The 144,179-nt window shown below is 39.5% G+C and overlaps 5 protein-coding genes across 8 annotated transcripts; 1 reads left to right on the top strand and 4 right to left on the bottom strand.

Moving 5' to 3' along the window:
- The first annotated feature begins 589 nt into the window (after positions 1-589).
- Positions 590-32,875, top strand: LOC307129869 (NLR family CARD domain-containing protein 3-like). Of its 4 annotated transcripts, none has more exons than XM_079822662.1 (10): positions 590-671; positions 1,890-1,969; positions 2,246-2,350; positions 9,429-9,481; positions 10,388-10,474; positions 12,634-12,717; positions 23,678-25,477; positions 25,898-26,071; positions 26,614-26,787; positions 30,759-32,875. In XM_079822662.1, the coding sequence occupies exons 4-10, from the start codon at positions 9,429-9,431 to the stop codon at positions 30,922-30,924; spliced, it is 2,538 nt and encodes an 845-aa protein (XP_079678788.1). In that variant the 5' UTR covers positions 590-671; positions 1,890-1,969; positions 2,246-2,350; the 3' UTR covers positions 30,925-32,875. The 4 variants fall into 4 exon arrangements, 3 of the variants coding, with proteins under 3 accessions (XP_079678788.1, XP_079678787.1, XP_079678789.1); XR_013816946.1 differs by lacking the exon at positions 9,429-9,481 and having other exon boundaries at positions 592-671; positions 30,759-30,981; positions 31,103-31,425; XM_079822661.1 differs by lacking the exon at positions 9,429-9,481 and having other exon boundaries at positions 592-671.
- Positions 32,876-54,568: 21,693 nt separating this feature from the next.
- On the bottom strand, positions 54,569-118,828 carry grik1b (glutamate receptor, ionotropic, kainate 1b; the record flags this gene model as incomplete). The annotated part of the gene is made up of 15 exons (XM_079823517.1): positions 54,569-55,863; positions 57,875-58,100; positions 60,379-60,596; positions 63,559-63,677; positions 69,684-69,907; positions 70,054-70,257; positions 70,946-71,059; positions 73,070-73,177; positions 79,208-79,351; positions 84,492-84,665; positions 85,257-85,310; positions 86,982-87,163; positions 90,644-90,901; positions 94,778-94,945; positions 118,786-118,828. The coding sequence occupies 15 exons, from the start codon at positions 118,826-118,828 to the stop codon at positions 55,574-55,576; spliced, it is 2,526 nt and encodes an 841-aa protein (XP_079679643.1). The 3' UTR covers positions 54,569-55,573.
- Positions 118,829-126,783: 7,955 nt separating this feature from the next.
- On the bottom strand, positions 126,784-127,821 carry LOC307130210 (claudin-8-like; the record flags this gene model as incomplete). Its single annotated transcript, XM_079823157.1, has 1 exon — positions 126,784-127,821. One exon carries the CDS (start codon positions 127,819-127,821, stop codon positions 126,784-126,786), a length of 1,038 nt encoding a protein of 345 aa, XP_079679283.1.
- A 4,210-nt stretch (positions 127,822-132,031) lies between these two features.
- On the bottom strand, positions 132,032-133,734 carry cldn8.1 (claudin 8.1). Its single transcript, XM_079823158.1, has one exon. It carries the CDS (start codon positions 133,680-133,682, stop codon positions 132,819-132,821), a length of 864 nt encoding a protein of 287 aa, XP_079679284.1. The 5' UTR covers positions 133,683-133,734; the 3' UTR covers positions 132,032-132,818.
- Positions 133,735-135,945: 2,211 nt separating this feature from the next.
- Positions 135,946-137,193, bottom strand: LOC307130218 (claudin-4-like; the record flags this gene model as incomplete). Its single annotated transcript, XM_079823173.1, has 1 exon — positions 135,946-137,193. The coding sequence occupies one exon, from the start codon at positions 137,191-137,193 to the stop codon at positions 136,303-136,305; it is 891 nt and encodes a 296-aa protein (XP_079679299.1). The 3' UTR covers positions 135,946-136,302.
- Positions 137,194-144,179: the final 6,986 nt, after the last annotated feature.

The raw sequence follows: 144,179 nt of genomic DNA, 5'->3' as shown, positions 1-144,179 counted from the left end.
ATTCATGTAATGCAAGCAGCATTAATGAAGTGCACACATGTATACAGAACTCTACAGGTAAATAATTCAACACAGCCTGTATTGTTAATCATGAATTACTTAAAAATGTTATTTGTCCCGTTTCTCACTTGAGTCTATAAAAAAAAAAAAACCTGGAACCTTTATTTGAAAATAATGCAACAACGCCACCTTCTGGCTACAATGAGTCATTAATACTACTAAACGAACAACAGTACGACATCAAACCATTAAAATATAGGCAAGGTAATATTAAAATCCAAAGAAAGGATTATCCTAGTAAGGAATATTTTAATAATTGCAATAGTTTATGTGATTTAGCACTGTGGTGGATCAGCTACGTAAATTTTGTCATGTGAATAATTTCAAACATTTCTGTGATAGAAACCTAAAAGAATCAAAATTGGTTTCCAAAACAGTTTTTCGATATTTTTTTTTTAGTTACGTAATTCAGTTATGTCCTTATGGTTAAACACTGACAGATTTTTTTAAAATGTGAAAGCACCCCTCTGAAGCTGCAATGGTTTTTCCACTGTTGTTATGACTTGTACCACTACCACATTAAGAAATCGAAAGTGAAAGTTTCTCGGGCAGCCATTTTGAAGCCTGCCAAAAAGAACTGCGTCACTTCTCAAGAAAGAATACAGACAAAAGTGAGTATCAAAGCACATCCTTAGTCACAAAAGCAATCGCGAAGATTGCTTTTAGTGTGCCTACATAGTGGTAGTGATTCTTCACCGTACAAAATCGAGCGCATTTACAGTTCTTGGGCGACGGAGCCGCGGTGACAACTATCATAGCTACTCGTAATCTTAATCTTTGTCCATTTTAGATTTGGATTTTTGAGTTTAAATCTGTTTATTAGCATACATTATTACATGTTTGTGTAGTGTGGGTAAGCCATTTATTTACGCGCTATTTATAGCCTATATAAATATTTCAGGCTGCTAAGTTTTACCTCAAAAATCTCACATAGGCCTAAAGTTAAATGCTATTTTCACACCACCACCCTTCACCTTCCTATATTAACAACGTCCATTAGCCTACAACGTTTTTTATTTTATTTTATTTTTTTAAAAACGTAAACGTATTTTTCTACATGCCATTACTAACCTCAGCAGTAAATGTGAATTGAATTTTTAATTATAAACCACTTGTAGCTATTCTTCATTTGTATACTGTTATGTTCTGCTTGTTAAGTTGCTCTCCAAGAGTAAATTAATACAATTATTTAAATTAAAAATTAATCTTTAAAATTAAATTAACCGTTTACTTACTACATACAATTGAAAATAATCATGGTAGCACAGCAATTAATGTCAGCAACCCATTAATACTTTCCGATGCGGCTAGCAGTCTCTAAATGAGGGTGTTGTTCCAAAAGGGATGGACATCATAACTCCGCCCCATATTTGGTCATACCAAGTCGATTCAAGTAATAGGGTGAACACAAAACTAACTTATGGTTGTGGTTGATTATGTGGAAAATATGAACAATAATGCAAAATGAATTGGTGGACAGCTGGCATTACTGTTGTTACAATTACAAAAATAAGTAACTTTAACATGGCTAATTCAATAATTTCTAATTTTATGATTTCATTTACGATTTTTTTTTTTAAGTCATCCTGTGTCTCTACACAAGTTTTGGGATGTTAAGATTTTGAAAACCCCTTTTATATGCAGTACAGTTCTGTCAGTAAAATATTGTATTTCTCAATACTGTTAGACATTTTCATTTTACATGTTTACATAACATTTTCAAAAAGAAAAAAAAACATAGCCTATTGTTTAAAATAACATGTATTATTATTATTATTATTATTATTATTATTATTATTATTATTATTGTGCCTTGTGTTTTGGTGAAGGTGGAAGAGATCCACCTATGCAGCTCCAATATGGATGACACTCAGACATCCAGTGATGAAGATACTCCTGCAGAAATCAGGTACTCTTATTAAAGACTTGAAATAGTGCATTTTAATACATCAGTAAAATGTCACAGTGACGTCAGGTAAAAAGATTTGCCTATTTATAGTATAATTGCATAGTACTTCAGGGACAAACATTTGTAAAATGTTATAATCTTATGTGGTAACCGTATGCTATGCAGAATAATTAACTCTGGAACACTGAATTAGTTAAATATATTGTAATGTGGACATAATGGGAAGCACTAATTATTTTAATTTAATGTGATTTTAATGTTTTTACCCTCTTACAGTTCAGTGGAGCAGAAAAAATCTGACTCACCAGAGCCCAGCTGTGTGTCCATGAAGAGTGACTGGTCTATGGAGATACCACTACATTTAAGTGGTGAAAGCACAATGTATGTACAATACTTTTGCATACATACAGTATATGCTATCAGTATTATGGAAATACTGTGGAAAAGCTGCAAACATTCCCTGTTGAAGAAATTAAGGCAGTGCAGGAGTGTCCATTCCTGCTCCTGGAAAGTTTAGCTTCAACCTTGTGTCTCATTTTGATAAAATTGATAATAATTTTTTCCACTCTTGCCTGTTTAAGGGTTAAAGATCATATTTTTTTATTAAAGGGGTAGTTCACCCAAAAAGGAAAAATCTGTGATCAATTACTCACCCTCATGTCGTTCTAAACCCATAAGACCTGTAGGTCCAACTTTATATTAAGTGTCTTTGACTTCTATGTCTGAACATTTCAATTAAAGGAACACTCCACTTTTTTTGAAAATAGGCTCATTTTACAAGCCCCCTAGAGTTAAATAGTTGAGTTCTACCGTTTTTGAATCCATTCAGCCGATCTTTGTATCTGGCGGTAGCACTTTTAGCATAGCTTAGCATACATCATTGATTCTGATCAGTCCATTAGGATCTCATTCAAAAAATGACCAAAGACACTTTCAATATTTTTCCTATTTAAAACTTGACTCTTCTACAGTTACATCGTGTGCTAAGACCAACTGAAAATGAAAAGTTGCGATTTTCTACACCTATATGGCTAGGAACTACTTTCTCATTCCTGCGTAATAGTCGCGGATCTTCGTGGCCGTACCATGGCTGCAGCAGCACAATGATATTACGCAGCGCATGAAAGTAGCCCCCAGCTAGGTAACTTTCAATGTGACCGGCACTAAGTTCGTGTAGTTGCAGAGAGAGTTTCAGGCTTGCAGCCGACAAATTGTGTTGTGGATTTACCTGTGAAATTAGCCATGGTTCTGTGTGTTGTTAAGGGCTGTGATAGTAAGTCGAAGGTGTATACTACCACCATGTTTCACAGAATACCAACGAATCATTGCGCCGCTGCAGCCATGGTACGGCCGCGAAGATCCGCGACTATTACGCTGGAATGAGAAAGTAGTTCCTAGCCATATAGGTGTAGAAAATCGCAACTTTTCATTTTCAGTTGGTCTTAGCACACGATGTAACTGTAGAAGAGTCAAGTTTTAAATAGGAAAAATATTGAAAGTGTCTTTGGTCAGTTTGAATGAGATGCTATCATGCTAATGGACTGATCAGAATCAATGATGTATGCTAAGCTATGCTAAAAGTGCTACCGCCAGATACAAAGATCGGCTGAATAGATTCAAAAATGGTAAAACTCAACTATTTAACTCTAGGGGACTTGTAAAATGTCTTGTATTAAAGTGTTCCTTTAATAATTTGATACAATGAACTTAAAGTGTACATACATGTTTTTACATAGTTTTTATATTTAAAACATACCTGCATGTAATTACAGCTGTAATTAATATAATTACATTGTTGACTCCGTTACCCTTTAAACCAAACCATACAACCAAACCAAACTTGGGTTTGAAACGACGTGAGGGTGAATAATTAATGACAGAAATAACCCTTTAAAGGGGACCTATTATGCCCCTTTTTAAAATAAATATGTAATAAATGTCTCAGGTGTTTCAGCTCAAAATACCCCATGGACCATTCATTACACCATGCTATAAATGCCCCTTTTTGGGTGGATCAAATACACGCTGTTAAAATACGCTGTGTGTAACTTACAATGCAAATGAGCTGCAGTTCCCCACCCCCTTTCCAGAAGAGGGCAGAGCCTTTACAGCTCATGTTTCGGATACTCCAGCAACAACAAATCAGGAGAACCAATATAACTGACACCGTAAATACCACGGGTGTAACGGCACATGAATTTGTCTCGAACCGTCATGGTTTAGACATCACGGTTCAGTGCATACAGATAGATGACAAAGTCAGTCACAGGCGATCCACACTCCAATCCAGAAGGGGGTGCATGCGGTAATGCAACGCTGTTTGCTAACAGCCACAACTGTAAAAAGAGCAGAAGAAGAGACTAGAGACAAAAAGAGTTCACATGGCATGCAGGAGCTTCAAAAACTGTTTTCGTTTATTTTATTTATTTTTTCAAAGCCCTTAAAGTCATATGGTGATTGTGAAAACAGAACACCTCACTTTTTATGGTGAAATTTTATATTTTTTTATGTTAATCAGGTCAATTTTGATCAAGAAAAATGCACTGTGGCTTTAAAGGGGTCATGAACTGGCTTTTTTAATTTTTTTATTCTGTTGTCTAATGCTGCGTTCACACCAAACGCGAATTGAGCGTCAAAATCGCGTCTACCGCGTCTAGTTTCACGCGCGAACATTTTGAATGCATTCGCGTGTCCGCAGAGAATTGGACGCGCGTAGAAATCGAGCGCTGGAAGAGAAATTGACGCGCGTTCAAGGCACTCCAGGAGAAACATGTCATAAAACACCACCCTGCCTCTTTTCATTTTCATTAAAAATATATATTAAGCATTAATAGCCACACAAATGTGGTCCAGGCAACTCCTACATTATCTTCACTGCATGTATGTTTAAATATCCTTAAAATATAAAGTTATGAAACTTCTCTTTGCCCTCAGTCAAAACGATTTGGCAGACAACAAATTATAGATTCATGAGAGCAAAGCTCGGCCGTTAGATCCACACAAAACAAACCACTACAGGACATCAGAGCCAGCGGCAAACGCCAGAAGGACTAGCCGAGGAAAGGCTGCCTTCGCCGGGGTTATGAGCAGTGATTGCCCGGTGATCGCCTGGATCTCACAACTCCAAAAACACAAGATTATTTTTTTTAAATAGGCGCTCTCTTTATAAATAAACCACAGATTTGAGCTTTAAACAACTACATTCCCACCTGAAAAAGTCTTAAAACTACATTTTGTGACACAATAGTACTATTTTTAATTTATGCAGGATTTCTCATACACGTCACTTTACCACGTGACAGCAGCAAGCAGGCTCCTGATTGGTTAACGCGGCGCGAATTGACGCCAAAGTTCAAATTTTTCAACTCGGGCGTCAGACGCGAATTCACTTCAAACGCGTGAATGCACAAAAGCACCATTCGCGTGTAACGCGTGTATCGCACAAGACGCTCAATTCGCGTCCAATTCGCGCCATTCGCGCGAACTGGACGCGCGAATGAGGCGGATTCGCGTCCTTCGCGCCGCGCGAAACGCGCCGCGAGACCTCCAGACGCGCGTCAACGCGCCTTTCCATTGACTTAACATTGAAATCACTCGCGCCAGACGCTCAATTCGCGTTTGGTGTGAACGCAGCATTAGGTCAACTTATTACGTTTGTGTGTTTTTTACATTCAAAACTTCATAATGAATAGGCAATTTTCTACCCTGGTTTTGAGCCTCTCTCATGGAACGCTCTTGTTTTTATGGGCGTGCCGCATTGAAGACTTGGAAGTAAACAACCACTGCTATGATTGGATAACAGTTTTGCATATTATAATGAGCTTCGGCTCCCCCGTCAATACACGTAGGTTTTGAAAACGTGTGGAAAAACAGAAACCGGAACGATTCGCCCACAGGGCTCGCAAAATGTGTTTATCAGACAGACACAGTGATTTATCTCTCATCCACCCGCAATTAATTGGAATGTTATTTTTTATTACTTGGCCCGCCCAATCTGTGGATATAATCGCAGAAAGTGCAACACTAACACACACACACACACAATCCAAGTACGTACATCAGCAAAACTTCAATGCTGACAAATCAGCATGTTCAAAACTTCCGCGATTGAATTTTTCAAATAGCAAGTCAAGAGAGTGAACAACGCATGTAAGATAGCCCGGTGGGCAGGCCAGTGATACATTTTGGTAGCCGGACTAGAAAACACATTAAGCCCCGAGACGTTTGACCCATAGTCGCAGACAAATCGCAGGACAATGTTACATGTCATGTGCGAGTCGGTGGGCGGGGCTACAGAATTAAGGTCTTTTCACACTGGATGCGATATTGACGCACAAATAATTCACGCGATGGTTTTATTTTTAGATCACCTGTTTTTGTAATGAGTGCTTCCACACCGAACGCGAATGTGCTATGGCGAAAAAAACTTTTATTTTTCCGCTTCGATGTCAATTTTTTTAAACTCTCGCAGTGACAGAAAAGGCTTAAACCAATCACATACAAAGAAACAAAGGTCACGAAATGTCCAGTTGATGTCACTAGCTATTCAATCAACATTAACCGTTGCCAGGTATTGCATTTCTCACGAGACAGTGTTTCCCACAGATTAGAAACCAATTTGTGGTGGTGGGCGGGCGGGCGGGCGGGTGGGTAATATGTGGTTGTTGATTGGCACAAATATTTCGATCTGGATTCAGTATCAATTAATATGTATATAGCCTACTGTACATATAAGGAAAAAGACGTTTGCCTTCTTAGCTCTATTTCAAACTATTTTAAATTATATTTGCTCACATTTATTAATATCTACTTGTGCTTGTATAAGTATCATAAAAAATATTAGGATGTAAGTTATAAACGTTTTACAATTTCACATTTAAAGAAATCTAGTGTTTGATCATGTCTAAATGTATTCAAATGCAAAACCTAAAAATAAGTAAGCAGTTATGATCTGCAATACTTTTTTGAGCAACTAGACTAGAAACATGTATATTTATTAGGGGTGTAACGATTCATCTACTACATCGATGTATCGATTTATTTTCCTACGATCTAACTACATCGATCTGTGCTCGGCAAGTTGGCCTTCCGGACGACATATATCGATCTAACATCGTTTTAAAAGGTAATCAATCGATTGTATCGATCATAGGAAATGACGCATTGGATTTAAGCACGTCAGACTTTAAATGGATGTTTTTTCTTAGCACTTTTAATGATAAAGGCGTTAAACGTTACTCGATTCAGTCTGCCTATCTGTGACATCATCGCAACGCACGCACCAGCAGCAGCGCTAAGAAAACAAAACAGCATGGCGGATGACAGAGGAGAAGCCAACCAGCGAGAAATTATCAAGTCACCAGGAGAAAGAGCTAAGTTAGTAACGTGTTACCTGTACTTTCAAACCTTGCTAAATGTTACCTGGGCATTCCTGACACCAGTGTGCCAGCAGAGCGAGTTTTTGTACTGCTGGCAACATATAGTGAACGCACAGACAAGTGTTCTGCGGTCAGATCATGGTGATATTTTTGAAAAAAAAATATGTAGAGTCATTGAAGAGTAGTTGGTTACATTTTATCTTTTGTTAAATATTGTTTGTTTATTAAACTGAGAGTAGTAGCAGGTTCAGCCAGTTTATTCAACCTGAAGAAATGTTGGTTGCACTTTATTTTTGATATTAATATTGTATTTGAATTATTTTAATGTTGAAAAACAACAGCAAAAGTAACAGGTACACCTACTATTAATTAAACCTGAAGAGAAGTTAGTTGCACTTTATTTTTGATATTAATATTGTAATATTATTATGTTGGATAACAAAAGCAGAAGTAGCGGGTTAACCTACTGTTGAAATGTTGGTTGCACTTACTGTGCTTTTATTGAAAATGTATTGAATATTGAAAATGAGAGCAGAAAAGGTTAACTTCCTGTTAATTCAACCTAAACTGTTGGTTGCACTTTATTCAAATAAAATTTGAATGCATTTGCCATTAATTGTTGTTTACTTGTTTGTTTATATCCATAATTAATTGATATACCGGATTCCCTTACAAGAAACAACAGGAATCTTGGAAACTTCACCTGCACTGACCAGTATCCAGATATTTATTTCAGTCACACAATTTTTGGCTAAAAAGTTACTGAATCGATTTCAGGTCACTGAATCGTTTCGGATCGTATCGTTCTAAATGAACCAAAATCGTCCTTGAATCGTATCGACAACCTCAAATCGTGATACGAATCGAATCGTTGTTAAAACGAATCGTTACACCCCTAATATTTATTAAAGAGCCATATAGGCACCTAAAGTGGGTAAACCATGGCATTACAAATAAAATTAATTATTTTTCCAGGTACATAATGACTCTAATTTGCATTGGATTTCTCCATTTTAACCTTAATTACTACACTAATTGTAATATAAATAAGAACAAATATTAGAAGTATTTATATTTTTATCTTATTCATTAAATGGTAATTAATGGACCACAACTATTGCACAAATAATAGGCCTATTTAGTACCAAAAGATCTCCTCAAAATATTGAATAAATATTATTAAACTAAAATATAGAACATTTATTTAATTGAAAAATAGTTAAGGTCTATGGTCACATTTGACCACCAATGAGTACAAGTGTGAGCAATTAATAAGGAATACCTGAGTGCTAAATACAAGAAAAACATTAACATTAATGTTAACAATGTTGCATCTCCATCACTCTCCATAATAAAATGATACTGTAAATGTGGTTGACGTAATAATCAATGCACACTATGCTGTACTGTTTACCAAAACTTGCAAATACCTGTATAGTGAAACTGTCTATCCATTCAAATGTATTGACACAGCGCTAGAAGTATTGAGCGCTCCGTGAACCACGTGACCGTGCGCGCCGCCGGGAGATGAGAGCTTTTCGCCTCTGGCTTTAACTGTTATCCCACATTAGCGCCAAAACGCTATTTATTTTTTTAAATTTATATTAAAACTTTTAAAAATGTAAAAGCTTAGACTTTGTTTAATAACAAAAGCAGGTTTGGCAATTTGAGAGCGAGAGATGCGCGTGAGTAACAGAGATGGAGGGAGAGCAGGGAAAGAAAGTGCAGCTGAACGAATACGCTGCGTGTTTTAAACAGAGCAAAAAAAAAAAATAACGACACGCAATATGTGGCGGCCGGTGTTGATTCTGTGGCGCACCGCCACAAATTAGTCTGTGTGGGAAACACTGCGAGATTACAGCTATAGTTGTAGTTACAGCTGTAGCTGTTTGGCCACTGTAGGCTACAGACAACGATTACATAACCTTTTGAGTTAAAAATCAGGGGGGGGGTTTCTAAACCTAATTTGTGTCCGTGACTATGGAAAGTCTGTGCCACTTAAATGTTTACATTGTGACTCAACTGGAAACACAGCAACTCCGGATCGATCGGTTCCTGAAGTGTGTGGTTTGTCTTGTCAGATGCGGAGCTGTCTCTGGAGGAGCTCCTCAAATTGTCCCACGGACATTCGAAAGTAAGTGCGGAACCGGCTATGATAAAGTTTTAGCTCCTGTACAAGATTAGCATACTCCCCTTCAGACTCTCTGTTCTTTAAGACTGGGTGCACCAAAAACCTTATTTTCGGTCTTTTAAAGAAAATGAAAAGCTCTTCTTCACTGGATGATGAAGTGTCCATGTTTTCTCAGCTGTTGCCGCAAATGTTTTGGAATTATGGAGCTCTGAAACGTCACAGACGCCGCAAATTCGTGTCGCAACTGATGTGAAACTATTCGCACACGAAATATTCGCTTCCCGCTTCGCTTTTCCATTACGCGTCCAGTGTGGAAGGGTCTTTAGGCGTTGTTCTTCTTCTGTTGAGGTGGCATTTCGCTGATCCCTGACGTCACAGGGAAGAACATTCGCAGATCGATCGTTTGCTGAGCCAGCTGTCTATAAAAGCTTTTCTTTGCTTTGACCAACAAGGACGTTTTCAGCTCTAAAACTTACAGGATATTCTTATATTATGATGACCTTTTATATATCAAAAGCTCAAGGGAAATTTCTCAATTCATGACCCCCATTAGTTCAGCATTAGCAGCACAGCAAAAATGGACTCTGTGACGAAACGATTGATGCACTGCCTCACTGTGCATAAGAGTCTTCATGTACTAATGGCATTAGAGTCATTGAAGACACGGGAGTAGTTTTATTTTTGAAAGAAATGAGCCTCAAAAATAGAACTGTGCGGTGTGAATGCTCTTTTTTTGCCTATTTTTGAGGCTCATTTCTTTCAAAAATAAAACTACTCCAGTCTTCAATGACTCTAATACATGAAGACTTATGTTCATTCTTACAGCCAACAGTTTGTTGTATATTATGTAATTATTTTAATTTAATGTGATTTTAGAGGTGCAAACAAATGTTTTTCACCCTCTTACAGTTCAGCCTCACCAGAGCCCAGCTGTGTGTCCATGAAGAGTGACTGGTCTATGGAGATACCACTCCATTTAAGTGGTGAAAGCACATCGTATGTACAATACTTCTGCATACATACAGTACATGCTATCAGTATTATAGAAATACTGTGGAAAAGCTGCAAACATTCCCTGTTGAAGAAATTAATCAGTGCAGGAGTGTCCATTCCTGCTCCTGGAAAGTTTAGCTTCAACCTTGTGTCTCATTTTGAAGGCTTAATTATTGATAATCATTTTCCACTCTTGCCTGTTTAAGGGTTAAAGATCATATTTTTTCATTAACGTGATAGTTCATCCAAAAATGAACTATCCCTTTAACGCAATTCATAGGGATGCTCTTTTCGGTTAATTTCCCCGACCGACAACCGCCGCTCATTATCCGATTATTAACCGTTAACTGATAAGATTATAATATTGAATTGGCATTAAATAAATATACAATTGACGAGTGTCTGTGACCCGTTAAAAATATTTTTTTTTCACGGGTTTATTTTACCGTGCAAACCGCAGCATACATAACAGATCCTGGATTCACACATTATCAAATGTTCATGCACCTGCAGCGTTTCTGACAACAGAGAAAAACAGAATAAAATATAAATGAAAAGCATAAAATATATGGTTTACTTTAGTAAACTTGACCAAAACCACACTACGAAAAGCCTTAAACAAGGCTTCAGATGGCACTGATGCCCCTGGAATACAGAGATAACGCCTTGCTAGAGCGGCCAGCCTTGGGAAGCGCCTTTCATTTGCTTTCCACCAGTCTAGAGCTTGTACTAGCCTACTGCTGTAATTTAATACCGCGTAGCATAATTTGCAAGTCGAAATGGTCCCACAGAATAGGCCTACTTTTTTTTCCATTGCCTTATTTTGCGAAATACGTCTGTGGTGTCCCGTGAGTTAACAAATACAGCATATTTTTCTTTAACCCTCTTGGGTTCTTCATTTATGGGTCACACTCGGGACCTTCGGGTCAAAAATGACCCGGAGGGCGGGATTAAGATAAAAAAGATTTGAGTAAAATCAATGAAATATATTTTGGTTCAATAATACTTTTTCTTTTCTTTTTTGGTGTTTTGAGATAATTTTATGATTTATAATTAATATTTATGCAATAATGACCCATTTTTTCCCATTGAATATGATAAATATATATATATATATATAAATTATATATTTTTTTATTAAAGCTGTATTTCATTTTAGAGTCAAGCCTAGGCCTCATGAAAGCAAGCAATTTTTTAAATGAGATCGGTGCCATCCGGTGGACACATTGAGCATTTTTATCACGCAATAGCACATTTTTACCACACTCAGGACCTTCGGGTCAAAAATTACCCCCATAGGAAATGAATGGGAAATTCGTTTTTTTTGTGCATACAATCTACAAATCAGCCCGGATGCAGAAAAAAAGGACTCAACAGTGAAGGGGTGAATCTCTAAAACATCAAGAGTGCAAAACAGACACACACACACACACACACTTATACACACAAAAACACACGCACACACAAATTAACGCGTACCATTCCAAAAGCTAATTGTGTTAAGAGATTCACCCCTTCACTGTTGAGTCCTTTTTTTCTGCATCCTGGCTGATTTGTAGATTGAATGCACAAAAAAACTCTGTATTTAATTTTTTTTTGTCAATTTCCCATTTATTTCCTATTGGGGGTCATTTTTGACCCCAAAGGTCCTGAGTGTGACTATTTTTTTTACGACCACTTAGACTTTTCAGATCCTGTCCCCAATTTGTTTGGGTGTTCATATACCAAGGACCAATAAAGTCACAAAGTTTCAGACCATTCTGATGAAGCTACGATTTTTAACATTTTTTATTTTAAAGAATTCGGGTCAGAAATGACCAAAGAGCCCCAGAGGGTTAACCATGCAGCAAAAAAAATAAATAAAAAATTACCGTTTAACTGATAGTATTAATCGGTCTAAATTCTTACTTTCGGTTAACGGTTAAACGGTCAATATGAGCATCCCTAGTAATTCAACATGGCACAGAATCTGGTCTTCACTCTGGCACAGTGTAGTCCAGCAGAAAACAATACAATGTTATTATTAACAACGACAATCATTAGTGAAGAACCCTTCTCCTTCTCTTTTTTAATCCTTAAAAAGTTGGTACATAAGGAGTAGCGGATCATGCGTGCTGTTCATTGTAATGCCTTGAATAATTCTCTTGATCTGATGTTCATAGAAAAAGATTAATGGACGGCAACATTTTACAATTACCAGTAGCCAGATGTGTGCCTGTGAAGTGTGATCAGCCAAAACGATTGAGGTATGGAAACATTTGTCGCCAGTACAGTTTATCTAGTTGTGCATTCTTACTACATTTTTATTGTCAGTATTTTGGTGTGTGCAATACTTCTTTTAATATATAATAAACTTGTTTATTAGTAATTTAATCTCCACCTGGGGCCTGATGTATAAACACTGTGAATGCACAAAAGGCATTGAAATATGCTTACACAATTTTTCAAACACATGTATTGGAATTTGAAAAAATAAAAATAGCATAAATATGTGAGCACACTAGACCGACAACGAGAGGATTCCTTGACACATGATAATTCTGCTTTACAATGTACTCTAAAATAGAACACAAAATATTTTCACACAAATAACGATCAATGATGCACACTTGACTGACTAAGATGGTTTAACTAATATATATATATATATACACAACCCCAAATCAGAAAAAGTTGGGACAGTATGGAAAACGCAAAAAAAAAAAGAAGTGATTTCTAAATTTACTTTGACTTGTATTTCATTGCAGACAAGATGAACACAAAATATTTCATGTTTTGTCTGGTCAACTTCATGTAATTTGTAAATATGTATCATTTCCTGTCATTCAGACCTGCAACACATTTCAAAAAAAGTTTTTACAGTAAAGCATTTACCACTTTGTAATGTTGCCATTCCTTTTCACAACACTTAAAAGACGTTTAGGGACTGAAGACACCAAGTGATGAAGTGTTTCAGGTGTAATTTTGTCCCATTCTTCCTGCAAACAAGTCTTAAGGTGGGCAACAGTACAGGGTCTTCGTTGTCGCATTTTGCGCTTCAAAATGCGCCACACATTCTCTATTGGAGACAGATCGGGACTGCAGGCAGGCCAGTCAAGTACCCGTACCCTCTTCCTCCGCAGCCAGGACTTTGTAATGTGTGCAGAATGTGGTTTTGCATTGTCTTGTTGAAATATGCATGGACGTCCCTGGAAAAGATGTCTTCTTGAAGGCAGCATATTATGCTCCAAAATCTCTATGTACTTTTCAGCATTAATGGTGCCGTCACAGAAGTGCAGGTTACCTTTGCCAACGGCACTGACACAACCCCATACCATGACAGACCCTGGCTTTTGGACTTGTTGCTGGTAACAGTCTGGATGATCCTTTTCTTCTTTGGTCCGGAGCACACGGCGTCCATTCCTCCCAAAAAATACCTGAAATACTGATTCATCTGACCACAGTACACGTTTCCACTGTGTGATGGTCCATCCCAGATGCCTCCGAGCCCAGAGAAGTCGATGGCGCTTCTGGACACTGTTAACAAAGGGCTTCCGTTTGAATTTGAATTTATTTTATTTGATCAGGGACAATGCACAGAAAAAACATTAGTCTTAAAAAGAAGAGATGTCATGCGCCAGGTTATAGCAAAAAATGCTAATTTCCACCCGCAGTCCCTGGACAGGTAGATGTTATAGGCCCTACGTACAGAAGTTCATAAAACATATACAGAATAATACATAAAATCATTACTTCACTCACATCATAAAAACACACTCCACTTCAGGAATCTATCACTCACTCACTCACTCACTCACTCACTCACTCACTCACTCACTCACTCACTCACTCACTCACTCACTCACTCACTCACTCACTCACTCACTCACTCACTCACTCACTCACTCACTCACTCACTCACTCACTCACTCACTCACTCACTCACTCACTCACTCACTCACTCACTCACTCACTCACTCACTCACTCACTCACTCACTCACTCACTCACTCACTCACTCACTCACTCACTCACTCACTCACTCACTCACTCACTCACTCACTCACTCACTCACTCACTCACTCACTCACTCACTCACTCACTCACTCACTCACTCACTCACTCACTCACTCACTCACTCACTCACTCACTCACTCACTCACTCACAATATACATTATTCATATAATAGTCAATTTAGTGCGTACAAATTTGCTTCAATAATAACCACTGTTTGGTCAGGCGTGTAAATGTACTATAGTTTGTGCACGAAATAATTTCATTTGGTAGAATATTCCAAAGATTCGCTGCTTTATAAAAGAACGATTGTTGACCATATGTGGTTCTACATTTTGGAACTCTGCACTCTCCTCTGACTGTCGACCGTGTGGTTCTAGAAATTCTCTCCGAATTTAGTGTGACAAATTTTCTCAATGGGGGAGCAACAGTGTTATGTATAATTTTAAATAAAGCAGAAATTTGATTATATTTAATAAGATTTTCAAAACTCAAGATGTTATATTTACTTTGTACTTTACAGTGATGGTACTGGCGAGGCTTCTTATCATGTATTTTTATGGCCCTTTTATACAGTGATTCAAGTAATTTTAACGATGTTTTACATGCCTGAGACCAACTGGACATGCAATACAGAAGATGTGGAACAATCATAGTGTTGAGATATATATTTGAGGCATCCGTAGTTAATGAATTTCTAATATGTTTATAGTTCATCAAATTAAATTTCAATTTGTTACTAAGATTTTTTATGTGACTTTTAAAACCAAGGTTCGAATCAATTATTAGACCTAAATATTTTGTTTCTTTTACATTTTTAACTGTTTGTCCATTTACTCGAATTTCCTGAGTTACTTGTAATTTACGTCTATTTGAAAAAAACATTGAGACTGTTTTTTCAACGTTTAAAGTCAAACAAGACGTATGTAACCATTGTGCAACTTTTTGCATCTCTTTTGATAATTTGTCAGCAACCTCCAGCTCGTTTTCCCCAGAAGTGAAGATAACCGTGTCATCAGCGTACATGATTATGTCAACGTCCGAACACACTGCAGGGAGGTCATTTATATAGATACTAAAAAGCAAGGGTCCCAAAATAGACCCTTGCGGCACCCCCATCGAAGTGGCTCTGAACGCAGATTGGATATTATTCACTTGTACACACTGATGTCGGTCGCTCAAATAAGATCTTATCCAATTTTGGGTGTGCTCAGAGAGACTATATTGATTTAATTTACTGTAAAGTATCTGATGATTGACAGTATCAAAAGCTTTACCCAGATCAAGGAAGACTGCTCCCACCACCCTTCCCCGATCCACATATGCCCGGATAGTTTCCACGAAGTAACAACAGGCGGAGTCTGTTGAATATTTCCGTCTGAAACCAAATTGCATTGGATTTAAAAGAGCTTGTGACTCAAAGTGGTAGGTCAGTTGCTCTGCCACCGTCTTCTCGAGCACTTTTGACGCAGCTGGGAGGATGCTTATTGGACGATAATTGTTCATGTCTTGTTTGTTCCCAGACTTAAATATCGGAGTGACAATCGCAGGTTTTAAAAATTGGAAAAATACCCTCACTAATCGATTGATTAATCATTAATGTCAAAGGATCAGAAAAGATGTCCTTATATTGTTTAAGAAAAGAAGTATCAAGTCCATAAATATCTTTTGATTTGCTATTGTTTAGCACAGTAATAATCTTCTCAACTTTAGTTTTGGTGATTAAACTAAGATTAAAATCAGATTTGTCACTGATTGTGAGAGGGAAGTGAGCAATGCGAAAATTATGAGCCATTTTTTGAACATTGTTTAAAAAATAATTATTAAAATTTGATGCTATTGCAAAAGAATCATCAATAATTTTTCCCTCTATATTGAGACAAATATTCCCACATACTGACTTTTCTTTTCCAATCAATTTATCAATAGTTTTCCATATTATTCTACTATTACCTTGTGCATTTCTAATGATTTCAAGAAAAAAACTGGCTTTGGCCTTTCTAAGCTCAGCTGTAACTTTATTTCTTTGACTTGTAAAGAGGAGTCGATCCGTTGTTTGTCCTGATTTGAGAAATGTTTTTAGCGCCATATCTCGCTTTTTCATCATATCCCCAATAGTTTTATTGAACCATGGCAAGTTTCGTTTTGAATGTCGCTTTCTTTGATTCTTTTTTGTATATTTGCTTAATATGTCATTTACAGCCAACATAAGATCGTGACAGCCCTGTTCACAAGATTTTTTCTCCAGGATGTCTGCCCACTTTGTTTGTATTAAATCTTTTTCCACCAGTTATAAATCTTTCTTTGGAATGAATGTAATATACTTTTTACTATTAATTTGATTTTCATTCTTGCACCTTGTTTTTATCAATTTTCTAACTACTAAGGTTAAATTGTGATCAGACATGCCTGTAATTAAGTTATAAGTTTTAATTATTCTCTCAGGTTTATTTGTCAGTATTAAATCTATTAAAGTTTGAGAGGATCTTGTTATACGAGTTGGTTTACTTAATAATTGTGTCATTTGAAAAGGTTTTGTTATTTCTTTAAGTTTGTTTCTACATGATTTCTCAAACCAATTTAAACCAATTTAGACACAGTACAGTTTTAACTGGCATTTGTGGATGTAACTACGTATTGTGGTACTTGACAAAGGTTTGCCAAAGTAGTCCTGAGCCCATGTGGCGATATCGCTTATAGATGAATGACGATTCTTGATGCAGTGCCGCCTGAGGGATCGGAGATCACGGTTGTTCAGCTTAGGCTTGCGCCCTTATCCTTTACGCACTGAAATTCCTCCAGATTCCTTGAATCTTTTAATTATGTTATGCACTGTTGAATGTTAAATATCCAAATCTCTTCCTATCTTTCTTTGAGGAACATTGTTTTTAAACATTTCAATAATTGTCTCACGTATTTGTTGGCAAACTGGCGATCCTCGGCCCATCTTTGCTCCTAAAGGATTAGACCTTTCTTGGATGTTGCTTTTGTACCAAATCATAATTACAATCACCTGTTGACATCACCTGTTTCAAATCACATCATTATTTAACCATTTTACCTCACTAGCCCTAAATTGCTCCTGTCCCAACTTTTTTTGAAATGTGTTGCAGGTCTGAATGACAGGAAAGGATGCAAGTTCTTCCACTTAGAAATCATGGAGGGGTCTGAAATTGTCATCGTAGGTGCATGTCCACTGTGAGAGACATAATCAAAAATAAAAAATCCAGAAATCACAATGTATGATTTTTTAACTATTTATTTGTATGATACAGCTGCAAATAAGTATTTGAACACCTGTCTATCAGCTAGAATTCTGACCCTCAAAGACCGGTTAGTCTGCCTTTAAAATGTCCATCTCCACTCCATTTATTATCCTAAATTAGATGCACCTGTTTGAGGTCGTTAGTTGCATATAGACACCTGTCCACCCCATACAACCAGTAAGAATCCAACTACTAACATGGCCAAGACCAAAGAGCTGTCCAAAGACACTAGAGACAAAATTGTACACCTCCACAAGGCTGGAAAGGGCTACGGGGAAATTGCCAAGCAGCTTGGTGAAAAAAGGTCCACTGTTGGAGCAATCATTAGAAAATGGAAGAAGCTAAACATTAGGGGTGCTCCGATCATGATTTTTGGGGCCGATCACCGATCCCTGATTACTGGAAGCTGTATCACCCGATACCGATACCGATTACAGGGTCTATTTGAATCCTTCTATTTATCATGTAGCATTATTTATAAAAACTATATTTAACAACAATGAACATTAAGTATTACAATTAAGAGAAGACAACGTATCATGAATTGACAACTGTATTTATTTGCAAACAACATGTCCAGCATATTAACTTAGCTGCCTGTGCTTGGTTATTGGGAACAGCTTAGGGCTTGACAAATACAACTTTCCAGTAGAATATAAAATTTAAAAAATATAAAAGACAGAACATCTGCAAACAAAAAAAACAGAAAAACTGTAACAACAAAAAAGGCTATAGCAAAACTATTGTTGTTTTGAGTCAGTCAGCCATCAGTTTTTCTAATACACACAGGTGCACAGCAACAAAAAATACAGATAATTAACAACTTCCATATCTGTATCTATCTTTAACTTCGCTTTTTTCTGGGATGCTCAGTCAGATTTTCTGGGAATTTAGAGCGGTAGAGAGAGAGAGAGAGAGTGAGGTAGAGAAAGAGAGAGAGGGGATAGAGATGATTAGATTCATATCTCCCAAGCTTACTTCTTAAGAACCAATGGCAGATTTTTCTTAATAAATATAAGCATCTCTGCATTTTTGGCTGACAGCTTGTTCCTCTTTTCATCTATAATATTCCCTGCTGTGCTAAAAAGTCGCTCGCTATCAACACTTGTGCGCGGTGCACAGAGGTAGGTTCGTGCTGCTTGTGCGAGAGCTGGAAAGCGGCTTTTATTGTTCTGCCAATAAACAAGTGGCTGGCTGCTTTGTGGGATAACTGGCTCTGACAGGTAGAGATTCAATTGCAATGATGCTGAGGTGCTGATGACACTGCCACCACATTCCCGATCTCCATCCAACAACTCAGCATACATAGCATGCAGGGAGTCAGTTCGTGGTACTTTCTCTGGGGGTCCGGACCCGCTTGCAGCCAAACTTACCTCACCATCCTGCTGCTCTAGTCCAGTGGCCAGCGGAAGATTCCAGCGGAATCTTTTCTTGACTGCTTCCAACAAAGTGGCTTTTGAGGTTTTTACACCGTGGTCCGTCTCTGCTGTCTTCTCGAGAAGACGAGTTAAAGCTCTGATGGATGGTATAAAATCTGCAGCCGACGCAGTTGATGAACTGATCTGTTGCGTGAGCTCTTCAAATGGGGCGAGTAGAGAAATCATATTTTCTACTAATTTCCACTGGCTGCCGGTGAACATGGAGGGTAAGTCATAGTCGTGACTAACCTTCAAATGTCTGATGAGGTTGGTGGTGTTAAAATGTTTTGCGTTCTTTCCTCCTCGTGGGATTTGCTTGGTACACACATTGCAGATTGCTAATGTAATGTCTGTTTCACACACTTTGTAGAATTGCCAGACCGGTGAAGCCATTTTTAGCGCGCATAAAATATTGTCTCGCGAGTTTTGCGTCATCTGATCGGCTTTTCTGGATCGGCCTTTATAGAGACCGCCGATCAAACATCCCAAAGCAATTATCGACCGATTATGATCGGCGACCGATCAATCGGAGCACCCTTACTAAACATGACTGTCAATCTCCCTCGGACTGGGGCTCCATGCAAGATCTCACCTCGTGGGGTCTCAATGATCCTAAGTAAGGTGAGAAATAAGCCCAGAACTACATGGGAGGAGCTGGTCAATGACCTGAAAAGAGCTGGGACCACCGTTTCCAAGGTTACTGTTGGTAATACACTAAGACGTCATGGTTTGAAATCATGCATGGCACGGAAGGTTCCCCTGCTTAAACCAGCACATGTCCAGGCCCGTCTTAAGTTTGCCAATGACCATTTGGATGATCCAGAGGAGTCATGGGAGAAAGGCATGTGGTCAGATGAGACCTAAATATAACTTTTTGGTCATAATTCCACTAAACGTGTTTGGAGGAAGAAGAATGATGAGTACCATCCCAAGAACACCATCCCTACTGTGAAGCATGGGGGTGGTAGCATCATGCTTTGGTGGTGTTTTTCTGCACATGGGACAGGGCGACTGCACTGTATTAAGGAGGGAATGACCGGGGCCATGTATTACGAGATTTTGGGGAACAACCTCCTTCCCTCAGTTAGAGCATTGAAGATGGGTCGAGGCTGGGTGTTCCAACATGACAATGACCCGAAGCACACTGCCAGGATAACCAAGGAGTGGCTCTGTAAGAAGCATATCAAGGTTCTGGTGTGGCCTAGCCAGTCTCCAGACCTAATCCCAATAGAGAATCTTTGGAGGGAGCTCAAACTCCGTGTTTCTCAGCGACAGGCCAGAAACCTGACTGATCTAGAGAAGATCTGTGTGGAGGAGTGGGCCAAAATCCCTCCTGCAGTGTGTGCAAACCTGGTGAAAAACTACAGGAAACGTTTGACCTCTATATTAACATTGATTTTCTCAGGTGTTCAAATAATTATTTGCAGCTGTATCGTACAAATAAATAGTTTAAAAAAAATCATACATTGTGATTTCTGGATTTTTTTATTTTATTATGTCTCTCACAGTGGACATGCACCTACGATGACAATTTCAGACCCCTCCATGATTTCTAAGTGGGAGAACTTGCAAAATAGCAGGGTGTTCAAATACTTATTTTCCTCACTGTACATTTGCTAACTACTAAATCAGTCGTGATGAGAAACCGCTAATGTTATATCACATAACGTTTTGTGTGGACGGATATTAACGAGTGCCACTTACGCCTGATGGTCAAAGCCTATTCGTTTCTGTTATTGGTAAGTATCAATACTCCTAGAGGAGCAATACCTGCTTTGCTATTGCCTGATACATGATAATAATCTGTACTGTATTGTGATCTGAGCACAGTGTTCATATCGTTAGCTAGCGTGTATGTATCATTAGCTAACACTGGTCTCTCACCGAGACTCCTGCCCTGTTCTCCACTGTTTCTCCTCACACAACAACTCAATTAGTCTTTAATCGTTGTTCTGTCTAAACCTGAGGCCCGTTTCAGAAAGGAGGTTAAGTGAAAACTCTGAGTAGGTTAACCCTGAAATAAGGGAAACTCTGGGTTTTCTGTTTCAGAATGGGAGGTATGTCAAACCCGAGAAAGCAGGGTAAGCCAAGCCCGTTTCTGAAAGAGAGGTAACTTATACTCAGAGTCAGTTACCATGGTAACTTTCTCTGTGAACCTAACCTGGTCAGAAGCAGGTTTTCTTTGGTAAACCCAGAGTTTCTTTCGTTCTCCTCCCCCTTTTTAAAGCACCAGCAGTGTTTAAATACTTTATTCATTCATTCACATGCCACAAATGCTTTTCTTACTGAGTATTTTGGTCGTATTTCAAGTATAAATATAAAAAAAATTATACATTTAATCTAAATCTAAAGTAAGCAAAGTTTACTTAAAACAAATTACATTTTCTGCCACTTGACAAAAATACAAAGTAAGAAAAGCATTCTTTGCAGGAACATTCATTAATCATATTTTCATCATGAGGACACTGTCAAAGTGACAAAAATGGCATGTCCTTTTATACAGGATCCTGACGTTCACTTGATAATCCTCTAGAAGGAACCTAATAATTCGAATTTCCTTTAGGATTTCCAGTGGTTAGACGCATTGATGACAATCATATTCCCATCATCACACTTTCTGAAAACGGATTACTGTATGGAATGGAAGGATGCTGCCAGATGGTAGTACGAGATATATGGCATAACCACCACCACAGCTGTTAAATACATTTATTTACATTTTTATAGTCATCTTTATTTCCTACAAATACTTTATTCTTTTTCCTGTTGGATGTTAATATTCTTCCTCCATCTCCTCTTCATCTGTCAGTGGTGCTGGTGTTTGGCTGGCCTGAGTAGAAGTCAATAATGTCATTACCCTGATTAATAAATGTAACAGGTGGGATTAGAGAACATTTCATTATGTGAAAGAGCATAGACCCTTTTCACATTTCTGGATTTCTGAAGCTGAAGTCGTCATTGTTGGGTTAACTCTTATAGCGGTGAATGAGAGAATACATTAAATATATATTTTTGTGTCTCCATTTGCTCAAATAACAAAAGAAAAACTCCACAATAGTGATTTCACAACTTTCAAAAAGATGGAAAAATTAAAGTTAGATTGATAACTGCAGTGAAAAGAGAGAAAGATGTTAATTTTAACTATCACTCCCATAGACGCTGTATTAGAAACACTCTCACAGCAGCGGTAACTTGATTTTTGTAATTTGATGCAAAAGTAATATAATACAAAGTATTAGTGTTATAAATGTACATACATTAAAAAATAAAAAATAAAAAATAAAAAAACGTTGCAGGATTTACGATATTGATGACCATTAAAACACGTCATCACAGTCTGTGAAAAGGGTCTATGTGGGAAAAGCTGCTGCACATTGGACACTGAATGATATTTATTTAATATGTCAAATGTTTGTAAAGTCATTAAACCAACACCCATGAACATTTTATGTTTAAAGTTTTTCCTGATTGAATTATGTTTTTTTAATTTATTTTTTTAGCTGCTGCCACATTCTTTGTTTGCCTTTTGGATCCCATGAAAATTAAACTTAATTAAAATAATTAAGAATTAAACTTATGTATTGACCCGGAAATATGCAAACGTCTTTTTGTTGGGTGCTGTTGCCATGGTGAATCGTAATTTCGGAGCTCCATTGATCGTGGCTTTTCATAGTTGGATTGCATGAGCTTAACTCAGAGTCAGTCTACTCAGAGTTGATTGAACCACCTCAATTCAGCTGTTCTGAAACCCAAAACTCAGAGTTTCCCATCTCAGAGTAAGTCAACTCAGAGATCAGGTTTAAACTCAGAGTTGGTTGAACCTCCTTTCTGAAACAGGCCCCTGGTCTGTCCCTAATTGTGTCATAATTGTATGGCTGTGGTCTGCCATATGAGTATTAATAAACATTTATAATTTCCTCAGCGTCCGAACTGACATTGTGACCCATTGTTTTCCTATCGTTGAAATTCACTACACTCCCTCCCGTTACGTCACTTCCGGTTTTGGCATTTTTAGATGCGGAAGTAAAATTCTCACAAAAACGACATAGCATATTTATAAGTATGTTTTAAAGAAAATCTAGTTCCTAAATTATTTTTCTATACATTGGTCTCTAACCTGCAATATGCCCTTTAAGGCTGAAATCTACTCAGAAGATTTATACATGAGGCCCCAAATGTTTTACTATGATGTTTAGATTGGAAAGAATCTCTTTAGATCATTGGAAACATCACATTGTAGATTGTCTTTCTTGTTGAAAATGTGATGTTGATTTAGATTTAGAGTTTGTTGTTTTGCTGTAAATGTTCTGTGGCCAATTAGGCTCTGCAATATAAATGTTGTACACAATGATGAAAACTTGCTCTATTATTGAATTATTGCAAATTTGCATTTCTTTTCTGCAACTCCTGCAGTTTGAGAAATTATGATATGCTTAATGTGTGTGTGTGTGTGTGTGTGTGACAAGTAAAGAGCTATTGCAAAAGTTGTCATGACTGAAGCATAATGATGTGTTATTTTAATTTTACAGCCATGGATTCCTCATCAGGTTTAGATTAAATCTGATGAAGAAGTTTGAGCGTCTGTATGAGGGAACAGCACAGCAGGGAAACCCAACACTCCTGAATGAGATCTACACAGAGCTCTTCATCACAGAGAGTGAGAGTGGAGAGATCAGTTATGAGCATGAGGTGAGACAGATTGAGACACAATCCAGGAGAGCTACAACAGAGGATACAGCGATCCAATTGAATGACATCTTTAGACCTTTACCTGGACAAGACAAACCCATCAGAACTGTGCTGACAAAGGGAGTCGCTGGCATTGGAAAAACAGTCTCTGTGCAGAAGTTCATCCTGGACTGGGCTGAAGAGAAAGAGAATCAGGACATCCAGCTCATATTTCCACTTCCTTTCAGAGAGCTCAACTTGATGAAGGACAAAACACTCAGTCTTTCAGATCTTCTTTGTGTCTTTTTCCCTGAAACAAAAGAAATGGAAATATCCAGTGACAAATATAAAGTGCTGTTCATCTTTGATGGTCTGGACGAGTGTCGTCTGTCTCTGGATTTTCAGAGCGATGTGAGGTTGTGTGATGTAAGTGAATCGGCCTCAGTGGACGTGCTGCTGACGAACCTCATTGCGGGGAATCTGCTTCCCTCAGCTCTCATCTGGATCACCTCCAGACCAGCAGCAGCTGATCTCGTCCCCTCTGAGTGTGTCCATCGAGTGACAGAGGTACGAGGCTTCAATGAGCCACAGAAGGAGGAATACTTCAGGAAGAGAATCAGCGATCAGAGTCTGGCCAACAGGATCATCACACACCTGAAGTCATCGAGGAGCCTCTACATCATGTGCCACATCCCAGTGTTCTGCTGGATCTCAGCCACTGTTCTAGAGAAGATGTTGAGCGAAGCAGAGAGTGGAGAGATTCCCAAGACTCTCACTCAAATGTACACAAACTTCCTGATGGCACAGATTAGCATCAAAAACACAAAGTATACTGAGAAGGAGGACAAAGAAAAAGAGATGATTTTCAAACTAGGGAAACTGGCATACGAGCAACTGGGAAAAGGCAATGTGATCTTCTATGAGGAAGACCTGAGAGAGTGTGGCATTGATGTGACAGAAGCATCAGTGTACTCAGGATTGTGCACACAGATCTTCAGAGAGGAGTTTGGCTGGTATCAGGGGAAAGTCTTCTGCTTTGTTCATCTGAGTGTTCAGGAACATCTAGCGGCTCTATATGTGCACCTCTCCTGTACAAACAACAACAGAAATGTGTTTGACCAAATCACTAAACAGAGTTTGCTGTCTAAAGTTAAGGAGAGGTTTAGACATTCACCAGAACATGTTTCATTGTCTGAACTGCATCAGAGAGCAGTGGATGAGGCTCTAAAGAGTAAAAATGGACACCTGGATCTTTTCCTGCGGTTCCTTCTGGGTCTGTCAGTGGAGACTAATCAGATTCTCCTACAAGGACTAATGAAACAGACAAGCAGCACGTCTGACAGCAATGAGGAAACAGTTGAGTACATCAAGAAGAAGATCGAGACCACTTGCTCTCCAAGGAAAACCATCGATCTGCTCCACTGTCTGAATGAACTGGGTGATCATTCACTTGTGGAGGAAATACAACAGTTTCTGAGATCTGGAACAATAGCTGAAGTCAAACTCTCCTGTTCTCAGTGGTCAGCTTTAGTTTTTGTCTTGTTGACATCACAGCAAGTGACGGATGTGTTTGAGATGAATAAATTTGTTGCAAAAGAAAATATTACAGATATAATTCTTAGGAAACTGCTTCCTGTGATTAAAGAATCCAGATCAGCACAGTAAGTGACAGATGATCTATTAAAACATTTTACAGTGCTGGCCCTCATGCTGGAGGATCTGTGATGTGATGTGACTTGAGGGGTGAATAGTGATGTAACCTATAACCAGAGCCTTTCTCCTAGTTTTGATATTATATTTTGATATTTGAGACCATAATTCTCTGTAGTTTAACATTTAAAAGCAAAGAAATTAGCCAGCCATGAATAAAAAATAATCAGTTCACATATGATATTTATGAATAAAATAATTGGATTTTAGACAGACGAGGAAAATTATGGCCCTGGAAACATTGCACAATGCAACGGGATATCTGTCAACTGAATGTGTGTTGCATTCACAACAAGAGGCATTTAAAACTGTTATTTTACTGTTACTGTGTTAAATGTATTGTACTTAACAAGTTTTCAATCTCTCTACAGTTTGAATGACTGTAATATCACTGATGAAGGTTGTGCTGTTTTGGCTCAAGCTCTGAGATCAAACCCCTCACACCTGAGAGAACTGGATCTGTCTGAGAATAAACTAGGAGATTTGGGCATGAAGCTGTTATCAGATGGACTTAAGGATTCTCATTGTAAACTGCAGAAACTGAAGTAAGATCTTCTCTTTGATGTTTTTCATGCCCATGTGAAGTATGTCTTTTGTATACAAAAAACATGAAAATTAATTCTTATCAATATTTTCATGGACTGTATCTGGTTATAAAACAAATTAAAAAAAATTAAAGATTTAATTTTTTTTAAATTACATTTATGACAAGCCAGATAGGTCTCATAAATGACCATCAATTTAATATGATATTTGATATATCTGTGAAGATAATTTGAGAAAAACTACGATCATGTGAATTGTGAATATTTTCTGATAAATATCTATAGTAAACATAATAAAATGATTTATAAAAATGCAGCAAAGTGTTTGTCACAGTCAGAAATTGCATAATTTAATATTATGGTACGGATTGTTTTGATTTGTTATACCAGCACTTGCTTTAAAAGACACGCATAAATTTGGCCAAAGAAATCCCTATTAAATACACACTGGCACTTGACTAAATAACCCAAATATATTTACAGACATAGATATTCATAATTAAAAAAGAACTACAAAAAGTGTTTAATTTTTCTTCTGGCAGTCTGTATCATTGTGGTGTCACAGGTAAAGGCTGTGCTGATCTGGCTTCAGCTCTGAGATCAAACCCCTCACACCTAAGAGATCTGAATTTCAGTGAAAATATGATTGGAGATTTGGGACTGAAGCGCTTTTCTGATGTACTGAAAGATTCTCTTTGTAAATTAGAGAAACTGAGGTAAGATCATTATCAACAACATTAATTAAATGTATATTAAATGTCATTAATAAACCTCAGTACAGTAAAATACAGCATAATGTGTCATTTCATGAAGTCTAAATCACAAAAACAAGGGTCATCAGATAAATATATTAGTAATAGGTGGTTTCTCTATCTAAAGGCACTTTTGCATAGAGACAAATTGACATCTTGATTGGAAATAATGCACAATAAAAATAGTCAAGCTCTTCACTGATGTTATTTCCTTGGTAAACAAAAAGTATACTAATTTTGGCAAACTTTATTTGTCACAGTCTTTACACTACTGTTCAGAAGTTGGGGGTTTAGTAAGTATGTTTAAAAAAAAAAAAATTATTTAGTAAGGAGGATGCAAATTGATTGATAAGTGAATGTAAAGGAATGTATAATGTCACAAAATATTTCTTTTTCAAGCAAATACTGTTCTTTTGAACATTCTATTCATCAAATAATCCTGAAATGTAGGCCTACCACCGTTTTCACAAAAGAAATATGAAGCAGCACAACTGTTTAACAATGATAATAATCATAAATGTTTCTTGAGCAGCAAATCATCATATTAGATTGATTTCTGAAGGATCGTGTGATACTGAAGACTGGACTGGATTTAATATGTATTACAATAGAAAACAGTTATTTTATATGAGAAAAAAATATTACACAATATTTGACTATTTTTGATCAAATAACTGCAGCCTTGTTTAGAATATTACCCCTGGTCTCACAAACAAGACTTAAGCTAGTCCCAGATTAAAATGCATATTTGAGCTGTTTTAACTGAAAGCAACTTGCACTGACATATCTTAAAATATGCACTTTTTTTTTAAACCTACTTAAATGTCCTAATTAAACTAAGGCCTAGTCCTGACTTGTGAAGTCCTGACTCTGGTGAAACCAGAGCCTTATACTTCTTTCAAAAACATGAAACCCCAAACTTTAGGAAGGTAGCGCAAGTTAAAATGTATGTAATAATTGTCAACAATACATGTTGTATTCAACAATACAATAGATGGTTTATAATCGTTGAGATTATTGTAGTTTTAAAAATGTCATTATGTAATACAGAATGTAAAACATTTCTATGATAATTTTCATAATTTATTATTGACAAAAAATAATCATTTTGAAATCTGCTAATTTTAATAAAAAGAAACCCCATGAACATAAAAGTGCCAAAGAAATGCCTGATAATAGTAGTAAAAGTACATTTACCAGTGTTGGGGTAACAGCTTAGGACCCAGGACCAGTAGTGAAAAATTAAGACCAAGAGTCGGGAGTTAGATTAATTAATTAAAGAAATTTACTGAAGAATAGTTTTCAGTTTCATCAGCAGAAGCCAGCTCACAAGGAGTTCGTAGGCCGCACTTCCTCTAACAGTCTCCCCGCCTCCGCCTAACGTACATACAATTTCTGAACAGTTATACTGTTTAAGGTCTAGCCACGTCATTACTGCCATGTTGAATGATTCTGATTGGCAGAGAAAATGCACAGTCACGGTAAATCTGTACAAGTTAAAGGAACACTCCACTTTTTTTGAAAATAGGCTCATTTTACAAGTCCCCTAGAGTTAAATAGTTGAGTTTTACCATTTTTGAATCCATTCAGCTGATCTTTGTATCTGGCGGTAGCACTTTTAGCATAGCTTAGCATACACCATTGATTCTGGTCAGTCCATTAGCATCTCATTCAAAAAATGACCAAAGACACTTTCAATATTTTTCCTATTTAAAACTTGACTCTTCTACAGTTACATCGTGTGCAAAGACCAACTGAAAATGAAAAGTTACGATTTTCTACACCTATATGGCTAGGAACTACTTTCTCATTCCTGCGTAATAGTCGCGGATCTTCGCGGCCGTACCATGGCTGCAGTGGCGCAATGATTCGTTGGTATTCTGTGAAACATGGTGGTAATATACACCTTCGACTTACTATCGCAGCCCTTTACAACACACAGAACCATGGCTAATTTCACAGGTAAATCCGCAATACAATTTGTCGGCTGCAAGTCTGAAACTTTCTCTGCAACTACACGAACTTAGTGCCGGTCACATTGAAAGTTACCTAGCTGGGGGCTACTTTCATGCGCTGCGTAATATCATTGTGCTGCTGCAGCCATGGTACAGCCATAGTTCCTAGCCATATAGGTGTAGAAAATCGCAACTTTTCATTTTCAGTTGGTCTTAGCACACGATGTAACTGTAGAAGAGTCAAGTTTTAAATAGGAAAAATATTGAATGAGATGCTAATGGACTGACCAGAATCAATGATGTATGCTAAGCTATGCTAAAAGTGTTACCGCCAGATACAAAGATCGGCTGAATGGATTCAAAAACGGTAAAACTCAACTATTTAACTCTAGGGGACTTGTAAAATGAGCCTATTTTCAAAAAAAGTGGAGTGTTCCTTCAATGCTGATTTCATTCATTGCGTCACATGACCTGATAGGTGGCAAAAGGCAAATGTGTACTTGAATTGTGTTCAATTGTTGCTTAAAACAAAAAGTATCTTGGTATCTTTATTGCATTCAGAATCAATGCCGACAATTTCATTTTCTAAAATGGTGTCCCGTCTACTCTGAAACACACTTAAAAAGTATTGTTTTGTATAGAGTCTGGGAAACTACGTGATTGCGCATTGCATTATGCGTAGTCGCCGCCATGTTTATGGACACGCTCAGGAGCGTACAATGATAAATGAATGAATGGACTAATATTTGAATCTCTTATGTACATGAGCGCTCAGTCGTGCGGGCCGGGACTTTGCACATATTCATCACATTTCATACAATCAGAAATCATACGGCTGTCTTCTATCGCACCACACACAAGACCATACATTGATTTCTCTTTTGCTGTTTAAAACCTTTAACTTTACAATAAGGTTGTATTAGTTAACATTAGTTAATGCATTAGTTAACATGAACAACACCTCTGTTCAGCATTAGTTATTCTTTGTTAACGTTAGTTAATAAAAAAAATCCAGCTGTTCATGGTTTGTTCATGTTAGTTCACAGTGCATTTACTAATGTTAACAAGATTTTAATAATGCATTAGTAAATGTTGAAATTAACATTAACAAAGATAAATAAATGCTTTATAAGTGCAGTTATTAGTTCATGTTAACTAATGCAGTTAACTAATGAACAGTTATGAACCTTATTGTAAAGTGTTACCAAAGTAATAAATACATATAGCTTGATCTCAGCCAGTGGATCATTTATTCAATCAACATATCATATCGCCCTAATTCCTTATCGTTAAAGCATAAGATTATGGCCCGCAATGCATATTTGAAATGATTTGTATTGTGAAAGCGCTTTAGCCTACAGTACTAAAACGTTTGACTGGACTTAAATGGAATAAGTACAAGATTCCTTCTACTGAGAGAAGCTGAACAATGAAGCCTTTCCAGACGTGTTTCATACACATACAAGTGGTTCAGAAAATATTAATCTTTAATATATCTGTTATAAATAACACGTATAAATACAAATTATAAAGACATTTTGGTTAAGTTGTTTATTTCCATTGAGTTGTTAAACTGAAAAATTATGCGTCATTTGAGATCCGTTTTCCATGCAGGTCGTGAGAGCGGCTATAGCAGTTCATAACACAGCAAGTGTTCGCCATTCTAATGTGTTTTTACCTGTATAATACAAATTGTAACGTCTACCTCCACTACTACTTGTTCTCTAATGTAGTGTCTGTGTCCTAAAGTCCACGAATGCATTGCGTTGCTGACGTGGCGTTCCCATTCTCTATAGGTTGTGGTGTCACTGGTTGTTCTGCTCTGGCTTCTGATGGTTAATCTGAAAAGGTATGTGAGGGGTGTGATCTCAGAGCTCAAACCCCTCACATACCTTCTCAGATTAACTGCCTGTGCAGGGCATTTTCAACACAAACATGCCCACATTGTGAACTGAGAGAGTGTGTCATTGTTCTCTACAGGTTAAGCAGGTGTGGAATCACAGATGAAGGTTGTGCTGCTCTGGCTTCAGCTCTGAGATCAAACCCCTCACACCTGAGAGAACTGAGTCTCTCTGCTAATAACATCTCAGCTTCAGGAGTGAAGATGCTCCGTGATCTTAAGGATGATTATAAATTAGAGACATGAATGTGAGTAACAGACTTGGGAGTGACACATGCATGTCCTTACCTTTAAAGCAGGACCGTCCTGCAGATTTCAGTTCCAACCCTGCCCCAACACACCTGTCTGTAATTATCTAGCACGCTGAACACCATGATTAGCTGGTTCAGGTGTGTTTGATTCAGGTTGGAGCTAAAATCTGCAGGGTGGTAGCTCTCCAGGACCAGGGTTGGACACCCCTGCTTTAAAGGGACAGTTACTAAAAAGTAAGGTTTTGAGGTTTGCATACAATTTGCTGTGGATAACATTGTCTGTTGTACCTGTTAACACTAAAAGTTTATGTTTATTTATAATTTGTGCAAAATGTCCATGTAATCTAAATTGCTACACTGTCATGACTAAATGCATGTGTATGTAAATATTGTCTTGTACTATTGGAAGTTTTTAGTAACACTTTACAATAAGGTTCTATTAACTTTAGAATAATTCATTTATTATTTAATCAATGCCAGTTAATGGTAATTTCGTAAAAAAAAATAAACAAAAAAAACATTATTACAAAGTTATCCAAATTATTTCATGGTCCTGAACAAACATTACCTAACAATGAACAATGTAATTGTATTAACCCCTTACCTCGCACCACACATTTTGGCAAGTGGGGCATAAATTACATAAAATAAGAAGGTTGCTGCTCATAAGTCATTCTGAATAGACAAATAGCCAACATATATTTAGAAAGCCAACACTAGAGAGATTACAGTTCAAGACTCAGAACTACTCAGACTGTTATATATAGTGTCACATGTTTGGTCTGTTTTGGTTGTGTTTTGTTCCATGTACTTCCTGGTTTCATTTGTCACATGTTCCTTTGTCTGAGTTTCCCGCCACTTGTCTGTTTCCTTGGTTACCCTCGTTAGTCTAGTTCTGTTCAGCTGTGTTAGTTAATCATCACCTGTATCACCTGTCCTTCCTTTATTCAGGGCTACGTTCAGCCCCAACAAAATGTTGCACAACGTTTTTTAACCCTTAATCATCCCTCAAGTAGGGTTTACCTTTGGAGTCCCTTGGGGTCAGATAGACCCCAAACTTTTACAGAGCGATTGCATAAGGAAATATAATTTTTTTACATGGAAAACTATATATCATTTTTTTTATTTACTTCTCAACTATACATTTATGCTGTGTTTTTGTGGGTATTTGGTAGTTTTTTTTTACCTATTTACTACACAAATACTTAACTATGTCATAAATTGGCTCATTAAAAAAAAATTTTTTTAATGAAAAATCACTTGAATGATGATCTTAAATAAATACAAATAGTTTTTGGACATTGCTCTATGTGTTAGGGATAGAATACCGCCATCTGTAGGTTTGTGGAAAAACTTTAGGAATTATAGTTAAAGAGAGAGAGAGTGCAATGACCACATTATCCACTAGAGGTCCATAGGGAAGTTATGCAAAAGTTAAGCTGCCTTTCATCTTTCTTTTATTTGCCCTTTTCCCTCTCTTTCTCATGATTGTTCCATGTTGCATTTGTGCTCTATTATTTGTCCTTCATTTATGTATGGAATTTTTTCAGATTTATGCCAGTTTCTATAAAAATGCTCTCTGTTGCAGTCACACACGTGTGTGTGTGTGTGCGTGTGTGTATGAGACAGAAAGTTCGTTCCACTTTGTGTTTATGCTCTAGGACCAGATCTTGATATAAATGTAGACATTTTCAGATTTATACTGGATTTAGTTGATTTTTTTTTACAAACAAAGTGTTTTTTACATTTTTCCCATTCACTGCCAAAATCAAAAAAATACTCCAGACGTGCGTGTGTGTGTGTGTGTGAGTGAACATGCTTGTTCCATATTGCATTTGTGCTCTAGTATTAGTACTTCATTTATGTATGAAAATCTTTCAGATTTATGCCAGTTTTGTTGATTTTATTTGCCAATTTCAATAAAAATACTCTCTGTTGCAGTCACACACGTGTGTGTGTGTGTGTGTGTGTGTACGTGTACGTGTGTGTGTATTAGATAGAAAGTTCGTTCTACTTTGTGTTTATGCTCTAGGACCAGACCTTGATATAAATGTGGAAATTTTCAGATTTATACTTGATTTAGTTAATTTTTTTTTTTTGACAAAAAGTGAAAAAAAAGAAGTCTTTTTTACACTTTCCCATTCATTTTCAATGTGGGGTCAATCTGACCCAGAGGGACTTAAACGGTAATTTTTTTTACACACCTTTAGAACAACCAAATCAAGCCCAGATTTTTTGTGCATGTTTAGATAGATTATTTAGGAAAAGTCACAGAGTCTCATGGCCCTGAGATGAAGGGAACACTTTTTAAAAATGGAGGAAAAGTCCAGTGGGGTCAGCTGGACCCCAAGGGACGATTAAGGGTTAAATGGAAACGTTGCTGTGTTGAACACCCTGTTCTGATGACGCAGGAGTTGTAACTATGGCAGCCGAGAAGGCCATTCTTTGTGTTTTTTTTGAGGAATTTTCGGAGCCCGATGAAATCGATATAAATAGTGTTTAATACTGCAAAATACATGCAATCACTGCCCTTGCCGTCCAGAATAAAAGACAACATCCCAATCCCATTTGTTTAACTTTTTTATCTACTGGTAATCAATTCTAATTTAAATCATCTTACGTTTTTAATAGCTTGTATTTTCTTTCTCACTTTATGTCAAGCACTTAATTACCATATATGAAATTTGCATTGCAATGAAGCTAAAAATATAAATAAACACATCATGTTGATATATATACTGTATATTTTTTTTTTTTTTTTACGACAATCATGTCTTCTAATATCTTCAATTGTTGCATATACTGAGCTGCAGCGGACACATTTGTAAGCATCTTTACTTGGACCCATTGTGTGAGCTGTCTCTTTAATACCGCAAGGTTTATACACATGTTGCTGCTGATTGGGCTGACATTTTTGACACACCCACCAAACGAGAGAAAACGCATCTCAAACCCGTTGCACACCGTTACACACCGTTTCCAGAAACATGACGTTCAACCGGAAACCGTAGCAAAACGTTGCGCACCGGTTTGAGCTTTGAACGTGCCTCAGTTTTCTGTGTTTGTATTTGTTCCTCTTGTTTACTCACTCTTTGTCTGGTCACTGTTATGCATTGTGCTTGTACCTGCCTGTATTTCGTAACCTTCTTCAGTAAACTTCGTTTGAGTCACGTATTTGCCTGTCCTTGCCTTCCTGCCTGAGTGACTGTAACATATATATATATATAGAGAGTAAGCCCAAACATAAAAAAAAAATATTAAGATTATAATATTTTAAAATATGATGAGTCTGTGTTATAGAAACTTAAAAACACAATAAAGCTCAAGACACACGTGTGGTCATGCTTTATTTTAAATCTGAGGATGATATCTCTGAAACTATGCATTCTATGAATAATTTCATAAGATCATGTCAGGTGAGTTTTTAGAGAAGGCCGATAAGATGCCAATTCAATATTTTAATGACCTTTTAAACACCCATTTGCAGTCTATTGTCTAATGTCTGGTGAGGTGAACTGCTCAATTCATGCCCTATTGTTCTCAACCAACAAACTTTTCACACCTCGTATGAGAATTAATCTTCATTATTCTTCTCTCATTTTGATTTGTATTCAGCCATTATTAGCCTTTATTCTAGAATGAAATGGCTTGCCCATCATCACCACTTTCATCCCACAATACATCAATCCACAATACATCAATCCAATCTATAACACATTCACTCAAACTCATTTTAAACTACCATTGAGTGTTTGTATTACCTTCCTGTCGCGATCAAATGTTAGCCATATAATGAGCCATATAATGATTCTAAAATTTAGCATATTATATGAAGCTATTCGCTACACAATGTAAACATCCATTCTATTCAAAATAACAAACATTACAGATTGATTACTTTGCACTCCTGACATAAATTAAGAAATTAATGTCACTGCAATCTTTCATAAACGGTGGCCAAATATCGAAGCTGGAGCCTTTAATCGTTCTAATAATACTCAGTTTGTCCAGATCGAGTAAGAGTGGGATGTTTTAACGTGCAGTGAATGTTGAACAACAATAATCTGGGGCCGTCGGCGATCTTTGAACGTTAAGGGGTTTACTAACATTAACAAAGATTAATAAATACTGTACAAAATGTATTGCTCATGGTTAGTTAATGCATTAAAGTCAACTAATGGGACCTTATTGAAGGGTTACTACGTTTTTTATTTATGGTTTACTACATTTATCACATACCACTGTTGCACTTACACAGTATGAGTTTTATGAATGTAACATCAGCCTTTGTTCATTTTTGGCTTAATTGTTTCCTCAAGTTACTGTATACTTTCAGCTGACACAATGTATTGAGGTTGAGGTTATATTATATTGAGGTTATATTGAGGCTATATTATATAGTTACTGATGGCTATAATCAAATTTCAAATTGCAAGACTGTATAGGCTACATTTGATAAATACTAACATTTTACTATTTAATTTAAACTGTTTTTGTATTGAATACATTTTGTATACAAATTTATTTCTATATTTTATATCAGTATATGGTTTTCCATCTTTTCTAGTTTTTTTAACTATATTTTTCAATGTTTTCAAAGTTTTTGAAACTTTGAAATATTCTCACAAAATCATGAAGAAATAAAATAAAAGTGATTTTACATTTCTCCCATTTACATGTGTGAATGAATGTGATATTTTCCTGCAAATAATATGTTCACAAGGTCAGAAAACTGTGGATTCAATATATTCTTAAAGAGGATACCTTGTGAAACTAAGGAATACATATTTTTTCACTGAAAGCCAATTAAGAACAATAACAAACTGAAAACAAAAAAAAAAACAAAAAAAAAAAACAGTATGGATATAACCTAAACAGGATTTTGCAACAAGTCTCTTTAACCCTTGGGACAACAAGGTGATACATAGAATTTTAAGAAACCACATCATCACCAAAGGCTATAGCACTGAAAATCACCAACAATACTATGATTTAAAAAAATAAATATATTACACTTGTTGAATCAATTTACTTTTTCCTTGCTGAAAGTAGGCCTATCAGTTTCTTTAAAAAAATAAATTAAAAAAATCTTACTGACCCCGAATATTTGAATGGTAGTGTAAATATAATAATAGGTCTAATTATAATATATTTTATTTGATGGGGAGCGGTATGGGACACTTAATGCTTAATGCAACGGCGCGTGAGCAGCGCATTTTTTTTTTGGGCGTGCATGTTAAGTTGTCAGTTTGAGTGAAATTATGGAGTATTATGATGTATTATAACATTTTATAAAAAAGTATGGTATATTATAAAAATTAAAGTAAACTGCCCAATGTCCCGCTCCGTGTGCGCCTGACTGGCTGTAAACGCAAGTGATTTTCCATCACACAAGAAGAAATAAGAAAATACGATCAAAAGCTATTTAACAAACACTCTATATACAGTTCACATGCTTTAGCCCCAAAAAGACATGTGTGGCATTTACAACTGACACAGACACTTAAATCTCATGCTCTTTATGCACGAACAAACCAAATTAGTAATGTAGGACTGAATTTGATTGTTAAATAACCATTTTTGTGAGCACAAAATCTGCAGGAATGATTAAAATTATGCGCAATACATCCAATCCTGCATTGAAATTCAAGCAATATTCATCCGCAGCAAATGGAGGGAAGGCGGGTTTGTGTGTAACTCGCTGTCGGAGAGATAAGAGTGCGAGAAAACACAGTTGGTATTGAGTATCTATTCTGCGGACAATGAGTACTGGAAGTGTTTCAGATATTTCGGTATCGATATGTATAGAACATTTTTGATACCACTACATTGCACTTAGTTTATTATTTCAGATGCATTTTAAAAGACTACAATTGAAAAATGTAAATATTATATATAAAATTCAACGGTAATGTCAAGCCCTGCATGAAACTCTTTGAAAGATGAAGGTGTTCTGGCTTCAGCTCTGAGATCAAATCCTTCACACATGACTCATGAGAGAACTGGATCTGACATGGAATCATCTCAGAGGTTCTGGTGTGAAGCTTCTCTGCACTGGACTGGAGGACACACCTCACTGTAAACCGCAGTTCCCATTCAGTCGGTCACTCTCGACGCCACGTCGGAGTACCGACGAATAGGAATCTCGCTCGCGAGAGCCAATCTACTTCGAGTGTAACTAAACGAGCCAATGCACATTGGCATGCAATGATTGCACCAGGTGCTCATGCCACGCCGCGCGGGTATAAATGAGACACAGGTGATTGCATCAAATCAACCTTTTGCTTCGGAGCCGGGTGGTAGATGGTAACGCCAGATATCACTCACTACTTCGCAGTCCTGACTGAAGACGGAAGCCGCCTTTCGGAAGCGATCTCTTCAGTCGGTGTTGGTGTGACGGCACAGCAGCGGTCGCGTGGTTTTCGGATCATCTCTCTGTGTTGTTTGTCTAGAGCAATCACAAAGGCTGTTCTCACAGCTGGTTCGGTGCGCTAGGTGGAGAGCGCTGAAAAGCCGTTCTTACGGCTGGTAAGAGAGCGCCTTCGTGTGAGAGAGCGCGCACGTCAGGCTGCACCCACCCCCTGACTGTGTCGCCGCGACCCCGCCCCCTGCGTGCTTCAGCACCAAGGAGAGCGTCCTTCTGAAAGAGCAAACACAGATAGAGCTTGCGTCTTTTTCAAGATGACATTCTATCTGTGTGTTTCTGGATGCGGTGGTTACCTGTCACCAAGGGATGGTCACCAGCGCTGTATCTCGTGTTTGGGCGTTCAGCACGCTGAGGCAGCGTTGGTGGATGACTCATGTTCTCACTGCGGGAACATGACCATCTCGGAGTTGCGGTCTAGACTCCATCTCGCAAGGGGTGGAGTCCCCGTGCCTCTGCCTCGATCTAACCCTCCACAGAGGGTTACTTCAGGCAGTAGCGCGGGTGATTTGAGGGTTACGGTGAGCGCGCTTCCCCCAGGGAACCAACCCCCGGGGAACCCTCATCCCTCACGCACTCCGCAGCCAGTAGAGCTGCCGTCGGAACGTGGTGGGCCGTCCTCGAGATGTGCACCATCCGTATCCTTCGGGGCTCCCCTTGATGATCAGATGTCCATCGCTGCATCGGAGGGAGGGTCAGACTTCTCTGGAGATGACGTGTCGGCGCAGGGGGCTCCTTCGGGAAGATCCGCTGTGCCCGATACGGATCCGGAGATGATGGCCATGCTTTCCCGGGCCGCCGAGAAGATCGGGCTCGTGTGGAACCCTCCACCGTGTCCCGAACCTTCAAGGTTGGATGATTGGTTTCTCGGGGTGGCCCGTGCTGGTTCTCAGCGCCCCACCCCGGTTCCTTTCTTCCCGGAGGTGCACGAGGAGCTCACTAGGTCGTGGACGGCACCTTTTACTGCCCGAAACCGGCCCAGTGGATCCTCCTCCCTCACCACCCTCGATGGCGGACCTGCAAAGGGTTACACGCAGGTTCCTCCCGTGGAACGGGCCGTTGCTATGCAACTGTGCCCTAACTCCACATCCAGGGGGAACCCGTGTCTCCCCTCTCGAGCCTGTAGGTACTCGTCCGATCTGATCGGAAAGGCCTACCAGGCTTGTGGAGAGGCAGGCTCCGCCTTACACGCTATGGCGTTGTTGCAGGTTCATCAGGCCCAGGCACTGAAGAACCTGCACGAGGGTGGTCACGATCCCGCAGTTCTCCAAGAACTGAGAACCGCAACGGACCTCGCGCTTCGTGCGACGAAGGTTACGGCGCGGGCCGTGGGTCGTGCGATGTCCACTATGGTGGTCCAGGAACGCCATCTCTGGCTGTGTCTGGCAGACATGAGGGAGACCGACAAGATCAGGTTCCTTAACTCCCCCGTCTCCCAGACCGGCCTCTTCGGCGACGCGGTCCAGAACTTCGCCCAGCAGTTCTCGGCCGCACAGAAGCAGACTGAGGCCATCAGTCACATCCTGCCACGGCGGTCAGCTGCTGTCTCCACCCCGCCGCCGGCAGCACCTCAGTCTGCTCGTCGCCGAGGGCGGCCGCCTGCGTCTGCCTCCGCTCCCGCGTCGCAGCAGCAGCCTCCACCCAAGCGACGTCGTGGAGCCGGGCGCAAGCAGGCCGCCCAGCCCGTCCAGGCTCCTGCCAAGAGAGGTGGCAAAGGCAGGGGCAAGGGCAAGCGGCCCTGAGACGGGCGACCCGGAGATGGGGAGGACTGCTCTTCTGGAGACGGTGACCGCACCGCTCCATCCCCCGGAGGAGGGCCGGGAGGAGAATTTTGTGTTCCGTTTTGTTTCTGTTCCGCCGCTGGGCTCAGCCCCAGCGGTACCCAAATTTTCAATAAAAGAGCAATTTCCTCCATCTCTGGGTCCTCAGGGGGCTCGGAGAGTTGTGGCCGGTCAAACGCCGGACCACACTCATCCTCCCCCTTCGCCAGCGGGCAGCAGTGGACGACCTCCTCACGTTCCTCCTGCCCACCTGTGGAATCAGGTAAGTGTTGCACAGCACACTCTCACCTCGCTGCGGGCCGCCTCCACGAGACAGCCGCCCCAGCCCGGTACCTGCATTCCACCTCGCTGCCCCACCGTGGGTACGCCGGTGGTCCCTATGGTCCCGCTTGCACGGTCTCTGCGAGCCTGGCTAGAGCTCCCCAGTCCGTCTCGCTGGCTCATTCGGACCATCAGGCTCGGCTATGCGATTCAGTTCGCCCGGCGCCCCCCCAGGTTCAAGGGCGTCCGCTTCACCTCGGTGAATGCTGCAGATGCCCATGTCCTGCGTGCGGAAATCGCTGTCCTACTGGCGAAGGACGCGATAGAGCCGGTCCCTCCAGCCGATATGAAGACCGGCTTCTACAGCCCGTACTTCATTGTACCCAAGAAAACCGGTGGGTTACGGCCAATCTTGGACCTGCGAGTCCTGAATCGGAGCCTCCACAAGCTACCGTTCAAGATGCTCACGCAGAAACGCATTTTCGAATGCATCCGTCCCCAAGATTGGTTTGCAGCGATCGACCTGAAGGACGCGTACTTTCATGTCTCGATTCTTCCTCGACACAGGCCGTTTCTGCGCTTTGCGTTCGAGGGTCGAGCATATCAGTACAGAGTCCTGCCCTTCGGGCTGTCCCTGTCCCCCCGTGTCTTCACGAAAGTCACGGAGGGGGCCCTTGTGCCCATGAGAGAACAGGGCGTTCGCATCCTCAACTATCTCGACGACTGGCTCATTCTAGCACAGTCCAAGGATCAGTTGTGCGAACACAGGGACCTGGTGCTCAGACACCTCAGCCAGTTGGGTCTTCGGGTCAACTGGGAAAAGAGCAAACTCGCCCCCGTGCAGAGGATCTCTTTTCTCGGTATGGAGTTGGATTCGGTCGAACAGACAGCGCGCCTCACGGAGGAGCGTGTCCAGTCGATGCTGAGCTGCCTGAACACGTTTCAAGGCAGGATGGCGGTTCCACTGAAACAATTTCAGAGGCTCCTGGGGCATATGGCGGCCGCTGCGGCAGTAACACCGCTCGGCCTGCTTCATATGAGACCGCTTCAGCATTGGCTACACGGCCGAGTCCCGAGATGGGCGTGGCAACGCGGCACTCACCGGGTGAGCATCACACCGGCCTGCCGCCAGTCCTTCAGTCCATGGTCAGACCCCTCGTTCCTTCGGGCCGGAGTGCCCCTGGAACAGGTGTCCAGGCACGCTGTGGTTTTCACGGATGCCTCTGCCATGGGCTGGGGAGCCACGTACAACGGGCATGCAGTGTCAGGGGTTTGGACGGGCCCGCACCTGCATTGGCATATCAATTGCCTCGAGTTGCTAGCAGTGCATCTTGCTCTGAGCCGCCTCAAAGCGCGGTTACGGGGCAAAGATGTACTGGTCCGCACGGAAAACACTGCGACTGTTGCGTATATCAACCGACAAGGTGGTCTGCGCTCCCGTCGCATGTCGCAACTCGCCCGCCATCTCCTCCTCTGGAGTCAGAAGTGTCTGAGGTCGCTTCGGGCCGTTCATGTCCCTGGTGTGCACAACCGTGTGGCCGACGAGCTTTCACGAGCTGCGCTCCCAGGCGAGTGGCGACTCCACCCCCAGGTGGTTCAGCTGATTTGGAGACAGTTCGGGGTGGCACAGGTCGACCTGTTTGCCTCCCCAGAAACGTCCCACTGCCAGTGGTTCTATTCGCTGACCGAGGGTACACTCGGCACGGATGCCCTGGCACACAGCTGGCCCCAGGGGCTGCGCAAATATGCGTTTCCCCCAGTGAGCCTACTTGCACAGACTCTGTGCAAGGTCAGGGAGGACGAGGAGCAGGTCCTACTGGTGGCGCCGTACTGGCCCAACCGGACCTGGTTTCCAGAACTTATGCTCCTCGCGACAGCCCCTCCTTGGCCGATTCCTCTGAAGAAAGACCTTCTGACTCAGAGACGGGGCACCCTTTGGCACCCGCGTCCAGACCTGTGGAAGCTTCATGTCTGGCCCCTGGACGGGACGCGGAGGTTCTAGGTGACTTACCCCAAGAGGTAGTTAACACCATCACTTCGGCACGAGCACCGTCTACAAGACAGGCTTACGCCTTGAAGTGGAACCTGTTCGTCGAGTGGTGTTCTTCTCGCCGAGAAGACCCCCGAAGATGTTCGATCGCGTCTGTGCTTTCCTTCCTGCAACAGGGGTTGGAGCGTAGGCTGTCGCCCTCCACCCTCAAGGTTTATGTTGCTGCAATATCCGCCTATCACGACCATGTAGAAGGTAAGACAGTTGGGAAGCACGACCTGGTCGTCAGGTTCCTTAGGGGGGCGAGACGGTTAAATCCTCCTCGCCCCCCCTCCATACCCTCTTGGGATCTTGCTCTGGTGCTCCGAGCACTTCAGAATGCCCCATTTGAGCCTTTGCAGTCAGCAGAGCTAAAGATTCTGTCAATGAAGACTTTGCTGTTGGCTGCATTGGCCTCCATCAAGAGGGTAGGGGACCTGCAGGCATTTTCGGTCGACGAATCGTGCCTAGAGTTCGGGCCGGGTGATACCCACGTGGTGTTGAGACCCCGGCCTGGCTATGTGCCCAAGGTTCCTACCACTCCCTTCAGGGACCAGGTGGTGAACCTGCAAGCGCTGCCCCCGGAGGAGGCAGACCCAGCCCTAGCTTTGCTCTGTCCCGTCCGCGCTCTGCGGGTTTACGTGGATAGAACTCAAAGCTTCAGAACCTCAGATCAGCTCTTTGTCTGTCACGGAGGCCAGCAGAAGGGAAAGGCTGTCTCCAAGCAGAGGATGGCCCACTGGATAGTGGATGCCATCACCTTGGCTTACCAAGCACAAGGTGTGCCCTGTCCGCTCAGGGTGCGAGCACACTCTACTAGAAGTGTTGCATCCTCCTGGGCGCTGGCACGTGGCGCCTCGCTGTCAGACATCTGTAGAGCTGCGGGCTGGGCGACACCCAACACGTTCGCTAGATTCTATAGCCTACGTGTAGAGCCGGTCTCCTCCTGTGTTCTCACCTCAAACGGGTAGAAGCACTGAGAGGCCCCGGCTCTTGTCGGCTTGCTGCGCTACGGCGCTTATATTCTCCAGAAGCAAACTCTGGGAGTCCTCCACCGCCCTCGGTGCCGGACGTGGCGGAACGTCTGGCATCAGGCCCCTTGCCGCTGAATCCTTGAGAACCGGTATTGGGCTTGGGCCATATGAGTGACCCTGCGGGGATCCCATATTTTCTTCCACGGTCGCTCCTACGGGAAGCCCGTGTCTTTCCCTTGGGAGAGCCTTCCCTGCAGTGGGACTGAGCCCCCTTCTCCTTGCGGGCTACGGCTCAGCATTGTACTCCACATAACTCCTTCGGGGTACGATGTGGGCTCCGCAGCGTTCCCTTCTCTAGGGCACGCTTTCCCAGTGTTATCCAATAATCACTGAGCGGGTCATGCGGAACAGCAGTGATGGACTTCCCGGTGTGAGCCCCGTCTCATCAGGTAAGAGAGCTCAGGTGGCTCACACAGGGCACTGGATGGGGGCAGAAGCCATGGCGCTTTGGTAGGGATTCCTATTCGTCGGTACTCCGACGTGGCGTCGAGAGTGACCGACTGAATGGGAACGTCTCGGTTACGTATGTAACCCTCGTTCCCTGAAGGAGGGAACGGAGACGCCACGTCCCGTCGCCATGTCCTCTGTACCCTGCTGGGGTGCCTGTCTACCTACCCGGCTCCTCAGCAAAAGGCTGATTTGATGCAATCACCTGTGTCTCATTTATACCCGCGCGGCGTGGCATGAGCACCTGGTGCAATCATTGCATGCCAATGTGCATTGGCTCGTTTAGTTACACTCGAAGTAGATTGGCTCTCGCGAGCGAGATTCCTATTCGTCGGTACTCCGACGTGGCGTCTCCGTTCCCTCCTTCAGGGAACGAGGGTTACATACGTAACCGAGACGAAATGGAAGACAATCAAATTATGTTAAGATTAAATCAGAGTTTTGGGCTCAGGGCTCTTGCTAGAATGGGACAAAAAAATCAGCTTTGCATCATAGGAATTAATTACATTTTAACATATTCAATTAGAGAACAATTATTTTAAAGAGTAATAATATTTAACAATATTACTGTTTTTACTTGGATCAAATAGATGCAGCCTTTCAAAAATATGAAGGAAAAAAAAAAAACTAAATTATTCCAAAAACAGGCCAGTAGTGTGTATATGTACATATTTACACATGGTAAATGAAAAATAAAACCAGGGACATAAAAATTCTGACTAAACTGATTCAAATTGTGTCATTGTTCTCTGCAGGTTGGAGCATTGTGTAGTGTCATATTCTCTGTAGTGCTGTATTGTCATTTAGTTCAAGAAATCATATGCATAGTGTAAGAACTGTTGCGGTTAAGGTGTTTATAAAATAAATAGTTTTTTAAGACAGATTCTTGCTGTACCGAAATCGTATTGAATGGTTACCACAAAACTGAGGTATGTTCCGAAGTGTGAATTTTGCTTACTTTTGCAGCCCTATAATAATCTGGACATACTATAGTGAGTAGTAATTAAACTAATTAAAATTAAACCTTTTTTTTATTTTTTATATATATATTCAAAAAGTTTTGTGTGATGGGTAGGTTTAGGGGTAGGGCTAGTGTAAGGTGAGAGAATATACAGCTTGTATAAAAGCCATTACGTCTATGGAGAGTCCCAGTAAACCACATATTCAAGCGTGTGTGTTTTTGTGGATAACTCGAAAGGTAACTCCTTTTGTGTTCTGAATGGAAATGACAATGCATAATTTGAGATTAAAACTTGAATGTCAAAATTGTGACATGTATACACAGGAGGCTGGTTTGTAGAGTGTTCATTATTTCGTAAGAATTTGGAAAAACATCCACCTATGGGGAAATTAACAGTAAAAAAAAAAAATTCAGAAGTGATTATTATTTTTAAACATATAATTTTTATATTATTTGAAAGTGAACTGGATGGAACAGACATTATAGTGTGTTTGATGTTCTTCACCAGCAGAGGGCCTCATAGGCATTCTGTCAAAAGTCTTTGGTATATGGTCACATTAAAACTGTCTTTTGAACACTTTATCATTATTGCCTTTTATTATATATTGCCAATTATTCCTTCTAACTTTTAATTACATTATATATAGAGAGAGATTTTATTGAACTCTGTACCAAATCCAAAATGTCAATCTACAAAAAAAAAAAAAAGGAAAATCCATCTTACAAATATGCACTTACACATTTAAAACTGATACATCTAAACAAATAATGAATACATTTGAATAAAATGGAAAGTTTTTTTCTTTCTAATTGACTTATGTTGCCTTCACATGAAATGTCCAACTTTTCACTTCTGGGCCCGGTTGCATAAACTGCTATGACTAGTCTTACAAGTTAAGTTAGTCATCTTTTTTCTTTTTCTATAAGACTGTTCATAATTTATTTTAGTTCATGAGTATTTTTGTGGTATTTAAAGCGCGCTTTAGTAATATGCGCCTATAGGTGGGTGCACAACACGCGTACACACTGCTTATTACACACAGAGGGACGCACAGCAGCACACAAACAAGCCAAACATAAAAAAAAAAAAAAGGATTCCTCTCTGGAGAAGCATTCAGTCTTTCCGCTCGCAAATTCCGCCATATGAATACCGAATCCACCATGTCGCAAGCACAACTGGCTTTTAAAGGGAATGGGAGATGATTGGTTTATTGCACATTAAGCCCTAAAACACACCTATGACTCATTAAGAGACTAGGTAGAACCCTTGTTGGACCATGCGCCTGGCTCGCCAACCGTTTTTCCCATCGTTAAATTAGCAAAAGTGGATTCGGACACACCCTAAGAGCACCTGCGCCGTGCGCTTCAGGCCATGTGCTCAGATTGTTAAAATAGGGCCCTTAGTGGTTCATACCAGATCTTAAGACACTGTCTTAACATTATGGCTATGCAACTGGCCCCCGAAGTCATGACTGTAATGTTAGGAAGGCATATATAGATGAGGCGATACAAGCATTGCTCTATATATTACCATATATAACAGATTCTCAAGCTATCATTACAATGATTACTAGCTCATTAAAGTGCTTTGTTATTGGGAAGAACAGGAATAATGGAGAACACCAGGTTTTTCTCTTGCCTATTATTCAGAAAAAAAGTCAAAATGATATTAAGTGTCCCATTCAATGACAACCAACATTCACTGCTATTTAGAGGTGGCCTTTGCAATTCGGAGGCCCCATCGAATGTAAGTCAAAAATGTAAGTTACCTTTTAGCCTATTAACATATTTCTGTATAAAATCAACAATCACATTGGCAAATGTGCTGATATTCGGCTCAACAGCACTTTTGCTTGTTTAATATTGCTTATAAATATTGAAAACAAGAATGTATACAGAGATCTTTTCTTTGCACCATATCTTGGTTTTTGGAGGCATTTTTATTAATTTTGGTGCCATTTTTGCCCCAATCGCCCATTAATTTCCGGCCCTGGTGTGTATGTGGCATGATGGCGTGGCTCTTTTATGACCTTCTGTTGTGAGGCCTATTTTAACGGGTGAAAGAACGCAAAGGTAACCTGCTGCTATTAAATGATTATATATAGCCTTTGTAAATATGCACTACAAGACAGGGCGATATAAATGTCACGCAAAAAACGTATAAAAAATACCAGTAACAGCAGCAATCCTTCTCCTCTGCGCCATGTTTAAAGGTGCTGTATGTTAGAATGACAGCTAGTGGTCGAAATGGGTATTGCAGTCCAAATTCGAAATATTGTTTGTCCTGTCCCCTCGTCCTCAGACTCGACACTCACACGGGTTGCCAGTTTGAGGACACGCTGCAGGAATGATCGCAATTGATGATGGAAGGCCAGGAGACTTGTAAGTTCAGGAGTTGATTTTTCAGAGTTTTAATGTGCTTCCGTTCATATTTTTAAATGGATGCTGAGGCTTTTTAGGTCTGGTAGAATCTGTAATCTCTGACCCAGTTTGTTTGCTGTCTTCCATGGCAGCAATTTGTGGTGTTTTCCGCCAACTGGCAACCCGGGGTGTCAAAAAACTATTGGGTAAACTGGCGGCATCACACAGACCAAAACAAAAGCATTCTGACATGGAACGCTGTACAATTGTTTTTCAGAGAAACAAGTATGTAAACTCAGCATGTTTCCTTAATATCTGCAAACATATGGTATTTTTATGCTTTAGTACAGTTAAAAACTTACATACAGCACCTTAAAAAAATTATGGCCTGCTCAACTCTTGAACTTATCAAAATTAACCCTGAACTTCCCAGTGGTATTCTGACTTGAGAGGGAGTTCATATCCAATTTTTAACTATGAAACGCATTTACGATAATTCTGGGAACACATAGGAAGCATTATCTCCCTGAGATTTTTAAGAATTTACCTTAGTACAAACATACAATTAGACTGCACCAAATAATGTTATACACACTCACGCATATGCACATGCAGAAAACCCCCCACAAAGAGTCTGATTATTCCAGCCGCCACAAGCGCTACAATACTGAGAGCTGATCTGAGGAGCAAACAGCTGTGCTGCAGCACAAGGTCATAGATCCGTAATCCTTCGCTGCGCGACGCTAGATTAAAAACTCCCAGTTTTGATTAAGAAAGCAGGGTTAGAGGATTACGCTCCAGTGAACAAAAATGAAAGCAGTTTTAAACTCAATCCCAGAGTTCATCAAAATACACAAACCTCAGACTGTCATCTCCACCGCAGATTAATGCCAAAGCTTCTTTGAAACTTCTGTGCAGCTCAAACTCTCATTCAGTGGAAGGAAATAAAGTCAAATTTATGAAAAAAGTCAGGCAATGTCTTACTTTCTTGTCATAGTTATGACTTTTTATCCCATAATTATGATTTACCAAAGCATTTTTTTCCCTTATGCGGTGGAAATGGGCTTACTATTAAACTACTATTCCCTTAAAAACACAGACATGGGTGAAAATTACCCTTTACACTGTAAAGCCTAACGCTCAAAATAATTAATTGGTTTGAGTAGAGCCAACTCAAATTAAACAAATTAGTTCAATCAAATTAACTTTTATGAGTATTTAGAACTTTCATTTTCTTTTGAGTTCTCAAAACGGACACATTTAAAGTAATTGTTTCATTGTTTTGAGTTTTATGAACTTGTTTCTTTTCATTTAGACTAACTTAAATTTAACTGAAACTGGGCTGGGATTTCTATTTCCCAGCATGCTTTGCCCTGACACTTAAAAAGGGACAGTAAATGCTAAAATTAAGTGTTATATTATGTTTTTGTGTGCAAGATTAAAGTTAAGTAGGATTAGTAATGTTTTGATATGCTAGTTTAGAAGAGTTTCTGTTATGTTTGGTTTTTGTAGGTTTACCATCATGACAAGTGGAGCATGACCCTAGTTTGAGAACAGATTTACAGTATGTTAAATGTATTATATTACAGCCCTAATTCATCACGTGCTATGCTATGCTAATGCTATCAAAGCATTGTGTTATCAATTAGCAAGAGGTAGCGTTTATTGAATTAGCTAGTTAAAACTATACAAGTTTCCACTATCAGAATATTTAAGTTGGTAATTTTAAGTTAAATGTATGAATAAGCTTACTCAAATATTTGAATTTAAGAGCAATTAAAATATACGAGAACAAAATAAAAGTTCTGCTTACTTACACTTAAAATTTCTTAGCTTAAAAAACTTGATGTAACTGCCTCATTTTTTGAGTTTTGCCAACTTATTCGGGTTTACAGCGCACCGTTTGCTTTCATGACTGATTACAGGGCTCTAGAGTGCGACCAATTTGGCTATACGTGGAACGGTCGAATGAGGAATCTATGTATAAATTTCTATGAAACTCTCATGGTTGGATCATATCGTGGTCTAAACCACCAATCAGAGACAGAGATGGGACGGGTCTTTGCCTCTGATTGGCTGTGGTCCAGATATTCCTGTCAGTTTACACTGCTTCGTCAAGCTAACCAAAAAAATAACAGTCGTCGTGTGTAATCATTTGGCGTTCGTCGTTTGTAATCTTCCTTTGAAGAGACTGGCAGATCGCGCTGCAAGCCTGCAACATTTCCCTCAGATACAGTAAATGCTTAACCTAGTCAGCGTCACTACTGTGATTGTGCATTGTTATATTATATTCCAAAAATAATCTCTTTGAGAACGATATTTGCTGATATATCTACTGTCCTACCTGAAATGCTGACGTTAGTATCATTGTTAATTTGTTTTGTCTGCTACAAAGTGACTTTAGGTGCCGTCTGACGAGAGTAGGGGTGACGTGTAAAAGTCCTTCAAATATTTTTTTTTTGTTCAAATTTTTCAAATAATTCTCTCTTTGTAAACTTTGTTCAATGCATGCGAGTGCTGCCGTATGTTCGAATATGACCAGTCATTTTCGCCGTCATCACCCGGGTGTAGTAGAGCCAGAAGACGCGAATGAGAAGTCGCGCACGCTGTGAGAAAATGTGTCTCTGTGCACTCATCCAAGAGCGCGCACACGTCTCACAGCGCGCAAATAATGAGTTCTCTTTCAAGTCTTGCTCTTGAACGGACAAACTCACGCAAAAAAGTATGTCAACATGTCCATCTTGATGAGTATTCTAGCAGACATAGTCTGTATATGCCTTAAGTAAACTTTATACAGTTGAGAAAGACGACGCATATCCGAGCATTAGGTCTTAAAGGGGCAGTAGCCTTTACAGCTGTCTGTTTAATGTCAGACAACAAAAGACAAGGACATCACTCACTGCTCTTGATTGAATAGCTTTTGTAAGTTTAATAGGATTAATCTTTAATTTATACACTCAAATATGCAATGTTATTTTACATTTGATCAATTTCTGTAGCTGAAAACTAATGTTAGACGTACCTGAAAAACCTGAAAAGCATAGTTTATTTTATTAGTATCTTCGCTCAATAGTATTTATTTGTGCTGCTGCTTGTATTTAAATAATTTGTTCTTATTATTTTCTATATTTTTATAAGACAGTAGTCCTTTTTTCCCTGAACATAGCAAATACTGAACCGTACCGAAACCGTGAACCTAAAACCGTGATACAAACCGAACCGTGAGCAATCTGTACCGTTACACCCCTAGCGTAACGTATGTGAGGGGGTGCCACAAAATGGAGAACATTTTCAAAGGGTGCCATGACTGAAAAAAGGTTGGGAAACACTGGTATATGGTGTATGATAAAAAGGTGACCTTGAAATTGTGGCGTTAAAGGGGACGTGTGCCAGGGAAAAATTTGGGTGCACCTAAATTTTGTGCTGGTGCACCTAAATAAAAAAGTTAGTCTGGAGCCCTGGATTAATTGCAAAAGTGTTTTGTGACCCCAACATTTTTTTTTTATGTGCAATTAAAAAGGTCTTTAGTGCTGTTGCATTACATCAAGAATTAGATCTGCATTCAAATGCTGAAGGAAAAATGTCATTCGTTTTTGTCACTGATAGAAATGAGTAAAAAGTGTCAAAGCAGAGAAAAATAAGAGTTTCAATTTTCACCCACTTGTGTTGAGATTGACGTGTTGTTTCAGCCTTCAGGTTCGAGAACATCACATGGGCAAATGGTGGAAGAAATGAGAATGCAAGACTTTTTCCATTCAGTATTCTCTCACGTAAAACACCCAATGCCTTTGAAGGGAGGCAGAAATCACACACATACACGTCTGATCTGATCTTAATTTGCATAGAATCATTTCACAGGCCTCCTAAGAATTCAGAGATGATTCTTTTGATGGGTCGAGCCCTGAAGCCAGCACTCATAATCATATGGAAATTGTGAAAGATGTGAACTGAAAAACTGACAAAAACCAGCACCATTCATTGCTGATAATAGAGGATTCAAGGAGAACCTGAGGAGACATTACATCCTTGAAGAAGCTGCATAGTACCTCCACAACATGGTCATGGTTATTCAGAAAATATTTGGTAAAGGTTTGCAATCAAGTTCACCCAAAAGTGACACCAAACAGCATTGGATCACATATGCGTAATGAGAGCTGAAGCATACAGGAGATTTTCAGAGAATAGCAACTTAAATTTCTGTCTGTTCCTCAATGAAAGATATTGTACGACTTTAGAAGACTTGAAATATTGTGCACAATTACATTTATGGTGCTTCTTTTTGTTGTTCTTTGGAGACTGACAGCTGTAGTTTCTACACTATACTGACAAAAGTATTGGGACACTCCTCCAAATCACTGAATTCAGGTGTTCCAGTCACTTCCATGGCCAAAAGTGTAAAAGCACTAGGCATGCAGACGCTTCTAAAAACATCTGTGAAAGAATGGGTCGCTCTCAGGAGCTCAGAGAACTCAAGCGTGTACTGTGATCGGTTGCCACTTGTGCAATAAGTCCATTTGTGAAATTTCTTCACTACTAAATATACCACGGTCAACTGTTAGTGGCATTATAACAAAGGGGAAGCAATTGGGAACAACAGCAACTCAGCCACGATGAGGTAGGCCATGTAAAATCACAGAGCGGGATCAGCGCATGCTGAGGCACACAGTGCGCAGAAGTCGCCAACTTTCTGCAGAGCTAATAGCTACAGACCTCCAAACTTCATGTGGCCTTCAGATTAGCTCAAGAACAGTGTAGAGAGCTTCATGGAATGGGTTTCCATGGCTGAGCAGCTGCATCCAAGCCTTACATCACCAAGTGCAATGCAAAGCGTGGGATGCAGTGGGGTAAAACACGCCGCCACTGGACTCTAGAGGAGACGTGTTCTCTGGAGTGACCAATCACGCTTCTCTGTCTGGCAATCTGATGGACGAGTCTAGGTTTGGTGGTTGCCAGGAGAAAGGTACTTGCCTGACTGCATTGTGCCAAGTGTAAAGTTTGGTGGAGGGGGATTATGGTGTGGGGTTGTTTTTCATGGGTTGGGCTTGGCCCTTAGTTCCAGTGAAAGGAGCTCTTAACGCTTCAGCATACCAAGACATTTTGGACAATTTCATGCTCCCAACTTTGTGGAAACAGTTTGCAAATGGCCCATTCCTTTTCACACACCAGCGCACAACGCGTTGGTCCATAAAGACATGGATGAGCGAGTTTGGTGTGGAGGAACTTGACTGGCCTGCACAGAGCCCTGACCTCAACCTGATAGAACACATTTGGGATGAATTAAAGCGGAGACTGAGAGCCAGGCCTTCTCGTCCAACATCAGTGCCTGACCTCACAAATGCGCTTCTAGAAGAATGGTCAAAATTCCCATAAACACACTCCTAAACCTTGTGGAAAGCCTTCCCAGAAGAGTTGAAGCTGTTATAGCTGCAAAGGGTGGGCCAACTCCATATTAAACCATACGGATTAAGAATGGGATGTCATTAAAGTTCATGTGTATTTAAAGGCAGGCGTCCCTGAACTTTTGGCAATATAGTTATATTAACTGTTCTTGTATCAACAAAAAAAACATGAATGAAGATTATTCATAATTTTGTTTGGGTGAGTAAATGATGATTTACATTTTTGAGTGGTTGTTTCCTATTACAATGGAGGAAATGGAATTAAAATGCAATTGTCTGACTTATAATTTTTTGTTTTTATTACTTGATTTTATTGATAGAAATCAATGACGTGATCATGTTTTCTCAGTATAAGCCCATCACCAAAGTGGATCCATAATAAAATACTCAACTCAATTCACAGTCCATATTAGTTTCAGATGCAGAAGACTGAACGTCCATCCGTGAAAAAAACATCATTAAAGCACTGATCAGACTACAAGAGGCAAAAAAAAAGGAAATTAATCAAGAAACCAAAGAAAACACATATATTGTTCTCATAAAGAAATAATTTCAATGTGATTTTCACAAGTGTCAAACAATACAAAAGCAGAAATGCTGAAAAATGAAGACAAAGTCTTGCACCTGTAGACTGAATAAAATGTAACCAGTCCATTCATCTGAGGTTTAAAATCTCAGAAAACAGCTGTAACAAATACATCTGTGCAGATTTAAATCCATTCATCTAGCCACGTCGCATATTAAGCATCACTTACGATCTGCACAGCATTTTTAATTTCAACGAGGACAGAAAAATGACTGGTTAGGACGTCTGCATTATAGACGTTTGTTTGTTCTCACCATTAAAAAAGGGGTTCATATAACACACGGCTTTAAGACAAATGTTACCAACAGTCGTGAAATAAAATAAGTCATTTTATAAGAGAAAGGCTAAAACAGTCAGCATGTATGGAAGGATATCGCGGACAATTTTCAAAAGGAATTGCAAATGGTATTTGCAATTGCGTTTTCAATTTGTGGACGCATAATATGTGACACAATCCAAAAGCAATTGCAAATCGCGCATTACCATTTGCATTTTCGTTTACGCAAACGCACAATGACTGCCAATTTTCAAATGGAAAAGCAAAGTCTGTTTGCAATTGCATTTCCAATGTCTTGCAAGTTATGACCCTGCCATTTTGGAATAGCAATAGAAAATCACCTATTTGCTCTTTTATTTCCTTCGTGTCCTGCCACAACCTGCACAAAATTCAAATGGAATCGCAATCCTCTTTGCGTTTGCATTTCCGATGCCTAACACAGTCAACTGTCAATCAGGCTTGAGGGCGGGGTTTATTGATGTAGTCGGAAAGTAGGCCACGCCCTCAAGTGGTGGAAAACCAAGGACTTTTTCATCATTATTCATTCCTAAGAACATGGGGAGAAATATCCAATGTGTCTATTTAGCAAAAACAACAAAAAAGTCTTCAAACAAAGCCAAATACCTGGAAATAGACTATTTATCAACTGCCAACCAAACAAAAAGAAACCAAAAGAAGACTGCTCTGGTTGCAAGCAAATTGTCAAGAAGCAATTAAGATAGGGATGCTTTAACCGTTGACCAAAAGTAAGAATTTTGACAGATTAATATACAGTTAAACGGTTTAAAATGTGTATATATATTTTTTTTTTTTTTTTTTTTAAGGTTTTTATTTTTATTTAATTTTTTTGCTGCATGGTTAAAGCAAAATATGCTAAATTCGGTTTAAAAATCAGTTCAATATATAATATAGGCCTATAATCTTTTGAAATAGGCCTATCCTTTTATTGAACCTGGGGCAAAAAGACATTTTGAAAGATTTCACCAGCTGGTACTTTCGGTTTTGCCGCGGAGATCCTTGTGATAAATAAATGTGTTGTATTTATGATAATCCGTGTAGATTTCAGTTGACGAAAATAAATAATAAAAGCGCGATAAGTCACGAAAGACAACTGAATTACTGACAGGATGCTGTGCGCGTGTTCCGAGCGCAACACGGACAAGCGTGCCCAAACGGCCAAATAAACAAAGAAATAGGCTATATCAAAATGCCAAGTCGAGTATTCACATAAACACAGTAGATGTAAGCACTGTGTGCGTGCACTGCACACACATAAATTTATAACCGGACCTCAAAGTGAAACATTTTAAATTAATCTGATGAGAAAAAAAATGCCGGTTCTTTATAAGATTCAATCTGATTTAGTAGTTTTTCGTTTTGTCATCTTAATGTATTAATTATTTAGAATAAGTGAGAAATAGGCTATTTAGTATTTATTTATTTTATGCTTTTTATTTATATTACTTTATTATATATTATTTCAGTTTTTCTCTGTTGTCAGAAACGCTGCAGGTGCGTGAAAATTTGTGTGAATCCAGGTTCTGTTGTTGAGCTGTTCTGTCAAATCTGTTAAATGTCAAAATAAAGATACAAATATAGTTCAATGAATAGGAATAGGCTACATATGATGAAAATAATAATGTTGAATAAAATGAAATGAAGAAGAAAATCAGATCATCAGAGGAGGTAGGCTACGAAACGAACATGAACTGCGATTGAATGTCACTAATGTAGTTTTCTTTTCTTTTTTGATCACTTGGCTCTTGAGCACAGAATCGTATGGACAACACACAACTCACATCATGTCAAGTTTCTATAGATTTTCTGATTTTAACTCATCATGATAATTTACTGTGTCGGGTGCAATATGATGATATTCGTCTGATATAGGCTATAGCCTACCGAATGCAGTCATGTCACTTCTTATTTGCTGTTTTTTTTCTGGTTGCAGGTGAACATACAATCAGTTCTGCATTTTGACTTTGTTTGAACTAAAGAGTTTAAACTTGTTTTTTATTACAAAAATAGCCAAATCCCCCGTTTTCCACCACTTGAGGGCGTGGCCTACTTTCCGACTACATCAATAAACCCCGCCCTCAAGCCTGATTGACAGTTGACTGTGTTAGGCATCGGAAATGCAAACGCAAAGGGGATTGCGATTCCATTTGAATTTTGTGCAGGTTGTGGCAGGACACGAAGGAAATGAAAGAGCAAATAGGTGATTTTCTATTGCTATTCCAAAATGGCAGGGTCATAACTTGCAAGACATTGGAAATGCAATTGCAAACAGACTTTGCTTTTCCATTTGAAATTTGGCAGTCGTTGTGCGTTTGCCTAAACGAAAATGCAAATGGTAATGCGCGATTTGCAATTGCGTTTGGATTGTGTCACATATTATGCGTCCACAAATTGAAAACGCAATTGCAAATACCATTTGCAATTCCTTTTGAAAATTGTCCGCGATATCCTTCCATAAGCATGAGCCTTTAAAGGTGAAGTATGTAATTTCTGCATCACCGAATGAAATAAATGACTGTTTTCAAACAGGTTTCCCATCTACCCATTGCCCATTTCAGACATGTTAAAACTGTTGTTCGCACTCTTCGGGAAAATCAACCTATGAATGAATGACTCTGCAAATGAAGCTTGAAATGAACATTTTAACATGGAAAAATTACACACATCACCTATAATAAAACCCACAGACATGTCTTATCATAAATTAGATTAAGAAGGAATATGTCTGTAAAGAATAAAGTGTCCGTTTAAATCTAAATACAAACTACATGGATGTGAGCTACTCTACAATATATAAACTGGCATAACCGCAATTCACCTTAACTAACCCTCATGTCTTTAGATTCATATTTCACTGACAGATACTTTTAATCTCTTTGATCATCTCTGAAAATACATCTGAAAATGTAAAAAAAAATTGTCTCAGCGTCCAATATCGCCCCCGGTTATAACACAGCTGACATAATATAACAGCGCAGGTAATGTTCAGTCGGTGTATGTCCGGGCTTAGGAGGGTTGAAGAGCAAAAGTGTAAAATAAGTCCGGTGACGTCCACCAGCTCCTCCATCAGTATTTATTGTGCCATTCACACTGTCCCACGCTCACCTCCTCGATGTCCAGGTTCTTCCTGGACTTATAGATGAACTCCCCGATCGCCACGAACACGGAGAGGACGAGTCCGGCCGCCAGCACGATGAAGATTCCTCCGATGTTCTCCACGCCCAGAGCGCTGGCCTCTTTACTGTCCTCCTCGGGACAACCGTTTCCTCGCCACCACTTCTCCTTCATCATGTGGAGTTTCCCCTCTTCCTGTAACTGCAGGATGGCGATGGTCACCTTGTCACGATACGGGGAACCTGAGAGAGACCAATGGTTATTATAAAGAAAAAGAAAACATTTCCGTTACTTAGACATTAACTGAATTAACATATTATAGGTAGGGTAGGCAATTTCGGAGAGGCTAGTGTAACGGAGGCCAGCTAGTAGTCACTGTGTGAGTAAACCCCACTCCTCTGACCTCAGGAGACGCTCTAGAGACTGACGGTAGAGGTTGCAGCCTTTAGCCTCCTTGTTAGAGCGTCTGACTCTCATGCCGGCGGACCCGGGTTCAAGTCCCACTTGGAGTCGACGGTTTGAACAGGAGGGGTTACATTGGTGCTGTGACCCGGATGGGAGTGAGGTTTAGGGGGTGAGTGTAACGGAGATGAGCTAGTAGTCGCTGTGTGAGTAAACCTCACTCCTCTGATCTCAAGAGACGCTCTAGAGACTGACGGTAGAGGTTGCATTCTTTAGCCTCCTTGTTAGAGTGTCCAACTCTCACCCTGGTGGACCCGGGTTCGAGTCCCGCTTGGAGCAGGCGGTTCGAACAGGAGGGGTTACAATAGCAAGCTAGCTTTGAAACCATGAGATCCCCAGCCTCCCTTCAGAGCGTCGCCAAATCCATGCCTCCTTCAAAACACATGAACGCACACAGCCAGAGCAGAGTCTGCAAAGCGTCATGAGAGATGCTGTTAAATGACCTCAGGACTGAATGCAAAGCATTTTTTGGTCCCGAGACTTCCACAGAAGATATATGCACGTTTAAATATTTAGACCACTTCTATTATTGATTGCTATCAGGATGTGAAGATTTTCAATCAGAATAACAAAAAGTGTTTAGAACAAAAATTGCCAACCCTACCTTTAAATTAACTTATTTGAAAGTTTTTCATTTTTCTTTAGTTTATTTCAGGGTTATTATAGTTAGCTAAAACCATAACAGAACATTTGTTACTTGAAACAAACGTTAACTGAGATAAAATAAAATAGTAAAAACTTATTTCAGCTAGTTGCTAAAGGCAACATTTCTTATTTTAATTTACTTTTAACTTGATGTACTAAAAGTAACTAAAAATGAATAAAAACTATAGATCTAAAAAATTAAAAAAATAAATAAAAAAAATGACAAAAACACCACAGCTAAGTAAAGTACTAAAATAGCTAAAACTAAAACTGAAATAAAAATTACTTTACTATATAAATATTTAAAACCCTTAAAACTTTTAAAAATGAGAAAAACATTAATAAGAAACTATGATTCTAAGGTTAATATTACAAAATAATAACGCTTCAGGTTTTTCAAAGATTTGTCATTCCTAAATATTTTCAAAAGGCCAGTCATTTTATTTCACGAGTTAAAAAGAAGTAAGATGAAGTGTTTAATTTTTGCATTTCTGTAATCAGCACCAAATTGATTTATTGACACATATGAAATATTACAAACTATCACTGATTCAAAATAATGGTTTCTCTAACTGAAAGAAAATAATAATAATTAAAAACTGAAAAATAACTAAATAAAAGTTTTTGACAAAATATTAATAAAGATTTACTTTACAATGCTTCAAGGCTTTACCAGGCTCAATTTATTATTAATAGCAAACTACATTAAAGTTAAGATTACTTAAACTTAAATATTTCTACAACCTAACATTAACAGAGATTAATAAGTTCTCTAAAACACAGATTGCTGGTTGTTAGTTCATGTTAGCTAATGCATTAATTCATGTTAACAAATGAGACCTTATTGTAAAGTGTTACCAATTTATTTATATTTATTGATAAATCCTAATTAAATGTGAAAATGTAATTTAGAGATGGTATGGTAGTGTATATATATGAAATATTAGTATGGTTTATATACCAGATCTGACCTTTAAAAATAATTTCCACTGGTGTAACTCAATTTAGTCAGGTTGATTCAATCACATTTAATATTACTTTTAACGTATTACTTTACATTATTAAACTACACCAGTTAATTAAGATGCTACTACATGATGCATTTTTGATCCATTTATGACAAGTCATTGTTTTATGCGAGTGTACCAATAGGAGTGCCCACTCCGTAGCCCTTGGAGTCGATGAGGCCGCCGATCTGTGTGAGGTTGCAGTTCCTCTGGCTGATGTACTCGATGCTGGTGGACTCCATCAGGAGAGCGTAGTCTGTGGTCAGCACACGCTGGATGCCCTCTCTGTTATTCTTCACCAGCGCCGTGTTCTTCCGGCTGCTCATGAATGCCCACATCTTCTCATAGGTGGAGATCTTTGATTTCTGGGAAAGATATGTGAAAGCGTTATTGTAGAGCATGTGCAGGTTCGATTTTCAAGGGAACACATACCCAAATGACAAATGCATTTATGCTGCCTTCACGTGCTATCACAGATTTGTTGATTCCCACTTCTGAAGTCGTGATTACGAGTTTTATGCAAAATCATGCAAAAATGTTAAATGTTTATATTAATGCAAGTAGCCACTTGAAGGTGTGCGACAGACCTACCGAAGAAATCACAAATAAAATAAAATAGCATAAATAACCAGGATCGTCTACACTAAACAACATGTTTTATTGGTTTTGTAGAATTTCAGCAACAGCAATATGAAAAACGACACTAATTATTAATCATTAAAATATTCAGATTTGCAAATTAATCAACACTATATTGCCAAAATTATTGGGACACCCATCTAAATTATTTAATTCAGGTGTTCCAGTCACTTCCATGGCCACAGGTGTATAAAATCAAGCACTAGGCATGCAGACGCTTCAACAACCATTTGTGAAAGAATGGGTCGCTCTCAGGAGCTCAGCGAACTCAAGCGTGGCACCGTGATTGGTTGCCACCTGTGCAATAAGTCCATTCGGGAAATTTCCTCACTACTAAATATCCCACGGTCAACTGTTAGTGGCATTATAACAAAGTGGAAGCAATCGGGAATGACAGCAACTCAGCCACGTAAAATCACAGAGCGGGGTCAGCACATGCTGAGGTCACAGTGTGCTGAAGTCGTCAACTTTCTGCAGAGTCAATAGCTACAGTCCTCCAAACTTCATGTGGCCTTCAGATGAGCTCAAGAACAGTGTGTAGAGCTTCATGGAATGGGTTTCCATGGCTGAGCAGCTCATCCAAGCCTTACATCACCAAGTGCAATGCAAAGCGTGGGATGCAGTGGGGTAAAGCACGCCGCCACTGGACTCTAGAGCAGTGGAGACGTGTTCTCTGGAGTTACCAATCACGCTTCTCTGTCTGGCAATCCGATGGACGAGTCTGGGTTTGGTGGTTGCCAGGAGAACGGTACTTGCCTGACTGCATTGTGTCAAGTGTAAAGTTTGGTGGAGAGGGGATTATGGTGTGGGGGTTGTTTTTCAGGGGTTGGGCTTGGCCCCTTAGTTCCAGTGAAAGGAACTCTTAACGCTTCAGCATACCAAGACATTTTGGACAATTTCATGCTCCCAACTTCGTGGGAACAGTTTGGGGATGACCCCTTCCTGTCCCAACATGACTGAGCACCAGCGGACAAAGCGTCAGCCCATAAAGACATGGATGAGTGAGTTTGGTCCTCTTGTCCAACATCAGTGTCTGACCTCACAAATGCGCGTCTAGAAGAATGGTCAAAGATTCCCATAAACACACTCCTAAACCTTGCGGAAAGCCTTCCCAGAAGAGTTGAAGCTGTTATAGCTGCAAAGGGTGGGCTAACTCCATATTAAACCCTACGGATTAAGAATGGGATGTCATTAAAGTTCATGTGCATATAAAGGCAGGCGTCCCAAAACTTTTGGCTAAATAGTTCATTAGACTTTGTTTTTGTGAGTATATCAACTATTTTAAAGTTTCGAATGTTGATAAAATAAAAACTAGGATTAGCTGTACAAAACAATATAAAGTGTTTTATAGCTGTTATAAAACAACAATTATTATTAATTAAAAATGTTTGTATTTTACTGCAATTTAATCTTTGTTTTTGTGGGTATTAAAGTATTTTATAATCAGATTTAAGAGCCAAAACTATTGGTTTCAATAAAAGAATATTTACAGTCTCTATTTTCAAACGCCATTTGAAATTATTTACAGCCGTAGTGAAAATTCACTGGTTTATAGAATATAAGCAGTGTTTCTTCTGACAAAATTCATGTTTAGACACATTTATTGTTTGCGCTGTGAATTCATTTACAGTACGCTGGTCTTACAACTGGACTTGCTGTGCTTATGCTATAAAATCCTGCTTTGCTTTGCTGGTCTAGGTCAGTGCTGTGACAGATGTCCTCATAACCCTCTCTTCCTCTATAAGCTGCTTTAATTTGCTCTGTACATGTTGAATTCCCGCTGGCTGAGGTTCGTGTCCTGTAATCATTCCCGCCAATCTGTGCATGTGAAAATCACAGGTCTGAGTTTCTGGAGGAGGAACTGCTGTTCTCCTGTCAAACCTCAGACCGCCTCTCTCAATTCAATGCCAAACGACCGTAACACAAAACATGCAGAAACTGCATCAATGGAGTATATGTATATGGAGTCCTGGATTGAATGAATACAATATTAATGTGAGTCACCTTAAAGAAAGTCATAGTGGAGCCGTCCCTCACGGCGCCGTACTCAATCTTGGTCTGTTTGGCCAGGTCATCGGCAGAGTCTATGGGCGAGTCCATTCGCTCCACTGTGAGGAAGGCGGCCAGGTTAGCCGTGTAGGACGAGATGATGATGAGGGTGAAGAACCACCAGATTCCTCCAACAATCCTGGTGGACAAAGCCTTGGGCATCAACTCCGATCCTGACCACAAGAAATATTCAACCAGTTAACAATCGAGTGGTTAAAAATGCTATAAATTAAATTACATTTCAAATTCAAATTCAGTTCAATTCAATTCAATTCAATTCAATTCAATTCAATTCAATTCAATTCAATTCATTCATTTTAATTTTATTATATATAATGAAACAAATGAATAAAGCTGTGGTCTTAATGAATAAATAACAATAAATAAATAAATAGAAAAAATTGAAAATGTAAGTGGTTTATATAACTCACTTTATAAAAATTTTTAAAAAAAAAATATTTAAATGATAAAACAAATGAGAATATATTTGTGGTCTTCACAACAAACACATATGATATGATGTATATAACTTGTTCAATACATTTTAATGTGTATTAAAATTAATTTATCATTAAAAAATAATAATAATTAAATTAAATTATACAAATGAAGAGAATAAAGTTGTGGTTTTCTAAAATAAATAAAACAGAGTCAGACAGACAACAAGCAGACAGACAGAGAAGACAGACAGACAGACAAACAGACGATAAGCAGACACAGACGACAGGCAGACAGACAATAGGCAGACAGACAGAGAAGACAGACAGACAAAGAAGACAGATAGAGAGAAGACAGACGGATGGACGGACAGACAGAGAATATAGATAGACAGACAGACGACAGGCAGACAGAGAAGACAGACAGACAAACAGACGACGGGCAGACACGGACGACAGGCAGACAGACAGAGACGACAGGCAAACACAGACGACAGACAGACAGAGAAGACAGACAAACAGACGACAGGCAAACACAGATGACAGGCAGACAGACAGAGAAGACAGACAGACAGAGAAGACAGACAGATAGAGAGAAGACAGACAGACAGACAGATGACAGGCAGACAGACAAGACAGACAGATGACAGGCAGACCCAGACGATAGGCAGACAGACAGACAGATAGACAGACCGACAGACAGACGACAGACAGAGAAGACAGACAGACGACAGGCAGACAGACAGACAGACAGACCGACAGAGAAGACAGACAGACGACAGGCAGACAGACAGAGAAGACAGACAGACAGCCAACAGACAGATGACAGGAAGACACAGACGACAGGCAGACAGACAGAGAAGACAGACAGACGACAGACAGAGAAGACAGACAGACGACAGACAGGCAGACAGACAGACAGACAGACGGACAGGGAAGAGAGACAGACAGGCAGACAGACGACAGAAAGACAGGCAGGCAGGCAGGCAGAAAGACGACAGAAAGACAGACAGACAGGCAGACAGACGACAGAAAGAAAGACAGGCAGGCAGGCAGGCAGGCAGGCAGTCAGACAGACAGACGACGGACAGAGAGAAGACAGAAAGACAGACAGACCGAAGACGGACAGACAGACAGACAGAGAAGAAAGACAGACAGAAGACGGACAGACAGAGAAGAAAGACAGACAGAAGACGGACAGACAGAAGACAGAAAGAAAGACAGACAGACAGACAGGCAGGCAGGCAGACGACAGGCAGTCAGACAGACGACGGACAGAGAGAAGACAGAAAGACAGACAGACAGGCAGGCAGGCAGACGACAGGCAGTCAGACCGAAGACGGACAGACAGACAGACAGACAGACAGAGAAGAAAGACAGACAAAAGACGGACAGACAGAAGACAGAAAGAAAGACAGGCAGGCAGGCAGACGACAGGCAGTCAGACAGACGATGGACAGAGAGAAGACAGAAAGACAGACAGAGAAGACAGACAGACAGAGAAGACAGACAGATAGAGAGAAGACAGACAGACAGACAGATGACAGGCAGACAGACAAGACAGACAGATGACAGGCAGACCCAGACGATAGGCAGACAGACAGACAGATAGACAGACCGACAGACAGACGACAGACAGAGAAGACAGACAGACGACAGGCAGACAGACAGACAGACAGACAGACAGACCGACAGAGAAGACAGACAGACGACAGGCAGACAGACAGAGAAGACAGACAGACAGCCAACAGACAGATGACAGGAAGACACAGACGACAGGCAGACAGACAGAGAAGACAGACAGACGACAGACAGAGAAGACAGACAGACGACAGACAGGCAGACAGACAGACAGACAGACGGACAGGGAAGAGAGACAGACAGGCAGACAGACGACAGAAAGACAGGCAGGCAGGCAGGCAGAAAGACGACAGAAAGACAGACAGACGACAGAAAGAAAGACAGGCAGGCAGGCAGGCAGGCAGGCAGTCAGACAGACAGACGACGGACAGAGAGAAGACAGAAAGACAGACAGACCGAAGACGGACAGACAGACAGACAGAGAAGAAAGACAGACAGAAGACGGACAGACAGAGAAGAAAGACAGACAGAAGACGGACAGACAGAAGACAGAAAGAAAGACAGACAGACAGACAGGCAGGCAGGCAGACGACAGGCAGTCAGACAGACGACGGACAGAGAGAAGACAGAAAGACAGACAGACAGGCAGGCAGGCAGACGACAGGCAGTCAGACCGAAGACGGACAGACAGACAGACAGACAGACAGACAGAGAAGAAAGACAGACAAAAGACGGACAGACAGAAGACAGAAAGAAAGACAGGCAGGCAGGCAGACGACAGGCAGTCAGACAGACGATGGACAGAGAGAAGACAGAAAGACAGACAGAGAAGAAAAACAGACAGACGACAGAGAGAGAGAGAGAGAGAGAGAGAGAGAGAGAGAGAGAGAGAGAGAGAGAGAGAGAGAGAGAGAGAGAGAGAGAGAGAGAGAGAGAGAGAGAGAGAGAGAGAGAGATAGATAGATAGATAGATAGATAGATAGATAGATAGATAGATAGATAGATAGATAGATAGATAGATAGATAGATAGATAGATAGATAGATAGATAGATAGATAGATAGATAGATAGATAGATAGATAGATAGATAGATAGGCACATGTGTTAAATCTCATACCCTGCTGCATAAGGGCTCCAACCCCAAACCAAACACTGTTGATTAAGGTGAAGTTGTTCTCAACCACATCAGAATCAGGGTTGCAGGGATGAGGGTTGTACCATTCATATGGGGTAAACCTGCAGAGAGACACAAACACACTCATCATTTACTGTACATGCACATAATTCACATTTCAATGCTGTATGAAAAATCCCACATTTGTGATTGAGGATAGAACCCCATATTATCAATAATATAATATAATATAATATAATATAATTAATATAATATAATATAAAGCTCATGAAAACTTTTTTTCCTATTTGCCAACACAAACACTTTTTGCTGTTGAAAAAAACTTGAAATTTAAAACAAAGACACTAATAAAACATCTGTCTGTCCTAATAACACTTAAAAAAAGGTCAAATAAAAAGTGCAATAAAAATACATAAAATCACAATGATTCTAAATTTGACCAGAAAAATCACAAATCACCCCAAATGTATTGTGAATATTCAATATAACACCTCCGCCGCCAACCGTCACCAGCCAATAGCCACCCACTATTCCGCAATACATTTCAAATAATCTGTTTCATTCTGACAATAAACATCCATAACATCAATAATTTGATATTGAATCGTTTTGCATCATGGTCTCTCAGCAATTTCCTCTTCTAACATTTTGCCCTCGTCTTTCACTGGTGTATTTGGTGTCCTGACCGCTGTAAGACTTCTCTACGACTTTATTGCATTTTTCATATTGCTGTCCAGACGACGAATCTTGTTTGAGTGGAAAAACCCCATTCACCATCACATTGTCGATTGATGAATAATACAGTAGAGTACATTTCATTAGACTTGAGAAAAACAGATATACCTTCAATCACAAGACATCATTCTCTAACTCGATTAAACTGATTAACCCTTTCCACTCCAAAGCATCAGGACAATATGTGGCACTTCATTTATTTTGTACTTCTTTACTTTCATGTATTAAACAGATTTTTTTTATTTTCATCATTATCCCCTTTCTGAAGATTTTGCAATAAACAAGTGTTTGTTTAGTCTCCCACCCTGTGTATCTATCATTAAAAAATCTAACTTTATATTGCAATGTTATTCATCTTGGAGCTGATATGATAGCAAAACAAATGGGAAAACATTTTCTGAATATGTTCAAATAAATCAAATAAATAAACACTGCTCGCATACTGTAGATGAATGAAACATGCAGGCATGTTGGAGACTGCCAATAAATATATATATAAGAGACGTCCTGCATACTGATATGATTTACAAAGCAATCTTTTATATTCAAGATAATTTGTGCATCATGTTCTCAATTTCCTTTTACCATTATTATTCTTATTTCACATAATATTCTTTTTTCCACCCACAAAAAAAATAAAGGTTTTCTTAAAAGGCTTTTTAGACACCCGCCGCAATAGAGTCCAAAATCAAAAGAACCCACAGAACAGGCGGGAGACCAAAGGAGGAAATTATGTTAACATACCACAGAGAGGAAAAATATAGGCCTATAGAGAGAAAATTGCATGACTCCAATACTCCATGGTTCATCCAGACAAATATGATATTTCTGAAAAGATTGAGTTTTCCCCCCTCAATTTTAGCCTCTACATGCAAACAGCCATTTAGGTCACTGAAAACAGTTTTTATTGTAACCAAGCCCAGAGAACGACTCATTGTGAAATGTGCCTATCTGTGAGGTGAACGACCAAAGAAAATCAACGCCTACTTCATCATTGCAACTTTGGCCCCGCCCACTGGCGTGTTAGTGAGATGACGAGGAGAGAAGAGCAATACATATAACATCACCTTCCAAAGGATCCTAAAGATAGGAATGTGGTTATTTATTTTCAACAGTGTGAATGTCTCAGTTGAGCATTATTTATTTCTATTCGGTACATTTCACTGTGGATTCTTCGGTAAACCAGTCGCAATTTCGGTGCAGGCTTTGCAAACAGCCTTTTTTTTTTACGATATGGACGCGACAATAAGGCCAAAACATGTAAGTAACCGTGTTCATTTTAATGCCTGATCTGTGATCAGTGATTTCTGATATGTAATGATTCATGTACAGTCAGATGTTCTTTGTCTATGTGTCAACTAAACGGTCAACTTCACATTGTTCCTCTTAGTAGGATGAAAATAATCTTATTTAAACTGTGATTGAATCATATATAGAAAGCTAGCGCTAAATATAATGCTATAATCAACACTTTTCACGATTAGTTAACTTTGAGAGCTGTAATAGAAAAAACGTACTAAATGTTTTCAATCACGACAGTGGGCGTTTATACTGAAGTCTCACAGCAGCCAATCACAGCAGTGGGCGTTTACACTGAAATCTCACAGAAGCCAATCACAGCAGTGGGCGTTTACACTGAAGTCTCACAGCAGCCTATCACAGCAGTGGGCGTTTACACTGAAATCTCACAGAAGCCAATCACAGCAGTGGGCATTTACACTGAAGTCTCACAGCAGCCTATCACAGCAGTGGGCGTTTACACTGAAGTCTCACAGAAGCCAATCATGACAGTGGGCGTTTACACTGAAGTCTCACAACAGCCAATCACAGCGGTGGGCGTTTACACTGAAGTCTCACAACAGCCAATCACAGCGGTGGGCGTTTACACTGAAGTCTCACAGAAGCCAATCATGACAGTGGGCGTTTACACTGAAGTCTCACAACAGCCAATCACAGCGGTGGGCGTTTACACTGAAGTCTCACAACAGCCAATCACAGCAGTGGGCATTTACACTGAAGTCTCACAGCAGCCTATCACAGCAGTAGGCGTTTACACTGAAGTCTCACAGAAGCCAATCATGACAGTGGGCGTTTACACTGAAGTCTCACAACAGCCAATCACAGCGGTGGGCGTTTACACTGAAGTCTCACAACAGCCAATCACAGCGGTGGGCGTTTACACTGAAGTCTCACAGCAGCCAATCACAGCAGTGGGCGTTTACACTGAAGTCTAACAGCAGCCAATCACAGCAGTGGGCGTTTACACTGAAGTCTAACAGCAGCCAATCACAGCAGTGGGCGTTTACACTGAAGTCTAACAGCAGCCAATCACAGCAGTGGGCGTTTACACTGAAGTCTAACAGCAGCCAATCACAGCAGTGGGCGTTTACACTGAAGTCTAACAGCAGCCAATCACAGCAGTGGGCGTTTACACTGAAGTCTCACAGAAGCCAATCACAGCAGTGGGCGTTTACTCTGAAGTCTCACAGCAGCCAATCACAGCAGTGGGCGTTTACACTGAAGTCTAACAGCAGCCAATCACAGCAGTGGGCGTTTACACTGAAGTCTCACAGCAGCCAATCACAGCAGTGGGCGTTTACACTGAAGTCTCACAGCAGCCAATCACAGCAGTGGGCGTTTACTCTGAAGTCTCACAGCAGCCAATCACAGCAGTGGGCGTTTACACTGAAGTCTCACAGCAGCCAATCACAGCAGTGGGCGTTTACACTGAAGTCTCACAGCAGCCAATCACAGCAGTGGGCGTTTACACTGAAGTCTCACAGAAGTCAATCACTGCAGTGGGCGTTTACTCTGAAGTCTCACAGCAGCCAATCACAGCAGTGGGCGTTTACACTGAAGTCTAACAGCAGCCTATCACAGCAGTGGGCGTTTACACTGAAGTCTAACAGCAGCCAATCACAGCAGTGGGCGTTTACACTGAAGTCTAACAGCAGCCAATCACAGCAGTGGGCGTTTACACTGAAGTAGGGCTGCAACGACGCGTCGACGTCGTCGATGACGTCGACTACGAAAATACGTCGACGTGCGTGAAATGCGTCGACGCGTCGGCGGCACATTATTTACGTTCTAGAATGGAACAGAAGATCTAGAATAATGGCAGCTTCTGCTCCCGGGCATAGTGAAAATGATCATTTATCATATAAAGCCAGACCGCGACATTCAAAAGTGTAGGAGTACTTTAAGCAGAAGCCGAATAAAACTGTGCTTTGTTCACTCTGTAACGCCGGTTTCACACTGCACGCGGTGGCAGAGCAGAAGCTGTGCGCGTGGAGAGCGGGAGCTTTCACACTGCAGTCAGTGTTGCCAAGTCCGCTTTTTTCCGCGGAATTGGGCTACTTCTACACTGTTGCCGCGGGCTGTGTCTCATGTCCGCGGGTTGAAGCAAAAAAACACACATATTTAACCCCCCGAACGCGATGTTTACCAGAGAACCTCCCCGAAACGCGATTGGGCTTGTTTTGGGCTAGTTTTGAGTAATGAATGGGTGGGGTTTGTTGTGTAAACCTGGCAACCCTGCTGCCAGTGTTCTCTCGCGCAGCTGAACCGTGGCGCGTGTATTGCAACAGACGGTCACATTTTCTGGGGTTCTTCTCTGACCCCAGTATGTCTCGTGCTTTTATTTATTATGGGCTGCATATATCTGCTGTTAATGCGACCTGGTTCCGCTCTGTCCCAAACACATATGCATAATAACTTGTTGTATATAGGTAGTTTACATGATTAAAGTAACATTAAAGTTAAGATATGCCTCTAGCTTTAATAATTTAAATGTGTCTTTGAAGTTTGGGCAAAAACTTCTGGCAGCTTTAGTCGTTGTTTATGCACATGTATCTTCAAAATAGACGACTAGTTATACATTAACACTATGCTGGAAGCTCCTGTATGTGAACCTTTTGCAGATAAATACAAGTGCATTTTCGTTTACTATTGACACAAATCAATAAGTAAATCATACTCAACTACTATAGTAAACAACTTTTCCTAATTAGGCCTACTCTGTATACATTTTATGATGAATAGTATCATTATATATTATGTTTAAAAAGCTTCTTGTGTTCATATATTTCATTATAAAATGGCATACTATGTACACTACCCTTCCTGAAATACAATTAATATTGTCATCATTCATTGATTTCATGTTAAAATAATATACAAATTCACTACCCTCTTTTAAATACAATAATCAGTAAAAAAGAATAATAAGATTAATCTGGAAAAATAATCGTTAGATTAGTCGACTAATCGAAAAAATAATCGTTAGATTAGTCGACAGAAAAAATAATCGTTAGTTGCAGCTCTACACTGAAGTCTCACAGAAGTCAATCACAGCAGTGGGCGTTTACTCTGAAGTCTCACAGCAGCCAATCACAGCAGTGGGCGTTTACACTGAAGTCTAACAGCAGCCAATCACAGCAGTGGGCGTTTACTCTGAAGTCTCACAGCAGCCAATCACAGCAGTGGGCGTTTACTCTGAAGTCTCACAGCAGCCAATCACAGCAGTGGGCGTTTACACTGAAGTCTCACAGCAGCCAATCACAGCAGTGGGCGTTTACACTGAAGTCTCACAGCAGCCAATCACAGCAGTGGGCGTTTACACTGAAGTCTCACAGCAGCCAATCACAGCAGTGGGCATTTACACTGAAGTCTCACAGCAGCCAATCACTGCAGTGGGCGTTTACACTGAAGTCTCACAGCAGCCAATCACAGCAGTGGGCGTTTACACTGAAGTCTCACAGCAGCCAATCACAGCAGTGGGCGTTTACACTGAAGTCTCACAGCAGCCAATCACAGCAGTGGGCGTTTACACTGAAGTCTCACAGAAGCCAATCACAGCAGTGGGCGTTTACACTGAAGTCTCACAGCAGCCAATCACAGCAGTGGGCGTTTACACTGAAGTCTCACAGCAGCCAATCACTGCAGTGGGCGTTTACACTGAAGTCTCACAGCAGCCAATCACAGCAGTGGGCGTTTACACTGAAGTCTCACAGCAGCCAATCACAGCAGTGGGCGTTTACACTGAAGTCTCACAGCAGCCAATCACAGCAGTGGGCATTTACACTGAAGTCTCACAGCAGCCAATCACAGCAGTGGGCGTTTACACTGAAGTCTCACAGCAGCCAATCACAGCAGTGGGCATTTACACTGAAGTCTCACAGAAGTTAACTGAAGTTTCAGAAAAGTTAACTGTACTAAAAGTGCCATTGCATTTGTATTCGAAACGAGCTGGCTTGTTTTCAAGCCGGGCAGTAAAACAGGAGCTGTTAACCGCAATTCAACAAGCATGAAATCGGTCCAATTTGAAGAATTGAATCCAATCTAAAGGTTAAATGGGTTCAGATGATTAGTACCTGGCGATGACGAACAGCACACAGCTGACCCCGAGGCAGGCTAGCAGCACGTACATCCAGATGTCCGGAGAGAGCGGGTTCAGGAAGGAGAACACGCCTGGATTGGTGCCATTGGGTTTGTGGTAGAGAATAGAGATTCCCAGAGTCATGAAGGGCTTGGAAAAATCGATGACTTTCTCTCTCACGTAAGTGATGGTGAGAGGTGCTACGGCCAAATCTGCCACCTGTAATGGAGCCGGTGAGAATTAGTTCACGGGAACTTGCTTGACTCTTTAAGATCACATGAGATAGTTCGATGAGGATACTAGCATACATATAGCCATGGACTAAAAGCCACAAAACTCGATCATACGTAGAAATGTGGACTTACATGATCGATTAGCTCTCTGACCATGCCGTTCCACTCTCCTTTGTCATTCTGGGCTCCATATTTCCCATCAGACACCAGTTTGACCTCATAGGAAAAGCCCAGGATGTTGGACAACTCCTTCAGCAGGTCCAAACAGTAGCCTTCAAACCGGTCATTCCCATACAGCGGCTTATCTGACTTCTTGTACATCACATATGGGTTTTCCTGCAAGGGCAAACATACTATTAGTTACAGCGTGTGGAGTCTCTTGGACCCTGTTTACACCTGCTATTAAGAAGCGTTTTGGTCAATCTGATAAGAAGTGGACAAGAGGGACACATTCCCATTCAAACCACTTCTGTCCTGGTTTCTTCGAGAGGAGGGTCTATAGGTGGGCTCTTTCAGATGTTTCCATCTAATGGACGGAGTAAGCTCACGCATCATGCATGAGCGCGCCTGGAGACGACGGGAAAACACACGGAGAGCAGCAGCTTTAGTTTCAGCTGCAAGACCAGCTGAGCACTGTGAGTGTGTGTATGAAATCAGGACTGGTGAGAGAACTTTGTGCTTTTTTTCCCCATCTTCAAACCAAACTTGTGTTTAAAGCAAAGTTTAAATTCCGTCTGGTTAGTGTGCTTCTATAATGTTTACGCATTAGGTCAGTAGACGGAGAGTAGATCTTTTGTGGCTGTTCAAACGCATTCGACCACATGAGCATCTACACTACGAAAGTAATCCGGTCGAATGTTTTTTCGACTACCTCTGGAAGTGGAAGCTCAAAACTGTTTAGTCCCCGTTTACACCTGTATTTAGTGTTGTCCACTTGTGATCTGATCGACCAAAATGCATCTTAACACCAGGTGTAAACCGGACCTATTGTAGGTCTTGTTGAATCGAGTTGGCTGATTCCTACCAGAATTGTGGTGACAATAAGTGTACGGTTGGCCATGGAGTCGGTCACATTGGCGTTTTTGTCTTTGTTGCTGTCTGTCAGGTTAAGGCCAGTGTTTGAGTTCCACACACCAATCTAAACAGACACAAAACAATTTATTAATTTGAGTTCATGCTGAAAACTGTTGATTTTAGAGGACAGATTAAAGGAATAATTCACCCATTATAAACCTGACTATTCATATGACACCATTTCTTTAAATATTGTATGAGATATTAAATGTATGTACAGCATTCACATGTCTGTGGTTTATAGCACACACACCGATCAGGCATAACAATATGAGCACCTTCCTAATATTGTGTTGGCCCCCCTTTTGCTGCCAAAACAACCCTGACCTTGGCTTGAAGCATGGACTCCACTCGACTGTGCTGTGGTATCTGGCACCAATATGTTAGCAGCAGATCCTTCAAGTCTTGTAAGTTCATGGATTGGACTTGTTTGTTCAGCACATCCCACAGATGCTCAATTGGATTGAGATCTGGGGAATTTGGAGGCCAAGTCAACACCTCAAACTCGTTGTTGTGCTCCTCAAATCATTTCTGAACCATTTTTGCTTCGTGAAGGCGCATTATCTACTGAACGAGCCACAGCCACCAGGAATACTGTTTCCATGAAAGGCTTTACATGGTCTGCAATAATGCTTAGGTAGGTGGGACGTGTCAAAGTAACATCCACAAGGTTTCCCAGCAGAACATTGCCCAAAGCATCACTGCCTCCGCCGGCTTGCCTTCTTCCCATAGTGCATCCTGGTGCCATGTGTTCCCCAGGTAAGTGACACACACACACCCGGCCATCCACGTGATGTAAAAGAAAACATGATTCATCAGACCAGGCCTCCTTCTTCCATTGCTCGTGGTCCAGTTCTGATGCTCTCGTGCCACTGTTGGCTCTTTCGGCGGTGGACAGGGGTCAGCATGGGCATAATGTTATGCCTGATCGGTGTATACACACACATATATACTGTATATATATATATATTTATAGAGAGAGAGAGTTGTAAAAAATATAGAACAAAAATACCAATTGAACACTAAAATAAAAATATAAATTAGTTTAATGCATTTTCTAAATATATGTATTTATTTATTATAAAAATACAGTAAATTATTATAAAATTATATTATTTCCTAACAAGAACCTTGTATTTATAACAAATATTAAATATTTTTTATTAATTTAATAATTTCTTATATAATAATAATAAACTAACAAATAAACACAGCAAAACAATACACACACACATTTTAAGTCTTACAAGGTAAAAGGAAAACAAGACAAGGAACAAAAGTAAATGAATGCTCTATATATGGGGGGGGGGGAAATAAATCTAGAAAGCAATGCGCCTTAATACACAGTGCAGAAAACGGACTGCATTTTTTTAGTCATCTACCACATATACTATTATGCAAAAGCCAGCGCTTCACATCCCCATCATCGGCTCTATCATTGACTGAAACAGCAGCTCCTCTGAGATGCTCTTTGTGTCTGTTTCCGTGTACCGCAGTATAGCTTCATTTGCTACGCTACGTCACCTCTGTCTGATGGCTGTTGTCACGGGGAGCGTTTTAAAACATACATTACGAGAGTGTCTTCAAATTGAGCGCTTGCCGTGCGATTAGCGCTCATAAACAGATGTTTAATAAGATGAGCTCTCTGCATTGTCCCTGTGAGTGATGTGATATTTTTAATAAATGGATGCAGAGCTATTGGAAGCTGCTGGTTTTGAGTTTGACAATGTTATATAAGTTCATCAATAATATCTATAAACCAGGCGTCAGTAGGTTGAGGGCCACAGATGAAAAAAGTACCATGGTAATACAATGTTTTTTTTTAGGAAATAACATAGTACATAAATATGACAATAATTCAGTACCATGGTACTTTTTGCAAGGGGAAAAGGGACTTAAATGTCACATTTCTGATATTCAATACAAACCTTCCTCCATACTTTGTTAAAACGACCATTTTCCATAAACTGCTTGCGAAAAGAAAAGAGAAAGCCAAGATTTGACACATGTATGACAGATATTAAGATACGTGGCTTAGACAGGTGCAGATCACGGGAGCATCTTCTGCTTTTACCTTTTCCACCCCATCCTCTTTCAGACTGATGATGTCGAGGTCGAAATCTTTCCTCAGGCCGTCCGTCTTGTTTATGATTATCTGTCCGGTCAGTCCGTTCCACTGAGCCTTAAAGAAGTGAGGAGGAGAGAGAAGAGGATATGATTTTAGATTAAATATGAAAAAAAAAAACGTCTGATTGCTCATTTGTTTTTATTTGAAGTCCCACTTTAGAGACCAGATGCAGCATTATTATCATCATCATTAGATGAGAACATCACCAGCCCAGTGTTTACAACTTTACCTTGCTGTATTAGCTTACACACACACACGCTCACGCTCACACGCGCGGGCGCGCACGCACCCACACACCTTTGTGGGGACATTTTGTCCCCTTAACGTAGGCTTTACCAGGCCACACACACACACACACACACAGCTGTCTGACATTTTTTATAGTATAACATAAGATTTAGAGAGGGAATGAGATTCTAAATAGATACATCTATTACATAAAATTATTCTTAATTTAATTAATTTGTGTAAATTAATGAATAAATAAATAATTCTAAAATAATTTTGTTCTATTATTATTATTATACATTTTATGAATTCTTAATACGTGAATAAATTAATTAAATTAATTACATTAATTCTAAAAATATGATTAATTTAATGCATTTTATAAATAAATGCATTTATTTATTTATTATATAAAAACATAAAATGCACAAGCACCTTGCATTTATAATAAATCAACAAATATATATATAAATAAAAATGTTATTAATTTAAGGAATTATTGTAAATAAATAAACATTAAAATACATTTATTCATTAAATACAAATGATTAATTTAATGCATTTATTTATTTATTATATAAAATCAAACAATTATTTTTCTAACAAGCACCTTGTATTTCTAATAAATAACTATATTTATTAAATTATAATATATATATTTTATGAATTATTGTAAATAAATTTATTAATTTATTTATTATAGAAAACCTAAAATATTTTTTCTAACAAGCACCTTGTATTTATATTAAATCAATAAATATATGTATATATAAAATTATTATTAATTTAATGAATTATTGTAAATAAATTAATGAATCGTTTTAAAATAGATTTCTTGATCAATAAATCAATGAAATAATTGTATTTAATGTATTAAAGTATGATTAATTTAATGCATTTTATAAATAAATGCATTTATTTATTTATTATATAAAAGCATAAAATTATTTTTTTCCAACAAGCACCTTGTATTTATATTAAATAACTAAATATATGTATTAAATGGACAGGGGTTATTATTATTAATTCAATGAATTATTGTGAATGAATGAATAACAAACACTTTGTAGGACCTTGATCATAAATGCATTTATTTATTTATTATATAAATCAAACAATTATTTTTCTAACAAGCACCTTGTATTTATAATAAATAAATAAATATATTTATTAAATAAAATTATTAATTTAATGAATTATTGTAAATAAATGCATTTATATATTTATTATATAAAACATAAAATATTTTTTTCTTACCAGCACCTTGTATTTATATTAAATAACTAAATATATGTATATATAAAATTATTATTAATTTAATGAATTATTGTAAATAAATTAATGAATCGTTTTAAAATAGATTTCTTAATAAATAAATCAATGAAATAATTGTATTTAATGTATTAAAGTATGATTAATTTAATGCATTTTATAAATAAATGCATTTATTTATTTATTATATAAAAGCATACAATAATTTTTTTCCAACAAGCACCTTGTATTTATATTAAATAACTAAATATATGTATTAAATGGACAGGGGTTATTATTATTAATTCAATGAATTATTGTGAATGAATGAATAACAAACACTTTGTAGGACCTTGATCATAAATGCATTTATTTATTTATTATATAAATCAAACAATTATTTTTCTAACAAGCACCTTGTATTTATAATAAATAAATAAATATATTTATAAAATAAAATTATTAATTTAATGAATTATTGTAAATAAATGCATTTATTTATTTATTATATAAAACATTCTTACCAGCACCTTGTATTTATATTAAATAACTAAATATATGTATTAAATAAATTATTATTAATTTAATGAATTATTGTGAATGAATTAATGAATTAACTAATACATTTATTAATGAATAACAAACAGGATCTTGATCATAAGGCTTGTAATGTGTAATGTCAAACTGAAATGTAAGCTGTCAACCTGTTTCCTTGGTTACTCATTACACCCTAGTTCGTTTCTATGGTTACTAATGATTTGCACCTGTGTCTCATTTAGTTCTCCCTGTTTGGGTTTTATCCTTTGTGGGTTATTATCTATGCATTGTTAAGGTTTATATTACTCCTACAAATCTCCTCAATGTTCTCTTTGCTTATTAAATAATTGTTTAATATCATTAACAATAAGAAACACGTGCCATCAACCTGGCTACTGCTATATTCTCTGCTTTTTATAATCTGTCTAAAGCAGCCCCATTCACCCAGTGACAAACAGCTAAGAGAAACAACTTATACATCCATAGATCACAAATAGTCACATGATCAATGAAGTGGCCAGAGCAATAGATCAGCTCTGTTCTGCAAGGAGTTGTTAGCAAATGGACTCTATAATGAAGCTCACAGAGTGGATACGAGCCCAGCGGAGAGACAGATCCGCCCAACACATGATTCAGTGGATCTTTTACCCAGAACATGTGAATTTACAAGGGTGCGGCGCTTATATAGTCAACAGACATTCAGTAAAGCCTGATGTGCAAATCCAGTGGATTATTTCTTTAATTTGCTGTGGGGTGGGTAGCATTCATAATCTTCACATACAGAAGTGGAGCTATTAGAGACATGCTTCATACACTCACACTGAAGACACATGACCTTTGTCCAGATTTGTTCTAGTCATTATTCTCTAGTGTAAATCTCACTAGATCCTTCCTTTTTATCACATCCTGCTCTGGATCACATGTACTGTGAGCTCCAATTACCAACAGGCCGGGATTAAACGCACCAGAGCTGGCAGTGCTTAGCACAGACTGTAATAACTGTACCAGTTACTCTCACTAAGATCAAGATGACACCATCATCATCATCATCATCATCATCATCATCAGAAGCACTGGAGTAAAGAACTTCAGAGAGGCATTCATTCTTCAGAAATCAAATTTAATAAAATATTTTTGTAATCATGAAAAAAACAGATCAAAAACTAAAATATTCTTTTATGGTATTTAACAGTTTCTGTCAATCTCATGTCAATCTTGAGCAGTGTTGGGGAAAGTTACTTTGAAAAGTAATGCATTACAATATTGCGTTACTCCCTTAAAAAGTAACTAATTGAGTTACTTAGTTACTTTTTAAGAAAAGTAATGCGTTACGTTACTTTTGCGTTACTTTTTCTCACCTGGGCTGGGCTTGTTTTGTTTTTGTTTTTACAAAGTTATATTTTTGTGCAACGGTAAAGACCTCTTCATACCAAAATTGAAATAATAAGCCAGGCTGAGGTAAAAATGCAAATTCACACATGAACAACAGAGAGCGCAGCTCTGCTGTGCTGCCATTCTGGATAATGGTAGAATAGGATGCAGGAGAAAAAAGTTCTAGTAATTTTCATCATCAAAGGTCAGCAGCAAGACATTGGTAAATTAAATATAAAGGTAGATTATGCATAAAAATAGTTGTTTTATTTTACATTTAATTATTGGAGGTTTGCATAGTACTCTGATTTTGCATTTGACTGATTTTACTCATTTTGAGGAAGACAGAATCTTTATTGTACAAGTGAGATAAATAAATGCTCACATTTAGTCTAGAACTACAATAACCATCATGTTTACTAGTGGTGTCAACAATAATCGATTCAGCGATGCATCGCAATGCGGGGCATGCACGATTCAGCATCGATGCGGCAAAGTGCCATAATCGATTATGTCACCGTTTATTTTCTGGACTTGAGTTGGACAATAAAGTTGTGAAGTTTCAATTACTTCCAGGGTCATAACAACAACAATCAAGATGGCTGAGGCGGAGGGAGATGACCGCGATAGACGGGTATTAAAAACGCACCCAAAGATTGGAAAGCGGACATCTGGGCACATTTCGGATTCTGACGCCGGCTTCACACCGCACGCGGAGCGGTGGGTATGGAGAGCCGGAGCCCGCGCCCCCATTGTGGATTCACACTGGCAGCGTTTGTCTCGCGCGGATATTGCAAATGCAGACAAATATTGTACATTATATGTCACATTTACGGTCTTCTCCTCCGAGCCCCGTCTGTCTCGTGCTTTGATTTATGATGGGCAGCATGCTGCAAATGCGACCGTGTTCCCCTCTGTCCCAAACACATATGCATATAACTTGTTGTAGCCTATATAAGTAGTTCACATGATAGGCCTAAATGTAAGTTAACATTAAAGTGAATATATGCTTCTAGTTTTAATAATTTAAACAGGCTTTTGAAGTTTGGGCAAAAACTTCTGGCAGTGTTGTGTTTTTAATTTTTTTAACAGCTCTGGATGTCATATGGTGATTGTGAAACACACGGGGCACTTCACTACATGATTTCATGGTGGAATTTGTTATTTTCCATGTTAATCTGGTCAGTTTTGATCAAGAACAATCCACTGTGGCTTTAAATCAGTGTGAGCAGCGCGGCAAAATAGACTCGGCGCCGAAGCGATCGCGGCACTACTGCTGCTTCTCCTCCTGCGATGCGCTGCCGCGCCGCCTCTGCGTGCGATGTGAATGCTCTAATCTGTTAACATGGGCGCCGAAAAAAATATGCGCTGCTTACGCCCTGCTAACGCGCCTGCCACACTAAAATCAAGCACGAGAATTGACGAGTCCCTAGTGTCAACGTTACTGTGTGTGTTGCACTGAATATTTTTATTGCTGGGTGCCTGGGTGGTGGTTGTTGTTACAATAGTGTGACTGTAATTACGGATTAATATTTGCACAGGAGTTCATGAAGTGCCCTGTCTCAAAGCTTTTTACTGTACATTCAATTTTATTTTATTTAATGACATTTATGTCAAAGATACAGGAGAGTGATAATACACACATAGCAGCCAATACAATCTGTTGTTCAATATCTGACTGCTTGTATTGCCTCATGACTGATTAAAAATTTGCCTTGTTGTGTGCAGTAGAATTTTGATGCATCGCAATGCATCGTAGAATCGAATTGAATCGAATCGTTACCTGGTGAATCGTAATCGAATCGAATTGTGAGGGCAGTGCCAATGCACACCCCTAATGTTTACACACACGCCTCTGCACTTACTCTCAAGATGGGGGCAGGAGAGCTGTCAGTCAAATTAATGTGAAAAAGTAACTCAGTAAATTTGAAAAGTAATGCGTTACTTTACTAGTTACTTGGAAAAAGTAATATTATTACGTAACTCAAGTTACTTGTAATGCATTACCCCCAACACTGCCCATAACCCCATCGCTAAACATAACTCCACCCATGATGTCCAGAGAGGTGGAGTTGGACTAGGCCAAGCTCCACCCACAACATCCAGAGATAGGAGGTCATTTGGCTCTGCAGTGAGCACCACTAGCCAAATTCAGGCTATTTGTTGAGTCAATAATGTTACATCGGGCAATTCAGTTACAATTCCATTCGGCGCTACTAGTGGAGCATAAATGACATGCTTCACCTTTAAATGAAGACATCCCCAACTATAATGAGTAGAGATCACCCACACAGCCAGCATCGGTAATTCAGCTAGAGCCATTAAGCCCTCGTCCAACACACATTCATCCTCCAGCCTGCAATGCCAACATGCTGACTCAACAATACCTCCCCCAAAACAGGAAGCTCTGACAAGAACACTTGGAAGATGTCATTGGGAGAGAGCGAGTGTCCGTGCATAAATCACTACAGCTGTTTGGAAGTGGCTCAAAACACCTTCCAGAAAAGTGAGTAATGATTCATTTGGGCTAAACAGGCAAAACCCGGTTCTAAAAAGATTATATATGCTAATTCTGCCATCATTTACTCATCTTTGTGTCATTCCAATGTACATGATGTGCAAATGATGACCGAATGTTCATTTTGGGCGAACTATCCTTCTCATTTTGGGCACGAGTGTTTAAGCAGGTGCGTGTACCTCTTTGAACAGGCTGATGAATCTGGAGCCGAAGCGCCAGGGTTTGTGCCGGTGACACTGCAGTGAGCTCACGGTGATCTGAGACGCTCGCTGGGACGCGGCGGCGACCATATACACCGCGTCATACATCAGCGCTGCTTCAGTCTGCGGCACACACAGAGAGAAGATTCATCACACATGCAACTACCAATCTGTTCAAATGATGAAATGACTCTGAATTCAATTCTGGGTTCAAAAGACACTTGATATTATTTATTATCGAACTTTGCAACACAGAGACTTATTGAACTGAACTGAATCAACACTGGACTGAACGGAGCTGAATAATGACACTATTATCCTGTAAAAAATGTACTGTAAAAAATGACATGATCAACAAGTTATGACAACATATGTTTTTACATTGCTTTAAGGCAATTTCCAACTTTTTTTTTATAAGTTATACAAGTTTCAACAATTTTTTTAAGTCGGTTTAACCTCTTAAACTCTGCAAACCCGGTACAAGGTCCGGAATGACATGAAGTACTTTAAATTTTAAATGTCTGTGGAGGAGCTCTGACCTCATATGTGGTACCATTGGAAAGCTTATAATGTCTACTTTCTGGACATATGTATCACTTCGGAATTAGTAACTAAATTACTTATTTATACTAAATTACTCTGGCCTCCCCAAAATTGAAAAGCTTCCCATACCCACATACAGTGGTTTAAATACAACATTTTGGTGTCATTTTACAGGAAACCCTTACATAAACCAAAGTTTGAAAAGTTACATAAACCACTGCTTAAGTAATAAACATGTAAGTATATGTTATCTGAGCTGTATCTTATCTGATTTTTCTGGTTATAAATTCATTTTTGAAAGTGTGTAACTCAGGCCCTAGGCGTTTCTCAATGTCAAGGAAGGATCCTCGGAAGCCAGAATTCCGAGGATGCTACGTCATCGACATCCGTCGAAGGACTGTTCCAATGTCGAGGATCCTTGGCATTTCAACCAAGGTCTGAGTCCTTCGTTTGAAAAATATGCCATATACAGGAAAGGATGCATACGAGTAGACTTCGCGCACTTTGCGCTCTCAAATCACCCACAATCCTATGCGCGCAGCTTTGCTATCTTGTTCAAAAAATACAAAATATCGGACGTTGGCAGAGTCGGAGCGTTAACGGGGCAATATTTACGTCACCAAACATTTGTTATAACCATAGTAAATATAAGTAAAGTTTAACGTTTAAATGCCAGTACAAATGACTACCGCATTGATATTATGCAAATTACGTTATTGATGGCTAACGGACCTTTTCACTGATGTAATGACGCAATGACGTGCACTTGCTAGCCTGTTCCATTTACCTGTTCTCCGAATGCTAAAGAGGAGCCTCGCCTAGCCTCTGAAGGAAGTGACTTGGAAGGACCAGTCCTACAGAGGAAGCATCCTTGACATTGAGAAACACCTCCTGTGTGCTCTAGCAACCTGCAGACAGTTTGGGCTGTTTCCACTAGATTCCAGAAAATACTGGAAAAAAGAATTTTGTCTGGATCATGTTTGCAAAATTTATTCAAATGGAACTGAATGGAGGAATATTACCTTTTTTTCTGGAATAGTGGAAACAGCCAAAACTGTCTGCAGGGTGCTAGACCACACAGGGCCTGAGTTACACACTTTCAAAAATGAATTTATAACCAAAACAATCGAAAAGTGACTCTATTTGGGGGTTATTACAGCTCAGACAACTTACATGTTTATCACTTTTAGCAGTGGTTTCTGAAACTTCAAAGGGTTTCATTTAAAATGACACCAAAATTGTGTATTTAGAGACCACTGTATGTGGGTATGGGAAGCTTTTCAATTTGGGTAAGCCAAATCCAGGCGGAAATCCCCAAAAATGGTCCCAGAGCATAAGTGGTAATGTAATTTAATTACTTAAACATCCAAGCTGATTGTACTTAAAGCAACTTTTTTTTTTTTTTTTACAATGTATAGAGCTGCTTTACAGTTTCATAATGGAAGAACTTTGCAACATTGAAACTGTTACTAAACTAAACTAAATTAACCCTGAACTAAACGGAGCCGAATGTGTCTTCTGCAGAGCTGAAATTTTATTTGTTTTATAATTGAAGAATTCTGCAACATTAACTCTGTTATTTTCCCGTTTATAAAGTGAAACTGCTTTGAAGCAATCTTTATAAAGCGCTAAATACATAAATCTGTCTTGACTTGATCAATGCACAATAAGACAACAGACAGCAAATCAGAGACTATTTTTGTCTTTTGATCAAGTATTGTGGTAAAACCAGAGGCGTCACAAGCAAAAAAAAAAATATGTGTGAGTCCTCCCCTCAAAAATGTTACGCTTTGTTTACTAAACAAACAAAATGATGGAAGACTCCAAATTATTTACAGTGGCAATAGTGTAGGGTAAGGCACTTGGCAGAAAGTTTTGACGCAAATCGACCCAAGGTTCAAATCCGCCTTTTCCGAACTCGCTCTACTTCCTTTTCCCATCACATATCAGATCAGAAAGGAATTTATTTTCAATTAAAATTAAGAAAATATTCGTAAAGTGGAAATAAAACGTCTAACGTGTGTTTAATAATAAAGTGTTTAATGGTTAGGGGTAGGTAAACAGACATACGCTGAATTAGAGACGATTAAAGTGAGCGGGTCCAATTTCATTGGTAAATATAAAACTTTTTTTTTTCCTCCATTATGTCTGTTGATGGAGTTTTGGTTCCTTGCCACCGTCGTCTCTGTGGCCTTTGGCTTTTGGTTTGCTCAGTTGGGAACACTAAATATTCAACTATATTACTGATCAGCTCATTTCAATTATAATAAAGTCATAATTAAGAGATAAAATGTTGAAAATATGATTTTAAGTCCTCATTATTAGATAAAAAGTCAAAAATATGACATGCTAAGTCAAAACCATTTTGTGGAGATTTTTTGAACTATGGTAAAAAATGCTATTCACCTCGGAGTGCCGTGATATCATGATATATATAACTATAGTAATCATTCAGCATCATCCCAGCTAACAATTATATGTTCTGAATGTTCTCTGAATGTCCAGTTTAAAAAAAAAAAAATTCTTTCTTAATTATGCAAACGTTAAGGAAACATTCCATTTTATCATTCTTCATTCATCAACATTGTGGGAACGTCACTTTGAATGTTTTCATTCCGAAACAAGTAGAAACATTAAAATGTCACATGAACTAAATCTTTCGGGAAAAAAAGCTCCTTGAATGATAAATCATGTTTTTATGTTAACGTTTTGAGAACATTATTAAAGACCAGGGCCCTCATTTATCAATGTTCGCGACAGATCTGTGCGTAATGAGTGCGTAAGAACAGTTTCAAGCAAAGTGTGGGATCTACCAACTTGTACTTATCAGTAGAAATGTGTGTAAATATAAGCACACCTCTGATCATGCTTACGCAGAGAATCTAGTGGTAGAACAGCGACACTACACATAAAAAGCATTTAAGACAGTATGCATTAAAGGGTTAGTTCACCCAAAAATGAAATTTCTTCCATTAATGACTCACCCCAATGTTGTTCCACACCCGTAAGACCTCCGTTCATCCTCGGAACACAGTTTAAGATATTTTAGATTTAGTCCGAGGGCTTTCAGTCCTTTGAATGTAAGTGTATGCACACTTTGCTGTCGACGTCCAGAAAGGTATGTGACATCATTTGGTTAGTTAGACTCTTTTGAAGCGTCGACAATACATTTTGGTCCAAAAATAACAAAAACTAAGACTTTATTAAGCATTGTCTTCTCTTCCGGCTTTGTTTGAATCCGCGTTCACGACGCCACAGTGACGCTGCTGACGTAAGACGCTGTGACGTGTTATCTGGTGCGACAGAGCTTCGTTTGTAGTCTGAGGGAGACGCACGCTGTAAACAAGCTGTTCTACATTGTTTGTATGGCTATATTTTTTTAAAATGGTGCGTAAGTATGCATGTCCCGGATGCCCTAATCGCCAAAGATAACCAGATAACACGTCACAGCGTCTTACGTCAGCAGCGTCACTGTGGCGTCGTGAACGCGGATTCAAACAAAGCCGGAAGAGAAGACAATGCTTAATAAAGTCTTAGTTTTTGTTATTTTTGGACCAAAATGTATTGTCGACGCTTCAGAAGAGTCTAACTAACCAAATGATGTCACATATGGACTACTTTGATGATGTTTTCATTACCTTTCTGGACGTGGACAGCAAAGTGTGCATACACTTACATTCAAAGGACTGAAAGCCCTCGGACTAAATCTAAAATATCTTAAACTGTGTTCCGAGGATGAACGGAGGTCTTACAGGTGTGGAACAACATTGGGGTGAGTCATTAATGGAAGAAATTTCATTTTTGGGTGAACTAACCCTTTAAGCAATCCACATGTCCGGTGTTTCCTTTAATTATAAAACACTCAATAAATCATTTTTGTAATTTTAAACAGGATGCATAATTGGTGCCAAACCCTATAAAAGGCAGCTGTGACAAATGTTGGATGCAATTATTTCCTTGGCCCCAACCTACATCCAGTTCCCTTACCGAAATCCTCAACAAGCCGAAATAAAATGTGGCTTTCATGCTATCGCCAGATTCCCAAACATAATTGGAGCCATAAACTGCCCCCACATCCCCAGAAAAGCACCATCAACCAACAAATTGAATGACATAATAGAAAAGGGTTTCATTCTGTTAACATGCAAATCATTTGTGATGCAAATGTGTTGTTGTCAAACGTCGTTGCACAACTCATTCTGTTTGTGAAGTTCCTGTTCTTTGCCATTATTGTGGTGAGAAAAAAACACAATCACGTGATTTTTAAAGGAAAGTGTTGTCAGCATATATGGTTCATTGGAGGCGTTTCCGAATGCTAATGACTGTGAATGTGAACGAGCATGGTACTTACACACATGCAGGATTTATCAACAATGATTGCTTACTCGTGTGTGTAACCACTGTGTGCGCACGTTAGACAAAAACAGATTTTCTTGTACTAGGGCACATTCTAAATTTCATTCGTAGGACAAAATATAGAACCTCTTCTTCGCACTGTTGATAAATGAGGGCCCAGATAACTTTGAATAATCATTCTATTAAGGTTACTAGAAGACGTTTGTTCATAACTTTGAGAGAACCTTGCCAGAACTTTCTGAGAACGTTCCCTGTTAGCTGGGATATTATATATCAAAATACCATAGTATTGCTTTGTACCATTTTTTTGTACTAGAATATAATAAAATGATCATATATATTTATATGTAGGAGATGGACAGACCGTCATCATTCCGTCCAGCAGGCCGGTCTCCGGTTTGGGTGGAGCCTGCACTCGCTCCATGGACCATTTCTCCACCACTGCCGCCACCTGAGGGTTGTCGATGTTGAGCAGACGGAAACCCGTCATGTTCACCCCGCTGTATCTGTACGGCTCCAGGTCCAACGCAAACAGATCCTGTGGCGTACAGTTATGTCAATACATGAACTCAATCCTTACAGATGAAATTGTAAAAATGTTGCTTGTTTTCTAGCGCAGTTGAGTGCTGCACGGGTGACGTATTTTTGTAGGCCAAAACCTGGAAACAAGCATATTAGCAAGTCCAGTTCAATTGTCCTGAAGTCACTGGGTTTTGGTTAAATGCCTGAAATAAGATCTGGTTAACAGAAGCGTTTTATTCTACAACATAAAATACATCAGTGCGACCATAGTTTAGTCTAACTTCAGCTTTTTACTTCAGAATTCATAGAAGTTGTGTTCACTTGGGAATATTATCATGATGAACAAAATTTGTTCATCGCAGAGCTAATTCTGTGTGCAATAATCCAAAAGTCAATGGAAAAATCCTATTGAGTTTTTATCAAGGGACCAAGGGTGATGTGAACTTACAGGTTGGCCTACAAAAATACATGCTCACCGCAGCATCTGCTGACTGAAAACATCGCAGAACACTAAATGCAAGCCAGCAGAACACACATTGTTGAAATCTCCTGTCAAAACAAGGACACAACCAAAGAAAAACTCAAAGAAACCATGTAAGAAACTCACCAGAGTGGTAAAAAAGAAATGGTAGTATTCTGTCATCATGCCCATAGACAACAGCTGCAACAGAAAGAGAGAGAAAGAGGAGAACATGTTAAACCTCCTTCTGCACAAGCATCCATTCTGTGCTCATATTATAAACATTAGATATCTAGAGACACACATGTACAGTATTTGCTCTGACCCCACAAGACCTGAAACCAAAACAGTTGAAATAAAGCATGACTGTTTCGTTTAGCATCGACAGCCATAAAGTGGAGCAATCAAATGCCTCGCATCTGATGGGGATTTAGTTTGGGGATTTGTATTTTTTTTGCTGTGACACAGTGAATAGGATTTGATGTATGACATAAGACATCAGTGAATAATGTCACAATATCACACGATATCAAATTCCATCAAATTCTTTTACTTTACTATTATAATCTATTTCACACCAAACTTACAAACAAAAAGCTTTTCCAGTCAAATTCCAGTCAGCTTTTGTGTTTTCTTAAATCAAGACACATTTAGTTGAGAAGCAAAATTACTTAAAATATTAAAAGGGATAGTTCACCCAAAAATGAAAATTCTGTCATCATTTACTCACCCTCAAGATGTTCCAAACCTGTATGAGTTTCTTTGTTCTGCTGAACACAAAAGAAGATATTTTGAAGAATGTGTGTAACCAAACAGATAGAGCAACCATTGACTACCATAGTAGGGAAAAAATACTATGGTAGTGAATGGTTGCTCTATCTGCTTTGTTACAAACATTCTTCAAATTATCTTCTTTTGTGTTCAGCAGAACAAAGAAACTCAGGTTTGGAACAACTTGAGGGTGAGTAAATGATGACATGATTTTCATTTTTGGGTGAACTATCCCTTTAAGGGCCCTATTTTAACAATCTAAGTGCATGGTCTAAAGTGCACGGCGCAAGTGTCCGAATCCACTTTTGCTTGTTTAACGACGGGAAAAATGGTCGGCATGCTTGGCACATGGTCCAAAAGGGTTGTACCTACTCTCTTAATGAGTCATGGGTGTGTTTTGGGCGTAACGTGCAATAAACCAATCAGAGTCTCATCTCCTATTCCCTTTAAAAGCCCGCTGTGCTCGCGCCATAGCAGATTCACTATTTACATGTTTGAATTTGCGAGCGGAAAGACTGAACGCTTCTCCAGAGAGGAATCCTTTTATTTGTAATTTTTAAAAACGTTTGTGTGCTGCTGCACATCCCTGTGTGTGTAATAAGCAGAGTGTACGTGTGTTGTGCAACCGCCTATAGGCACATATTACTAACACACCCATTTAAATAACACAAAATACTGCGCTATTGACTTTGGACCAGGTTTTTGTTGGTCAATGGTGCAGTCGTTGTCAGTTGCCTTAAAATAGCAACACACAAACAATGCTTCTGAACACACCTGGTTTTCAGACCAGCACACCCATGGGCGAACAGACGAGCGTGAGTGCATTTGCTATTTAAATAACGTGGCGCTGGACGTGAAAATGAGAACTGCGTCTGGCTGAAACTAGCAAAAAACACTTGCGTCGGGCTTGGTACAGCGTTGCGCTGAGTGTATGATAGTGCCCTTCATTTCTTACGCCATTTTGCTTCTCCAGTAAATGTGCTTTGATGTAAGAAAGTTTAGATATTTGTAGTTCCAATTGGAATGTTTGCTACCTCAATTTAAATGTAAAAATGGAATTGGAATTTAAGTCATTCCCAATCCAGCTGTGAATGGCGTTACCTGTTTGAGGACGTCTGCTGCAGTCTGGTATGAGCAGTCAAAGATGACACAAAACTCTTTCCCCTTCTTCATCTCTTTAAGAAGCGGCCGGGCATCTTTACTTCCCAGCGGTAACTGTCGGATTTTGATCTTGATGCTGTACCGCGACGGAGCCTTGATCAGCTCCTGAAGACGAATTAGCCCTAAAAATATTGCATAGACAAAATCAGCAAATATGATAGAAATGGACTACTATACAAAATTTTTTTTTTTTTTTTTAAGAAATGTGTACTTTAATTCAGCAATGACACATTAAATCAATCAAAGATTACAGTAAAGACATTTGTAATGTTACAAAAGATTTTATATTTCAAATTATGTTGTTCTTTTGAACTTTCAATTCATCAAAGAATTCTAATAAAATGTATCAGTTTTCACAAATATAATCAGCACAACTGTTTTCAACATTGCTAATAATCATAAATGTTTCTTGAGCATCAAATCATCATATCAGAATGATTTCTGAAGGATCATGTGACACTGAAGACTGGAGTTAGGATGCTTAAAATTGTAATATTATTGTATTAAATGTTAATACAATTTTACTGTTTTTACTATAATTTTGATCAAATAAATGCAGCCTTTGTAAGAGATTTCTTTCAAAAACAATAAAACATTTGACCAACTTTTGAACAGTAGTGTAAATAAATATGAAATTAACTGCAATGTTAAATGAGTTAATTATCAAGTTCTGCTGTGACTCAGATTGATCAAATACCATTTTAAGTAGATTTTTGGCTTAATTCAAATTCTCATCACATAAAAAAGGAAAAGCAATGCATAAGTCTTCTTTTTCCAAACAGGGATGTTGCTGTTTTTGGTTTTTAATATTTTTCATCCCTGAAAAATGACACAGTTAATCATAACCTAATCTCATTAATAATGAAGAAATGTCATTTCAGCAAACAAATTATCCCTGATATGATCACAAAGTCAACATTAAACACACCAGTACACACAAAAACTTCAAACTCAGAACAGAAATGAAACTGAATGACATTTTTCATTAAGCATAGAGATGATAACCATGGGTTGGTTTATAAATATGAAAAACACATTACACACACTGATATGATGATTATAGGTGCATCCAATGACTGCACATTTGAAAAAGTACCTTAGAGTATCTTTTTTCCTAACTGTTAAGCGTACATATTCTGGATCATTTTAAATGTATGTGGCTTGTAAATGCATTCAGAAATCATTCAGTAAAATATATATATATATATAAAAAAAGAAAAATCACCAGTGAGATCTCTTCAAAAAAAATCACTTGTTTCTCCTAGACAGCAACACATTTAAATTGGAAGCAAGTGTAGATTTGTGATTATGTGCTGCTACTTTTTAGATGTTTCTCCAGAGGAAAAGACAAACTAAACTGTTTAAACTAAATTGTTTAACCATTAATGTTTGGGTCAGTTTTGACTAAGTCTCGCGTAGCCAGAGCTTCAGACTGATGGCAGAAGGTTTGGACTTCATCGCATCTTTCATTGGCAAAGGACCGCCCAAGAGGACGTTTGACTGACATGTAACACCAAGAACAGTTCATTTTGTTACACTTCATGTTTAGGGGTGTGAAAATGAAATATCGATATACCTACAATAACAGACTCGCGTGCATTTGTATTCATTCAGCGACAATGTCGCCGAAAACTTCACAAAATCAAGCGTTTAGTTGCAAAATTCCAGGAATTTTCGAAGTTGGAAACTTTTAACGGTGCAGTAAGCAATTTATGAAAAACGCTTTTGATATTTAAAATCACTAAAAACAAACATGCCCCTACCAAAAAGGATCACACCCCTATTTTGCTAGCTCCACCCCCAAATTCATGAACATGCTATGCAACACAGGCACCTCCCCCATAATGAGTGTATACGCCCCCTTACTGCTGATTGGATACAAGTGTGTTTTGGGGCTTGGTCTGATCCACTTACAACAGCGTTTATTTAAGAAATCGCTTGCGGGAATAAACTAAATATTTGGAATATTGCAGGTTAGCCTATAACAGGGAACTTAAATATAGTTGACTTAAAAAAAAAAAACATCTTGCAGCATAATCTTAGTTAAAACTACCAGATTGAATTACTACCCTGCACATTCCTCAATCACACACTACTTACTGCACAGCTATTGAGGCCACGCCGCAGAATCTGCTTATATTTTACGATCAAAAGTAATGCAATCATATCTCAATATGAACTCAAACATTTCTTATCATAAATAACTTTTATTCTTAAGAGAGCACACTGATTGTATTGTTTCATTTGTGTCTATTTTTGTTTCCACACATTTATTTTCTTCCATTTTAGGAGATACATATGAGCCAAAGTTAATACTTGAATTATAACTGAGAACTCCTGAGAAATGAAAGAGAAACTAAGAGTCCTCTCAGAAAACTCCTAATTTAGCTTAAGAGCTATTCAGGACCGATCTGAGAGCAACTCTGAGCAAGGAAATGACAAAAACTTTTATCTTAGTGAAGAGGCGGGGCTGACCCTGTTGCTACGTATGACACAGTCTTTTGAAGACTGTGATTGGTTGGTTGTCCAAAAAGGGGAAAAAGGAGCGCTTTTAAATATAGGGTCTATTCTAAGCCTTCACTTTGAATTTACAAGCGCAAATTGTCCTATTTTACCGTTCTCTCTCTCTCTCTCTCTCTCTCTCTCTCTCTCTCTCTCTCTCTCTCTCTCTCTCTCTCTCTCTCTCTCTCTCTCTCTCTCTCTCTCTCTCTCTCTCTCTCTCTCTCTCTCTCTCTCTCTCTCTCTCTCTCTCTCTCACACACACACACACACACACACACACACACACACACACACACACACACACACACACACACACACACACACACACACACACACACACACACACACACACACACACACACACACACTACATATATGCACACTGAAAAATTTAATTAAGCATAATTAATTTGTGCTCGTTTAAATAATTTTAATTTAGTTTTTTGATTTTAATTTTAAAAAATAAATTGGTTTTATGGGAATTGCATGTGTTTTTGTTTAAATTGAGATCAAATAAATTGATTGCGACCACTTACGATAAATTTTTTTAGTAAATTCAACAAGTCATTTTTTTCAGTGTATATAAATCCTTTTATTATTTACCATGCTGTTAATTTCCTACAAGGTATTTGATTGGCTTAGAATTATAAACATTGTTTCACTCTTTCCAATTCACTGATTGCTGGCATGTCTATTTAATTGGTGGTTTGATAGTTGGATTTAATGCAACAAACATGATCCCTGCACGATCTAATCTATAGCGTCGTATTAAGTCACTGTCATCCATTGTCTGCAACACATTTCTTCTCCCTCTTCGTCTTTCTGCCATTTTCTCCATTGCTAAAGAAACTCTTAAGCCTCTTAAAAGTCCTTGTCCGTGCTCCTAACAAATTTGACCTTAAGACCTCTTTTAAGGGTTAAGATGCTTTCTGAATTACTTTTTTCTTTACTAGGATTTTTTAGTTAATTTTAAGAGTAAACGCCCACATTTCTAAGATTTTTCTTAGAATTTTGTCACTAGGAGCTACTCTTTGCATTAAGATTCTTTATGAATACGGGCCCTGAGCATTAAAAATTGTGTTTCTGAGGAGTCGGCCCACCTGTTGCGTCCTCGTACACCACCGTGACGGCTTTCCACTTGTAGAACTGCACGATGTCCAGCACAGCGCGGCTGATGGAGGCGTAGTCTGGGTACAGGTTGATGTAGAAACTGTCTTTGTTGTCCACAGACGGGTGTTTCCAGCGGGTCTGGATGTGAGGAACCTCCAGGGCGTTACAGATGGACTGGACCGCACTCACTGAAGAACTGTGGGACGGGCCGAACACAGCGGCCACACCGAGAGCCAGCTGATCACAGGCTGACATCAAGACCAAGAGAACATCAGTGACTTTATTAACACACTGTTCAAATGTTCACCCTAATTCAACTTAAAATCTTAAGTTCAGCTGCCTTAAATGTTTAAGTATAATTAAACTGGCTGTACATGTCATTTCAGATCATTTAAAAAAAAAAAAAAAAATCTTGCCTACACTGAAAAAAAAAGGTTTAAAAGGGTTCCCCAAACATTTTATTCTTAGTGTGAAGAACATTTTATAATCTAAAGAACCCTTTTTCACTATAAAGAACCTTTTGTGCTTTAAAAATATTCCATGGATTTTAATTCTGCATTCACACCAAACGTGAATAGAGCGTCTAGAACGAGTGATTTCCATGTTAGGTCAATGTAAAGGCACGTTGACGTGCGTCTGGAGGTCCTGCGGCGCTATAGATGCGTTTAGCGCAGCGGACGTGATTTTGCCTCATTCGCCTCATACAACTGTACGTGTGAATGACGCGAATTGAGCGTCTTGCGCTATACGCACGAGTGGTGCTTTTTGTGCATTCACGCGTTTGAAGCGAATCCGCGCCCGATGCCCGAGTTGAAAACTCTGAACTTTGGCATCACTTCGCGCCGCGTTAACCAATTAGGAGCCTGCTTGCTGCTGTCACATGGTGATAAACTAATGGCAAGTCGATAGCGGATGAGAAACCCAGCGTAATTTAAAAATACTACTGTTATTGCGTAACAAAATCTAGTTTAAACATTTTTTCAGGCGAGAATCTACTTGTTTAAAACTCAAATCTGTGGTTTATTTATAAAGAGATCGTCTATTGGAAAATTTTATCTGGTGTTTTCGGAGTTGTGAGATCCAGTGGATCAGCGGCGCTCAGCGCTCGTTAACCCCGGCGAGAGCAGCCTTACCTAGGTTAGTCCTTCTGGTGTCTGCCGCTGGCTCTGATGTCTCTGTTGTGATTAAACATGAGATATAATTCATCTTGTGTAGATTTAACGGGCGATCTTTGGTCTCATGGACATTGTTGGGCACGTTACTTTAAAAAAGTAATTAGTTATAGTTACTAGTTACTTCTTACAAATAGTAACTGAGTTAGTAACTGAGTTACATCATTATAAAAGTAACTAATTACCAGGGAAAGTAACTAATGTGTTACTTTTTTTTTCCTTCAAATGTTCAAATATGTCAAATAACTTAGATGCCCCCAATATTAAATATGTTAAATGAATGAATTGGACACTAAATAGAATAAATTATTATTATAAAACATTGTACATTAATGTACACTATTGTAATGTTGCTGTGGGACAATGTGAGAGACACCTGTCAAATTCAATATATTATTGTAAATATTATCAGTAGACCTACTATAGTGTACATATTGTGTAAATATTATCAGTAGACCTACTATAGTGTAAATATTGTGTAAATAGTATCAGTACTTCTTTACTACTCCTCTGGTAGTGGAGCTCACGTTATCACCTGGGTTTTTAGCCACTAATGTTGTGGCTGTGATGACGTGAGGCTTCATTAGATTAGAAATAGAATTACTTTCCACCGACGTGGAGAGACTCTTTCTTCTTGGGCATAAGCTGCACGTTACAATAAACATTCTTACCTTTCACCTCAACGAGGGAAAAGTAGCGTTTATACTTTCAGTTTGCGAAAGCTACCTTTGAAGTCGTTGGACTGCCATCGCTGACTGGGCATATGCGTGTGCGTCATAGGTGTGTGTGTGAACTCAACCTATCAACGCGCGCGCGTTGCGCGTTGCAGGTCCGACTGACAGAGAGCCTGTTCGGATGAAAACCGCTTCAATGAGCTCAATTATAGTAACGCCGCATTTTTTTTCCCTCAGTAACGCTAACGGCGTTGTAACGGAAGAAACAGTAATTCGTTTGATTACTCGTTACTGAAAAAAGTAATTCCGTTAGTAACGCCGTTTATCTATAACGCCGTTATTCCCAACACTGCTCATGGATCTATAATTTGTTGATGGCCAAATCGTTTTGACTGAGGGCAAAGGGAAGTTTCATAACTTTATTTTTTTAGGCTATTTAACTTTACCGTTGTAGCCTATAGCGCTGACTTTGTTTGACTGAATTGTCTGCCTTTACTTATTGTATAGCTTCTTATACCTTTACTTATACTTTTATAATGGCTATTATTGATCACACATAAACTGACATTTAACACAAAGAGGCTGGGTTGTGTTTTATGTCATATTTAGTTTTATTATACAGTGATAATCATATATATGCACACTTATTTTCTGAATCACATGTTAATGTGTTTATTTATTTTTTTAATGTAAATGAAAAGAGGCATGGTTGTGTTTTATATTTCGTTTGTTATAAATATACATACAGTGACGATAATCCAGGTATGCGTTGCCTGAACCACATTTATGTGGCTATTAATGTTTAATATTTATTTAATGAAAATGAAAAGAGGCAGAGTGGTGTTTAATGACATATTTAGTTTTATTGTAGCGTAAAATATACATACAGGAGTGAGAGCGAGCTGTCATCCGGGCGCAGCTCTTGGAGCGCCTTGAATGCTCGATTTATCCGGGCGTCCAATTTGCTGTGGATGCGTGAATGGATTCAAAATGTTCAGGCGTCCACCTAGACGCGATAGACGCAAATTTGACACTCTATTCGCTAGGGGTGGGAATCTTAAGGCACTTAATGATCCGATCTGATACCGATTCTGGGAGTAACAATCCGATTCCATAAACGATTCTTAACATACTTTTTTGGTAACTAATTATCCTGCTGTGCAAATACATGAACTTTACATTTTAGCCAAAATTGGAGTTACTATGCTTTTTTTTATAGTTATAATATCTGTTTGACAGTATTGCCATATTAAAAATTATTATGAAGATTTCTTTCAATATTTGTATTTTATTAACAAAGTTATATTCAGGATTAACAAGCTCTGAATGCAACATGGTAAGCCATACAATTGCAAAGAACAATAATTAAGAAAAACACTTCTCAATTTACAACTAAGTGGGACTATTTTTCAGTTTCTTTAGAACATTTTAACAAAAAAAAAAGGCTTTAAACCAAAAAAAGTTTCAAAAAGCAACAGAGTTACGCCAGGTAAGCAGATCGTAGTTTGTCCATTTCATCTTCACCCTTCGCCGCAAGTCTTATGTGTTAACAGTTAATGTATTAACTAGCATGAACTAACAATGAGTTCATTAATTTTAGTTAATGAAAATACAGATGGTCATTGTTTGTTCATGTTACTTAAATACAACTTTTGATTTAATGTATGAGTAAATGTTGAAATAAACATTAACAAAGATTAATAAATGCTGTAGAATTACTGTTCATTCTTAGTTCATGTAAACTAAAGTTGTTAACTAATGAAACCTTATTCTAAAGTGTTACCAATTATTTCAGTTTAAGTTTTAGTTATAGTTATTTATTTCCAGTCAATCATTTTAGTGCCTCAACTTGCCAAAGCAAAGCAATTTCTAATTCCAATTTTAAGTTTCAACTAATATTTATATTTTATTTTAGCTGTATTTTATTCAAGATGTTTCAGTAGTTTTTAAAAAATTTTATTAAATGTGAAATTTTGAAGTAGAAAAACTGAAGTAATATTTTATTTTATAACATGCTCCAATAATCTTTGTTTTATTTACAATTTCTAAAAAAGTGTATATAATCATGTAAGGATTTGTATTGAGCTCTTTTTGCTACCATTCCTGCAGCTCAAATGGTAAACCATGGTGCTTGCAACACCGAAGTCCCTGGTTCGATTCCTAGGGAATGCCTGAACTGATCCGTTTTTTTTTCCAGGGAATGCCTAAAGTACATGTAATGTACTTTACTTTATTTGGATAAAAGTGTCTGTCAAATGTGTAAATGTAAGTGTCACACCTCGTCTCGAGGCCTCGAAGCTGTCGAACAGGTTGATTCTCTGGATGTCGTAGGTGAGGGTGGTGTTGGGCATTAAAGTCCTGTTTCTGTTAATGTTGGTTACAGCGAATTTGAAAGCAAGTTCCTCCACGCTAATCGGTTCATTCTCAAGTGTCTCGAAAATCCCACCTACATAGACAGAAAAAGGAAAAATAGACTTTAGTAATCCTAAATGTCAACTCAATTTTCTTTGCGTTTTCAGTCATGCAATAAAATGATCATCTATGAAGATGAACATATGATTTTGGTGAAGGTTAAAATTCTGCAATTGAAACAATTATTACTGCGGCAGCACAAAACTGTAAATTTTTCGGTCATTACATCTCTAATCCTTAAATGACCTCTAACCTACATGACAACAGACAGAATAATATGACAAAACAAATAAATAATACAAAATCTGCATTAGTGCACAGCATACACACACATCTGTACTGGAGCACAAGTTCAAGTTATTATTAGTCAAACCTTTGAGAAAACACATCAAGGGCCAGATTTACTAAAAGCGCCAGCACAAACCCTCTTTTGGCGTTAAAAGCTATTGTCAGGATTTACTAAAGACACGCAGTGAAGAATTGACGTTGAAAAGGAGTGGGCAGGGTTATTTTTGCGGCTAACCTTATTCATATAAGTGTTGTAAATGTTTCCCTTTCAGATGGAACATTTATGGGAGGAGAGTATTTAAATTAATCATGTGAGGTGATTTACTAAGGTTTGCCCTCGTCAATTTACTGGTTTTTGAGGCATTATTTACCGCCTAAAAAAAGCATGTCTTAACCCAGACACTATCTTGTAGATTGTGTTGGTCATTATGGAAATGATCCGGCTGCGTCTGTGTTCATTCATTTGCATGTCGTCAGTAGATCACACGCAGAACTTTCCATTCCCATCGGCACTTTTTGGAATTGGAATTGCGCTCTCACATCAATTTGCCCTGTTTAGTAAATCTGGTACATAGTGTGATGATAAATGCACAACACACAAGCATTGTTGACTATATGCTTATATTATTTAGAGACATTTCATACACTAATAAAGGTTCTTTTTTGGCATCTATGGTTCTTTGAAGAACCTTTAACACTCATGGAACTTTTTAAAGCTGCACTATGTAACTTGTCCGTCCACTAGAGGTTGCCTATTCAAAACAAAGAGCAGACTCTTGGGACATGTGGTCTTCACACAGCTAGTGGAAAAGAATCAGGATAGGACTCAGGAAGAAATCATGTTCATGGATGTGATTATTAACGTTAATGTAGTATGAAGTAGAGCAGGGCCGAGTGTTGTGGAGCTGAGCAAGGCCGCTGGAGCGATTGTTAATAAGAAGAGCGCAACACAAGCCTCGCGAGCCGCGGGACTTTTATTATGCCACAGTCGCCTGCACCACTTCCGCTTTTCCGGTCATGAGTATGAGGTAACGCAGCTCTGTTTATCATATTAGATACATCTGAGTGTGTTGAAAATTATGTTAAGACGTTACTCTGTGCGTTCGCTCGGCGGCTGCTGCTATGACACTTGTTCACACTGCAGTGAGAGTAAAGCGTTTCTGCAAAATAAAACTAGATACCGAGGGGAACGCAGATATGACGCCATCGACAGGCGACTCCTTCACACGTCCCGGTTCCTTGTGTAAAATAGCAATTTCTCACAATTTACAAATAGTTGGAAACATTTGGGATAGTGAAAGAACTCGACTGAATAAAATATATAACACTGGCCTAGTGGTTTTTGGATATTTTACTGAAAAAATGTTACATAGTGTACCTTTAACCCTTGTGCATCAATTCAAAAATGTTTTACACATAGGTCCATAGAGGACAAAATACCCATGTCAAAAAACTGTCATAAAAAAATTTGGTCTCATTTTAAAGAAGATTATTGTTGAAGTCAAAAAAGTTATAAAAAAAAAAAAATAAATAAATAAAAAAAAAGAGTTTTAGAGGTTTAAGTAAAATGATTTATGAATAATATCTTATATAAAATATATATATTTTGAGACATGTTGAACTCTGAAACTGCTAGAAAATCAAAGCCATTAATCTAAATAAGTTGTGTTCCAAATTTGAGTTTGATATCTCAAAAAATGAGCTTTCAGTCAGAGTTTTTTTATGCGCAGTGCTAAAGTTTCCCCATTAGATGCCAGCAGAACTGATACACACAGTGTTTGGATTTGTGATTCGCAGTACAGTTGAGTTATAGCTGCATAACTTATCCAATTGTCTTTATAATATGCAGAAGCAGAAAACAGGAATAAAGCGAGTATTTGCTTTATAGGCCAAAACAGGAAGAAAAAAAAATGGCACCATCTGGTAAAAAACAGTACAATTTTTCATTTTGAAGCCTTGCCAACAGAATAAAAGCCTATTAACAAAGATATCATCATGTTACAGTTAAATGGCAATGGGATTAAAAAATGCAGTTTAAATGGGTTCCAATGGGGACATTTTTGTCCAAAAGGCGCTGAAAGGAAGTATTTGGTGTAGATTTTTCAAAGGAAATGGGGGTTATTTATTAAAATTCCAATACATATACACACCAGCAGTTAGCTTTAACACAGGCAAAGTTATCAAAAAAAAACCAAACTGAAAAAGCCAAAAATGTCCATAATGATGCACAAGGGTTAAGAATCTTTTAAGAACTTCTTACTGAAAGGTTCTTTGGGGAATCAAAAACGGTTCTTCATTTACTTACTAACAGCTTACGCCAGCACAAACCCTCTTTTGGTGTTAAAAACTACTGCCAGGATTTACTAAAGACACGCAGTGATACATTAGCACTTAAATGGCAATGGGATTAAAAATTTAAATGGGTTCCAATGGGGACATTTTTGTCCAAAAGGCGCTGAGAGGAAGTATTTTGTACACCCTCTATGCATCACTGTGGGAAAAAAAAACCCTTTTGGAACCTTTATTTTAAGAATTTAACACCAAGAAAGCAAAATGACCAGCATTCTTCAAACACATTAAAGGCCAAATAATCAAACAGTCCTTAATCTTACGGACTTAAAAAACATCCTGTTAATGATGTACATCTGAAATAACCAACTGCTAAAGACAGACTATCAGACAAACCTTCAGTAAAGTTCATGACTTTTATGTATATAATTATGGCACATTTGGTGCCCTAAGTAACACAAAACATGACCAAAGGGTGAAAACATCAGTTAACTATGGGATAAGATGGGATTCTAGCAGTACAGTTTGTGTTTAGTTAGTAGTTTTATTGAGTTACGATGAGAAAAAAAATCTATTGTTTAATATTTAATCAAAATAGTTCTTTCAATCAAAATTGTTCTTGTTTTGTTAACCTTTGTTGTTCCCCACGAATCCCATCAAATCAACACGCCGTTTTTTTCATTCGCCTGTTTGAAAAATGACAACTCAAGAACAATCAGCCTTCAGATGCCAGCGATTGACTGCGAGCAGCTCGAAAAACAACTTCAACTGGATTTTTTTGGGAGAGATTGTGATTGATGTTGTAAGAGAAGAGAGGTAAAGAAGGAGAGGGCAAGGCCTCCCCTCTGGGCTCTGATTGTGAATGACCTTTTTCTTCCACCGGCGCTGTGGCACCTTTCACACTGAGAGACCCTTGTGTGGCTGACACGCGCTCGAATCCAGCCCGATAAACACCAGGGTTAATTACGGTTAGCAAACCATACCACGCAGGAGCTGCTCTCTTCCGTGGGAATATTTCATTCTCACAGGAGGGATAAAAACACAGACTTTCTCATCGGTAAGCTCAAGGTAATGACATTTCACTGTGGCCGTTCGAGCAGAACCACTTACAGGCTTATGTGAAAAGGGCATGAAAATCAAATATGTACTAAAGCTTCAGATGTTCAAATCCTTCCCGTGGAACCGCTCATATTTATTTCAATGGTCTCGGCAGCTTCATCGTTCCGCTGTTCGGCTGCCATGTTTGCTTTAATGATGCTTTCTATCTTATGATATGCTGCATAAACTAATTAGTCAATACAAACTAGCATTACTTATTTTGTAATGCATGCATTGTGTTAAAAACCAGCTGAACAGCCTTGTATATTAAACATACTTATAACATTTTCACTGTGCTTCTGTTCCAAAACCTTGTGAGCTGCCAACATTTTAAGGTATCATAGGTTGTTCAGTAAGGTAGGCAGCAACATTACACGTCTTATTTTGGCTCTTATTTATTTCTCTCTCTCTCTCTCTCTATTAGAGGAATGTATGATTAGCAAGTGCTGTTTGTATGACATATAGCGTTTCCCCCTATTTAGTGTTTTCCAAATAAGTTACTTATGATATTTTAATTCGGTATTTCTCAAACTTTTTATACCAAGAACCACCGCAGAAAATATTTGGCTCTCCAAGTACCACCATAATGAGCAACATTAAAAAGCAGTAGCGCAGTAGGCCTAACTCCAATGAGGACTTCTAAGATAGTATCCTTAATAAAGAACCAATGAGGTTCATTCTTGTGTTATGCAGCATGTTTGAGCTCCCTCAAGAACCAATGAGGTTCATTATTGCGTTTCGCAGCATGTTTGAACTTCTTCAAGAACCAATGAGGTTTATTCTCGCACGTCAAGCAGGTTCTGTTTACGTTCGCTGATCAATGTTTAAATGTGAATAAAAGCCTAAATTCAATCTATTTTTCATATAAAGCGATCGAGTCTCTTCAGAAAATGTTGGACTAAACTGTTCAATTCATCTGGATCAGTTTTACGATCTCTTAATGAAGTTTTTGAAGCGTCAAAGTGGTAGTTGCGTAGCTGTCAATGGAGGAACAGAAAGCTTTCAGATGAACTAAAGTCTTACGGGTTTAGAACAACATGAGGGTGAGCAATTAATGAAAGAATTTTCATTTTGGGGTGAACTAACCCTTTAATAGAAGGAAAATGCATGACAGAAATCATACACCGTCTTATTCTTTCTTCAGCAACCAGATTATGTTAGAATATTAATGCAGAGAAGGTCTGCAACTACAACATTCGTTATTTATTTCATTAGATGCTATTTCTATTTCAGACTTAAATAGAAAAAGTTCTGTTTCTCTCTCTGGCAGCGAGGGAGTCAACCATGACAGGGTCCTGATCTGCTTGTTGCCGGGTTACTGGTTAAGGCACCTGGTTTTCACAGAGCTGTGTTTAAAGTCAATGTCTTCAGAAACAAATGCACCGTCAAGGTTCGCAGGACTGCAATGTCACACACGGGCCGACAAACACAAGGGGTTTTGCTGAGCTTGGACATACTGTATATACAATGATATATGAAAATAGTTATCATTCCGTACCATAGTATACCGTTATACTTTACAGTACAAACCATTCTGAAACCATGAGGACAGCCTGAGCCTAAAGTGGACGCTCTTTTATCTTTCAAATAAAAAAGGCAAAATCCAACTCAATGCACATTTACTATCAAAACAGCTCTTGCATCAGGAGTTAAGAAAGATATCAAACCATTACAGGCTTGTTTACTCTGCGGAAGCTCTACAAATTCAAAGTCACCTTGTGCACATGCTAATCCATGTCTGTAAACACATTGGATGCACCATTTTGAGATTAACTACCTCATGAAGAACAAATCCGCAAGTAAAGTACCTCAAAGTGACCAGTTTCCACAAGCCACTGCATGTAAACCTCTCTGATTTGGTGTACCAGTGGGAAGCCACTGTTGACACGAGCTTCGGGAAACCCCACCGACTCCACGATCAACCTCGAGTCATCATTCAAGTTCAAATACTTTTGAAATCACTCAGGATCTGCTAAATGTTTTACATTAAATTATTTATTTTAATTACATTTATTTTTAATTGATTTATTATTTTTTATAATATATATACACCGATCAGACATAACATTATGACCTAATATTGGACCTACTCCATGGATCGGACTTGTATATAATTTGTTTAATTTAAAGAACATGTTATTTTGCAGTTTTTTTTTTAAATACTTCCAGTAAAACAATTATTTTCCTTTTCAGTCTCTCATGTTCATTGCTTATATCTGGTAATACTCAAATGTGTATTTGCATTGGTAGCATTTCATTTCCCAGCAAATAACCAGGGGTGTACCTGAAAACCATATTTGAGTAAAATTAAAGATGCCATATAGTGAAAATGACACACTAGCCATTGCAAGTCACCAATTCCAATGCGATTTGAGTAAAAGTCTTGATGCACTATGTCCTCAACACCTATGTCACTTGATTCCAGTGAAAAACAAGAAACAGTTGATTTGTTAGGAGAGCAATCACGTTTATTTTCTAAAATCAAAATAAAATTGAACGCCTCAAAAATTGCAATCAATCAAGGTCAACAAAACAGCCTCTTAAACGTCTACAAACACTCAAGTCTCAGTAAAGCTCTAAAAAAGGCGTAAAAAACAATATCCTTCAAAAAGGTCTATTCAATATGACAGATGCATAAAATAATGTTAAGTAAAATTAAATAGTCAAAGCCTACTTGCACTGGATGTGCTGGTTTCGGCCTCATCGCCGACTGAGGTCATGTCCTCATCTCATTTCAGGTGTGGTGATATGGGTAAGTTTAAGGGTGAGGTTAGGGACAGGTGTGGTGGTATGGGTAAGTTTAAGGGTGAGGTTAGGGACAGGTGTGGTGGTATGGGTAAGTTTAAGGGTAAAGTTAGGGACAGGTGAGGTGGTATGGGTAAGTTTAAGGGTAAAGTTAGGGACAGGTGAGGTGGTATGGGTAAGTTTAAGGGTAAAGTTAGGGACAGGTGAGGTGGTATGGGTAAGTTTAAGGGTAAAGTTAGGGACAGTTGTGGTGGTATGGGTAAGTTTAAGGGTAAGGTTAGGGACAGTTGTGGGGGTATGGGTAAGTTTAAGGGTAAGGTTAGGGACAGTTGTGGGGGTATGGGTAAGTTTAAGGGTAAGGTTAGGGACAGTTGTGGTGGTATGGGTAAGTTTAAGGGTAAGGTTAGGGACAGTTGTGGTGGTATGGGTAAGTTTAAGGGTAAGGTTAGGGACAGGTGTGGTATGTGTAAGTTTAAGAGTAAAGTTAGGGACAGGTGTGGTGGTATGGGTAAGTTTAAGGGTAAAGATAGGGACAGTAGTGGTGGTATGGGTAAGTTTAAGGGTAAAGTTAGGGACAGTTGTGGTGGTATGGGTAAGTTTAAGGGTAAGGTTAGGGACAGTTGTGGTGGTATGGGTAAGTTTAAGGGTAAGGTTAGGAACAGGTGTGGTATGTGTAAGTTTAAGGGTAAAGTTAGGGACAGTTGTGGTGGTATGGGTAAGTTTAAGGGTAAGGTTAGGGACAGTTGTGGTGGTATGGGTAAGTTTAAGGGTAAGGTTAGGGACAGGTGTGGTGGTGTGGGTAAGTTTAAGGGTAAGGTTAGGGACAGGTGTGGTGGTATGGGTAAGTTTAAGGGTAAGGTTAGGGACAGTTGTGGTGGTATGGGTAAGTTTAAGGGTAAGGTTAGGGAAAGGTGTGGTGGTATGGGTAAGTTAAAGGGTAAGGTTAGGGACAGGTGTGGTGGTGTGGGTAAGTTTAAGGGTAAGGTTAGGGACAGTTGTGGTGGTATGGGTAAGTTTAAGGGTAAGGTTAGGGACAGGTGTGGTGGTGTGGGTAAGTTTAAGGGTAAGGTTAGGGACAGTTGTGGTGGTGTGGGTAAGTTTAAGGGTAAAGTTAGGGACAGGTGTGGTGGTATGGGTAAGTTTAAGGGTAAAGTTAGGGACAGGTGAGGTGGTATGGGTAAGTTTAAGGGTAAAGTTAGGGACAGGTGAGGTGGTATGGGTAAGTTTAAGGGTAAAGTTAGGGACAGTTGTGGTGGTATGGGTAAGTTTAAGGGTAAGGTTAGGGACAGTTGTGGGGGTATGGGTAAGTTTAAGGGTAAGGTTAGGGACAGTTGTGGGGGTATGGGTAAGTTTAAGGGTAAGGTTAGGGACAGTTGTGGTGGTATGGGTAAGTTTAAGGGTAAGGTTAGGGACAGTTGTGGTGGTATGGGTAAGTTTAAGGGTAAGGTTAGGGACAGGTGTGGTATGTGTAAGTTTAAGAGTAAAGTTAGGGACAGGTGTGGTGGTATGGGTAAGTTTAAGGGTAAAGATAGGGACAGTAGTGGTGGTATGGGTAAGTTTAAGGGTAAAGTTAGGGACAGTTGTGGTGGTATGGGTAAGTTTAAGGGTAAGGTTAGGGACAGTTGTGGTGGTATGGGTAAGTTTAAGGGTAAGGTTAGGGACAGGTGTGGTATGTGTAAGTTTAAGGGTAAAGTTAGGGACAGTTGTGGTGGTATGGGTAAGTTTAAGGGTAAGGTTAGGGACAGTTGTGGTGGTATGGGTAAGTTTAAGGGTAAGGTTAGGGACAGGTGTGGTGGTGTGGGTAAGTTTAAGGGTAAGGTTAGGGACAGGTGTGGTGGTATGGGTAAGTTTAAGGGTAAGGTTAGGGACAGTTGTGGTGGTATGGGTAAGTTTAAGGGTAAGGTTAGGGACAGGTGTGGTGGTATGGGTAAGTTTAAGGGTAAGGTTAGGGACAGGTGTGGTGGTGTGGGTAAGTTTAAGGGTAAGGTTAGGGACAGTTGTGGTGGTATGGGTAAGTTTAAGGGTAAGGTTAGGGACAGGTGTGGTATTTGTGTAAGTTTAAGGGTAAAGTTAGGGACAGTTGTGGTGGTATGGGTAAGTTTAAGGGTAAGGTTAGGAACAGTTGTGGTGGTATGGGTAAGTTTAAGGGTAAGGTTAGGGACAGATGTGGTATGTGTACGTTTAAGGGTAAAGTCAGGGACAGTTGTGGTGGTATGGGTAAGTTTAGGGGTAAGCTTAGGGACAGGTGTGATATGTGTAAGTTTAAGGGTAAGGTTAGGGGCAGGTGTGGTGGTATGGGTAAGTTTAAGGGTAGGGTTAGGGACAGGTGTGGTGGTAAGGGTAAGTTTAAGGGTAGGGTTAGGGACAGGTGTGGTGGTATTGGGTAAGTTTAAGGGTAAAGTTAGGGACAGGTGTGGTATGTGTAAGTTTAAGGGTAAGGTTAGGGACAGTTGTGGTGGTATGGGTAAGTTTAAGGGTAAGGTTACGGACAGGTGTGGCGGTATGGGTAAGTTTAAGGGTAAAGTTAGGGACAGGTGTGGTATGTGTAAGTTTAAGGGTAAGGTTAGGGACAGTTGTGGTGGTATGGGTAAGTTTAAGTAAGGGTAAGGTTAGGGACAGGTGTGGTGGTGTGGGTAAGTTTAAGGGTAAGGTTAGGGACAGGTGTGGTGGTATGGGTAAGTTTAAGGGTAAGGTTAGGGACAGTTGTGGTGGTGTGGGTAAGTTTAAGGGTAAGGTTAGGGACAGGTGTGGTGGTGTGGGTAAGTTTAAGGGTAAGGTTAGGGACAGGTGTGGTGGTATGGGTAAGTTTAAGGGTAAGGTTAGGGACAGTTGTGGTGGTATGGGTAAGTTTAAGGGTAAGGTTAGGGACAGGTGTGGTGGTATGGGTAAGTTTAAGGGTAAGGTTAGGGACAGGTGTGGTGGTGTGGGTAAGTTTAAGGGTAAGGTTAGGGACAGTTGTGGTGGTATGGGTAAGTTTAAGGGTAAGGTTAGGGACAGGTGTGGTATTTGTGTAAGTTTAAGGGTAAAGTTAGGGACAGTTGTGGTGGTATGGGTAAGTTTAAGGGTAAGGTTAGGGACAGTTGTGGTGGTATGGGTGAATTTAAGGGTAAGGTTAGGGACAGGTGTGGTATGTGTAAGTTTAAGGGTAAAGTCAGGGACAGTTGTGGTGGTATGGGTAAGTTTAAGGGTAAGGTTAAGGACAGGTGTGATATGTGTAAGTTTAAGGGTAAAGTTAGGGGCAGGTGTGGTGGTATGGGTAAGTTTAAGGGTAGGGTTAGGGACAGTTGTGGTATGTGTAAGTTTAAGGGTAAAGTTAGGGGCAGGTGTGGTGGTTTGGGTAAGTTTAAGGGTAAGGTTAGGGACAGGTGTGGTGGTTTGGGTAAGTTTAAGGGTAAGGTTAGGGACAGGTGTGGTATGTGTAAGTTTAAGGGTAAGGTTAGGGACAGTTGTGGTATGTGTAAGTTTAAGGGTAAAGTTAGGGACAGTTGTGGTGGTTTGGGTAAGTTTAAGGGCAAGGTTAGGGACAGGTGTGGTATGTGTAAGTTTAAGGGTAAAGTTAGGGACAGTTGTGGTGGTATGGGTAAGTTTAAGGGTAAAGTTAGGGGCAGGTGTGGTGGTATAAGTAAGTTTAAGGGTAGGGTTAGGGACAGGTGTGGTGGTATGGGTAAGTTTAAGGGTAAAGCTAGGGACATGTGTGGTGGTATGGGTAAGTTTAAGGGTAGGGTTAGGGACAGGTGTGGTGATATGGGTAAGCTTAAGGGTAAGGTTAGGGACAGGTGTGGTGGTATGGGTAAGTTTAAGGGTAGGGTTAGGGACAGGTGTGGTGGTATTGGGTAAGTTTAAGGGTAGGGTTAGGGACAGGTGTGGTGGTATTGGGTAAGCTTAAGGGTAAAGTTAGGGACAGGTGTGGTGGTATTGGGTAAGTTTAAGGGTAGGGTTAGGGACAGGTGTGGTGGTATTGGGTAAGTTTAAGGGTAAAGTTAGGGACAGGTGTGGTGTGGGTAAGTTTAAGGGTAAAGCTAGGGGCAGGTGTGGTGGTATGGGTAAGTTTAAGGGTAAAGTTAGGGGCAGGTGTGGTGGTATAAGTAAGTTTAAGGGTAGGGTTAGGGACAGGTGTGGTGGTATGGGTAAGTTTAAGGGTAAAGCTAGGGACATGTGTGGTGGTATGGGTAAGTTTAAGGGTAGGGTTAGGGACAGGTGTGGTGATATGGGTAAGCTTAAGGGTAAGGTTAGGGACAGGTGTGGTAGTATGGGTAAGTTTAAGGGTAGGGTTAGGGACAGGTGTGGTGGTATTGGGTAAGTTTAAGGGTAGGGTTAGGGACAGGTGTGGTGGTATTGGGTAAGCTTAAGGGTAAAGTTAGGGACAGGTGTGGTGGTATTGGGTAAGTTTAAGGGTAGGGTTAGGGACAGGTGTGGTGGTATTGGGTAAGTTTAAGGGTAAAGTTAGGGACAGGTGTGGTGTGGGTAAGTTTAAGGGTAAAGCTAGGGGCAGGTGTGGTGGTATGGGTAAGTTTAAGGGTAAAGTTAGGGACAGGTGTGGTGTGGGTAAGTTTAAGGGTAAAGCTAGGGGCAGGTGTGGTGGTATGGGTAAGTTTAAGGGTAAGGTTAGGGACAGGTGTGGTGGTATGGGTAAGTTTAAGGGTAAAGTTAGGGACAGGTGTGGTGGTGTGGGTAAGTTTAAGGGTAAAGCTAGGGACAGGTGTGGTGGTATGGGTAAGGTTAGGGACAGGTATGGGGGTATGGGTAAGTTTAAGGGTAACGCTAGGGGCAGGTGTGGGGGTATGGGGAAGTTTGAGGGTAAAGTTAAGGACATGTGTGGTGGTATGGGTAATTTTAAGGGTAATGCTAGGGGCAGGTGTGGTGGTGTGGGTAAGGTTAGGGACAGGTGTGGGGGTATGGGTAAGTTTAAGGGTAAAGTTAAGGACATGTGTGGTGGTATGGGTAAGTTTAAGGGTAAAGTTAGGGACAGGTGTGGTGGTGTGGGTAAGTTAGGGACAGGTGTGGTGTGGGTAAGTTTAAGGGTAAAGTTGGGGACATGTGTGGTGGTATGGGTAAGTTTAAGGGTAAAGTTAGGGACAGGTGTGGTGGTGTGGGTAAGTTAGGGACAGGTGTGGTGGTATGGGTAAATTTAAGGGTAAAGTTGGGGACATGTGTGGTGGTATGGGTAAGTTAGGGACAGGTGTGGTGTGGGTAAGTTTAAGGGTAAAGTTAAGGACATGTGTGGTGGTATGGGTAAGTTTAAGGGTAAAGTTAGGGACAGGTGTGGTGGTGTGGGTAAGTTAGGGACAGGTGTGGTGGTATGGGTAAATTTAAGGGTAAAGTTGGGGACATGTGTGGTGGTATGGGTAAGTTTAAGGGTAGGGTTAGGGACATATGTGGTGATATGGGTAAGTTTAAGGGTAAAGTTAGGGACAGGTGTGGTGGTAATGGTAAGTTTAAGGGTAGGGTTAGGGACAGGTGTGGTGGTATTGGGTAAGTTTAAGGGTAAAGTTAGGGACAGGTGTGGTGGTATGGGTAAGTTTAAGGGTAAAGTTAGGGACAAGTGTGGTGGTATGGGTAAGTTTAAGGGTAAAGTTAGGGACAGGTGTGGTGGTGTGGGTAAGTTAGGGACAGGTGTGGTGTGGGTAAGTTTAAGGGTAAAGCTAGGGGCAGGTGTGGTGGTATGGGTAAGTTTAAGGGTAAAGTTAGGGACAAGTGTGGTGGTATGGGTAAGTTTAAGGGTAAAGTTAGGGACAGGTGTGGTGGTGTGGGTAAGTTTAAGGGTAAAGTTAGGGACAGGTGTGGTGGTATGGGTAAGGTTAGGGACAGGTGTGGGGGTATGGGTAAGTTTAAGGGTAAAGCTAGGGGCAGGTGTGGTGGTGTGGGTAAGGTTAGGGACAGGTGTGGTGGTATGGGTAAGTTTAAGGGTAAAGCTAGGGGCAGGTGTGGTGGTATGGTTAAGTTTAAGGGTAAAGTTAGGGACAGGTGTGGTGGTGTGGGTAAGTTTAAGGGTAAAGTTAGGGACAGGTGTGGTGGTATGGTTAAGTTTAAGGGTAAAGTTAGGGACAGGTGTGGTGGTGTGGGTAAGTTTAAGGGTAAAGTTAGGGACAGGTGTGGTGGTATGGTTAAGTTTAAGGGTAAAGTTAGGGACAGGTGTGGTGGTATGGTTAAGTTTAAGGGTAAAGTTAGGGACAGGTGTGGTGGTGTGGGTAAGTTTAAGGGTAAAGTTAGGGACAGGTGTGGTGGTGTGGGTAAGTTAGGGACAGGTGTGGTGTGGGTAAGTTTAAGGGTAAAGTTGGGGACATGTGTGGTGGTATGGGTAAGTTTAAGGGTAGGGTTAGGGACATGTGTGGTGATATGGGTAAGTTTAAGGGTAAAGTTAGGGACAGGTGTGGTGGTAATGGTAAGTTTAAGGGTAGGGTTAGGGACAGGTGTGGTGGTATTGGGTAAGTTTAAGGGTAAAGTTAGGGACAGGTGTGGTGGTATGGGTAAGTTTAAGGGTAAAGTTAGGGACAAGTGTGGTGGCATGGGTAAGTTTAAGGGTAAAGTTAGGGACAGGTGTGGTGGTGTGGGTAAGTTAGGGACAGGTGTGGTGTGGGTAAGTTTAAGGGTAAAGCTAGGGGCAGGTGTGGTGGTATGGGTAAGTTTAAGGGTAAAGTTAGGGACAAGTGTGGTGGTATGGGTAAGTTTAAGGGTAAAGTTAGGGACAGGTGTGGTGGTGTGGGTAAGTTTAAGGGTAAAGTTAGGGACAGGTGTGGTGGTATGGGTAAGGTTAGGGACAGGTGTGGGGGTATGGGTAAGTTTAAGGGTAAAGCTAGGGGCAGGTGTGGTGGTGTGGGTAAGGTTAGGGTGGTGGTATGGGTAAGTTTAAGGGTAAAGCTAGGGGCAGGTGTGGTGGTATGGTTAAGTTTAAGGGTAAAGTTAGGGACAGGTGTGGTGGTGTGGGTAAGTTTAAGGGTAAAGTTAGGGACAGGTGTGGTGGTATGGTTAAGTTTAAGGGTAAAGTTAGGGACAGGTGTGGTGGTGTGGGTAAGTTTAAGGGTAAAGTTAGGGACAGGTGTGGTGGTATGGTTAAGTTTAAGGGTAAAGTTAGGGACAGGTGTGGTGGTATGGTTAAGTTTAAGGGTAAAGTTAGGGACAGGTGTGGTGGTGTGGGTAAGTTTAAGGGTAAAGTTAGGGACAGGTGTGGTGGTGTGGGTAAGTTTAAGGGTAAAGTTAGGGACAGGTGTGGTGGTGTGGGTAAGTTTAAGGGTAAAGTTAGGGACAGGTGTTGTGGTGTGGGTAAAGTTAGGGACAGGTGTGGTGGTGTGGGTAAAGTTAGGGACAGGTGTGGTGGTGTGGGTAAGGTTAGGGACAGGTGTGGTGGTATCGGTAAGTTTAAGGGTAAAGCTAGGGGCAGGTGTGGTGGTGTGGGTAAGTTTAAGGGTAAAGCTAGGGGCAGGTGTGGTGGTGTGGGTAAGTTTAAGGGTAAAGCTAGGGGCAGGTGTGGTGGTGTGGGTAAGTTTAAGGGTAAAGCTAGGGGCAGGTGTGGTGGTGTGGGTAAGTTTAAGGGTAAGGTTAGGGACAGGTGTGGTGGTGTGGGTAAGTTTAAGGGTAAAGTTAGGGACAGGTGTGGTGGTATGGGTAAGTTTAAGGGTAAAGCTAGGGGCAGGTGTGGTGGTGTGGGTAAGTTTAAGGGTAAGGTTAGGGACAGGTGTGGTGGTGTGGGTAAGTTTAAGGGTAAAGTTAGGGACAGGTGTGGTGGTATGGGTAAGTTTAAGGGTAGGGTTAGGGACAGGTGTGGTGGTGTGGGTAAGTTTAAGGGTAAAGTTAGGGACAGGTGTGGTGGTATGGGTAAGTTTAAGGGTAGGGTTAAGGTGTAAGGGACGTGTCAACAATGTAATTATAAATGTAACTACAGATGTAATTACATGCAGGTAATTTTTCAAATGTAAGTATAATGTAAAAACATGTATGTACACAATAAGTGCATTGTATCAAATTATTAATTTAAATGTTAGTAGTACAAAGTTAAGGCCACCTAATAAAAAAAGTGGGTCCCTCAGATATATTGTTGTAAATGTAAAAGTAATTTGTTACTTTACTAGTTACTTGAGAAAAGTAATCTCATTACATAACTCAAGTTACTTATAACTACTTATAAGTGTTAGGGGTAACGCATTACATGTAAAGCTATATGTACATTTAAATTATTTAATTACATTTTTTGCATTTAATTCATGTTTGTTTTTTGTTTTTTTATCCAATAAAACAAGTCTTTCCATTCTCAAACGCTCCTGTTCATGTGCAGCTCTTCTTTATTTACAAATACAAGATGGAGGAGGTCACCTCAAGGATCTTATTCAAAACCCTATTCTCACATTTGCGTATAGGACAAATATCACCTCAAAAGCAGCAGAGCATTATGGAAGTGAATTACAGCAGTGATGAAAATGTAAGGCTGAGCAGTCAAGCAAGAAACATTGAACATGCCAGAATCCTCTAACATCCTCACCTTCATGTGACTTCCAGCGGAGATGTAGCAGCACAAATGAGGATTGCTTTTCATTAGAGAAGCGTTCCACTACTCTGACCTGCTTTGGAAGGAATGATGTTAGGATTACGGTGGTTTCTATGGAATTTGGCTGTTCTCAGATTCAGAGAGCAGATGCATCTGAACCTGAATACTTTTTTTAGAATTCAAAACACAGAGCTAACATTTCTAACCTTCTGAAAAACACAGTAATACACAATTGATTGGAGCTTCTGACACATTGACCTGTTATATAATCATCCAATCACAGACCAATTAAATAGACAAAAATCTTAGAATCTGGGAACAAACTGGGCACAGTTTCAGAAACACTTGATGAACCACATCATCATCATCGTCGTGCATGTAGTTCATTCAGATTTCAACTGGCTTCACCTACACCTCATTGGCAGACATGTCTTCAGCTCTGACATCATCGCAGGGGCTTTTGGGTAATGAGATGCTAATCAAATATAGGCATCAATCAAAAGTGTGACTTTGACAAATTGCACAATTCGCCGTGAAGTGGAATAAATCTGAATTAATTGATTTCAGGCTCGGGGTTCGTAATGTTTGCGTGTAACATGGACAACCTTGGTTTGTCTTTGAGACTGCTGACTCGAAACAAAGATGTATTTCACTGATGGACTGAAACTCCATTCAAATATAAAAAAAAAAACGCACACATTCTACTTAAAGGGATAGTTCACCCAAAAAGTCAAATAACCCCATGATTAACTCACCGTCCAGTCATTCTAGGTGTATAATGACATTCTTCTTTCACACATTTAGGAAAAGTCAAGGTACTATAGCTATATGGGTTCAATTTCAACAAAGTTATTACATTGGAAAATTTAAAAACGGTCAAAATGACCGCCTTGGTAGTTCTAGACTAGTGTTAACCCCCCTGAGCCGTGTGGGTTACTTTTATAATGGATGGATGCACTTTTTTGGTCTTTAAATTGTGGGCTGCCATTCACTGCCATTATAAAGTTTGGATTAGCCAGAAGATTTTTTAATATAACTCTGATTTTATTCGTCTGAATGAAGAAAGTCATAAGCCGCGTTTCCACCGCAGGAACTTTACCCCGGAACCAGGAACTTTGGGGGGGAACTCTGTGTGTTTCGACCGCAGGAACCAGGGTCTAAATGAAGTTCCGGGTAAATATTTCCCCCTCCAAACGGCCCTGCTTGCGAGGTGGGACTTTTCAAAAGTTCGCGAACTTTCGGGGGTGGGACTTGGGCGCTGAACATGCTGATTGGTTGAGCTCTCGCAGCTATTTTTTTTTCCACCGCCATATTTACAAGTCTTTTGCGAGGTGGGTTCCGTGGGTTTTGCGTTCAGTAAATATTTTTTTTGCAACAATGGAGTTCAACAAAAAATTCGACCGATGGACAGACGACGAGGTTCAGGCTTTATTGAGCATATATGCGGAGGAGGACATCCAGCGGGAACTGAAACGGCGACCCGCAATGAAAAGGTATACCTGAAGATATCGGTTCGGTTCCAGTCACACTGGAAAACAGTGCAGAGAGAAGTTGAAGAAATTAAGACAAGATTACAAGAAATTAAAGGATCATAACAACCGGAGCGGTTCCGACCGGCGTATCAACAAGTGGCATGACCGCCTGGACGCGTTGCTGGGACACAGACCGTCCTTTTCTAGGGCAGCGGTAACGAAAGACTCGGCTAGTGCGTTGTTGGAAACCATCCAGGAATCCGAAGGTAAAGGTAAGGTAAATATATCATCTTGGTATCATCTATTAAACTCGTTGCAGTGTTTAACTTTTTTCAACGTGCTTTTCCAGACGTAACGAGTGGCCCTGATGAATCGTAGGCAACGGAGACCAGCGTGTTTTCCCCCGCGGTCACCAGTACGTTATAAAGCTGACAAAAATGTGTATATATTTAAAAACTGATGTGTAATCCTTAATGGTTTTGTTGTTTTTAATTGTAAACTTAAATTGCCCATGATAAAAAATTGCACACTGGGCATTGTTCAAGCTGGGCAAACAATTGTTCATTATTTGTAGTGAAAACACTTTAAATAATTAATTGATGGTTTCTATTGTTTCATGGTTGCCTTGTGTATTAATTTCCATGTGTTTCTGTGCAATTTTAAAGGAAGAGGGACTGTGACTTTTTTGATGCACTGAGGGACATGGAGGATGCTAACCGGGCCGTCCTGCAGCATGGACAAGAACAGCCTGACCAATATATGCAGCTGTTACTGGATGGCCAGGCCGAGGAGAGATGAGGAGGCAAGAGCTGGCATTCCACCAGTCAGAAGCGGAAGAAAGCAGACGGCAGCAGAGGGACTTTCAGACTGGGTTTCTGTCTGTTCTTGGACAGTTTGTCCAGTCGTTCAAGAAGTAGCCACAATGACCAGCCGCTTGAATGAAGCATTTGCACTACCACACTTGTACTTTATATATTGTGCGTGTTGGCACAGCTCTTGGAAAGGTTACTGAAAAATACACTTTTTTTTATATTGTTGTTTTCACATTTTATATTTTCATTTTATTGTTCTAGTAATTTATTTGTCTTTGCACACTTTTATTTTAATTTTGTAAGAACTAATCTGTCTAAAATAAAGTAAAATGTGTAAAATGTCACTGTGTCTTTAATTTCCACATTCTATAACCACATTCTAATTGTATTCATATAGTGTAGGAAGCAAATAAAAGGGCTGCTGCTCGCAAGTCTTTCTGAATATGCACATAAACATATCTAGAAAACCCAAATATTATATTTTTAAATGTATAACTATGTGAATGTAGTATAATAACTTATAACCACAACTTAAGTGAAGCCATAAGTGTGGTCCTGCTTCATTTCAAATTTGAGGAAGAAGTCTCTAAAATTATGCATTTAATGAAGCATATTGTAATACTAGTCATGTGAATTTTTTTTTTGTGAATGTTAAGAGATGTTATTGTGATAAAAAATAAAATACTTGCAGTCTAGTACCTAATCTTTCAACTGCTTAATTCAGTCTATTGTTTTCATTCAATTAACTTTTCACACATCTGTCATGACTGAAACCTCATTATCCTTTTATAGAAAATATTTTGTTTTGGAATTGAGCTATTACAACACATTCAGATTTTGGATTGCCCATCATTCCATTTTGCATTAAAATGGTCAAACCAGGTGAAAGTGCACGTTTAAATAAACAGTGTTGGTAATGTGTATACTAGTGTATCTCCTCCACTTGTTATTGTTGCAGACAGTATCGCGCAAAAGTGATTACTGTCCGTCGGTAACTGGGAGAAGCAGTCGCGCGCATTCCCACGTCACCGGACTAATTTGCCTAATCTTCCCGGTACTTTAGACCGTGGTGGAAACGCAGATAGTAGCAGGTCTGGGGGAGAAAAAGTTCCTGGGAAAAAAGTTCCTGGTACAAATAGTTCCGGGTAATTTCGGTGGAAACGCGGCTATATACACCTAGGATGACTTGAGGGTGAGTAAATCATGGGCTAATGTTCATTTTTGGGTGAACTATCCTTTTAAAGCTGCATTTTACAAATCATAAATCTTGTATATCAAATAATGCAAATGCATCTTCAAATAAATTAACGGGGGCATGGGACAAAAAACGCCAACGATATGCTTCCAAAAACCAAGATATGGTCCCTGTTAGGGCTGCACAATATATTGAAATTATCGAAATATCGCAAATGTACATATCGCAATATGCATATCGCAATGGTACGCAATATCTGAATGATTTTAATAGGCTACTTCAACATTGTGAAAAGTGTGCGTTTTAGGTTGATGCATATAGCAGAGAATAGACTGGGCACACGACTGTTACTTAAATGACTTGCTTGACGTTAAAAAGAGTTATTAAATGCAATAACTTGCGAAAAACAACTCCTTGCAGTCTCGTGCTGTCTGACACACACACGAAACGTGCACACAAGCCGTTCTTTTTTTCATGTCTTGTTACACACTTGAACTGTCAAATACACACACAGTTGTGTCAAAATGGCTGTCTTGATGAGTATTCATGTAAACACAGTCGGTTATGCTTTAAGTGAACGATATCCATTTGGGAAAGAAATAGATTTCACACACTTAAAGCAATATCGTATCGCATATCGAATATCGCGTTATTTAACAGGAATTTTTCTTCAATATCGCATAGCCCTAGTCCCTGTATAAGTTCTTGTTTTTAATATTTCGAAGCAATATCACACGAGCAAAAGGGCTGTTTTTCCAAATATCAGCACGTTTGCAAATGTGATATTGATTTTATACAACAACTCAATAAACAGTAAGTTAATAGGCTATTAGGTGGCTTATATTTTAGACATGTGTCTGTTGTTTTTTTTTGTCCAAACAGGAGAGCCATTGCGCATCTCTTGGCAACACAGTTTTATTACTGAATGAATCAATGTTTTTGAACGAATCATTCTATAATGAACGACTCAGTCACTTCTGCTTTGTGCCGTTTTGAAGGAATCATTTGACTGAATGATTCAATGGGCTCTATCATACGGCAGCCGCAAAGCAACTAGTTTCAGCCAGACGCAGTTCTCATTTTCACGTCCAGCGCCACGTTGTTTAAATAGCAAATGCACTCGCGCCCATCTGTTCACCCATGGGTGTGCTGGTCTGGAAATCAGGTGCATTGTTGGTGCGTTGCTATTTTGAGGAACTGAAATCAAAATCGCAGTATTTTGTGTTATTTAAAGAGCGCGTTAGTAATATGCGCCATATGCGGGTGCACAACGTGCATACACTCTGCTTATTACACACACAGGGAGCAGCACACAAACATTTTTAAATATTACAAATAAAAGGATTCCTCTCTGGAGAAGCGTTCAGTCTTTCCACTTGCAAATTCCACCATGTAAATAGTGAATCTGCAATGGCGCGAGCTCAACTGGCTTTTAAAGGGAATGGGAGATGAGACTCTGATTGGTTTATTGCACATTACACCCAAAACACACCCATGATCTTTAAGACAGTAGGTACAACCCTTTTGGACCATGTGCCAAGCGCGCCGACCATTTTTTCCGTGGTTAAATTAGCAAAAGTGGATTTGGACCCGTCCTATGTGCACCTGCGCTGTGCGCTTCAGGGTCCAAGGTCTGAATATTCCTGATGGCAATATCAGTCCTTCAAACCAACTCACCAATGCTGCTTTTATATAAACAGCAATGTTGTGAAATATTATTACGATTTAAAATAACTTTTCTATTTCAACATATTTTAAAATGTAATTTATTCCTATTATAAATCATGATATTAGAATAATTTCTGGAGGATCATGTGACACTGAAGACTGCAGTAATGATGCTGAAAATGCAGCTTTGATCACAGGAATAAATTACATTTTACAATATATTATCATAGAAAACAGTTATTTTAAAATTTTTATAATATTTCACAACAATATTACTGTTTTTTACTGTATTTTTGATCAAATAAATGCAGCCTTGGTGAGCATAAGAGACTTCTTTTCAGACATTAAAAAAACACATCTTAATTATTCCTAACGTTTGACCGGTAGTGTAGGTTTTAACTTTTGAATCAAATGGCCTAGAAGCTAAATTCTGGATTTTGGTGAAAGCCGTCTTGATCATCCTCAAATATAATCCTGAGACTGTGCCAGTCTGTTGCTGTGAGAGTTGTGGACGTGAGTGTTGAGTCTCAGAGACGGACCTCACTGCGATGTGAGCCAACAGCTAAAGGATCGAAGGACAAAGATGCAGTTGTTTCCTCCATTCATTTAACATCCCACTATCCCACATCACTGGATCACAGCCATGGGTGTGTGTTTGATGTGTGTGAGACTGAGATGTCTCTGTTCTGGGTACCTGATCTCTAGAACTGGCCAATAAGATGCTTTAAGTTTATATATACTCTTGTTCTGATTAAAAATATACCGTAAACAGAGACATTAACAGTGCAATGCACTTCAACTATTGTTTTGAATAACAGCATCTAATTCATCTGATCATAAACATCACAGTGATGCTTTCAAAAACACACTGAATATCACAAAATGCTCTGACAAAAACATATCACGGTCATATTTCGCCTAAATATAATTATAAAAAATAACTAATTTAGGACCACAAAATGCATTCTGACATTATTTTCATGAGTTTTAGCACATTTTATAATATATAATAATTGACAAATACATTATTTACAATTAATTGCTGTTAATTACAGCAATTATCCTACTGTATTACAATAATGAGAGTCTAATGAGAATTATTCATAGGGAGGAATAAATGTTTAGCTTTTGGTGTGAAATGTGACCTGGACATATTTCATGAGATTCCCCCCTTATACTTTTCTAGTTTCTAAAACAGTTTTTAGTCGGTTTAAATAAAATGTTAAACACTCTTAAGCTATAAAATCCGACTTTTCGCACCCAAACATTTGCTAAATGCACACATGTAAATGTGAATGTAAATAAGGCAGCATATCATAATCAAATATTACTCAATGAAACATGTCTTTGCTGCTGAGCCTCGGGGCGTCCTGGCAATGCTTTGGCAGGGTTTTTCTGGATGTCCGGGCGTCACTGCCCACTCTGAGGGTCTCTGAGCAGAAAGCAGATTAGCCCCGGCTTGTTTAACATGCTTAACATGGACGATTTCCCAGTATTACCCAGTGACTGGGTTTCTAACACAGCAAAAGCTGAGAGGACTAATTGAAACACCAACCATATGGAGCAGATTAAATGTTTGCAGAGAAAAAAAAGATTAGATTCAACCTCAGACTGGGAGAAATTATAGCGGAGGATTAAATGCACAAAGAACATTATTAAAGGCTCCAAAGGAACATTATCGGCCACCTCAGGTACTAACCAATCCATAAATCTCAATTGTTATTTAACTAGTTAACAACCACACTATGTTTTGAACAACATCACACAATCTTTACAGCAGGGGTTCTCAAATAACAATCGATGAACCATTGCAGGCAATTGCTCTACGATTAACTAAGGCTTATGATGCTTTTGGGAAACGCAGCGCTGCAGAGTTTTGCCCCAACCCAGATGAAACTCGCTGTAGCTTTCTAGTAACTTGACCCTGGCTGTGTCCGAAATCGCCCCTATACCCTTAAATAAGGCACTAATTGCGGAGACAGCCATTTGTAGTGGTGTCCGAAAGCATAGGGGACATTATCGAGAGCACTCATTCAATCCCACAATGCACTGTGATAATGAGTGTACAGCCAATGTACACTCAAAGGCTAGAGAATACCCACAATGCACTGTGAGGGTCATGCCAAATTAATTCCCGCGTGTGACCAGAAGATGGCGGCCGCATGCGAATCGTCCATCCATTCATTTTCCAAACCGCTGGTCCAATGAGGGTACAGCGTAATATCATAGGCCCTGTCCCAAATGGCACCCTAAACCCTCGCGGCCTTCCTCAGAGTCCGCACTTTCATGACGTAATGCCGCTTTGACTTCCGGGAAGAAGTCCGCTGCTTAACCCGCACCAGTGGAAGCTGGAAGCATCATCTCATACATGCACAATTCAAAGAGGTACACAAACTAATGACCCAGAATTTATGAATGATATTCTGTTATCTAGATAGGATACATTCAAATTGTGCTTCTAGAACATTATAGAAAAAAATAAAAGGGCCAGTGCGATCATAAGACTAAACATATTCTAATTCTGCTGCGTTAGATTCAAAATAGACAGATTTAGTTTTACCAGCCAAAAACGGTTTTCACTGTCAACAAAATTCTACCTCTTTTTCCATGATTGACATTTAGCACTTCAAGATTGTTAAAAATAATAATGTTCTAATAAGAAAAATCACATGCAATCATGTGTGATGACCAAAAGCTAAACAAATGACTTCAGGCTTTGACGTTTTCATCAAGTAAAATGTCTGAATGTCATTGCATTGGATGACAAAATATCAAATCAAATTGCATCTACATCATTGTTGCTCAATGATTTCAATCAGCTTGATGATTTTTAGTGGATGTATAAGATCTGGAAGAGCACAGATATTACTCAAACCAAAAGCAGATTAGTCAGAACCATCAACTTTCCCACAATGTTATATGGAGTCGGACACTGGCAGATAGAAAGAAAATCAATGCATTTGAAATGCTGGCGTAAACTGTTTCAAATACCATGGATAGCCAGGAAAACAAACAGAGAAGTACCGAATCACATTAAAACCAGGGACGTCACTATAAGCTGAAATCACTAGACTTATTTTGGCCATGTTATGCGAGCAAAGTGCCTGGAGAAGTCAGTTATGTTGGGAATGGTCAGTGGAGAGCAAAGAACTCGCTCGACACCATTTAAAACAGATGCCAATATGAACATTGAACAGTTGAAAGAAGCTGTGCTCGACAGGATAGCATGGAAAATGCTTGTCCATAAGGTCACCGAGAGTCGGATATGACTGAATGGATAGATCATCATCATCAGTGGATGTATGAAGTCAGTTCTCCTCAAATGCACACAGGCGTGACTATATCCACTGTTTAATCAAAACAAAAAATCTGGTGTCGAATTTACTTTGTCAATTTTCCCTCAGAAATTCCAAGTAGCCTACAATTCACAAATAAATCGTATTTTCTTGTAAAACATACCCCAATAATCTTTGTTCACAACTTTGAAAAAGCATTTTTTACTGCTTTTTGAGGAAATATTCTGTGCTTGTGCTGTTTCTTGAAAATAAAAGCCACTTTGTTTGATATTTTAGTCTAACAGACATGGCATTCAAACATTGTAAGTGACTAAAATGTCGATAAATCGACCACTTTTATTGCATAGAAGCATGAGGCACACCAATTAATTTGCTATCTAATGCAGTAACATTCAGAATTTCAAGTCACTTCAAGTGTCCAGATACTGAAATTGGCAGAACAAACAAAAACTAAAAAAGTATAGTCCAGAAATGTTAATTTCACATATATTAAAGCACATAGCTGTTATTAATAAAGGGCTTTCTTACTCACCGATTCTCAAGACCTGCTGCGCGCTGAGACTGACCTCTGCCATCAGACACAGCAGGATGAAGCTCACACCTGTCCCCTTCATGGTGCACCTGCAGGAGGAACGTTCAACATCCATATCCTTCTTCTTTTTGTATCCATTCAGGAATAATTTCCATCCGAGCAGCATCTTTCCACTCACTCGCACTGGTGGGAATCACCCATCCTCACATCCATGGGTGCTAACTGGGCATCACTTTCCAGAATAAGTCACCGTGAATGAGCATCCCTCCCGCGGGGCTTTCAGGACATAGTGGTGCTGCTGACAGGGACCGAGCGCGCGGAGAACGACTCCCAGTCCGTGCGCGCGGGCTCAATTGAGGGCACTGTCGACTCTCTGATCCGCAAACATGGATCCGTTGTGAAGATTAACTTCAAATCTGGCAGCAGTCGACCTCGACAACGTCTTTGCTCTTTGGTACACCGAGGAAATGATTAAATCTTGTGCCGGAGCTCTGATGGAAACGCACATCTGCCAGCAGATTAAATACCCGTTTATGTGTCACTCGCTGTCTGTGATTTCGCCAAACGGGAAGACACCCTTATTCAACAGCAGTTAACCCAATTTTAATAAAACATTACTCGCATTATATAAAACTGCAACTAAAACGACCAGGTGAGAAGAAAAGTGCGCGGATGCAGCTGTGAGAAGTTTGTTTGTGTGTGACTGTGTGTGAAGTAGTTGAGATTTGATTCACTACAATGATTCAAATCTTAAACAAGTTCAGTTGAAAAAAGATTCGATCAAATTTGTCAGTGGCTGATTTCGGAATAGCATACTCTTACTATTTCTGCTAAATAAAAATATGGCTGTGCGCTATTCCGAATTCAGTCCTTTTTTTGCGTTATGGGCGAGTCATTGAATCTTTACTCAACCACGATTTTTTTTAACTAGTTGCTCACTCGTGACAGAAACAAGTCCGAGGGCAGAGCCGGCTCTCCCTATAAGCGAACTAAGCGGCTGCTTAGGGCCCCGCCGCCACTAGGGGGCCCCCTAACTACAGATTGCACTCGCCAGCGTCCCCGCAGTTTATCACGCAAGACGCTCAATTCGCGTCATTCGCACCGCGCGAAAAGCGCCTTCCGCGCCGCGGGACCTCTAGACGCGCGTCAACGCGCCTTTCCATTGACTTAACATTGAAATCAAATCGCTCGCGCCAGACACTCTATTTGCGTTTGGTGTGAACGCAGCATAACGTTAGCTGTCCGTCGATTATGCTGAATCAACATTGCTTGAGACAGACCCACCTCCTTTGAATGTATTTTCTTTTTAACAGTTAACGTTACATGACCTACACTAGTTCTGGGAAAGAAAAAAACGAAAAATCTTTGTCTCAATAGACGCTTATTACAATAAAAAAATAGTTTAAGAACATTCGAGAGAAAGAAAGTAATAGGAAGAGAAAGAGCAATCATTTGACAGTCAAAATCAAAATGAAGTTTAAAATAAAGCGGTTAAATACAAGCTTTTTCTTATGGTCTTAATTGAATAGGCAATTAAAGATTATTAATAAATATTAATCTATATACTATTATGAAATATTTTATATATTGTTAAGCTAAATCGCCCAGACCATTTAAACCTAAAGAAAACACAGTGTCCTCTCTGAAACATTATTGAATGATGATCGATACAAGACACCTAAAAGCAAAATGGATTTGTGGTAAATTTTAGTAAAGAACACTGTAAAAAAAATCAGGTCCCCAATTGAAAACTTTCTAGTGAGCGATCACATCTAAATTTTTCAGTTGGCCAAATTGAATTAATGTGAATTGATGCATTTTAATTCAATTAAAATGCAAGAAATTAAATTTGGCCAACTGAAAATTTTAGATGTGATCGCTCACTAGAAAATTTTCAATTGGGCACCTGATTTTTTTTTTACAGTGAATGTATTACTGTATGTAATCATAAAAGGTAAAAAAATATCTCACTCCATGCTGTGAAGGTTTAAAATATGAACAGTATGTAAGAGTTAATCAACCAATAATTAAATAATATAATTAACATTGGATTTCTTTTAATTTACCCTTAACATAATTGTAAAAAACTAAATGTCACTTTCTCAGGAGGAGCCATTCTTAAATATTTTGGTGGTCGTGGAGAAACATTTCAGGAGGCTGACACCAGAGATGACAAGTAAATATTTCCCACTGCCTTTCTTTTGAATAGTTTTGTGCGCAACTTCAACATAGCTAATTTTCCTCTTGCCAATAAAAAATTTAGTTTTATAATCATAATTCACTATGTTGGCTAATTGTACTTTAATATTAATTTAAAATTAATTTGTTTTATCTACTCTGCATACTGTATTTATTATTAATTATATGATAATCTCAACAGCTGGAGGAGGTGACTCTACTGCTGCTTCAGTAGAGCATAGCGAGCCGCATACCACTATGGCTAATGTTGTAAGTTAGCTATATATTGTTAATGCTAAATTATTAATATTTATTTGTTTACAACAAATTGACCTTAAATTTGCAAATCTATAATCTTTACTTTTACTGTTTCAGTGAGTGTACTTTAATAAGCAGTAAAATAATTGTAGGCAATCATGTTAAAAGATATACAGATGAAATATGTAAGTGTTAGATTGTATACAGTTGCTGGTTTGCAGTGCAATACTCCATTATTCACTGCAAGGCAGGGCCCCAAAATTATCCTGCTTAGGGCCCCCAGATTTACAGAGCCGGCCCTCTCCGAGGGTATGTTTACACGACATTGTTTTCAATTGAAAACTTTGTATGCGTCTTGGCCGTTCATTTACACGACAACGGCGTTTTTGGGGCCTGAAAATACAAGCCTTTGAATTATGTTCACGCATGCGTATTGAGGTGTTTCTTGACGAAGTGACGTCGCCAACTACTGGCCTGGCATTTTCGCAGATCCGTGTGAACAGGGATCATTTTGACATCGTTGTCATGTAACATACCCTGAATTCGGAACCGAAAACTAGCAAACGATCTTGGGGGACTGAAAACACAAATTTTGAAAAAGGATTCTTCAAAGTTTCTGAAAACGATTGTCTCCGTGTTAACTTCAAAAACACGAATTTGTGAAAACGGTCACGTCATGCGTTTTTAAGTGTTCAGTCTAGTGTTTCTTTACAAAGTCACATTGCCAACTACTGGCCTGACACAGAATAGGCTACAGCGTTTTTAGTTGTTTTTGGGGGTCCGTGTGAGTACAGGGATAATTTTGACTAGTTGTTGTCTGTTCGCGAAAAACACAAAGGAAAAACTTTTTTTTTCATTAAACAAAAGAAGAAGAAGGAAGTATGGCACACTTGTACGTTTCCATGATGACTAGTTGATTCGTCGCTCTGTTGAGAATGTCTTGTGTGTTCACGGTTAACATACTCTGAGTTTTCTGAACTTACTCACGTTTTTTTAACCAGCATACCTCGGGTAAGCAATGTTTGGGTTAATCAACCTGGAGTTAGGGGTATATGTGACGGTAAGTTAACCTTGCTTTCTGGAATACCCCCCTAGCGTGCACCAACATATAATATTGTTGTGTTTAATCTAAAAATGCATTCACACCATGTAGTAATTACTGTAAATATGAGATTACGACTCTTCACAGAACACGTGATGGCCATCTGACCACTGCAGATTCTATTTGGCATTGATAGTGTTGCCATAGAAGCGCATAGGACGTCACAAGGTCATCTCGAAACTACACGACATTAGCGCGCGCAGCAGTTTTATTGTCTACCACTTTAAAAGCTCAAGCTCTTTAAAGCAGGATGGATTCTGATTGGCTGTCAATTTTTTTAAAGCCACAATATGTAATTTTTGGCCTAGAGGTAGCTTATTCAAAACAAAGGCGTAGCTTGACGCCTTGATTTCGCAGAGCTTTTATTATGCCACAGTCGCCGCTTCCGCTTCTTCCGCTCATGTGTATGTGGGGTAATGCAGTGCTGTTTATCATATTAGATACATTTGAGTGAGCTTGTTCACACTGTAAGCTAGATCGATATTAGACATGGTAAAATATGGTACTCACGGTAAATCAAGAAAACCAGATTTGATCAATAAGACTTACTGTGTTGAGCTGTATAACAATGATTAGATTTCTGTTGATGAATGCATCCAAACAGTTGCTCACCTGTCTAATAAAACACATAATATTAAAGCGTCTTTGGTGTTTCCATGGTTTCTACAAAATAAAACCGGGAATCGAGGGTAACGCGGGAATGATGTCCTTGATAGGTCCATGTCCTGGTTAAAATTGCTTATTTCTCTGGATTTGAACATTCTTGGAAACATTTTGGATAATAAATATATAACACTGTTCTAGTGGTTTTTGGATATTTGAATCCAAAAATCTTACATATTGTACCTTTTTAACGTTCATCAGCTGAAAAAAAACATGCTGAAACTGATTCCAACGGTCTGGATCTGGTTTAAGAGGTGATTGCTACCCGTATCCTTTAGGTCTTTGTGACAGTGGGTTTTTACGGCATTAGAGGGATTACAGAGACAGGATCTGGATCACAGGTCATTTAGAGAAGGAGGATAGCCAACAGTTCAGCCCCTGTAAACAAAGCCAGACGCCGGTTAATGCATTTCTACAGGATGTTCTACACTAGAGGTGTTTACTTTGACAACTCACTCGACTTCAAATTGCAATTGTTTGTATATTTCTTTACAGTGTAACATAGGGAATGTTTGCAATACAACTCACAATTTACAAAATGAAGTCCCCAATAAGCTACACTTGTACGTTGTAAGGGTGATAACTACAGTAAATGCTCAGCAAGGCCATCTACTGGTTAACCATCATAATGGCAATGGAAGATCAGGGTAAGTTATCACACTTTTGAAAGTCAATAACAACCTATTACAGGATTGCAATGAAAAGTGAACAACCATTACACTCAAGATAGCTGAACTGAGACCGACTCTGGGACAACTAGCCAATCTCCTCTACCTTATGTATTTTATCTCTAAGTCACAAGTGATAGAAACAGCAGAGACTTGCATAATTTACAAAGTGGAAATACAGTACAGTATATAATGAGTCCCCTGTCAGCTGAAAAGAGAGAACCATAGGATATTTACATGACTATCTCTTCAAATATTGTCATATTCTCAGCTCCGGGACAAACTCAGCTGTTTATTTGGAGAATAACACACCGCTTCTTAACTGCCAGTAAATATCATCCCACAGGGCTAAAACCGGTTTGATGTGCTGTATGCCGATTCAGTGTTTGCTGTCCGCATGCCTCAATGTGAAACAAAGGTTGTTTATGGGGGCTGGATTCATAAGAAACAATCGCAGCTTTGAGTTTCACCCAAATCACCCAAAAATGAAAATTCTGTCATTATTTACTCACCTACAAGTTGTTCCAAACCTGTATACGTTTCTTTCTTTCACTGTAAAATCCCACAGTGATTCTAATTAACACTTTTTAGTTACCTCTCCTTGAACTGTCACCTTATCGTGGTGGAGGGGTTTGAGTACCCGAATGATCCTGGGAGCCATGTTGTCTGGGGATGTATGTCCCTGGTAGGGTCTCCCAAGGCAAACAGGTCCTTGGTGACGGGCCGGACTAAGAGCAGTTCACAAGCCCATTATGATCACAATCAAAACAAGGACGAGACATCGCCTGGCATGGCGCAGCCGGGGCCCCACCCTGGAGCCAGGCCGGGCTCAGCCCAAAGGAGCGACGTGGGCTCACCACCGACAGGAGGGATCGTAAGGGGCCGGTGCATAGTGTATCGGGCGAGAGTCGAAGGCGAGGGCCCCGACAACCCGATCTCTGGACATGGAAACTGGCTTTAGGGCCCTGGGGAAGACCTAGGACACGCAGGAGGGATTATGTCTCCCGGCTGGCCGGTTCCCCCGGAAGAGCTGGAGGAAGTGGCTAAAGAGAGGGAAGTCTGGGCGTCTCTGCTTAGACTGTTGCCCCCGTGACCCGGCCCCGGATAAGCGGAAGATGATGGATGGATGGATGGACTTTTTAGTTAACTTTACTTAGTGTCTTAACTTAATTGTAAAAATCTAGTAATCTTGCTTACTCAGAAAAACCAAGTTAAGATTAATTGATTGGTTTGAGTGCCATTTTGTAAAGCAAAAAAAAAGAAATCCTCACCATTATAGTGATAAGTGTTCACTTTGGTTGGGCACTTGGAACATTTATATTATTAAACTCTCTTTCTGATGCAGCGATGCAACAATAAATCAGTTATTTGGTTTCAAAGGAAGAGAAGTAACAAATAGGTTGCTTTTTAAAGTTGACCTAGCTTCTGACTGAATAAGTAACTATAGCTAATTATTAAGTCAGAAATTAAGATCATCTTTTAAAATTAACCTATGTAATATTTCCCTTTATGTCATATACTGATCATTTACAATTTTATTGCTAACACTTACGTCATAAACACCTGTGAAACTTTTAATTGGGTTGACATAATCCCTCTATATTTGTAACAATATCTTGCAGTTGATCATGCTTGAGTCACACACACACTTCAACATTCAGCAAAACACAACAATGGTAACATCTATGGTAGCTATACTAAGTCAAGAGTAAACCTAAATTAAAAGATCAAGTACTCTCTACAGTTCTTTTAGTTACTAGAACTCTTGTGTAAGTGAACTAAACTAACTAAGCATTTGTTAGCACAACATAGGCCTATTCCTATTTCACTTTACTTGTTTTTTAAGGCAATCGGTTTGCATGCTTTTTTTCAAGTAAGTCTAACTAATTAGATTTTACAGCGTTTGTTGAACACAGAAGAAGATATTTTGAAGAATGTTAGTTTCTGGCCCTCATTGACTTTTTCATACTCATTTTTTTCAGCAACTGTTCGGTAACCAACATTCTTCAAAATATCATTGTTTGTGTTCAACAGAACAAAGAAACTCATATAGGTTTAGAACAACTTAGGTGAGTAAATGATGACAGAATTTTAATTTTGGGGTGAACTGTCCCTTTAATAAAACTAAATATTTGTGATGTATATGTTGCATGCATTACATATACAGTCGTGCTCATCAAAATGAAAACGTTTATATATATATAAACGTTTATATATATATATATATATATATATATATATATATATATATATATATATATATATATATATATATATATATATATATATATATATATATATATATATATATATATATATATATATTGCCTACAAAATTAAACTGATATAATGTTTAATGTGGGTTCTCACGATCTTGGAAAACCTGGATATGAGGGAATTTTAAAAGTGTGTTTTTTTAGACTGGGAAAAGGCATTTAAAAAGTCATGGAATTTTTTTTAACTATATAATTTTGGCTAGTTCTGTCAAGCACTAAAATATTTGATTGGGTAGGAATTGCTGAGGATTTGCTATTTGTGAAAATAAAAACAAAATGTAGGCTAATCATGACCTCAAAAAAGCTAAACCCAAAAGAATATGCAGTTATTGAAACTTCTGGAATTTAGAATTTTTATTTAGCCTAATTACAATTAGTCACCATGAAATAAAAATGAACAGTTCATATTTTTTTAAAATAAAATAATACAGTATTTATGTGCATTCATGTGCCTTATAATCTTTAATGAAAATAACTTCCCCTTCCTTTTGCAGTGACATCTCTCCTCTTTACTAGTGATCGACCAATAGCAAACCACAACCATCCAATCAATTCCCCACGGACAAAGTCAAGTACCGCTCTACATTTGTTCTTGTCCGAGAAGCCGTTTCACGCAGATAAACATCACCAAGCAAGAAAAGACTATCACAACTTCCTACACTCTAAAAAAATGCTAGGTTAAAAACAACTCAAGTTGGACTGAAACAATCCATTCACTGGGTTACAACAACCCAATACTCCATTTTCAACCCAACTTGGGTTGTTTTTAACCCAGCATTTTTTAGAGTGATTGATTTTTGTAAATGATTAGGCTATTATTTAAAAAATAAATGTTGAAATACATCAAAAACCCTTAGATACGTAGTCCATGGCTACTGTCTGAGCTGTACGACTGCACCCTGGAGTAGATGTACCCTACAAACAGCGGGTTCTGCGGCACAGGATGAAATGCGGATCCCGAGGTGAAGGACGCGTAGGGATCACTACCGTTGCTTCCTTTGAAGTGTCTGGAAAGCTGACGGGGGTGCTGTGTGTTTCGGGATACATACTGGCTTTGCATCACATTTGGGCCATCATAGTTCAGATTCTGAGGTGGCATGATGTTTTGACTGTACATTAAAGACCCTGTGGTCACCGGTTGCATACTGTAAGGTGAATGTTGACCACTGGAAGGCGTAATGGCGTAGCTGACCACAGAAGGCTGCTGAATGGAGAGGCTGTTGTTCTGGAGCAAAGGCTGGTGTCTGATAGAGTTAAAGGGCTGGAAGCGGTTTAACGCGGGTTTATTAACTGGTCGATGAGCATAAAATGATGAGTCTGATTTTGGACCAACACGACGACAGAGAAATATAACTCCAGAGGCCAAAAGAAAAGCACTAGTTACCCAACCGATATACAGCGCCTCTCCTAGTTCCCTGCGCTGGGCGTCGAGCAGTAGAGGGTTGTAGAAGTCTCTAATAACAGTGTGAGCCGTCCAAGAGACCGGGATGATAATGCAAACACACGCTAAAATCTGCATCGCCCCCGCAGCAATCGCAAACATGCTTTTGATACGCAGTTGATCCTTGAGACACGATGTGCAACGGAGGCCGAAAAGAGACACGAGCAGCCCGAGCGCAGACAGTGCCAGAGCGCTACACGTCAAGCCTCGGGCCGCCTGCAGGTCCGGCGGGAGGAACAGCAGAGAGTCGTAGACTTTGCACTGCATGTGGATGTTGGCCTGCCTGAAGCACGTCATCCACAGACCCTCCCAGCGGGTCTCCATCACAATGATATTCTCACCGATGAACGCCGTCACTTTCCACATGGGAAGGCCCGTGACGGCCACCGTCCCGATCAGACCGATGATGCCCAGGCACAGAGCGATGAGTTCAAACTTGCCCTGAACCATCACTGACCTCTGCCTCTCACGCTTTTGTCTATTTCATTCGTTTTCCTGAAAGTGGAGAGACAAATATAATTGGTTTCATTCTTGCAAATCATCATATTAGAATGATTTCTGAAGGATCATGTGACTGAAGACTGGAGTAATGATGCTGAAAATTCAGCTTTGATCACATTACATTTTACAATATATTCACATACTGTAGAAAACAGGTGTTTTAATACACTGCCTGACCAAAACAAACAAACAAAAAGTTGCTGTTTGGATTTAAATTGGTAAATGCTTAAGAGACTATGATTGGATCCTTATTGCAGTGATTATTATGTTTCTAGAATGTTGTATGTTTGTACAACAGTTCTTCTAACTCTAATTGATGGAGTGTGTAGTATAACAGAGGCCAGCTAGTAGTTGCTGTGTGAGTAAACCTCACTCCTCTGATCTCAAGAGACGCTCTAGCGACTCACGCTTGAGGTTGCAGCCTTTAGCCTCCTTGTTAGATTGTCTGACTCTCATGCTGGCATACCCGGGTTTGAGTCCCGCTTAGAGCGGGTGGTTTGAACAGGAGGGGTTACATTGGTGCTGTGACCCGGACGGGAGTGAGGTTTATGGGGGTGAGTGTAACAAAGGCCAGCTAGTAGTCGCTGTGTGAGTAAACCTCACTCCTCTGATCTCAAGAAACGCTCTAGAGACTGACACTAGAGGTTGAAGCCTTTAGCCTCCTTGTTAGAACGTCCGACTCTCATGCCGGCGGACCCGAGTTCGAGTCCCACTTGGAGCGGGCAGTTCGAACAGTAGGGGTTACATTGGTGCCGTGACCCGGACGGGAGTGAGGTTTAGGGGGGTGAGTGTAACGGAGGCCAGCTAGTAGTCGCTGTGTGAGTAAACCTCACTCCTCTGATCTCAAGAAACGCTCTAGAGACTGACACTAGAGGTTGCAGCCTTTAGCCTCATTGTTAGAACGTCCGACTCTCATGCCGGCAGACCCGAGTTCGAGTCCCACTTGGAGCGGGCAGTTCGAACAGGAAGGGTTACAGCTTTTCATTTTTTAAACAACCATGTAGGAAGACACATTATGACCATATTCCAGGATGTCAAGATTCATCAGCTCAGACTGTGAAAGAATGTTTGGGAGGGAGCATGAAGAGTCCAGACCTTAAATTCATTGAAAGTCTTTGGGGTGTGCTGGAGGAGACTTTACAGAGTGCTGGACTCTTGCATTGTTAATACAAGACCTTGACCACAAATGTATGCACGTCTTGATGGAAATAACATCACAACATTTATAGAGGTGCATCAATTTTTTGTCAAGATCTTGTATTGCCAATGCAAGAGTCCAGCACTCTGTAAAGTCTCCTCTAGCACAACCATGTAGCCTGAACAATTTGATCCTGATGAATCTTGACATTGTCATCCTGGAATATGGCCATGATGTGTATTCCTACATTGTTATTATTAAGAAATGAAGGTACACTCCGTTGCCAAACATATAACATGCTAGAAACATAATAATCACTGCAATAATGATCCAATCATAGACTCTTAAAAATGTGCCTATTTAAATCCGAACAGCGACTTTTGTTTTTGGCCGGGCAGTGTATTTCAATAGTACTGTTTTGATCAATGTAGTTTTGATCAAATAAATGCAGCCTTGGTGAACATAAGAGACTTCTGTCAAAAAAACAAAACAATCCCAGGCTCAATTCTGTTTTTAAACAAATGTTTAATTCTTCTGTTCATTTCTATTGTTCTCTTTTAAGCTGTTTTTGTTTTCAACAAAAGAACATGTCTCCTCAGATGACGGGAAACTATCCTCAACAAATGAATGAATCCACTCACCCTGTTCTGAACAAAGATAATCCTGTTGGGCAAGTGATTTAGTGTCCAAATCCAGAGGTCTCAGACTCGGCGTGTTAAACACAAAACACAGGTGTATTAGGTAAATGTTGTTCCTAGATCAAATGGGACAGTCAGTTTCCACATAGATCCACATGGCAGTGTGGCCGGAGTGTGCAATTATACATCTTGATGATAACTCTCTTTGTTATGGGAAAGTGGCAGCGGTGTCCTCTGATTGGTTCGGGATGATGAGGGTATGTAGAGATGCTGATGGTGTGTTTACTCTCCAGTGGCCAAATGCTGTCAACAAGACCCCTCTCATATATCTCAGATGACCTTGACTAAGAAAGAGTTATAGCATCCTCATACTCATACTTCATCACTAGAGGGAGTAGCAGCACCAATCTGCTTTTAAGCAGTGCTTTGGAAGCTGAGTTTCTTTTATCCACCTTATTTGGCACTAATGCAGAAGTAAGCTATTTCCCAGGAATGTGTGAGACTTACGATGCATTAGCCATTATAGGTAGAGAACTGGAAGAATAACAAAGTGCTAATAACCAGTCTGTTTATGATTACGATTAAAATAAGAAATACAAGCTTGCAATATCAAGGAGCTGGGCTGTTTTTGGACAGCTAAAATAACTGAATCATGTGACACAGGAGTTGGAAATTCCTGGGCGCTCTTACATTAAAAATAAGGTGGATAGCCTAGCCAGTGACAGCTTTGGACAATATGTTTGGTTGCTGCTTATTGCAGTCTAATTTTATTGTCATTAATCATGCATAAATGTACATTTCATCCAAATCACTGGTTAGAGACCATTGTCCCACACAGGCATGATGACTTTTGTAATAATCTAGTCAAGGTCACTTCTCCCTGGTGACGCGCCACATCTTTTGCATTAGTGGCCTGAACTATGAGGCCACCACAGTACATACAGGCTCTGTTCTAAAACCCAGTGAGCCGCCTTTCTATATATACTGCATACTAGTAAGCAAACTTCTAAGGAAGCATCTCAACTCAAATTGAACCTCATAAGTGAGTGATTTAGAACACCTAGGCCTTCACACAAATAACACTACAATGTGCATTTATATTTGGTAAAATAATTGGGAATAAAGTTATATAGACTGAACTTTGTGAAGACAAAAGGCGACTGAACTTTGTGAAGACAAAAGGCGATGATACATGGGGCAACTTTTTTGAGCAATGTTGCTGGGCAATGTTACAAAGCAATGTTGCTTGGCCACTTTTCCCATTGGGAATGGGCAACAAATTTCCATCTGGATACTTTAGATCGGTCATGGACCTGGTTTCCCGTTGATGGCAACATTGCCTAGTAACATTGCTCAAAAAGTTTCCCTGTGTATCATCACCATAAGATTGTATTATTTAATATAATTTTCTGTATTATTCTTTATCAATATTCATTATCATTTGTATTATCATTATCATTTAGTCAGAGTGAGCCTGAGCATGTGAGAGACACAGAGAGGAGATCATTTTGAACACAGGAATATGTAGCATAAGTTTTCCAATTACGCACGTGGCTGAAATTCTCTGTAAGGAAGAATTGTGTAGCATGATGTTGTTTTCCTACCAACGCATATGACACAAGTTCTCTATAAGACATCTATTTTGAACAATGAACAACAAGTTTCTCTAGGCATATGTTCAAGGGTATATTGTGCCGTGTGAAAGCGCAAGGTATAGCGTAAACAACCTGTTTTTCTGGTAATGTAATTGATTTCTCAACCTATAAAATCCAGACTGGGTGTCCAGGAAGACAGAGAAAGCTGGAATGAAGACCATCTCCCAGAAAATTGTCTTTCTCTACTATGTCTGATGTAAAATAATAAAAAGAAAATCTCTTGGCAAAATAACTGGTGTTATAACCACAGGGAAAAGCTTAATTTTTTAAGTCTACACTTAGTTTTATAAGTATTTTTGTATCGAATTAAATGACAACATTAATAATCAATTTGGGAGTTTTCCTCACAATGCATTCTCCAAGATAGTTTCCTGGTTCTGTTGTAGCACTACTATACCAACACCAAAAGCTCTTTGTGTAATTCACTCGCTCTGGGTGTGTCTACTCTACACAGAGACGCTCAAAACAATAGCCGTCTTACGTTTCACTGTGGCTTTCTGTTTATCTGAAGCCGCAGGGCATAAAGATCTTGAACGCACTGAGCTGAACTAAACCACCGAATTCAGCACCTGCCTGTAACTCAGACCCCGTGACTTTTTGAGAAAACACGTCCTCTGAAGCATAGAGATGAACAGATTTCTTCCAAGAATTATTACTGAGCAAATACACAACGCAAAGCAGAACACCACAGTTTCAAATGACAAGTAAATGCAGAAAGATATGAGGAGGAAAAGCAAATATCTTATCCTAAGATACTTCACTTGTTTATTGATTTAAATCATTTATGATATTTACAAAATTATCTGAATATTAAACATAGTTTCTGTTTTAGACAGCTTTGAAGTAATACCTCAAGTGACTCACTTTACAACATCCTGAGGTATGATCAATCTTATAAAACATCTTTATCTCAGTCACAGTTGTAAGTACTCTCAAACTACTTACATAGTTAAAAACAAAGTATAAATCACATTCAAATAGTCAAAACCGTAGCAAAGAATGAAATGTACAAGCAACTTTTTCACATTTAAAACCATTTCAATGTTCAAATTGGGTTACACTTTAGTTCAATGTGACGCAAGCACTGAGTAATATGAATGAACTACATGTACTTACTATAGACTTACGGTTAGGGTTTGGTTTAGTTACTTGTAATTATGCATAATTTACATAAAAATAAAGTGTCACCTTAAAATAAAGTGTTACCTAAAATTGTTTTTCTTTTTAAAAAAAAAACAACAACTTTGGTTTAAAGTCCTTTCTGTTTCTCATCTGCTCTTAGACATGTAAGCCAAAGTAGAAACAGTATTTAAATTTGATCAAAAACATTCCCAAGAATGAAAACTGGCAAAAATGAAATGGACAGCTAACTTTGTTACATTTAAAACCATTTCAATGTTACAATTTTATTCTTTTTTCTTTTGTAAAACACCTTTGTTTAGAAGTCCACTCTTTCCATCTCTCTCTCTAACACACACAAACAGACAAAAACGCAAATACACAAGCCTGTGGATTTCAGAGATAAGCCACTGCGCTGCGGGCGGACGGATGTCGGGACGGCTGTATGAATAACTGCTGTTTGGATGGTTGGTACGACTGCTGAATGAATGACTGCTGTCTGGACGGTTGATACGACTCCTGAATGAATGAGTGCTGTCTGGACGGTTGATACGACTCCTGAATGAATGACGGTGGTCCGGACGGATGGCTGTAGTCCGACCGCGCTTGCGGGTGGAAGGCCACGGGTTGCGGCTGATAGGCCACATGGGGTGCGTTCCTGGAGTACATGTACCTTGGGTCTGGGCCCTTGTCCAGGGGGCCGCTGCAGCAGGTGAATATGCAGCCGCCAGCGAACAGGAAGGCTGACGACACCCAGCCGATGTACAACGCCTCCCCGAGTTCTCTGCGCTGGGCGTCGATGAGCAAGGGGTTGTAGAAATCCTGGATGATGGCGTGTCCGGTCCAGGAGATGGGAATGAGGCAGCAGAAGCAGCCTATTAGAATCATGCAACCCGAGATGATCAGAATCATACGCTTGGCACGGTCGTTGTCTCGAATGCATGCCGTGCACCTCATCCCGACGATGGCGATCAGTAAACCCAGACCGGTCAATGCCACGGAGCAGCACATGAGCCCCCGTGCGGCCTGGAGGTCCGGGGGCAGCGCCAGCAGAGAGTCGTACACCTTACACTGCATCCGAATGCTGGCCTGCCGGTAGCAGTTCATCCACAAGCCCTCATAGCGGGTCTCCATCACAATGATGTTCTCCCCGATGAACGCAGTCACCCGCCACATCGGCATCCCGGTGCTGGCCGCCGCCCCGATGAGCCCGATCAGGGTCACGCACATTCCCACAATCTCCAGGGCGCTGTTCGCCATGACTCCAGAAGCCTGCGTGCTATAGAACAGCAAGGACAGGTTTCAACTGTGAGGATTTGCATCCTGCTGGATTGGGAGCTCATAGGTGTTCACCTGTTCCCAGTCTCCGCCCTTTTGCTCAAGGGAGGGAGGGAGCGCTGAGGGTGGTTGCTATGAAATCGAATCCCCCTGTGAGTGTTTCTATCTGGTTTTCTGCCGCTCGGGGGGGGGGGGGGGGGAGGAGGAGCACGTAGCAGTGTTGATGTTTGCTCAGCAGGCTATGTTTTCTGGCAAAGATCCTGTTAAGTGAGCAAACGCAGGGATCACTGAACAGCCAGATACAAGCAAACACACAACAAGCCTTGACTGCTGTCAATGTTTAACGCCATTGGTGTTGTGCCTCATTAAATTGCTGTCTGAAGTGTTCAAAAACATTTGTGCAGTCAGCTGATGGCTTAACGATGATGTTTTGCTTTTTGTGAAAGGTGAAGCGTGTCATTTTTGCACCATTGGAGATATTTCATTATTTTTGCAATTCTATTTGATGCTGAGAGGTGTTTAGCATGTTGTTTAAGGTGTTCTGGGGGAACCACTGAAAACAACCACGTAGCAACATGCTAAGAACCACTCAGTCAGAACACTTTAGCAGCTGCATAGCTACACCCTAGCAACTTTTGTACAGTCAAGAATTTTAGAATGTTACTATGTGGTTGCTTGGGTGTTGCTATGCAGCTGCTAAAGAGGTTCTGAGTGGTTTTTAGAATGTTACTATGTGGTTGCTCGGGTGTTGCTATGCAGCTGGTAAAGAGGTTCTGAGTGGCTTTTAGAATGTTACTTGCTGTTTCCAGGGTGTTGCTATGCAGCTGCTAAAGAGGTTCTGAGTGTTTTTTTACAATGTTACTATGTGGTTGCTCCGGTGTTGCTATGCAACTGCTAAAGAGGTTCTGAGTCGTTTTTAGAATGTTACTATGTGGTTGCTCGGGTGTTGCTATGCAACTGCTAAAGAGTTCTGAGTGGTTTTTAGAATGTTACTATGGTTGCTCGGGTGTTGCTATGCAACTGCTAAAGAGGTTCTGAGTGGTTTTTATAATGTTACTATGTGGTTGCACGGGTGTTGCTATGCAACTGCTAAAGAGGTTCTGAGTGGTTTTTAGAATGTTACTATGTGGTTGCTCGGGTGTTGCTATGCAACTGCTAAAGAGTTCTGAGTGGTTTTTAGAATGTTACTATGAGATTTCTAGGGTCTTAACAGCTGCATAGCAACCACTCAGAACACTTTAGCATCTGCATAGCAACCCCCTAGCAACTTTTATATGGTCAATCATTTTTGCAATTCCATTTGATACTGAGAATTTTATCTCATGTTGTTATGCATCTGCAAAAGTTTTCTGAGTGTGTTTAGCATGTTTAGGGTTTTGGGGCAAATCAACATATTAAAAATACAACACCTTAGCAAGAATTCCATTTGACAGTGAGCATTTTTTTTAGCATGTTACTATGTGCCCTCAGGGTTTCTAATTCATGATAATAAAACACTTAGAACATCTTAGCAGCTTCATAGTAACACCCTAGCAACCTTTGTAGCACTACTCACATTTTCTTCAGATAATGTGAAATAAAATCTAGTTTTTGTTCTCTACAAGACAGCTGACAGTAACTGTGCCCATAAACTTCTGGTATTAAGTACATTTTCATCAACAAGTCCAGATGAATGTTTAGACCAAAAATAAAGGTGCCAGGAAGAACCAAAAAGGGGTTTTCACGGCGATGCCATAGAAGAACCATTTTTGGTTCCCTGAAGAACCATTTTGGGAAAGGTTCTTTAAAGAATTTTTTTTTCTAACCATTTTATAGTCTAAAGAACCTTTCTACGCTTTAAAGAACCTTTTGTGCAATGGAAGGGTTCTTTGGATATTTACGGTTCTTAATGGACCCATACACCTCGCCAAAGAACCTTTATTTTTTAAGAGTATACCATTGTTTTGATGCATCAACTGTTATTTCAAGTACATCTTAGATCACTTGCACATCTCTTTTTGTCACACAACGTCAAAGTCACTCAGGCCTTCTGATAAATTTGCATTAAGGGTGTGACATTGAGGTTGTGGAACATTTCCTCTGACAACACAAGAGAAACAAACACTGGAGAGCCACCTCAACTGGTTCGACCAGCGTCGCCAAAACCAGGCTGAAAAAAACTGCAAAATCATGCTGTCAGATCCAGGAAAGGAATGTTTTCAGACTACAGACCAGGAACTTGTACATCCACTGTTCTTTTCAGACATTTATTTTAAATCTTTTTAATACAATTAAAGTCAATATAGTGCTTTAAAAATATACAAAGTGAAAAAAAATATCACAGAGTCAACATTAAATCAGTTAAATGCTGTATGGAAATATCCCACAGTTTTTAAATTTAGCACATTTCATCTTGTTCTTTGTACAAATCTAAATTACGAACAGTCTTTTATAATTTAGGCAAGAAGGAAATGCATTAAAAATCAAGCATCACATATACAGTCATATATAATCAATAAAGAGTCCTGTTTTCTTCTGAATGTTCATTCCCATCTCAGGTTCTTTCTGTACTGGAGTCTTTATGGGAGACTTTAGCGGTAAAGTGCAGCACTCACTGTGTGTCTCAGTATCTTGGCGGGTTATAGACTGATGGTGGGACGGAAGAATAGGCCGGTTGATATGCAGGTTGGTATCCGTATGCAGGCTGGTATCCGTAGCCGGGGGCATAGGTGTAGTTATACGGGGCCGATCCTGCACGATACATCACAGTAGCCATGTCCATTTTGTCCTGTGTCCGTGGTGCATGTCGACAGAGCAGAATCACCCCGGCGATGAAGAGCAAAGCAGAAGTGACCCATCCGATATAGAGGGCCTCCCCGAGCTCTCTGCGTTGAGCGTCGATCAACAAGGGGTTGTAGAAGTCCTGGATGATCATGTGAGCCGTCCACGACACGGGGATGATGGTGGTAAAGCAGCCCGCCAGGAACAAACACCCTCCACTCACCAAAACAATGTGCTTGGTCTTAGGACGGGAGTCCACCAGACGGGTACAGCGCATTCCTATGGCTGACACGATGCAGGCGATGGCGGACAGAGCGACAGATGTGCACATGAGACCCCTGGCAGCCTGGAGGTCGGACGGAAGGTACAGCAAAGAATCATAGACCTTGCATTGCATACGGATGTTGGCTTGCCGGTAGCAGTTCATCCACAAGCCCTCCCAACGCGTCTCCATCACAATGATGTTCTCCTGGATGAAGGCCGTCACCCTCCACATCGGGAGGCCTGTGACGGTGGCGACGCCAATCAATCCGAAAAAGCCGATGAGCAGCGCCACCACCTCGCAGCACATGGATTCCCGTCTCTTCCTCTTCTCAGTCTTGAGCTGCTCCTGGTATATTTCCTCCGCAGATTTCTCATCCGGATAGCCCGTGTACGCGCTGCCCCCATAGGTTTTGCCTGCGTAGGTTTTGTCCGCATAGGACTTGGCCACATAAGACCCGGAGTAAGACATGATGGTCGAGACCCAGGTCACAGCTCTCCTTTACTGTGGTGTTTCTCAAATGAGACCGGAAGATCCAGATGACACGTATTTACAGCCAAGAAAAAATGTTAATGATGTTATGTGATCAGACCGGTTCAGCTGCTCCTGGAGCATCTGGTAATCACTTCGAAGGAAACTGGTGATACTTGAAATGTTTAAACAAAAGACATCTATTTCCAAATTCTGCCATTAGGTGGCTTCTAAATATGAACATGCAAACACAAAACCAGAGCTGCCAACTCTCACGCATTGGCCGCAGGGGCGCCGCTAAGGGGAGGAAAGTTAGGACGATTCTAAGGGCCCAGACACTTTTGGGGCCCCCAGAGATCGGTTTTAATAGTAGTAACAGTACTAGTAGTAATGTATTATAAATGTATAATCTACCAAAGAGTTACAAATATAAATAAATGCCATTTCCGGCAAAATCCAGCAAAACGCTCCACTCATGAACCGCTCACACTCACCGGTAAAACTACGTTCACACATATCCCACTCCGACATGAAGTTTCTCTGTGCTATAATTGTTGCAGCCATTAAGGTATTTATTTTTATATTTATGTTTAAATATTATAATGTTGTTTTTTATGTCTATGTTGTCAATCTGTCAATCGATGTCGATTATGAAAAGTGAACTGCATGAGATAGGACACATCATAAGATGAATGGAGTTGATCAGACATGATTGTGAAGATTTGTTTTGTATAAACTGTATCTTAATTTTAATCAATGTTTCATCAGCCAATTGGGGCATTCTGGGTTGAGCGAGCGGAGCTTAATTGGTCAGTATTATTAAATTGCAGACAAAGATTTTGGATAGCTAGGTTGGTGTGGTAGAGGCCCCAACATCGTATTCTTTCATAGGGCCCAAAATTGCTAGCGGCGCCCCTGATTGGCCGTAAGACACGCATTTGAATGGTTTCACACGCTCACACCCCTGATTTCTCACGCTGAAGTGTCAACCTGGTCGGTCAAATGCCTGAAAGATGAGTTTATAGATCTACCAGTTACCAGCTACTCGTTATCGACTGTGGTAGTTATGCTTTCAGTTTGGGGGTTCAAGATAAATGTGCAAATAAATAGGCTATGGCGGCGTAGTGCGACCAAAAGCCAGATTCGCTCAAATCCAGTTCTGACATGAAATTTGCCTGTATTTGTTGTAGCTATTAAATGTAGCTATTTTGTTTATTTATGTTTAAATATTAGCCAGTGCTATTTTAGATTTCATCTAGGCTATTATGAAAAGTGCATAGACAAAGTCAAAGACATAGGGTCAGAAATGATTTTTAATTTATTTAAAGTTAATTTCGTTTTGTATAAATTGTAGCCTATCTTAATTTTAATCAGTGTTCACTTTGCAGATGAACTGGAGCGCATCTCAAATAAACCCAAACTCAGCAGCTAGCCTACTTGCCTCACAGACATGAGAAGTAGGCCTATAGAAAGCTTGAAATGTTACAATTTGTCCTAAACATGACACATGTTTTATATTGAGGGCCTCAAAATAACTGGTAAGATATTTCACATGTATAGTTTAAAACAGGTGCTCTGAGAGATAGACTGACAGATATCTTTACAAATAGCCTACTTGCGGTGTTTGTGGTGAGATGTGGTGCTTTCCTCAGTGCATAACTTACATTTCACATTATATTCTCCATCTGTAAATGTTAGAAATATGTGCAAATATGTCCATTTTGCTGTCTGGAGAGGACGAGCTTCTGCAAGTGAATCTCCGCTAAAATTCAAGATTCCGTGATCGAGCGCCGCCACCTGCAAATAGCTCAATAATTCTGACTAAAATATACACATTTCTAAAATATTTGTTGTTGGACAGTAAATGTGCCATATGTGGAATTTTAAACCCACAAGTAAATATATTTTTATGAAAGTGAGTGACCATTATGGGGTAATCAAGTAGGCTATTCTAATGCTTTTTCAAAATTATTAATTTTGTTTTTGGCCACCGTATAAACCCCCTTTTTGCACAATGTATTGCATAGCCTACATTACATTCACTGTATTTCAATATCAACATTGCTTTTAGGACATCAGTGGGCAGGATGTGAAATAAAATAATTAAAATAAGTACAGATTTATTTTTTCCAAATAGAAAAACTTTGCCATTGAAATGACTGGGAAAAAAGTGTGAAAAATAACCCTGAAAAAAAAAAATTGCTTTGTACGGCGACAAAATTTTGGTTGGCCCCACCAAATCTCATTCCAAGATTTTTCGAAAAGTTGGCAGCTCTGCAAAACAGCTTGTTGGAGTGTAAAGATTTATTAAAAAGTTAATTTTCAAGTTATAAAATAAATAAAAATGTATAAATATAAAAAAACATTTTAATGCTCAAGTTATCAAAATACAGTAACATACTACTACTATTAATAATAATGTAAAATGAATACAATATAAATAATAAAAAAGTGAGTGAGTGAGTGAGTGAGTGTCCCGGACATTTCAGACACCACTACAAATGGCTGTCCCCTCAAATAGTGCCCTATTTAAGGGTATAGGGGGCGATTTCGCATTCAGTCTCTGTGACAGATAAGCTTAGCCAATCAAATATACTCAGCACTGTAGGTGTAAGAAAAAAATATGAAATAAAAATGATATACAAAATTTAAAAAATAACTTTATACAATTTAACATGCATACATACATACTATTGCTCTTTCATAGCTCAGGAGACAGGATTGTGTTCAGAGTAATATTTCATTTAAGTTTCACCTTTGTCTCATTTGTTTCTCTTAAAGGATTATTTAAAAATGAAAATGTCCTGATATTTTACTCACCCCCATCTCATCCAAGATGTTCATGTCTTTCTTTCTTCAGTGGAAAAAAAGTTTTTGAGGAAAACATTCCAGGATTTTTCTCCACACAATGGTCTTCAATGCAACCAAAATGTTGAAGGTCCAAATCAGTGCAGTTTCAAAGGCTTTAGAGGCTCTGCAATCCCAGACGAGGAATAGGGTCTTATCTAGACAAATCATCTGCCATTTTCAAGAAAAAATAATCATTTATATACTTTTTAACCTAAATCGGCGACATGCCAGGGATTGCATAATCACGTCGGAAAGGTCACACTAGACGTAGGCGATGTAAGCAAATGCCCCAAGAGAACATGCGAGGACTAAATGCCCTTTACCAAAAACACTCCATCTCCAACTTCAAAATCGTCCAACATCGTTGTTTTACCTTTTTTTTTGCTAAAGGAGGTTTGTATTAGTCTTCGCACGAGTGCTTTGTAAACACGGTGGTGGCACTTCTGCCTACGTCTAGCGTGACCTTTCAGACGTGATTACACAATCCGTGGTGCGTCGCAGAGCAGCGCAAGATGAGCAATTTAGGTTCATTTTATTATTTTCTTTTTTTAAATGGCCGATGGTTTTGCTAAATAAGACCCTTTTCCTCATCTGGGATCGTGCAGAGCCTCTGAAGCCCTTCCTGTGAAAATGCATTGATTTGGACCTTCAACTGTTGGTTGCCATTGAAGTCTATGATGTGGAGAAAAATCCTGGAATGTTTTCCTCAAAAAGCTTCATTTCTTTTCGACTGAAGAAAGAAAGACATGAACACCTTGGATGAGATGGGGGTGAGTAAATTATCAGGAAATTTTCGTTTTTGAAGTGAACTAATACTTTAAAATTGCTTAGGAAAAACAAAAACAAACATAAACGAGTCAATAGGTTACATCCATTAAGAGTACAGAGCAATAAAATGAACGTTGATAGCAGCACAGATCATTTAATTTTTCATCTTTTGGAAGAATTTGGAGATCCTGAACTTTGTAAGAAAAAACTTTGAAGATCTTGATGAAGAAGTTTATTGCAGCATAGCATTGATAAAGTACACGAAGCACCTTGGGTTCATCAGCGGCAGAACCCAGAACATTCAAATCTCAAACCTTTCTTCCTGTTAAAGTTTACCACTCTTAAGGGGGTCGCACACCGGACGCAAAGCTCAGTGCCGCGCCACGTTTTTAAAATTCGAACACATTGTTTTCAATGAGTGTACGCACACCGGCGGCGACTTTTGCCGCCCAGCTACGACTCAGGAAGTTGTTCAAAATCCTGCCGCGCCACAGAGCGCCATTTCAAGGTTTTATATTAAATTTATATTATATTTCCCTCAAATCGTCAATGTACATACTGATTTCACCCTGTGCTACAAGATACATTTGTTTTACATTCTGAGTTCAACAGCTTGAATACAATTGAAATTGAATAAATTGAGCTTGTGCATATAGAATGTGCGCGTCCGGTGTGAGATACCTGAGACGCGGAGCGGAGCGGCGCTGAGCTTCGCATCCGGTGTGCGGCCCCCTTTAAAGGGATAGCTCACCCAAAAATGAAAATTACCCCATGTTTTACTCCCCCTCAAGCCATCCTAGGTGTATGGCTTTCTTCTTTCAGACGAACACAATCAGAGTTATATTAAAAATGTCCTGGCTCTTCCAAGCTTTATAATGGGAGTGAACGGCTGTTTCTGTCTTGATCCATCATAAACTTTATTAACGGGGGTTAATAAAGGCCTTCTAAAGCAAAGTGATGCATTTGTGTAAGAAAAATATCCATATTAAAAACTTTACAAATCTGTCACACGCACGTTCACGAGAGACTGGCGTTCCAGCATAGGACGCAGGTGTAACGTACGTTTCGGTGACGAACGCGGAAGTGAAGAGGATGGAGCAAAACAAAACTTGGTTCTCGAGAGAACTTGCATATTCTCACCGGAGCGTCCTACGTCATACGCTGGAACGCCAGTCTCTCGTGAACATGCGTACGACAGTTAGAGTTCGAGATTACAGTTTGTAAAGTTTTACATATGGATATTTTTCTTTCACAAACGCCTCACTTCGCTTCAGAAGGCCTTTATTAACCCCCCGGAGTTAACCCTAAGGAATTTGCTGTTGTAATGGATGCAATCCCCCGGAAAGTATTGATCCTTTTGAGGAATACATCCCAGGAAGAAGATCTACATTTTACAGATATCAAGGATAAAATATTTATTGGTTATACAAATATTTTACAAGGTAGAGTCTTAAATAACTACATTAGAAATATACTTAATAATATTGTTTATCCTCCAGCTCGCTTTTTCTGGTCTTCTGTGTTTGGAGATGCGAATTGGCGTAAAGCTTGGCGAACAGTGGATAAATTCTATATTAATAACAAAGTGAAAGAAGTCTCTTTTAAAATAATGCATAGAATATATCCAGTAAAACATGTGCTGGAACGTTTTAAATTAGATACTCTTGTAATTGCTGTAATGGTGAAAAGGAAACTATACATGCATTTGCATACATACAAAAATATTTTGGATTGATGTGGAGTGTTTCAAAATTCAAAATTCAACATTGATGCTGAGTGGATTTGACATAATAATATACTTAAATGATTATGGGATTGAGAAAAATAAGGCATACTTCATACAATTAGTAATATTGATGGTAAAATTTCACATTCATAAAATGAAACGGTCGGACCCCAAACATAACTTTTCTTGCTTTAAAATGGACTTTAAAAATCTTTATTGTTAAGTTTTGTGTAATTGCATGAGTAAAAAGGCAATTAGAGCTTATACAAGTGTAAGCTGGTATGATGTTGTATAAAATAGCACCCTTGTCCTTTTGTTTGTTATTTTGTTCAATTTTGTTCTTGTCCTCTGGCACTGTTTGATTTGACTTTACTTTAGTTACTCTGTATTTTTGTCTCATTGTGTTGCTCTGGTTATGGCATTAATAAATAAAAAAAATGAATAAATAAAAAAGAAACAGAGCCGTGTGGAGCAGTTATATGATGGAAATATGCACTTTAATGAACTTCAAAAACGACACAACCATTCTCTGCCATTATAAAGCTGTGAAGAGCCAGGACATTTGTTAATATAACTCTGATTGTGTTCGTCTGAAAGAAGAAAGTCATACACACCTAGGATGACTTGAGAGTGAGTAAATCATGGGCTAATTTTCATTAGTGGGTGAACTAACCCTTTAATGTAAATGAAATGGCTCCTGTTGTAACAGCTGTGGTATGTTAATGAAGTTGTGACACTTTATTGTCTGAGATGGTTCACTGTGTCCCATTCCCATTCAACTAATTGACCATTTGCTCAGGATGTGATCGACCCAAATGATACATAAACAGCATAACCGTTGACTTTCTTCTTCTCTATGATAATTACGCCGTTTTGGGGGGTGAGCTCATTCTAAAATATACTTTGGAGTGGAATCTGATTCGAGGCAGACTACAATTTCTTACAAGTTAAATTTCCCATGAGGCCACTCAGCGTCTGCTGTTTCCTTCAGCTGCTGTATCTCAGTGAGAGGTCAGGTGTGGTACAGGTATTACAGCGTTTTTAGGTAAGACACGCAAATAGAACGGCTGCTAGACAAGTGATGGAGGGTGGAACCTGAGATGGCTTAGTGTCAACACACACACACACACACACACTGTCTCCCATCTGTAGATATCTAATCGCTCTAACATCAGTCCAGTGTCAGTGTGGTTTACATTTTAGTTTCACTTACAGTAAATAAATGCATGTGGGTGTTGCTAAAATATCTAAGCATGTCAGATGCAAATCTCACGCGGACGGAATGCCAGTATTTTTCATCATGTTCTTTTTCATCTTGTCTACTTTGTATATACAGCTGGGTGGCGTAAATTTCATTAATGCAATTATTTTTTAGTAAAAAGCACAGGCAAATGATCCGAGCTGCTCCACATTAATTTAAAGCTCTAAACTGTCTTACTGTATGTTTATTGTCTTATTTGTTTCTACGTTTATTCCTCCAATAGAAGTTCTGAGCAAAGAGAAGTTAAGTTGTGAGAATCACACAACTTAAACAGCAACTTCAGTGTTTAAATGATCCTTTAATATCACTTAATTTTAAGTAGCATATTTAATATAACAAGACAATCTTACATTATATTTAGTACATTGCATTTTATAGTGC

The sequence above is a fragment of the Gobio gobio genome (assembly GCF_949357685.1).
Source record: "Gobio gobio genome assembly, chromosome: 8".
NCBI classification, from domain to species: domain Eukaryota; kingdom Metazoa; phylum Chordata; class Actinopteri; order Cypriniformes; family Gobionidae; genus Gobio; species Gobio gobio.
This window is presented reverse-complemented; position numbering and strand designations above follow the sequence as displayed.

Bases quoted from the DNA above. Each gene is read 5' to 3' on its own strand.
- LOC307129869 (XM_079822661.1), top strand. From the start codon at position 1,920: ATGGATGACACTCAGACATCCAGTGATGAAGATACTCCTGCAGAAATC. The intron at 2,351-10,387 runs GTATGTACAATA...ACCCTCTTACAG, and splicing joins TTAAGTGGTGAAAGCACAAT to TTCAGCCTCACCAGAGCCCA. The intron at 26,072-26,613 runs GTAAGATCTTCT...TTCTTCTGGCAG, and splicing joins TGTAAACTGCAGAAACTGAA to TCTGTATCATTGTGGTGTCA.
- cldn8.1 (XM_079823158.1), bottom strand. From the start codon at position 133,682: ATGGCGAACAGCGCCCTGGAGATTGTGGGAATGTGCGTGACCCTGATC.